This window comes from Oncorhynchus nerka, linkage group LG17 (assembly GCF_034236695.1).
Source record: "Oncorhynchus nerka isolate Pitt River linkage group LG17, Oner_Uvic_2.0, whole genome shotgun sequence".
Taxonomy (NCBI): Eukaryota; Metazoa; Chordata; class Actinopteri; order Salmoniformes; family Salmonidae; genus Oncorhynchus; species Oncorhynchus nerka.
This window is the reverse complement of record NC_088412.1, coordinates 44,357,766-44,501,944: the sequence shown is the minus strand read 5'-3', so window position 1 is coordinate 44,501,944 and position 144,179 is coordinate 44,357,766. Positions and strand designations below refer to the sequence as shown.

The window sequence follows — 144,179 nt, the reverse complement described above, 5'->3', positions numbered from 1 at the left end:
CCGTCATTGGACACTGTGCTATCTAACCTCCAATCGAGCTTCAATGCCATACAACACTCCTTCCGTGGCCTCCAACTGCTCTTAAACGCTAGTAAAACCAAATGCATGCTTTTCAACCGATCGCTGCCTGCACCCGCTTGCCCGACTAGCATCACCACACTGGATGGTTCCGACCTTGAATATGTGGACACCTATAAGTACCTAGGTGTCTGGCTAGACTGCAAACTCCCCTTCCAGACCCATATCAAACATCTCCAATCGAAAGTCAAATCAAGAGTCGGCTTTCTATTCCGCAACAAAGCCTCCTTCACTCACGCTGCCAAGCTTACCCTAGTAAAACTGACTATCCTACCGATCCTCGACTTCGGCGATGTCATCTACAAAATTGCTTCCAAACCTCTTCTCAGCAAACTGAATGCAGTTTATCACAGTGCCATCCGTTTTGTCACTAAAGCACCTTATACTACCCACCACTGCGACTTGTATGCTCTAGTCGGCTGGCCCTCGCAACATATTCGTCGCCAGATCCACTGGCTCCAGGTCATCTACAAGGCCATGCAAAGCAAAGCTCCGCCTTATCTCAGCTCACTGGTCACGATGGCAACACCCATCCGCAGCACGCGCTCCAGCAGGTGTATCTCATTGATCATCCCTAAAGCCAACACCTCATTCGGCCGCCTTTCGTTCCAGTACTCTGCTGCCTGTGACTGGAACGAATTGCAAAAATCGCTGAAGTTGGAGACTTTTATCTCCCTCACCAACTTCAAACATCAGCTATCTGAGCAGCTAACCGATCGCTGCAGCTGTACATAATCTATTGGTAAATAGCCCACCCATTTTCACCTACCTCATCCCCACAGTTTTTATTTATTTACTTTTCTGCTCTTTTGCACACCAATATCTCTACCTGTACATGATCATCTGATCATTTATCACTCCAGTGTTAATCTGCAAAATTGTAACTATTCGCCTACCTCATGCCTTTTGCACACATTGTATATAGACTGCCCCTTTTTTCTACTGTGTTATTGACTTGTTAATTGTTTACTCCATGTGTAACTCTGTGTTGTCTGTTCACACTGCTATGCTTTATCTTGGCCAGGTCGCAGTTGCAAATGAGAACCTGTTCTCAACTAGCCTACCTGGTTAAATAAAGGTGAAATAAAATAAAAAATAAAAGGGTGACAGTCACAGTAAGCAAATCAAATCAAATCAAATTTATTTATATAGCCCTTCGTACATCAGCTGATATCTCAAAGTGCTGTACAGAAACCCAGCCTAAAACCCCAAACAGCAAACAATGCAGGTGTAAAAGCACGGTGGCTAGGAAAAACTCCCTAGAAAGGCCAAAACCTAGGAAGAAACCTAGAGAGGAACCAGGCTATGTGGGGTGGCCAGTCCTCTTCTGGCTGTGCCGGGTAGAGATTATAACAGAACATGACCAAGATGTTCAAATGTTCATAAATGACCAGCATGGTCGAATAATAATAAGGCAGAACAGTTGAAACTGGAGCAGCAGCACAGTCAGGTGGACTGGGGACAGCAAGGAGTCATCATGTCACGTAGTCCTGGGGCACGGTCCTAGGGCTCAGGTCCTCCGAGAGAGAGAAAGAAAGAGAGAATTAGAGAGAGCATATGTGGGGTGGCCAGTCCTCTTCTGGCTGTGCCGGGTGGAGAGTATAACAGAACGTGGCCAAGATGTTCAAATGTTCATAAATGACCAGCATGGTTGAATAATAGTAAGGCAGAACAGTTGAAACTGGAGCAGCAGCATGGCCAGGTGGACTGGGGACAGCAAGGAGTCATCATGTCAGGTAGTCCTGGGACATGGTCCTAGGGCCCAGCAGACAACGCATGAAGCAACAGTACACCCACCATGAGAAAATGTAGAATTATTTGTGTAAATCTAACAGTGAAATACAACTCAGACCCATCCTCTGGCTTCAAAACAGATGTCCAAACTCTCGCGGTATGGTAGCTCAATGTATGGTAGTTGCGTGGTAAGAAACGGAAGGAAAAAAAACACTGCACAATCAAAACCATTGAACATATAGCAGTGCTTTCTACGCACCCACTCCTTTCCACACATCCACTACTTTCCTTTGACACACCCACTCGCCCATACTCCGGTCGCCATATTGGGATGCAGCTGCCCATTTCTCTCTTTACAACCGGAAAACCAGTTTACCACCAGAAAATCACATCATTGTATTGCCCCATGTCAAATGTTGCCTGCTGGGTACATGGCTGTTTTGATGAATGTAGGACTTCTTCACGGTCATATAAGTGATTTAGCTCAAAGAGTTGTTGACCTCTGTAACCCCTAACCTCTGACCTTTTCACCTCCAGCTGCAGCCCAGTTCACCAGAGAACCATCTGTCGTGGCGGCAGACATCGGCGCTAACGTGACCCTGCCGTGCCACGCGCAGGGGTACCCCTAACCCCAGATCACCTGGAGGAGGGAGGACAGCGTATCCCTCTTCACTTTACGTAGAACCATCACACAGAACAAGGGAGGATACCTGCAACTATGCAGTAAGGTTTTGGTTCATACACACATGCATGAACACACACATATACACACACACTAATCCCTGTCTCACCTCCTGCGATCTCGCTGTCAGATCTGTGGGTGGAGGATGAGACGGTGTATGTGTGTGAGGCCCAGAACCAGTTTGGGATGATCCAGTCAATGTCACCGGACTGGGTAAGAGACAGGGCTTCCTGTCACATGATCTGGGTACTGTAGGAGGGATACAGTACATAACACCTAGCTCCGTTTCCCGCCAGCCCTTAGTTTTTGCATTTATTTATTCCCTGAGAAAACCTCAGGTCATGGCCTAACTCCTCGAAAGCTTTCAACCTGAATACAGAGGAGGTCAGGTCTGTCTTCAGTTTGCATGCAAAGATAAAGAAAGCTAAGTTTGAAAAGAAAGCAAATGTTCTCACTGGGAGCAGCAGAGGAAAGTAGTCAGAGTTTGAGTGATCTTTCATTTGTGTTGTGATTGTGTGTGTGCATTACGGTCAGCATGGATTGGGTTTATTGGAAAGCCAGGGAATGTAGGGTTGAACTCAGCGAAACGTGGCAAAAATTCCCTGACACGGTTTAAAGGGGTTGTCAGGTCTGTAGAAGTCATGGGAGAGAAGACCTGAATCAAACCCTCACAGTGAGAAACAGAGAGAGAATGTGAATCCACAGGGCCAGATGTGTGTGTGTGCGTGTGCGTGTGTGTGTGTGTGTCATCTGTGTGCATGCGTGCACGAGTGTGTCACATTCATCTGATCTAACTTTTCTCTCAGCAAGACGCAGTGATGTATTAGTCAATCATTTCCTGGCCAATATACACTTGTATATCTGTTTTGTAACACTTTTAAATACCTTGCCTTTTAATTATCTTGACATTGAGTAAGAACAGCAGGTCCTCTGCAGTCTTCAAAGGATCCATGGTATGCATGCAATCCTACTGTATTTCTATTTGATAAAAGTTGCAGAGATTGATGATCAGTGTTTGGATTCTCATTTCAAAGCACAGCCCTGTCAAACCCCACACACCTCTCTGGATTGTATGTGACTGTGAATGTGTACATTTGTGTATGTATGTTTAGTTATGAAAAGCACTCCTTCTCTCCTTGAATCATCTCTGCAGGTTTCACTACCCTGTTAACTGCATGGCAGTTGTGTGTGTGTGTGTGTGTGTGTGTGTGTGTGTGTGTGTGTATTGGTCATGAGTGCGCATAATGCATGTTGTGTGTGTAAGTGCTGCTTGAATGTTGTGCATTTGTGTATTTACACACATGGACCTTGTTAACCACAAGGGAAGTTCAGGCCTCTATTTGGGGGAACGAATAGTCACGGGGTCCTTATTTGGACTAAAGATCATGTCAGATCCAGCTGCCCCATATAAACGTGTGCCCCACTTCCCTAGTGACACAGTCCCTGCCCAGCCCATAACACCTCTGGGGTTACCGTGGCAACACACCAAGCAAAACATGGAAGTTGGTCCAGTCCCGCAACGAAACTCACTCACTCACACACATATATACATATATACAGTCTGTTAGCTCAGCAGCTGGATTGTCTCATGCTCAATGCCAAGTGTTGGCTGGAGTGGTGTAAAGCAGTGGAAGTGACTCACGCTTCACCATCTGGGTTTGGCGGATGCCAGAAGAACGCTGCCTGCCCGAATGCATCGTGCCAACTGTAAAGTTTGGTGGAGGAGGAATAATGTTCCGGGGCTGTTTTTCATGGTTCATGCTAGGCCCCTTAGTTCCAGTGAAGGGAAATGCTTACGATACAGCATACAATGACATTATAGATGATTCTGTGCTCCCAAGCTTGTGGTAAAACATTGGGGAAGGCCCTTGTCCTGTTTCAGCATGCACAACGTGAGGTTCACCCAGAAAGAAATGTTTTGTTGAGATCGGTGTGGAAGAACTTGAATGGTCTGCATAGAGTCCTGACCTTAACTCCATCAAACACCTTTGGGATAATTTGGAACACTGACTGCGAGCCAGACCTAATCGCTCAACGTCAGTGCCCGACCACACTAATACTCATGTGGCTGAATGGAAGAAAGTCCCCGCAGCAATGTTCCAACATCTAGTGGAAAGCCTTTCCAGAAGAGTGGAGAATGTTATAGAAGCAAAGGGGGGACCAACTCCATATTAATGCACATGATTTTGGAATGAGATGTTCGACAATCACGTGTCCACATACTTTTGGTTATGTAGTGTATGTGTGAACATAAAATTAGGATTCCTTTCCAATCTGGCGACCATCTTGTTAATTTCTCGGTCGTTCCTCATGCTGTATCCTCTCAAGCAGGAATCCTTAGTGTTCTCACACCACAGTACCGGTCCCAAAGTGGAGAGACAGGACACTAACTAACGTCTGTTGTTGTTACAGGCCTTTAGTAGACTAATAGCCAGTAGAATAATAGATATCATTTTGGAATGTATACAATGTATACATGAGCCCTGCGTGTTGCTCAGTCTACTCGAGCATAAAATGTCTATATTATCTTCCATCATACTGTCGTGTCGTTGAATATCATTAAATGTGAAGACGGTATCTTATCAAATCAATTCTCTGTGTAATTTAATTACGCAATTAAACTAATCATGTACAGTTGAAGTCGGAAGTTTACGTACACCTTAGCCAAATACATTTAAACTCAGTTTTTCTCAACTCCTGACATTTAATCAGAGTAAAAATTCCCTGTTTTAGGTCAGTTAGGATCACCAATTTATTTTAAGAATGTGAAATGTCAGAATAATAGTAGATTTCAACTTGTATTTCTTTCATCACACTCCCAGTGGGTCAGAAGTTTACATACACTAAATTAGTATATGGTAGCATTGACTTTAAATTGTTTAACCTTCCACAAGCTTCCCACAATAAGTTGGATGAATTTTGGCCCATTCCTCCTGACAGAGCTGGTGTAACCAAGTCAGGTTTGTAGGCCTCCTTGCTCGCAGACACTTTTTCAGTTCTACCCACATATTTTCTATGGGATTGAGGTTAGGGCTTTGTGATGGTCACTCCAATACCTTGACTTTGTTGTCCTTAAGCCATTTTCCACAACTTTGGAAGTATGCTTGGGGTCATTGTCCATTTGGAAGACCCATTTGCAACCAAGCTTTAACTTTAACTTTAACTGATGTCTTGAGATGTTGTTTCAATATATTCACATAATTTTCCGTCTTCATGATGCCATCAATTTTGTTAAGTGCACCAGTCCCTCCTGCAGCAAAGCACCCCCACAACATGATGCTGCCACCCCCGTGCTTCACGGTTGGGATGGTGTTCTTCAGTTCTTCGGCTGCAAGCCTCCCCCTTTTTCCTCCAAAAGTAATGATGGTCATTATGGCCAAACAGTTCTATTATTGTTTCATCAGACCAGAGGACATTTCTCCAAAAAAGTATGATCTTTGTCCCCATGTGCAGTTGCAAACCGTAGTCTGGATTTTTTATGGAGGTTTTGAGCAGTGGCTTCTTCCTTGCTGAGCGGCCTTTTAGGTTATGTCAATATAGGACTCGTTTTACTGTGGACATAGACACTTTTGTACCTGTTTCCTCCAGCATCTTCACAGGGTCCTTTGCTGTTGTTCTGGGATTGATTTGCACTTTCGCACCAAAGTACAGTCTCCTTCCTGAGCGGTATGATGGCTGCGTGGTCCCATGTTCAGGCGTTTGGAAATGGCTCCCAAGGATGAACCAGACTTGTGGAGGTTGACATTTTTTTTCTCCTGAGTTCATGGTTGATTTCTTTGATTTTTCCCTCAAGCAAAGAGGCACTGAGTTTGAAGGTAGGTCTTCAAATACATCCACAGGTACACTGCCCATTGACTCAAATGATGTCAATTAACCTATTAGAAGCTTCTAATGCCATGACATCTTTTTCTGAATTTTCCAAGCTGTTTAAAGGCACAGTCAACTTAGTGTATGTAAACTTCTGACCCACTGGAATTGTGATACAGTGAAATAATCTGTCTGCAAACAATTGTTGGAAAAATGACTTGTGTCATGCACAAAGTAGATGTCCTAACCGACTTGCCAAAACGATTGTTTGTTAACAAGAATTTTGTGGTGGGGACAAAATGGCGCTGTAGAGAGAACACGGTGTTTCAGCGAGCTCTCGTGGCATTCGTAAATTTATATTCTTACATTAATCTCCTAGCTTGAAAAAGTGGTAGAATTGGCTAAATAAGTTACCATATAATGAGTCTTGACGACTATTTCGCAAAAATCTCCGACAACATGCCCAATAGAACTACTAAGAAGTCAACCAAAACCACCACCCCTGTGGATGTGCATGAGGAGCTAGCTAACGTTAGCGAAGCTAACACCATTGCGGACCCGGGCACAATGGACCTGATGATTCAAAAGATGACTGATAACATTACTAAAGTGATCGATGCTAAGATAAGAACGGTCTTGGAAGCAATAGCAGGCCATTCAGCTGAAATACAGAGCGTTGTGAAACGTGTTGTTGAGGCGGAAGGAAGAATTGCTGCAGTGGAAACGTCAACTACATCTATGGACGCTAAGATAAAAGCACTTGAGAAACAGGTGCGCGAAATGGCGGAGCACATTGACGACTTGGATAATCGAGGACGCAGATGCAATATTCGTGTTGTGGGACTCCCGGAAAATTCTGAAGGGACACGTTCAGTAAAATTCTTTGAGGAATGGATCCCTGAAGCTGGACAGAGCCCATCGCTCTCAAGCACCGATACCGGGCCCCAATCAACGCCCACGGCCGGTGGTTATAAAGTTCCACAACTTCACCGACAAGCAGCGCGTCATGGATGCGGCTAGAAACATCGGCTCTGATGGTAGTCAACATAAAGGTCCAAAGGTCTCATTCTTCAATGATTATTCCACAGCGGTTGTACGAAGACGCAAAGCGTTTGATGAGGCGAAGGCTCGACTCAGGAGAATGAAGATGGACTATGCACTGTTGTACCCGGCCACATTGAAGATTATGGTCAACGGATCACCTAAAAAGCTCTACACACCTGAAGAGGCTGCTGCGTTTATTGACTCTCTCGGGTAAATAACTTTAAGCTGCACCTCCACAGCATTGAATAACTTTGCTTATTTTTGGTTGAATCTGATCATGAAACAGTGGTGTGAGTCCCCACGTACTCCGGCTCAGTAATATTCGTAACTTTATTATTTTTCTTGTGTGAATCCATATTGGTGCCCAGGCTTGGTTTTAGGTGGAAGAGCCTCAATCTTCTTCTATTGATTTTCTTTTCCATATATATAAAGAATGAGGCTATTGAGCGGCAATGCGGACTTAAGAGTCTACATTGGAGAGTTGAAATCCCCTGCATGTTAGCTAGTGGGAAAACCCCCTTTTGGATTTTTACATGTTTAAATTTTGGGTTTAGTATAGTTCGAGTTCAGGGTTCATATTTTTTGTTTATGCTCAGTGAGATAGAGGAGAGTTCAACACATGGAAAAAGGTACCACCCCACTCTTACAGTAGGATCCAGTCTGAATATTGAATGGTCAAGATACAATGGCAGATAACAGACTGCGTGTATGTACGTGGAACATTAGAGGGAGCCATAACCCCATTAAGAGGAAGAAAGTATTGTCTTTTTTGAAAAAAGAAAATATTGATATTGCCCTGTTGCAAGAAACCCATTTGGATGATAAGGAGCACCTGAAATTACAACAAGGAGGGTTTGGTCAAGTGTTTTTCTCATCATTTACATCCAGAAGTAGAGGTGTAGCAATTCTGGTGAAAAAGAACTTACCACTTAAGGTCTTGAATTGTGTGAAAGATAAATTTGGTCGCTTTGTTATAATTAATGGTACTTTACAAGGGCAGAACATTTCCATAATGAACATTTACTTCCCCCCTGCTCACCCCCCTGATTTCCTCACTAAGGCATTTCTAGACTTTTCAGAATTAAACTCAGACACTACAGTGGTTGGAGGAGATTTTAACTGCTTGTTGAACCCCCTTATTGATAAGTTTCCCAGTGGTATAGCTTCACTCTCTCCTCAAGCTAAGTCACTTAAAGCTATTTGTGATGATCTGGGGTATGCGGATGTCTGGAGAGCTTTCCATCCCTCCAACAGAGAGTTCACTTTTTCTCTGCACCTCATGGATGTCAGACTAGAATAGATTATTTTTATGCCCAAGAAGTCTTTGCAGTCTGTTTTATCTGCTAGGATAGGAAGCATAGTCATATCTGATCATGCTGAGGTGATCCTGGACATAAAACTCAACGGGGCATTCAATCGGTCAAGACATTGGAGGTTGAACACAACCATTCTTAAAGACCATACATTCACATCATACTTTATAACAGAGTTTAAAGCATTTTTCTCTATTAACTCTCAATCAACAGATAACCCCTGGCTCCTTTGGGAGACCTGTAAAGCGTATGCCAGGGGTCTGATTATGTCATACACAGCTACTAAGAGACGGAAAAAGCGGGAAAAGCAAAAAATGTTAGAGGGTGAATTAGGAACTAAAGAGAAGGACTACATTAAAACGCCCACTCCTGCCTCATTAAAGGAAATATCAGTCATTAGATCAACGTTAGACTCTCTCCTAACACAGGACGCTGAAAAGAAAATGAGATTTGTCAGGCAAAAGCTATATGAACATGGCGATAAGCCAGGAAACTACTTGGCATACCTAGCTAAAAAGAGGGCTGACTCTCAGTCAATTGCTACTATTACTGATTCTGATGGTAATCATTTATATGAAAATAAATTGATAAGTGACTCATTTAAGAAATTTTATACAAACCTTTATGCCTCAGAACTGCCAAAGGATGCACCCAAATTAATGGAGAACTTCTTTGGTAAGATTGAGCTCCCTACTATCTCCGAAGAACAGAGGTCCCTCCTTAATGCCCCTATTACCAAGGAAGAGATAATGTTCGCAATTAAGAATCTGCAAAATGGTAAGGCCCCAGGACCAGACGGGTTTTGTAGTGAGTTCTATAAAGAGTTCCATGGCCTGATCCTTGAGCCATTGCGTGATATGTTTAACCACTCATTTTCAAATGACCAACTCCCTCAAACGCTGAGAGAAGCCAACATTTAACTTATTCTCAAAAAGGGAAAATGTCCAGAGTCTTGTTCCTCGTACAGACCAATTTCCCTTCTGAATGTGGATAGAAAATTGCTTTCTAAAATTCTAGCCACAAGATTAGAGGACTCATTGCCACTAATTGTGAAAGGAGACCAAACTGGCTTCATTAGGGGCCGTAAGTCATGCAACAACGTCAGGCGGCTTCTTAATGTAATTCAAGCCTACCAACAAAGTGCTGTAGATGGTCTTGTGCTCTCCCTAGATGCTGAGAAAGCATTTGATCGTGTGGAGTGGTCTTACCTATTATTTGCTCTAAATAAATTTGGTCTGGGGGACAACTTTATAAAATGGGTGAAAGTTTTGTATGATGATCCTCAGGCTGCTGTCCTTACTAATGGGCTACGGTCAAATAGCTTCTCTATACACAGAGGTACCAGACAGGGCTGTCCTAACTAATGGGCTACGGTCAAATAGCTTCTCTATACACAGAGGTACCAGACAGGGCTGTCCTAACTAATGGGCTACGGTCAAATAGCTTCTCTATACACAGAGGTACCAGACAGGGCTGTCCTTTATCCCCCCTCCTCTTTGCACTCGTTATGGAACCACTGGCCGAGGCCATCAGGGTAACGCCTGCTATACAGGGGCTGCTCATTGGTGATGTTCACCATAAAATAAGCTTGTATGCTGATGATGTCCTGATATTCATCTCTAGTCCCGAGACTTCAATTACATCTCTTATTAATATAATTGAATTATTCAGTGAATTCTCAGGCTACAAGATTAACCTAACTAAGTCAGAGGCTATGCCACTTGGTAGCCTACACTCTGTACCTAATACTTCTCCCCCCTTCCCTTTTAAATGGTCTCCCTCAGGTTTCATGTATCTGGGTATATTTGTAACTCCTAAATTCCAGCTAATATACAAAGCCAATTTTGTTCCCTTGTTTGATACAATAAGACAGGATCTGGAGCGCTGGAACTCTCTCCCCATTTCTTGGTTGGGTAGAATATCCCTCCTGAAAATGAACGTTTTACCTAGACTACTTTACCCAATCCAAATGATCCCAGTATTACTCTCCAATAAGGTAATAAAGGATGTAAATGGATGGCTAAGTTCCTTTATATGGAGTAAACGCAAGCCAAGACTTAAGATGGCAATATTGCAGCTGCCAAGTTCTATGGGCGGCTTGGACCTGCCCAATATCAAGTTCTATCAATGGTGTGCCCACCTTTGTTATATTTCTGACTGGATCACAAATGATGACTCCTCTATTTGGTTAGACATTGAGACTTCTCTTTCAAAATACCCCTTACAGGATCTTTTATTTTTCAGAAGTTTCAAGTCTGTAGAAGAACACTGCAATAATCCAGTTACACTTAACACACTCAAAGTATGGAGGTCAGTTCAACGCTTCCTGGGAAGGTCCAAACTAACCTCTGTTCTTACCCCAATTCTTAACAACCCAGATTTCAGTCCAGGATTGCTGGATGCTGGCTTTAACTTATGGCTTAATAAGGGCATACGCAGGCTAAACGACTTATTTGCTGACAAGATTTTGTTGTCATTTGAGCGGATGGTCGAGAAATATCGACTCCCAAAGCAGGACTTTTTCCGCTTCCTACAAGTAAGACATTACTTGCCTCCAGGCAAGCTTCAATGCCATACAACTCTCCTTCCGTGGCCTCCAATTGCTCTTAAATACAAGTAAAACTAAATGCATGCTCTTCAACCGATCGCTACCTGCACCTACCTGCCTGTCCAACATCACTACTCTGGACGGCTCTGACTTAGAATACGTGGACAACTACAAATACTTAGGTGTCTGGTTAGACTGTAAACTCTCCTTCCAGACCCATATCAAACATCTCCAATCCAAAGTTAAATCTAGAATTGGCTTACTATTTCGCAACAAAGCATCCTTCACTCATGCTGCCAAACATACCCTTGTAAAATTGACCATCCTACCAATCCTCGACTTTGGCGATGTCATTTACAAAATAGCCTCCAATACCCTACTCAACAAATTGGATGCAGTCTATCACAGTGCAATCCGTTTTGTCACCAAATCCCCATATACTACCCACCATTGCGACCTGTACGCTCTCGTTGGCTGGCCCTCGCTTCATACTCATCGCCAAACCCACTGGCTCCATGTCATCTACAAGACCCTGCTAGGTAAAGTCCCCCCTTATCTCAGCTCGCTGGTCACCATAGCATCTCCCACCTGTAGCACACGCTCCAGCAGGTATATCTCTCTAGTCACCCCCAAAACCAATTCTTTTTTTGGCCGCCTCTCCTTCCAGTTCTCTGCTGCCAATGACTGGAACGAACTACAAAAATCTCTTAAATTGGAAACACTTATCTCCCTCACTAGCTTTAAGCACCAACTGTCAGAGCATCTTACAGATTACTGCACCTGTACATAGCCCACCTATAATTTAGCCCAAACAACTACCTCTTTCCCAACTGTATTTAATTTATTTATTTATTTTGCTCCTTTGCACCCCATTATTTTTATTTCTACTTTGCACATTCTTCCATTGCAAAACTACCATTCCAGTGTTTTACTTGCTATATTGTATTTACTTTGCCACCATGGCCTTTTTTGCCTTTACCTCCCTTCTCACCTAATTTGCTCACATTGTATATAGACTTGTTTTTTTTTACTGTATTATTGACTGTATGTTTGTTTTACTCCACGTGTAACTCTGTGTCGTTGTATGTGTCGAACTGCTTTGCTTTATCTTGGCCAGGTCGCAATTGTAAATGAGAACTTGTTCTCAACTAGCCTACCTGGTTAAATAAAGGTGAAATAAAAAAAATAAAAAAATATTCTGGAGAGCACCACCTTAATTGGTAACCCTGATATGTCTGTCATTGAAAGAATGCTTTTTTTCCCACAAAGGAAAATGTCTGTAAGTCTGTTTTATGATACTTTAAGGTCCTTTTCTGCTGTCAACACACAGAGGGTGAAACAAGTGTGGGAGAAAGAATTGTCTGTTACTATTGACGAAGAGATGTGGGAGGACATTTGGAGATATGCAAAAACAATATCTATATGTAACCGTACTAGAGCAATCCAATTAAGAATAATACACAGATTGCATATATCCCCAAATCGCAGACATGCTTTTAGCCCCACTTCCTCTTCCCCTCAGTGTCTTAAATGCAAAACTGATACAGGCACCCTAACACATTGTTTATGGTCATGTACCAAAATACAAAGATACTGGTCTGGTGTCCTGCAAGAAATTGAAAAGATCCTAGGGGTTGATCTAGAATTGGACCCAGTTTCTTTACTGTTAGGTCTCCCTAGTAGGCATGTTACTTCTGTCTGTAAAAGGAGGCTTTACAACTTCCTTACCTTCGCAGCGAGGAAAAACATCCTTTTACAGTGGATTAGTGATAAGGTTCCTTCTATTAAAGACTGGCATAAGATACTATTTGAATGGGTGCCTCTGGAATATCTGACATGTACATTGCATTCTAAAACAGACCAGTTCTACAAAGTATGGGAACCATATCTAAATTACCTAGAACCTGAGGTATCAGCTATTATGCTGCAAGGATTCTCTTAGAATGGCGGGGATCTATGTATTTCAGAACTACACTGTACGTTCCATGTGTGGAACCTAACCTCTTGGTTTAAACTGAGCTTTTTTGTTTAATTTCTGTTTGTAAGTTTGTTTAAAATGTATGTATTGAGGGACGCAATGATAGTGATGGGGTGAGAGAAGCACAGAGCGGGAAGAGGAAAATGGTGTACGTATGTATGGGTGTGTATATGTGTGTATGTATATGTGTGTATGTATGCATATGTGTGTGTATATGCATGGGTATATGTATATGTGTGTATGTGTATGTATGTATGTGTATGTATATGTGTGTGTATATGCATGGGTATATGTATATGTGTGTATGTATGGGTATGTATGTATGTGTATGTATATGTGTGGGTATATGCATGGGTATATGTATATGTGTGTATGTATGGGTATGTATGGGTATGTATGTGTGTGTGTATATGCATGGGTATATGTATATGTGTGTATGGGTATGTATGTATGTGTATGTATATGTGTGTGTATATGCATGGGTATATGTATATGTGTGTGTATGTATGTATGTATGTGTATGTATATGTGTGTGTATATGCATGGGTATATGTATATGTGTGTATGTATGTATGTGTATGTATGTATATGTGTGGGTATATGCATGGGTATATGTATATGTGTGTATGTATATGTATGTATGTATGTGTATGTATATGTGTGGGTATATGCATGGGTATATGTATATGTGTGTATGTATGTGTATGTATGTATGTGTATGTATATGTGTGTGTATATGCATGGGTATATGTATATGTGTGTATGTATGGGTATGTATGTATGTGTATGTATATGTCTGGGTATATGCATGGGTATATGTATATGTGTGTATGTATGGGTATGTATGTATGTGTATGTATATGTGTGGGTATATGCATGGGTATATGTATATGTGTGTGTATGTATGGGTATGTATGTATGTGTATGTATATGCATGGGTATATGTATATGTGTGTATGTATGTATGTATGTATGTGTATGTATATGGTATGTATATGTGTGTGTATATGCATGTATGTATATGTATATGCATGGGTATATGTATATGTGTGTATGTATGTGTATGTATGTATGTGTATGTATATGCATGGGTATATGTATATGTGTGTATGTATGTGTGTATGTATGTGTATGTATATGTGTGGGTATATGCATGGGTATATGTATATGTGTGTATGTATGGGTATGTATGTATGTGTATGTATATGCATGGGTATATGTATATGTGTGTATGTATGTGTATGTATGTATGTGTATGTAGATATGGGTAAGTGGGGGCTGTGTTTCTCTTTGTTCTGTGTGCTTTGTCTCTGTTGTTGTATCTCTTAATATGGGTGAAAATGGTGAAATTTCAATAAAAATACTGTTACAAAAAAAAAAAAAAAAAATTTTGTGGACTGGTTGAAAAACAAGTTTTAATGACTCCAACCTAAGTGTATGTAAACTTCCGACTTTAACTGTACATGCAGACACAGCATCATTCAAATTATGGCATTTGATTTGACTGAAAAATAATATCTCAGAGATTCAAACCTGAACCGCAGCTTTATTTGCCAAGGAAGAGTACATGATCAGTGAATATATTCAATGTCCATGCTACAATGTGGGAATCTCATGCCTGGTAATAACTACAGTGCATGTGTATATAGGACTTGCATTCTTGGCACAATAAAGTTATTATATTCTACTCTATCCATAGGCTTTATTAATGCCATTCAGATTTGAAGTATAAACAACTATGATAGCTGAGGTTCATAGATAGGTTCTGAACTAATATTCATACCAAACGTTTTAGGGTCCATACACAGATCTGCTACATACTGTAGCTAGCTACACACCCATAGGCATACAGTTACAACTTTTAAAGGAGGAACCACTGTATGCAACTGAAGCAAATCAGAATAGGGGGAGCAAACATTCACACTGAGCACATACGGAGCTGGAATCCTTAATAGTGAAACTGCAGAGTCCATTTGTAGTATTGCAACAACAAAGAAGTGACGGCAAACAGCGAACACGGTTGTTTTTCCCGCATTGGACATCATTGCACATGCGATAGAACAGCAGCATTTGTAATGCATTTTTCTTTACCACGATGTGCAATGCCCCCCAGATATGCTTAGTCAACAAAACAAAAACCATAACAATGGCCGTGGGGTGGACAGTGTCTCTATTTTCCTTACTGCAGATTCAGTCTTTAACTAGACCTGTTCATAAACCTGCAACATAGACCTGTTCTCTCTCTCTCTCTCTCTCTCTCTCTCTCTCTCTCCCTCCCTCCCTCAGTTATAGCACAGATACGCTAATTACTAATTAGATGTTATATAGTTAAATACCCAATGTGTGAGAACACTGCACTGAACACGACTTATTCAGCCCCAGACATCTTAGCATTGCTCACTGGGACTGGGCCAGACCAGCAGAGATGTAACCCAGACAGGTGTTGATGGAAATGACTCAAGCATTCTCAACACTACAATTAACCTTCAGTAGCAATCTAAATGCCATTTCAATCCCACATTATTATCACCACTAGAGAGGTGGAGAGGGTTCTGAAGCGTACAGTACTACGTTTTTGTCCAAACATTGAAAACAATCACAGCCACAGCCTGGGAATGAGAACTCTAAGACTGTTCAAAACTGTCTTAGCCATCAAAGCAGGGGATCAAAGAGGGATATTTTTTATGTTATTATTTTATTTAACCTTTGTTTAACTAGGCAAGTCGGTTACGAAAAAATTCTTATTTACAATGACGGACTTCACTGGCAAACCCGGATGATGCTAGGCCAATTGTGCACCACCCTATGGGACTCCCATAGGGTTGTGTAGTGACGCCTCTAGCACTGAGATGCTTACTGAGATGCTTACTACATTTGCACACTCTGTATATAGATTTTTCTATTGTGTTATTGACTCTACGTTGGTTTATCCCATGTGTAACTCTGTTGTTTGTGTCGCACTGCTTTGCTTTATCTCGGCCAGGTCGCAGTTGTAAATGAGAACTTGTTCTCAACTGGCCTACCTGGTTAAATACAGTTTAAATAAAATTTAAATAAAAGTGCCTTAGACCGCTGCGCCACTCGGGAGCCTTTATGATGAATTGTTAAAAAGAATTGCCCAATGAAATACCTCAGTCATTTGTTTTCCTTGTTCTCTCCTCTCCCTCTCTCCAGTGCCCCCCAGTATCCAGGTGGAGCTTTGGGTGATGAAGGTGCAGGTGGTGGACGGGGCACAGCCCTCTCTGGCCTGGTTGAAGGATGACACCGCCCTTGGGGTGGACGGGGCACAGTACATGATCTCCACCAATGGCTCTTTGACCTTAGGTCAGGTGGGGCTGAGTGACGAGGGAAACTACACCTGTGTGGTCACTAACATCGCTGGATGAGACCAGGCCAATGTACACCTGCAGGCGCAAGGTGAGTCACTGAATGTCTTATAAGCCTGAAAAGGAACAGAACACACACTCACTGGAAATGTAGAAGTTAAAGTGAGGACATGGTTTTGCAAAACTGCATCCAAACTCTTTACTAACCAGTTTGATAAAGGTTTAGGTTGTGCCCATGTACTGTTCTTCTTATCATTGATTTAATGTTAGTGTCCTTCTCTGTGTCCGTCTTCAGTTCCCCCCTGTGGTGGAGGTGCTGGAGCCCCCCTTCAACAGCCCCCACCATTAGAGAGTGGCCAACCAGTGCATTGCCTTCCCCTGCCCTGCCAAAGGTGAGAACCAACTTTGCTTTATACAGGCATCCAATCACAATGGCACCCACCAGGCAGATAAGTGACATCTGTCAACCAATAATATTAGCTTCAGTCACCCTTATAGAATGGACAGCTAGCCTAGCGTGGAATCCTTGAATAATACTACTGTGGTGGTAGTACTGAATCAATAGTAGAACTGAATTATAATATTATATGGTAGTACTAGCACTTTACTGTGTCATGTGGTAGCACTGTGTCATATGGTAGTACTGCTGAAGAAAAGCGAAGTGTAAGATGGCAGACCTGACCTTTGCCCTTTGACCTCCATGCTCTACGCTATAATGGCACAGATACAAAAATGAGTCCTCTATCTATCCCTATGACCTGTTGTTCACATGTGTTTTTTCCCCTCTCATTGGCTAGAATGGTTCCACCTGGTTGCGCCTCCCGCCTGCTTTCCATCTTTAAGGACATGTACTTCCATTGTTAGAGCGGTCATCAATCGACTATCTTGTCAAAATAATGGACAACCTTTGGATGAACTCCTATTACACAGCTGCTGTAGAGATGGAGAATAGGATAAAACATATGCAATGCACATTGATTTTGACACATAATAGATTGTTTCCTGAATAGATTATTAATAACTAATCAATCATCCTTGTAGTTTGTTATTGTTCTATGCTTGTTACGATATTGTGAATATGATAACAGACCTTAATCATCAAATACATCCATTACTAAGAGCAGGGGTATTCAAATCTTACCCTACGAGGCCCAGAGTACTGCTGGTTTGCTGTTCTACCTTATCATTAATTGCACGCACCTTGTGCCCAGGTCTAAATAATTTCCTGATTAGAAGTGAAGAATGAAAAAGCAGAGGAACTGGCCTTGAGGTCCAGATTGGTATTTTAGGAACTTACTGGATAAGATCAACATTTCATGGATAGCATCATGGGTTAACATACTTAAATATAACCAGAGGTAAGGATGAAAGGAAAGGCTGCTTTTCCTCCATGAATGAAAGAGCCCAAAAAATCTGAAAGAGCTCTGATCATAGGCTGCACGCTCCAACAAAACAGCTGTAAATCTCAAACACCGCTCATAAAGCCATCTTGATGTGGATCATTTTCAGATTGAAGTGTGTGTCGGTTCGTGTGTGTGTGTCTGTGTGCACGTGTGTGTGCGTGGAATAAAAACAGCAACAAGGAAATATTGAATGATGCTTCAGAAGCATAGATGTAATAACATCATAATGATGATATTTTAATATGGGAGCATAAACCTACATTACACTGTAATATAATATATTCCACTTAAATAACTTCTTAGGAATAGGGTCTAGTTTCATGAATTTCCGCCTGACTGACGTGCCCAAAGTAAACTGCCTGTTACTCAGGCCCAGAAGCCAGGATATGCATATAATTGGTGGCATTGGATAGAAAACACTTTGAAGTTTCTAAAACTGTTAAAATCATGTCTGAGACTCTAACAGAATGGCAGGCGAAAATCAGAAGAAAAACCAACCGGAATGTTTTTTTAGGTCCCAGGCTCTTATAATGGAAATCTAGTTTATTTACATTTCAGAGTACCTGGGGATTAAATAAAAACATAATTTGACTTGTTTGGTCGAAGTTTAGCGGTAGTTTTTTGGACTCCTTTGTCTGCACGTTGAAGGAGTGGATTCCTGAAATCGATGGCGCCAACTAAACTGACTTTTTTGGGATATAAAGAAGGATTTTATCTAAAAAAACGACCATTCATGTTGTAGCTGGGACCCATTGGATTGCAAACAGAGGAAGATCTTCAAAAGTAAGTGATTTATTTAATCGCTATTTGTGATTTTATGAAGCCTGTGCTGGTTGAAAAATATGTTGTGGGGTGCCGTCCTCAGACAATCGCGTGGTATGCTTTCGCCGTAAAGCCTATTGTAAATCTGACAACGCAGTTAGATTAACAAGAATTTAAGCTTCTAAATGATATATGATACTTGTATGTTCATGAATGTTTAATATTATGAATATTTATTTGAATTGCGCGCCCTCCAATTTCACCGGATGTTGTGTCCCGCTAGTTAACATTGGCTGCAGGCTAAGTATTGTTCTTTGGCTGTAAGGGTTATTTTCCCTTCAACAGAGTTCATATCCTCCAGATGGGAAAATTATAATAGTTCTATAATGTTAATACGGTAATAAAGTGAAATCTAAAGTATAGTTCTGTTCTCTGTCTGCTGTCAGATAGAAAGCAATAGTTAGCAAGTCATTTTAAATTAGTACGTTTTAAATATATCAATATCATATATTTATTCATGTAAATCTGATTTGATTACTATTTTTTTTTTGTTTTTTTGTGTGTGTTTTTTTTCACCTTTATTTAACTAGGCAAGTCAGTTAAGAATTTTCAATGACGGCCTAGGAACAGTGGGTTAACTGCCTGTTCAGGGGCAGAACGACAGATTTGTACCTTGTCAGCTCGGGGGTTTGAACTTAGGCTACCCTGCCGCCGTGTGTGTGTTTCCCAGTAACGGTGTTCAGATCCTGCAGCGGGGAAGACTCTGAGGTTATTGAAGGCTGCCCTGGCAGATGCAAGAATTTATAGCTGCAAAGCCGTCAATACTGCAGGAAGTACAGAGAAGTACTTCCTCCTGGACGTTCTGGGTGAGTGGAGGCAGCACTGACAGGTGGTGGGGGAGGATTCTATTTTAACATACTCATGTCCTTACTGCTGGACTTGTCACTGTAGAGCAGGGGTCGGCAATAGGCGGTCTATGGACCAAAACCACCAGGCGAGAGATTTTATTTGCCCCCCCAAAGTTTTTGATAATAACAATGTGTTTAATTTAGGAAATCTGTTCAAGTATTCACACAAATAAAAAAAGAGACTTATGTTATTGTCTCAGTGTAATCAAGGTGCAGTATGAAGTGATTGTCACTTTCAAATGCAATCTCTATTTGGGCTTAGTTGTGGTCAATATGCAGTGTACAAAGTAAAAAAAAAAAAACTTAAGTACTATACACCACTGTGTAGGGAGTAGTAGAGGGTATTACTTGTTGGTTTTGTATAGTGTTAATAATTTCCTCATTCACATATGCTCTGTTGAAGATTTAGTCTCCTTTGACTCCTTTTTCTTGACAATCTACAATCTTCCCCCATTTTTCCTAGTTCCCCCCCACCATCGTAGGGACGGGCTCCCCTCAAGAGGTGTCAGCAGTGCTGAACCAGATCAGTCTGGACTGCAAGGTCAAAGGAACCCCGTTTCCCACAATCCAGTGGCACAAAGACTGGAGGTGAGTTCAATCTTCCACCAGTTGAATGTATAGACCAGTGGCGGTTGGTGGTGTTTGAGATTAGGAGGACACTTTTTTTTTGTCATGAGCATTGCTCTATTTCTTTACAGCGAATTAGATGACTGTCATTCATATTCCATTTACCCATCTCAATGTAACATCAATAGGTTTGGGCTACTACATGATACTCGAATTTGCCCCATATCCATCACGAGGATGCTACAACCGAGCCTACAAATGAAAATGTATAATGTAGGTGCTCAGGTAGAGACACAAATTGGAGTAATCAAGGTGACAGACAGTGACACATTCAAAACTGCCTTGCACACTCTTGCCTGTATCTAGCTGATCTGGGGTGTAATCATTAGTCCAAACCTAAACAAGATTTTATATTGGACAAATTCTGGTAGATCCAACCCCGTTTCATTCCATTTGCAGAATCCAACAGAATCTGCGGAATAAATACTCTCCTGATCACCCGCACACACAGTTCACTTTCATAGCAGCCACATACAGCACCATAATTTTGCTCATTGTAGAATTCTCACATCTACATCCTCTCCTCCTCTCGCATTTTCCCTTCGCTTGTGGACTTGTGCACAACACAACAGTTGTCTGTGACCAGTCAACAACAAAAAAACACTCCAAGCGGCAAGCCAAAGCTTCATACCATTATGGGCTAACCACTACACAGCCTTCATCATTGTCACCATATTAGCTAACCTAATGTAGCAGGCGTAAAAGAAACGCCTGAAACCAGATCGCCCTACATACTGGTCTTGACGAGAAGAAAAAAAACTGTTGGGAGAGGTTCTCTTCTGCAGTGTTCGACCAATCCAGTAAATGTGGAGGAGGAGTTAAGATGGATAGTCACCTTGAGGGTAGGTTAACATCCAAAAGTAAAAGTATAGATACCTTAATAGAAGGTTACTCAATTAAAAGTGAAAGTCACCCAGTAAAATACTACTTGAGTAAAAGTCAAAGTATTTTGATTTAAATATACTTAAGTATCAAAAGTAAATGTAATTGCCAAAATATACTTAAGTATCAAAAGTGTGTGCAGAGGGGTTAATACAGGTAATACAGGTAATGAGTGGAGATCAGGAGGGATTCTTAAAGAAAAACTAGCATGTCTGTGAGAGCCGGAATTCTTACTGGTTGGTAGGTGACCAAATACTTATGTCATGCAATAAAATGCAAATTAATTACTTAGAAATCATACAATGTGATTTTCTGGATTTTTGTTATAGAATCCGTCTCTCACAGTTGAAGTGTACCTATGATAAAAATTACAGACCTCTACATGCTTTGTAAGTAGGAAAACCTGCAAAATCGGCAGTGTATCAAATACTTGTTCTCCCCACTGTATGTGTAGTTGGAGTACAGCAGGTAAAGACAATGGAAACAACCAGCAAGGTAAAGGGGATGAAAGGAGCCACAGACAGGAAAATGACCTGGAATTAACATGTCTGTCTGTCTTCACAAGGCCAGCACCTCTCTTGCTCTCCCTCTTGGCTCTGTCACTCTTTCACCTTTAACCTTTCACTCTGAGTTTCACCCCAGGGTGGCTATGCTTTGTAATGCCATACATTAACTGTCCCTGTCCATCCCCCCCTGTGACATCGTTAACACTGGGCACTAATGTCTGTACCTATTTGCCTGTACAATTTGAACATTTTGTTGCTTCAAATTGGATACACAGTATATTGCATTTGATTTTCAAGTGGCAAGATTTTAACTGAGCACCATAGTGAGTTAAGAGACCATTAATATTTTTTTGCACGGTTTTATGAGATGTAATGTATTCATTATTTAATTGAAAAGTTAAAAACCCCTTAGACCTTTTAGCTCAATACATTTCTGCCTTAGGGACATGATATGTACTGTCATACTTTCTGTTGATTTGACATATCCCCTTGTTCTCCTCCCCCATCCCTTCCTTTGTCATCCTCTTGTCTTCCTCTTTCCTTACACCACTTTATTCTCCCTCCTAATCTGCCTCTTCCTTTATTGCTTTATCCTTTGTCTATCCATATGTTCCCCCTTCTCCATATCCCCCTATTTACTAAACTTTTACTATTTCCCTTTTGTTCTTCCCTCTCTACCTTTTCTACCCCCCCCCCTCTGTGGTGCTGGGCCTTGGTGCTGTGAAATCACCAGACATTAATGAGCGTGAGCATGCACCCCACCCCCGGCAGCTCCAAGTGCATGTGCCCGCCAGGGTGCCACTTGCTGGGGGATGGGAAGTCCTGTGCAGGGCTGGAGAGGCTTCCACCCAGCCATGAGAGCTTGTCATTCAGATACTGCTCCTCCCAGGCCTCCCCTGAGCGGAGCTCCTTCAAGCGGCAGTACCACAACCTGGCCTCCCTGAGCTACCCCTCCTACGCTGCCACAGGGGTGGCGATACAGGCAGCATAGCTGCAGGGAGTCCCTGGCCTGTCTGCAAGGATACGAGGCCAGGGGTGGCCATTGCCTAGGTAACTATGCAGGGGGGCAAGTAGAGATGAGGGGGAGAAGCTTGTGTGGCCTACCACTTTGCTGCTGAGCCATGGTTGCTCCTAGACGTTTACACTTCACAATAACAGTATTTACAGTTAACCGGGGCAGCTCTAGTAGGGCAGAAAATTGACGAACTGACTTGTTGGAAGGGTGGCATCCTATGACGGTGCCACGTTGAAAGTCACTTAGCTCTTCAGTAAGGCCATTCTGCTGCCAATGTTCTTCTAAGGAGATTGCATGGCTGTGTGCTTGATTTTATACACCTGTCAGCAACAGGTGTTGCTGAAATAGCTGAATCCAGTCATTTGAAGGGGTGTCCACATACATCTGTGTATATGGTGTATGTTTCCAAATTGCAAAAACTGTCCAGTTGTGCTGACATTCATATGATGTTTGTATCAGTGTGCAGAAAACCTTCCTTTGATGTTGCAAGAATGTTAACAAAACAGCAATTCAGAGTTCTTTAAATGTTCCCAGAACATGTCATTTGGTTGTGGGAACAGTATGGGTACATTGCAAGAGATCGGTTCCCGAAACACATAATATGCCCAGAAGTGATGACATTCATACAATGTGTAAGTTAGGTTGCAGAGGAAATTCCCTTCATGTAAGTAAGAATGAAATAAGTCCGTTTTTATGACATTCGTAGAATATTTGCTTTAGGTTTAACCTAATAGTTAATTGATGTTCGCGCATATACACAGTGTGTACAGAACATTATGAACACCTTCCCATGACCTAGACTGACCAGGTGAATCCAGGTGGAAGCTATGATCCCTTATTGATGTCACTTGTTAAGTCCACTTCGATCCGTGTAGATGAAGGGCAGGAGACAGGTTAAATATCCAATCATTACAAGTCCAATTCCCAGTGTCAATATCAAGTCAAACTATATTATAATGTAATGACTTGAATATGGTATACTACAAGCCATACTATAGCATATAGCAAGTTTAAAACTACCTGGACCAGTGGAATTGTGAAGGTCTGCTCTGAGTTAGTTCATACTCCCTTTTGCACCGCATTGCTTGTGAGCCAAGTAGTTTGTGCTAGCAGGGGAGGGCTTGTCAGAACATAAGTCACAAAGGCCTCACGTACGTGGAGACCCAAACTGTCCTATTCCTAGCTCGTCCTCTGTTTGACGTAGTGCACACTTCCTCTCTATTCTTCAACACGTTTTGTGAAGTAGTTCATACGTGCAGCCGCTCATATATCTTGTGACACGCAGGCGCTGGGATCGGTCACGCCTGTGTGTAAGCCACTCACAGGGATGAGAGCGGAAGTGGGAACAACATCAATCTCCATTTGTTCATCTGCTGGGAGACATGATTAAGTGGCACAGATATGATCTAGAGAGACGCCTCACTCTGAGCCCCTAGACCCAACACACGTATGCACACGCACACGCACACGCGCACACGCACACACACACACACACACACACACACACACACACACACACACACACACACACACACACACACACACACACACACACACACACACACACACACACACACACACACACACACACACACACACACACACACACACACACACACACACACACACACACACACACACTGTACCCACACATGCACACACAGGCCACACATGTACATGCAGCACACACACACACACCAGCCACACACACGTGACGGCTTGAATTTCAGACCCTGGGTAGATTGACTGGCCACTACCCCTGTCCTGATTTATTTTTGCAAATTGAAAGATTCCACGAAGTGAGTCAGTTTTTGTTGGCAAGGCAACCGCCCAGATCGGTAACAGGCTGCACCAGGAGCCCCCGTGCTCTCTATTTTCATATTTTCATGCTAATACAGTACACACTGTATTAGCCATGAAATGATACCAACACTAAAACAATATTAATTTATTGAGATTGCTGCAATACTTCAGAGTTTTGGCTCTGGAACCTGGGGCTGTCTGGTCGGACCTCCGGCTAGGGCCTGGAATTCTCCCAGGCCCTAGCCTGAGTGATGGCTGGGCTGGCAGGGATCAAAGCAGAGGATTGTAGCTAACGTTGGTGAGATGTATGCTACGGTACAGTAATCTGACTTCACTGCAAACACAGGTTATCACAGAAATGTTCCTAACACTGGCTGGGGGTTTCTGATTATATTGAGTACAGCCTCCCTCCATCACTCTCCACTGCAAGGATCCTGCTCTGCCCTGCCCTGGGACAGGGCTTATGATGAGGAACAACAAAATAAATACGAACGAACCTAACTGAAAACAAATGTGCTGCCAGGAGTGGTAATATGGTATGTGGGTCAAGTTTTTCCATGACCATGCAACATCAGCAAAAAACAAAATGGTAATAGGCACATCTCCTGGACCTATGTAGGACCAGTCCCTGGTAAAACATTTGTTTTCAGCTTTGTTTATCCCGATATGTTTTATTTTCTTCTGACATAACAAGTAAAAAATTAAAAAATCTTGAACAGTTGTAGTGCATTAGCCCTGTCCCTGGGTATATCTGCTCTCACCAAGAAAAACTCTGGACCTTAGGCAACAATAAGAGTTTTACCCCATACGGTTACATTCTCAGGGATAACTCATCGAACTACTCATGGCCACTCCTGGAAAAACACATTTGTCTTCAGCTTTATTTGTTTGTATTTGTTTTATGTCTCTCCTATGTATAAATACAGCTGTGCTCTTACAAGTCAAGTCCCTGGGATTTCTGCTGCGTAGCGAGGAGAGGAGGGCACTCCACACTAAGAATTTAACTTCAGGCGATGTCTTTTGTACATCTTTTTTTGGTCTTCTTTTGGGTATTTTTATGGTGTGGTCCCGACCGGTCTTGATTTCAACGTTCACGGACGTTTAGTTTTGGTCCAGACTGAACCAAATCTGAATCAATAATAAACATCTATCTGTCACAAATTTGGACAGCACAGTACAGTAGAGCACATACACAGTACGTTGTACAATACAGTACATTGCACTTAATACATACACAGTACAATACAGTACATTGCAGTACACAGTACAGTAAAAAAAAGTATAGCACAGTACAGTAGAGCATACTAGAATACAGTAAAGAAAAGTATACTGTACGATATTGTGACCTACTTTACTCTAATGTACTGTACTGAACTAAACTGTACTGTATTGTACTGTACTCTACTGAAGTGAACTATACTGTATTGTATGGTACTCTACTGAATTAAACTATACTTTACTGTAGTATTCTCTACTGTACTGTACTCTACTGTACTCTGCAATGTTTGATTCCCAAGTCAGGTTTTTTATGCTCTGAGCCACCTTGGAAGCTGTCTTTCATTGTCTTTTTTTCAGTATATATCCATGGCAGTACAGTAGTAGTGGTGCCTGGTTAAAATCACTGAGGAAGCCAACCCAAGCCTGTAGAAAAGCCATATTACAACCTACGTTGTGATAATTGCTTTGTAACCCATTCATTCATATGCCACGGTAATATACAACAAGGCCGTGACAACAAAACGACAATAGTCAAACAGTGGTGGAATACATTCCACTACACATACGTTTGTTTCATCACAAAACCGGAAAGCAACATCTGTCCGGTGAAGTCCACAAAGCAAATATTACATGTAACAAACAGTTATATCACCTGCAGCATGGTCAAGCAAGTTAATGTTTTCAACAGTTTACAACTATTTCAAATTAAACACTTAATCATCATCAAATCAACAAGGTTTAGTTTATTCAATGAAAACAAACTTACAGATACCAAAAAACGATTTAGTCCAATCAATGTTGGTAAATATCATGTTGCTGTGTGTGTGAGCGAGTAAAACATTAAAATGTTGACTCACCCTACTTGTAGACTAGTTGAATGCCAATGCCATCCTCTTTCATGGTGGCAAAACGGTGTATGGCTCTGTCATACAGTACACTTTTAGTTTTTCTTGTCATAGGCTACCTAGCTAAAATGCTTGCTAGCCTCACTTCATCGCATGGGCAACAATGGACCAGCTAAGTGAGCTTGCTAGTTAATGTGAGCCTACTAGGATACATCTAGGCTACATCTTGAACATCAACAATCTCAGGCCAGTTGCACAACATATTAATGTATGGTTAGATCAGAGTAGCCGTCATTATCTTGGCCTGTACAGAGAATCAAGAACAGTCCACCACCCAAAGGACATCCAGCCAACTTGCCATAAACTGTGGGAAGCATTGGAGCCAACATGGTCCAGCATCCCTGTGGAATGCTTTCGACACCTTGTAGAGTCAATGCCCCAACGAATTGAAGCTATTCTGAAGGGGAACTAGGGCTGTTACAGTGACCGTATTACCACCACACCGGCGGTCAAATTCCATATGACCGTTTAGTCACGGTAATTAGGCATCTCCAAGCTCTGATGCTGCTGATGGTCATTAGTAGCATACAAAACGTTGCAATCTGCCTGTTACTCAGCACTCTATTGTGCCTCTAATCACTCAGACATCAATGCAAATGTGGTCGAAAATCTAATCTAACACTTAATGAGAGCCCATGAGTTCGTGTGCAACATTTCTATAGGCTATGCAATTGTGTGAGAAAACAGAGTAATGGTTTGTAATCACAACTAAAAGTGGCCAAATAACTTCTTAAAATTAAGCACATTAATCAGCTTTACAACAGGTTTAGAGCCTAACTGACATACATACGCAGCACATGAGTTTAAGATTTGGTGAAGATCATTTTCACCATAAAAATGCACCTTTATAATAAAAGCATTACATGCATAATTGCATTTGTGGTCACTTTTGAGAATGGTGTTTTCCCGCAAATAGAACATTTGTGCTTATAGTCTACTATCATGTGCACATTGCTGCGTTTACAATGTGAAGAAATAGCCTAATAGTTTATCAACATTTTAAGCTAAATATTCTGATCCATTGTGTCAGCCTCATTGCTTAAAATGCTAGTGGTTGTATAAATTTGGGATCTATTGCATCCCACAACTGTCCCAGACTATGTTTTGAATATTTATTTCAGAAAAGGTCCGCTTTTGTACTATGGGGGATAATAGATTGACATAGGCTAGTAGTTGCTGTTCGTTAGGCCTACTCATCTTGTGGGCTGACGAAAAGTAAATGTGGACAGTTCTTCCAATATCTTTAATATTCGCCTCAGAATTGGATAAGGATGCACGCAGTTGAGTCCCCGATGGGTCTGTCTTCACTTCTAGCCTGTGAGAAAGACCCGATCAGGTGACAGAGAGCCATTTGAGTGAGAGGTGCTTTGGAGCATGCAGCTGGGAGAAGGGAATGATAATTCACCCCAAGAGCACAACGGCCACCGGCTGCAAAAGGCATGGATTTGTTTAGGGGGGATTATGGCCACACAATGGGATGCCACCAGGGAAATTGGAAGCATTATCAAGTGCTTGTCAAATTGTGAATGCAGCAAACTTTGGTTGTGCACCACAAAATACTGTCCTACCTAATGTATGATAGCATTTTTAACTGAACACATTCCCTGGGATCATATTCCAAATACATGGCCTTTAAAAAAGGAGTAAGCTCAACTCCTATTTAATGTAATATATATTGATAATTCAATGGCTTTTTTTGAGAATGACACAAATTTTTTGAGAATGACACAAATATTAATTTTCACAAAGTCTGCTGCTTCAGTTTGTATGATGGCAATTTGCATATACTTCAGAATGTTATGGAGAGTGATGAGATAAATTGCAAATAATTGCAAAGTCCCTCTTTGCCATGCCAATGAACTGAATCCCCCAAAACCTTTTCCACTGCATTTCAGCCCTGCCACAAAAGGATCAGGATCAGTGATTCTCTCGTTAACACAGGTGTGAGTGTTGACAAGGACAAGGCTGGAGATCACTCTGTCATGCTGATTGAGTTCGAATAACAGAATGGAAGCTTCAAAAGGAGGATGGTGCTTGGAATCATTGTTCTTCCTCTGGCAACCATGGTTATCTGCAAGGAAACACGTGCCGTCATCATTGCTTTGCACAAAAAGGGCTTCACAGGCAAGGATATTGCTGCCAGTAAGATTGCACCTAAATCAACCATTTATCGGATCATCAAGAACTTCAAGGAGAGCGGTTCAATTGTTGTGAAGAAGGTTTCATGGCGCCCAAGAAAGTCCAGCAAGCGCCAGGACCGTCTCCTAAAGTTGATTCAGCTGCGGGATCGGGGCACCACCAGTACAGAGCTTGCTCAGGAATGGCAGCAGGCAGGTGTGAGTGCATCTGCATGCACAGTGAGGCAAGACTTTTGGGGAATGGCCTTGTGTCAAGAAGGGCAGCAAAGAAGCCACTTCTCTCCAGGAAAAACATCAGGGACAGACTGATATTCTGCAAAAGGTACAGGGATTGGACTGCTGAGGACTGGGGTAAAGTCATTTTCTCTGATGAATCCCCTTTTCGATTGTTTGGGACACCCGGAAAAAAGCTTGTCTGGAGAAGACAATGTGAGCGCTACCATCAGTCCTGTGTCATACCAACAGTAAAGCATCCTGAGACCATTCATGTGTGGGGTTGCTTCTCAGCCAAGGGAGTGGGCTCACTCACAATTCTGCCTAAGAACACAGCCGTGAATAAAGAATGGTACCAACACATTCTCAGAGAGCAACTTCTCCCAACCATCCAGGAACAGTTTGGTGATGAACAATGCCTTTTCCAGCATGATGGATCACCTTGCCCCTAAATAAGATCCCTAAATAAGATCCGGTGCAACCAATTACCTTCAAGTCACATAATTAGTTAAATAGATTGCACACAGGTGGACTTTTAGTTTCACATGATCTCAGTATATTTTCACCTGTTCTGAAAGGCCCCAGAGTCTGCAACAACACTAAGCAAGGGGTAACCACCAGGCAAGCGGGACCATGAAGACCAAGGACCTCTCCAAAGAAGTCAGGGACAAAGTTGTGGAGAAGTACCGATCAGGGTTGGGTTATAAAAAAATATCGGAAACTTTGAACATCCCACGGAGCACTGAACTGCCAAGAGAGGGCCGCCCAACAAAACTCATGGACAAGGCTAGGAGGGTATTAATCAGAGAGGCAACGAAGAGACCAAAGATAAACCTGAAGGAGCTGCAAAGCTCCACAGAGGAGATTGGATTATCTGTCCATAGGACCACTTAAGCCGTACACTCCACAGAGCTGGGCTTTACGGAAGAGTGGCCAGAGTACCGGTACCACCTGTATAAATCCTCGTTATTGTAATTTTATTGTGGTGCTCTTTATTTGATTTTTTACTTTAGTTTATTTAGTAAATATTTTCTTAACTCCATTTCTTGAACTGCATGTTGGTTAAGGTCACAAACCTTTGTGAAGGGCTGCAGCCATAATGGATCGAGCATATCAGCCCCAGTAGATTTGTTTTTACATCAATCAAGGCATCTAGCACATGACAGGTAGTAAATTGTTCAAAGATTCACTAGAAGTTGACGGGTAAACTTTCGAGTCAGGTAGAGGCTATTAGAGAGAAGAGCACTCATTTGACTGAACAGGGCCAATTAAACCAAATAAAAGCCTGCTCAAATAAAAGCCTGCTGTGATAAAATGATGATTAAAAGCATTTTACCATTCTTCTCAGTTATGATGCTGGAGTCCGACAGAACTTGCTTAAAGCAGGGTTGAAGAATAATTTATACACTTCAGTGCAAGGATCAACAGCAGAGTCAGAGATAGAGCTTAAACATTTGTTTGATTTAGCTTTCTCAATGAAGATAGTGTGTGTCTATATCCACTACCTCACTTAGAAATGTCCTTGTTTTTTTTTAAAGAAAAGCAAAAAATGTTTTCAATTAAAATAACATCATATTGATCCTTTTAGGCAGAGTTGCAAAGAAAAAGCCATGTCTCAGACTGGCCAATAAAAATAAAAGATTAAGATGGGCAAAAGAACACAGACACTGGACAGAGGAACTCTGCCTAGAACTCCGCCCCCCTCCCCATCTCGTATTTTTGAGTGGGAGACCTTCCCAGGCAGTGGCCTGCCTAGCTCACAAACTAGAATCAGTGAGCCCACTCCGACAAGGTTAATTGACCCACAGTCCCACACAGTGACATAATATCATTGATGTGACCTGCAAATGAGCGATAGAAAACCGATCGCGCAAATGTGACCATTCCCCCCCAAAATTGTGCGAGTGCCCCGTGCCGCCCCCGGCTAGCCGCCTTGGGCAGCTGCCCATGTCATCTATACCTAAATCCGCCACTGTGGCACAGAGATAAGGTAGTCATTCAAAAATCATGTTAATCACTATTATTGCCCACAGAGTTATTAGTCCATGCAACTTGTTATGTGACTTGTTAGGAAGATTTTTTACTCCTTAACTTATTTAGGCTTGCTGTAACAAAGGGGTTAAATACTTATTGACTCAAGGCATTACAGCTTTTCATTTTGTATTAATTTGTAAACATTTTGAAAAACGTAATTCCACATTGACATTATGGGGTGTTGTTTGTAGGCCAGTGACAAAAAAAACGACCTGTAAATTCAGGCTGTAGCACAACAAAATGTGGAAAAAGTCAAGGGGTGTGAACACTTTCCGAAGGCACTGTATGTACTTTACCGACCGTGCTGTGCTGGTTCAGGGGGTAGAAACTGCCAGCCAGTCGACCGGGGTGGTTCCCCATGAAAGATGAAAGTGAAACCCTGTGCAGCTCACACTCCATGATGTCACGACTACGTCAAATTGTTTTGAAGTGGTCTTTTTAGGTTTGCAGGAAATATGGAAAAGTTTCCAGCTGGTTTTTAGCTTTGTCATCGTGAAGCCCACAGAGACGGTCTTTGTTAAAAGCACAAAAGACACATCCTTTTAAAAAAACAGCACTTTTAAATAAATTCCAGACTCAAAAGAAACTACACTTACTGGTAGGCCTAAATATCATTTATGAGAATGGACACACCCTAACATTAGTGGGGCATTAACATTTACTGTAAAACATCTAATGGGCCGTGTCTAGACAGTTGGCCTTTTGCCTCTTATTGAAGAGAAAGGATAACATAAACACACCACCTTCCATTAGGTCAGACATACTGGGCCTGACCACTGTATCTGCCTGTTTCCAGTCTGTGTCAGATGTGTGAGAAAGGATTGCTCACTGTGTTAGGAGTGCGTGTAACTGTGTCGGGAGTGCGTGTGGTGGAATCTGACTAACTGGAATAGAATAGCTCTGTGTAGTGTCAGCGGAAGTGTGAGTAAAATGGGAAGAGAGTGTGACGCACACTCTACTGTCCTCAGATGTGTGACCTGGCTGACCTTACATGTACCACCCAGACACATCCATGCACACCCTCTGAAGCAATGGCGAAAGATAGTGTTACTGGTGTCTGACATATAATGAAAAAAACATTTACAGACAAAATTCTTGACAATTTAAAAACATTAACATGTAGTGTGCGTGCATTTGCATCTATCAGGTACACATACTTGTCAGTACATACACACAAAAAGGTCAAAGTGGAGGTGGTGCTTTATTCTTTTTTTAAACCAGGTATGCTGTTCACTTGCACTATATGAAATGGAAGGGAGTTCCATGCAATCATGGCTTTATTTTACTAGGCAGGTCAGTTAAGAACAAATTCTTACTTTCAGTGACGGCCTAGGAACAGTGGGTTAACTGCCTTGTTCAGGGGCAGAACGACAGATTTTTTACTTTGTCAGCTCGGGGATTTGAACTTTCGGTTACTAGTCCAATGCTCTAACCACTAGGCTACTCTGCCGCCCCATATAATACTGTATGTTTTCTTGAATTTGTTCTGGACCTTTGAAAAGACCCCTGGTGGCATGTCTGGTGAGGTAAGTGTGTGTGTGTGTGTGTGTGTGTGTGTGTCAGTGCTGTGTGTAAGTTGACTATGCAAACAATTTGGAATTTCTAACACATTGTTTTTTATAAAGACAACTCTTAGCCAAGGGAAACTTTTAGCCCTCTGATTACAATGAAGAGCAAAACATGCCACTCTGTTCTGGGCCAGCTGCAGCTAAACTAGGCCCTTCTTTGCAGCACTTGACCATAAGAATGGACAATAATTAAGATAAGATAAAACTAGAGCCTGCAGGATTTGCTTTGTGGAGTGTGTTGTCAAAAAGCAGACCATCTCTTTATCACAGACAGACCTCTACCCATCTTTACAAACACTGAATCAATATTTTTTCAATCATGACAGTTTACAATCTAAGGTAACACCAAGTAACTTAGTCTCCTTAACTTGCTCAACACCTACACCATTCATTGCCAGATTCAGCTGAGGTCTAGAACTTAGGGAATGATTTGAGCAAAATACAATGCAATAATTTCAAATGCAGCACTGAAATCTAACAGTACAGCTCCCACATTCTTCTAATTATCAATGTCTTTCAACCAATCATCAGTCATTTGTGTCAGTGCAGTACATGTTGAGTGGCCTTCTCTATAAGCATACTGAAAATCTGTTCATTTGTTTACAGAGAAATATAATTGTATTTGGTGTTACGTTCCCCAGTTCCATGTGTGTTTCAGGAAAATGGCTTCCTGGAATCCCCCAATCAGCTGATTGGTCGACTCGATGGCAAATTGGAGCTGACCCCACCCTCTCGTCAGAAACAGCTGTCTTCAATTACAGACTCCTTCTGAAGCAATATAAACCAGTGTTCTGTTTCTCAGAAAGGGAGATGATTGCTGAGAGAAGAGAGATGATGGTGATAACCAGTTGTTGGTAGTTGTTGGTAGTTGTGAAGTATTTTGTAGCGGTCCTGAGGAGGTATGTTTATGTCCTGAGGAGGTATGTTTATGTCCTGAGGAGGTATGTTTATGTCCTGAGGAGGTATGTTTATGTCCTGAGGAGGTATGTTTATGTCCTGAGGAGGTATGTTTATGTCCTGAGGAGGTATGTTTATGTCCTGAGGAGGTATGTTTATGTCCTGAGGAGGTATGTTTATGTCCTGAGGAGGTATGTTTATGTCCTGAGGAGGTATGTTTATGTCCTGAGGAGGTATGTTTATGTCCTGAGGAGGTATGTTTATGTCCAAAGGATTGTTTTGATTATTGAATGTTTGTATTCTGTTTTTGTTCCCAGGGGGTAAGGGGAAGTCACCACCTGGTGCACTAACCAAAATGCAGGGGATCGTCCACCCAGGTCTTACCTAGTGTGCATAGACAGAGTATGTACTACCGGTATATCTATTCCCGCAGGCCTATTGCCTAAGCACTCCCAAGGGAGTACAGAAGTTGTGATGTGTGGGTGTTTGCATGAGTGAGTGCATCAGTGGAGGCTCCTGATGAGGAAGGGGAAGACCATCCTCTGTGAATTTCATAAAAATAGTCTAACATTACTAACTATATTCATGTCACCAAATAATTAAAACACACTGTTTTGCAATGAGTAGTAGCCTCAACAGAACTCTCTGGAGTAGCACCATGGTGTAGCTGGAGGAGAGACAGTTTCCATCCTCCTCTGTATACATTGACTTCAAAACAAAACCTAGGAGGCTCATGGTTCTCATCCCCTTCCATAGATGCACACATGAATTATACCAACTTCTGGAGGATATCCTCCAACCAAAACCTAGGAGGCTCATGGTTCTCATCCCCTTCCATAGATGCACACATGAATTATACCAACTTCTGGAGGACATCCTCCAACCTATCAGAGTTCTTGCAACATGAACGGACTCGTTGTCCACCCAATCAAAGGATCAGAGAATGAATGTAGTACAGAAAGCATAAGCTACAGGAAAATTATGAGTATCATGTAGAAACGTAAACCTATCGATGTTACATTGAGCTGGATGAATGGAATATGAATGACTATCAAATGTAGTGTAATAGAAATAAGGCCATGCTCATAAAAAATCTAATCGTCCTACCTCATCTTAAACGTCCCCGACCGCCACTGGAGTGCATGTGTGCGAAGGTGCCGAGAATCAGAGCAGGTCGTCAGTCCAGTTCATTTGTTCAGAAAGTCTGATGGATTATAGATGTAGTTTATATCAGACCTCATGCTCCGATACCGTCTGCCCGACGGTAAGGGAGAGAACAGCTCATGGCTGGAGTATGTGAGGTCTTTGATGATGCTGCGCACCTTTCTCAGGCACCTTTTCGAGTAGATGTCCTGGATGGGTGGGAGCACGGTCCCAGTGATGTACTGGGCTGTCTTCACCACCCGCTGGGGGGATTTGCGGTCATGGATGGAGAAATTCCCGTAGCAGGCCATGATACAACTGGTGAGGACACTGAATGGTGCAGCCATAGTATTTGGAAAGGACCCGGCGTGAGATGCTGAATTTCTTCAGCCGGCTTAGAAAGTAGGGACACTGTTGCGCCCTCTTGACAAGAGTGATGGTGTTGTTGGTCCATGATAAGTGCTCGGTGACTCTCTTTACTGCAGTCCCGTTGATGTGTATCTGAGCATCCTTTGCTTCCCGAAGTCAACAATCAACTCCTTTGTTTTGCTGACGTTGAGGGAGAAGTTATTGTCGTGACACCACAATGCAAGTTCCCTTACAGTACCTCCTCCCTATAGGCTGACTGTTGGTTATCAGACCTACAACTGTGGTGTTGTCAGCAAACTTGGTGATGGAGTTGGTGTCGTGCTAAGCCACGCAGTCGTGGGTGAACAGGGAGCACAGCAGGGGACTGAGGACACCCCCTGGAGGGACCCTGTGTTAAGAGTCAGTGTGGTGGAGGTGTTGGTGCCTGTTGTCTGCCCTTCAAACAAGTCCAGGATCCAGTTGCAGAGGGTGGTAATCCAGACGTAGGGCTCTGAGCTGGGTGTCGAGTTTGGAGGGAACAATAGTGTTGAATGCTAAATTGTAGTCAAAGAACAGCAGGTATTATTTTTGTTACAGCTGTGTGAATAGCGATGGACATGGCAACTTCCATGGATCTGTTGGATTGGTAGGCAAATTTTCACGTCAGCATCGGAGCAGCGGGAGTCTTCCTTGATGGCTCGGTATTGTCTGCCTTGAAGCGAGCATAGAATGTATTAAGCTCCTGTGGGAGGGAGGCTTCGGTGGGCACCGCATAGCTGGATTTGCCTTTGTAGTCTGTGATAGTCTGTATTCACTGCCACATGCGATGCGAGTCTGAGTTGTCGAACAACACTTCAAGTTTGAGTCTGTATTGTCTTTTGCATCCCTAATGGATTTGCGGAGCTCGTACCTGCTTGACTTGTACGTGTTGCGCGCCACCGAGCCATCAGGGTTCGTTCTGCTGACATTGAACGCTGTAGTACGGGCTCTCAGCATTGTACAGACATCTCCATTCATCCAGAGTTTTTGGTTGGGGTATGTCCAGATTGTTATTGTGGGTACAACATCATAAACACATTTCCTAATGAAGTGTGTGACTGACAATGTATATTCCTAAATGTTGCTGGATGAATACTGGGTGGGTGGATCTTTGAAGATATTCCAATCAGTATTCTCAAAACCATCCCGCAGCATTGTCTGCCTCCTCTGTCCAGCACTGCACTATTCTCTGTGTTGGTGGCTCCCTCTTGCATGTAGGTGGGGAGTAGGAACAAAGGGACGTGATCTGATTGGCCAAAATAGGGGCAGGGGCTGGCATTGTATGCATCATGAATGTTTGTGTATACATAGTCAAGCACGCTGGATCCTCTTGTGGTGTATGATACATGTTGGTGATATTTATTTAACATTTTTAGACAGTCTAAATTAAAGTCACCCACCACAATAAAGACTGCTTCTGAGTGAGAGGATTCTTGCTGGCTAATGATCTTAAGTGCCGTTTTTGTGTTTGCTTGTGGTGGTATGTACACAGCTGTGAATTCCATAGGCATATAGTGGGGTTGGCATTTTAGCATCAGAAACTCCAGGTCAGTTAAACAGGAGCTCGCAATGGTTTCAACTTTGGTATCAGGAATTATTTATGAGGAAACATACCCCTTCCCCGACTCTTACCAGAAGTGGACGTTCGAGCCATTCGGAATATGGAGAAGCCGTTTGGTTGAATAGCAGAGTCGAGTGTATTGTCCGTAAGCCATGTCTCAGTAAAAATAAAGACACAGAATTCCCTGATGTCTCTCTGCGATTGAAGCCTTGCTCTGAGTATACAAAGTTTATTTTCCAGTGATTGGATACTACGAAGAGGAGGCCATGTAGCCTTTTCAGCCGAGCTTGGCGTGCTCCTTTCCTTCCTCTTTGTCATGATGCGACTATCATTAATGGGATTATTGCTATTTATTGAGTAATTACCTACTACATTTAATAGACACTCAATTAAATTAATCATATACAATTAACTCATTAGGAATTTGGGGCACCACGGGAAAAGCTCTAACGAGTTACTGTCTCCCGACTTAAACTCTAAATGTATCTCTTACATCAATAAGTCAATCATGAATTATTACCTCATCGGTTTCATTCTGAACGTTGCACAATTCTTGAATATCTCCACGAACTCGAACCTAAGAGATGAATCAGCGATACACAAATTGGCTTAATTATTTATTCACTAACTAACTAAATCATCACACAAAATACGTAAACACACAGCATATGTTATTGATTACATACATAATACAATGAAAACAGTGGAATAACAAAAGCATGACCGTTTGGTTACGCAATGGAAGGGGGAGAGGTATGTAAGGAGAGGGAGAGAAAAAGAGAGTCAACTTATCGTACATACATTTGGAAGCTACGCTCATGGGAAAATGAATACTTTGCACATGAATGACCACTCATCCGGAACAGAAATGAAATGTATACAGTGGGGCAAAAAAGTATTTAGTCAGCCACCAATTGTGCAAGTTCTCCCACTTAAGATGAGAGAGGCCTGTAATTTTCATCATAGGTACACTTCAACTATGACAGACAAAATGAGAAAAAAATCCAGAAAATCACATTATAGGATTTTTTATGTATTTATTTGCAAATTATGGTGGAAAGTAAGTATTTGGTCACCTACAAACAAGCAAGATTTCTGGCTCTCACAGACCTGTAACTTCTTCTTTAAGAGGCTCCGCTGTCCTCCACTCGTTACCTGTATTAATGGCACCTGTTTGAACTTGTTATCAGTATAAAAGACACCTGTCCAATACCTCAAACAGTCACACTCCAAACTCCACTATGGCCAAGACCAAAGAGCTGTCAAAGGACACCAGAAACAAAATTGTAGACCTGCACCAGACTGGGAAGACTGAATCTGCAATAGGTAAGCAGCTTGGTTTGAAGAAATTATTAGGAAATGGAAGACATACAAGACCACTGATAATCTCCCTCGATCTGGGGCTCCACGCAAGATCTCACCCCGTGGAGTCAAAATGACCACAAGAACGGTGAGCAAATGTCCCAGAACCACAAGGGGGGACCTAGTGAATGACCTGCAGAGAGCTGGGACCAAAGTAACAAAGCCTACCATCAGCAAGGGCATTGAAGATGAAACATGGCTGGGTCTTTCAGCATGACAATGATCCCAAACACACCGCCCGGGCAACGAAGGAGTGGGTTCGTAAGAAGCATTTCAAGGTCCTGGAGTGGCCTAGCCAGTCTCCAGATCTCAACCCCATAGAAAATCTTTGGAGGGAGTTGAAAGTCCGTGTTGCCCAGCAACAGCCCCAAAACATCACTGCTCTAGAGGAGATCTGCATGGAGGAATGGGCCAAAATACCAGCAACAGTGTGTGAAAACCTTGTGAAGACTTACAGAAAACGTTTGACCTCTGTCATTGCCAACAAAGGGTATATAACAAAGTATTGAGAAACTTTTGTTATTGACAAAATACTCATTTTCCACCATAATTGGCAAATAAATTCATAAAAAATCCTACCATGTGATTTTCTGGAATTTTTTTCTTCTCATTTTGTCTGTCATAGTTGAAGTGTACCTATGATGAAAATGACCGGCCTCTCTCATCTTTTTAAGTGTGAGAACTTGCACAATTGGTGGCTGACTAAATACTTTTTTGCCCCACTGTACATTTATGCAGAGATGTCTTTGTCATCTCTCTGTTGAACTCGATGGTTCTATGGGAAGTGGTTCAATGTAAGTCTCTGGTTGTCCACCAGAGGTCACAATGTCCTTCTTAGTTGTAGGCTTCTTTTGTTCTGGAGTGTTCGTTCGATAGGTGCTTCAGATGTACCACACAGTGTTCAGAGGGATCTGACCTTCCCTTTGGTCGTCTTTCCCAGTTTTTTGGTGGCAAGGTCTCTCTGTGTAACAAAGGATTTTCAGCCTTCCAATCCTGCCGAGCCAAAGGAAGAGTTTCTGCAAGGTATTTAAGTCATAAAACAGGCCAATCCTCAAACATTTGCCTAGCTGATGGGTTCTTTTGATCCACACCAAGGTGAGAGAGTCATGACAGTCCCCCTCTGGTGGGTTCAACCTTGGAATGATTCTGCAAGATTCAAACCCACCATAAAAATGACCATGTTATGTTCTGGTTGTGGATCATCGTTGCAGTCCCCCTCTGGTGGTTTACCCTGGTAGGCTTTCTGAAAGCTGCCGACCACCACAAGAATGGCCAGGGGATATTCTGGTTGGGAATTGCCGCTCCGGACCAGTCATCCGGTTGTCCAGGCTGGTAGATCTAGGCAGTAACTAAGGTAGATGTTAACACTCACGAAATACATCATTCCGTTTATTTTCCAAATGAGCAGCGTTGTGGCACAAACTGATGGTCGTATGGGAAACTTGTTTATGGATCTATCACTTTCCAAGTGTCAAAGAAAATGAAACAAAAATGAATAAAAACATTAACTTCTTCGAGATAGCTCTTTTAATTTTTGGATAAAAAATGTTCCCGTTTTAAACAAGATATTTTGTCACGAAAAGATGCTCGACTATGCATGTAATTGACAGCTTTGGAAAGAAAAAACTCTGACGTTTTCAAAACTGCAAAGATATTATCTGTGAGTGCCCCAGAACTAATGCTACAGGCGAAACCAAGATTAAGTTTCATACAGGAAATGCCCCAGATTCTGAAGGCGCTGTGTTCCAATGTCTCCTTATATGGCTGTGAATGCGCCAGGAATGAGCCTGCCCTTTGTGTCGTTTCTCCAAGGTGTCTGCAGCATTGTGACGTATTTGTAGGCATATCATTGGAAGATTGACCATAAGAGACTACATTTACCAGGTGTCCGCCCGGTGTCCTGTGTCGAAATTATTGCGTAATCTTTAGGTCCATGCGCCGTTCCATTTCTTCAGAAGAGAAAGTCAACTGCCACGATGGATTTATCGTCGATAGATATGTGAAAAACACCTTGAGGATTGATTCTAAATATCGGTTTTCCATGTTTCTGTCGATATTATGGAGTTAATTTGGAAAAAAGTTTTAAAGACTTAATTTTCGTTTTTTTTCTTACCCAAACGTGATGAAGAAAACGGAGCGATTTGTCAACACAAATAATATTTTTGTAAAAACTGAACATTTGCTATCTAACTGAGAGTCTCGTCATTGAAAACATCTGAAGTTCTTCAAAGGTAAATTATTTTATTTGAATGCTTTTCTGGTTTTTGTGAAAATATTGCCTGCTGAATGCTAACGCTAAATGCTACACTAAATGCTACGCTAGCTATCAATACTGTTACACAAATGCTTGTTTTGCTATGGTTGAGAAGCATATTTTGAAAATCTGAGATGACAGTGTTGTTAACAAAAGGCTAAGCTTGAGAGCTAGCATATTGATTTCATTTCATTTGCGATTTTCATGAATAGTTAACATTGCGTTATGGTAATGAGCTTGAGGCTGTAGTCACGATCCCGGATCCGGGATGGCTCGACGCAAGAAGTTAACAAAATATAGTTACCACAACTTAATAATCTAATTGGACTGTATTCATATATGTCCAAGGTCTTGGCTAAATGATTCTAACGTGGCATTGTGTCTAATGTCATATCTAGGGCGTTCCAACTTAGCGGTGTGCTGTTCTATGACACTTTCCTAAATTGATAACTACATGATAAGTCTACAGCTGTATGGCACTAGCTTCGGACAGTCTAAAGGGATGACCTATGGACCTCTGGGTAGAAACTGGTGAGTACTGTAGCTGTAGCGTCAAAGGCCTCAGGGTACATTTTCAACTTTACTAAGGCTGGTATTTTGCTCATTAAATGTTCTGTTGTACGTGTGCGTTTATGCTTACACAAGCGCACATGCCAAGGGAAAAAAAACAAGTATCTTGGTAGCTGCAACCTGTTCAGAATGAGTCTGACGTCATCAGATATTTCCATGTCAATGGCTGGAGGTCAGTAAGAAGTGATGCCGACCTCAAGACATATGCTAAGGGGACCTGTAGTAGTTTTAATACAAGTAACTGTCTTACACCATTGCAGTGGTGGTAGGTATGAAGGAGTCTATTTCATAGCTATGTTATCCACAGAGGATCTAACATCACAATGGAAGTACTCTATAAGCACTGAACCAGTCGTTCGCGGTGTGATAATGTTCCTCCTGAATGGAGTGTTGTATTTATTAGTGGCATGTGTGTTAACCATCAGGAAAGTGTTTTGGAGATTCCCTTCCACGTGTTGCAATCTAAGTGACTACTAACTCCTTTGTCAATATCAATTTGAACTGTGAGGTCTCTAACCTCCTTACTGATTGTTGCTGGACTGACAGTGCTGGCATTGGTACTGGTATTCAAGGGGACCAGTTATCCTACCAGAACACATGATTAGAGCATTTTACTAGTTGCATTGTAGTTGAAACTACACATGGCAAGAAATTATTATTGTTGGTATCTCAGATATATTCTAAGGTTAGACCCGTCGAGGGGCCTGTCCACTCCTCATGGGGAGTTTACAAATAGATTTATATCCTGCTCTGGCGGCCTCGTACTGTTTTGCACATAGTCTCAACCCCCACACAGGCCTCGACGAGACACATCATGGCTGGGCTAGAATTCCCCCCCTTTATATCTCAGGACCCCCCCCACCAGCGGTTGGTTTTGGTACACGAGTGCTTCAAAACGCTCAGAGGTTGTCGAGGTCTGTCAGTCACCACAGCGTCTGCGTGTGGCAACCGTTTCAGTACCTGCGAACTGAGACAAGGATATCCTGTCTGTGATATCGCACAGTGTTTCAACAGTAAGAGTCATCGGGTCAGTAGCGGAACTGATGCCGTGAGTATCATTCTAAGGAGTTTCAGTCCCCCACAAAGCGGAAAATGTATCATCGGAAGCACAGTACTTAGAGGTCATGTGTAGTTTAGTACGGTACCCTGCGTCACCACTTTATTGCTCCAGACCAGTGCAAGGGGGAGTTAGAGCACGGATTATGCTTTTGGGTCCTACTGTGTCTCTAACTGACAATGAATGGGCGACATAAAACTAAATATAAACTGATAACTGTGGACGACTTCAGTATTACTTCTTAAAACTGTTGTTACACTAATGTTTTTTTGTTTGTTGTTTTTAAAATTATTTTGCTCTGTATGCCACTCCTAAACGGTCACGTTGTACAGCGCCTAAGTGGCGCAACGGTCTAAGACGCTGCATAGCAGTGCAAGCTGTATTGCTACAGATGCTGGTTCTATACCTGTGCTGGCCTTGACTGGGAGTCCCAGGAGTTGACTGTAGGTTTTTGGTTTCTCTCTACTTCTAAATAACAAACTGGCTTTATTTACAAATTAGTTACAATGTCTCACCCCATGTTCAAGAATGGCTTTTTTCCTTGCTAATTTTACATTATTTGAAAATGAAATCATTTTTTAAACAAAGTGATTATTATTAGTATTATTATTAATTTAAAATTATATAAAAGCCCCTTGTATATTTTCACAGATATATTATATTAACCCTGTTATTAGCAGGACAATATATTTTGGCCATATTGCTCATGTCTCCCGAGCGGCGCACAATGGTATTGCCTTGCTGTTCTCCAGCTGTATCCACTGAAAGTGCGCGAGGTTCAAGGCACGAGGGTAGGGGGCACGGGATTGGCCGCAGAGCCACACACAGAAGACAGACCTAGCCCATGGGGAAGAGAGGAAGAGGAGGAGGGAGGGAGGGAGGGTGGACCCCCACCCTGCCACACTGGGTAACACAGAGGGACACTTTAATGGGCATTGCACTAATAATGGCGCTGACGAGTGAAACGTTCCCGCTGTTCTAGCAGGTAACTGGACAATGATGGACGGTAGGGGGAGAATTCCATCGTCAAATGTATTTCTAAGTTAGGTTCTAAGTTAATAATACTTATGTATCACATCTGACCGTGATTGGGAGTCCCATTGTCACGCCCTGACCTTAGAGAGCCTTGTTTATTCTCTATTTGTTTAGGTCAGGGTGTGACTTGGGTGGGAAAATCTATGTTTCTATTACTTTGTTGGCCTAGTATGGTTCCCAATCAGAGGCAGCTGTTTATCGTTGTCTCTGATTGGGGATCATACTTAGGCAGCCTTTTTTCCCACCTTAGATTGTGGGATCTTGTTTTTGTATAGTTGCTGTGTTAGCGCTACAAAACTTTACATGTCGTTTATCTTGTTTTTTGGTGTTCATTTAATAAATTTATGATGTACGCCGACCATGCTGCACCTTGGTCCGATCATTCCATCAACGAACACCCATAGGGCGGTGAAAAATTGGCCCAGCGTTTTTCTTCCTCTAAAAATAGAAATAAATGTTTTGGCCTTCACAAATATTATTTTTGCCTTTATTCAGATTACAATCGCTCACTTTCGTTTATTTGAAAACGAAATAACCTCCAAAAAATCGTTATATATTATCAAGTTGATGGCACAGTCACATAGCCAGCACCTACATAAAGCTGAGTGACTCACTCATTCATGGCTTTGTACCAACATTCTTTCTGATAGTCTTAAGTTGCGAATTTTCGCAGCTTTTTGTTAAAAATCGCGCAACATTTCAGCGCCCTGCTATTCATGCCAGGAATATAGTATATGCATATGATTAGTATGTGTGGATAGAAAACACTCAGACGTTTCTAAAACTGGTTCAATCACGGCTGTGACTATAACAGAACGTGCGTTTCATCGAAAAGTGCAGGAAAATCTGATCACTGAAAATGGAAAAAAATATCCATGCGCGACTTCCAGGAATTGTTAAAGGTGAACCGGATTAAATGAGGCCGAGGTTGCAGTACCTACAGCTTCCACACGATGTCTAGAGTCTTGTCATTTGATTCGGCTTTGATTCTTGGTCAAACCGACACAAGGGAACCGATTCCCTCCGGTCTCCGACCGGATGTTTTGGTTGAGATTTCTACGGACATTTTTTCTAGACGGACACCTATAGAATTTACATCGCCTCCTGATGAATTTTATTGCTTATTAACGTGTACTAATACCTAAAGTTGCATTACAAAAGTATTTCGAAGTGTTTTGTGAAAGTTTATCGTCAACTTTTTTAATTTAAAAAAATGACGTTACGTTCTAAAACGCTATTTTTTTCTGTTGTTCACACAGTATTCATAGATCGATATCTAGGCTATATATGGACCGATTTAATCGAAAAAAGACCCAAAATTATGTTTATGGGACATCTAGGAGTGCCAAGAAAGAAGCTCGTCAAAGGTAATGAATGTTTTATATTTTATTTCTGCGTTTTGAGTAGCCCCCGGCTATCGCAAAATCTGTCGTTAGGTGACGTTGCTGTATTCTGGGGGATACATGCTATCAGATAATAGCTTCTCATGCTTTTGCCGAAAAGCATTTTACAAATCTGACTTGGTGGATAGATTCACAACGAGTGTAGCTTTAATTCAGTACATTGTATGTCCATTTTAATGAAAGTTTGAGTTTTATCAACCACTATAGGTGGCGCTCTTGAACATTTCCGCTGATTGATGTTCCTACCACGGGACCACGGCCCTAACAAGAAAAATAGAAATAAATGTTTTGGCCTTCACAAATATTATTTTGGCCTTTATTCAGTTTACAATCGCCCACTTTCGTTTATTTGAAAACAAAATAACCTCCAAAAAATCATTATATATTATCAAGTTGATGGCACAGTCACATAGCCAGCACCTACATAAAGCTGAGTGACTCACTCATTCATGGCTTTGTACCAACATTCTTTCTGATAGTCTTTAATAAATAAATGTTTTGGTTATCCTGACCTGGACACAGTGTACATTATTATAATAACCCATTATGGGCTATTAGCAGAACAATTTACCTTTACCAACACCGCTCTGTAGTTTGACACTTTGTGGATGGGGCCTCCCCAGTGGCGCAGCTGTCTAAGTCACCACATCACAATGCGTTGCTACAGATACCTGTCCTGGCCGCCACGGGGAGACCCATGAGGCAGCTTTTGGTTTTAATTTAGAATCCTCCAATCTTCTATATGTAATTACTGGTGGAGAGTCACATATTTTTCGATATACTGTAGGTGACCTGAGTCTCACTAGTGTTGAGTAATGTGCTGTTACAAGACTTGTAGGTCTTATTTATTTAAAGAGCATATTGAATTTAGAAGCAATAGGATTTGATAGCCTACAACTATTTTAGCACCGTTTTGCGCTGCTCTGAGACAAGCTTGGGGACTGGTCTTTAGAAATCAATGAGATTTGTATTTTCACCGAATCTCCGTTTTGGTATTGGTTAGACTAGAATTATGGTGCACAAATGTTATGCTCTTAGTGTAACCTTAATTTAACTAGGCAAGTCAGTTAAGAACACATTCTTATTTACAAGGACAGCCTACTCCTTCCTCCCCGTTGGGGAATTGAACCCCAGTCTCCCGTGTGCCTGCACAACACGGGGATGCTTTAGCTAAATAGCCCAGTACTGTATAACCTACACCCAACCGTAACTTTGTACAGCACCATATTTTCCATTCCATCCTAATGGAAACAGTTTTTTTGTTTTTCTTGGAATATAAACACCATAATATTAATCAAATGAATCCCAAACTCTAAAAATAATTTGTAGATACAAATTATTTGTGATGTGGTTACAATATAGAATGTAAACAAGATGTAAACAAGATGCTGTGTTTTTATTTACAGTAGTGATGGACAGCTGGTGGCATTTTGAAAACAGGTTTTCAGACACTTTTAGCAGGACACTTTTAGTAATAGCCCGATTAGCAGGACAATGGACCCTTTATAGCCCGGCTACTGTAGGTGTGAACATCCCCCTACCTACAATGTATTCGAAGCTTAAGTATTAAGTACTCTGAAGTGTTACATTTCTAACTCAAAACAGCGGTACAGTATTTCTTCATCAACATCTTTATGCTTTCGTTAATAAAATAACTAGAAAAAAAGACATTCAAAATGCAGATGGTTATTTAAACTACATTTTAGTTGCACAACCACAGGTAAATCCTTGCTGAGATCAATGTATTTGTTGCATTGTAGCTTTTCAATTTCTCTAGCCAAAACGTCTTGATGGCCTCAAAAGTTTGGACACACCAACTCATTCTAGGGTTTTTCTTTATTTTGTACTATTTTCTACATTGTATAATGATAGTGAAGACATCACAACTATGAAATAACACATGGCATCAGTTAAGAACACATTTATATTTACAAGGACAGCCTACTTCTTCCTCTCCATTGAGGGATTGAAACCCGGTCTCCTGCGTGCGGTGCATGACACGGCGATTCTTCAGCTAAATAGCCCAGCACTGAAGACTACTCAAGACCGTCACGTTGTAGAGTGCTATATTTTCCGTTCCATCCTAACGGAAACCCAGAGGGTTTTTCGTTGTACTTGGAGTAGAAACACCATAAATGTAATCAAATTAATTAAGCAAGTACCAGTCAAAATCTTGTATACACGTACTCATTCCAGGGTTTCTCTGTATTTTTACTATTTTCTACATTGTAGAATAAAACTATGAAATAACACATACAGAATCATATAGTAACCAAAAAAGTGTTAAACAAACATAAATATACAGTTGAAGTCAGAAGTTTACATACACTTAAATTGGAGACATTAAAACTCATTTTTTCATCCCCTCCACAAATTTAATGAAAAAAGTCATTGCCCTCTCTGCGCACGGAACCCGCTAGCGGGCTGAAATTCCACAATATAAGTGTCTCACATGTATCGAAAGCCTAGAATCTTGCTAATCCAACTGCGTTGTCAGATTTAAAAAATGATTTACTGCGAAAGAATACAATACGATTATCTGAGCGAGCAGAGAGCCCCATATTATTATTTTTTTGCCAGCACAGGCGTAACAATCACAAACTGCATTAAAATAAATCGTTTACCTTTGACGATCTTCGTCTGTTTGCAATTCCAATGCTCATTGTTACACAATGAATGATCTTTTGTTTGATAAAATCCGTTTTTATAGCCTAACACAAAACGTTTTGTGAACCGCTTGGGTCGTGAATTCCGTCACATTCCATTTTCGACGACACATTCCAGGTAAATAACCCACACAGAACGTGACTTTTCCAGTCATGTTTGGTTTCACTGCAATCAATTGGTTTGTTTGTAACACAATCAAACGTGATGGGCCATTTAGCGGGACGTATTGACTGATAGAAACCGATTTGAAGACAACAAGTCATGACATCATTATGCACCAATGATTTGCCCGCTGTTTCGTTGATTGACTGTCTTTTAACCCAATGACCGTCTTGAAATCTGAGGCGGCAGGGTAGCCTAGTGGTTAGAGCGTTGGACTAGTAACCGGAAGGTTGCAAGTTCAAATCCCCGAGCTGACAAGGTACAAATCTGTTGTTCTGCCCCTGAACAGGCAGTTAACCCACTGTTCCTAGGCTGTCATTGAAAATAATAATTTGTTCTTAACTGACTTGCCTAGTTAAATAAAGGTAAAAAAATAGCCGCTGAGGTAAATGGCAATAGGCCATGTTTATGTGTTGCAAGACCAACCTATGTAGTAAGCTCGAGAGTCATTCGCTATTGAAGATTCATACCGGATGGAGAAACACATATTACGCACTGCATTGTTTGGTAAACGTGCAGATTCAGATGTTTATTTATCAATCATTATGGCGAATAAGTCAGGGAAAGATAAATCTAAGTCTAGATGTACAGATGTACACACAATTTTAGAATAAATTGATTGGGAAAGTGAGACAGATTGTTGTAGGACGATTCATTTAGCGATTGTGGAGGAATATTTTTTGAACAGGAGAGGACATCATTTTGGACTGGTAAGTTTTATCATGCTAATGCCCTCGTTTGAAATTAATAATATAAAATATTATTTGTGATTTTTTTTATTTTTATAAGCAATATATAAACATGTAATGTCATGAAATGTGAGATGCGTGTGTCAGCCGCCCCACCCCAACCCACATGAAATAGCCTATTTGAGGCTGTTGAGGGGAGGGCAGGCCCACAACAATGGCCAAAGTGAAATGGAGACAGTAGATACAGCTGGTCTGTTGTAATATAATAAAGACAGTAGATCTAGCTGAAATGTCATAATATAAAAGAGACAGATCTAGCAGGTCATAATAATGTATTCAACCTTATGTTCCCTGTACTCTCTATGTATATCTGTTTATTATACCTGTTGATACAGGGCTCATATGTGAAACTATTCTAACTGAACATTTTCTTTCACAGTGACACTGACTCCGAATGGGAGTCTTATCCGGTGTCCTGTGTGAATTTAAGTATGCTCTCTCTAATTCTCTCTCCCGGAGGACCTGAGCCCTAGGACCATGCATCAGGACTACCTGGCATGATGACTCCTTGCTGTCCCCAGTCCACATGGCCTTGCCGCTGTTCCAGTTTCAACTGTTCTGCCTGCGGCTATGGAACCCTAAACTGTTCATTTTTACTCGAGGTGCTGTGCTGTTGCACCCTCTACAGCCACTGTGATCTCCACCCGGCACAGCCAGAAGAGGACTAGGTTTCTTCCTAGGTTTTTGCCTTTCTAGGGAGTTTTTCCTAGCCACCATGCTTCTACACCTGCACTGCTTGCCGTTTGGGGTTTTAGGCTGGGGCTATATAAATAGATTTGATAGAGGACTGAGGGTCATCCAAATATTGAAAGTGTGTAAATAGTTACCCATGTTATTTTGTAAATGTATATATATATTTTTTTTCATAAATGTTTATTTTTTTCCCCATTAAAAAAAAAAAAAAAAAAAAAAGTTATTTATTTTTCTGGGGGCGGGGTGTGTTAGAATACCATTAGAATACCATTTTGGTATTTTGTATATAGTTATTTGTTTCAAAATGTATACCTTCACCAATTTGGCCACTTGGGTACATTTGGGCAACTTGTGTGGGACACCTGGGTGACATCATGATACATGTCATGTAGCACACTCATTTTGGAAGTTATCTTTCTGAAACTTTGAACAAGTACTGTTGCCCTCTTATGTTTTTCACTGAAATTGTCCCCATCATCCCATCTGAATGTTTGTTTTTACCTTGTTCATTTTAAAGATGATAAAACAATGAAAAAAACATTTTATTTTTGTATCTAAACCAGATCTATTGTGTTATATTCTCCTACATTCAATTCACATTTACACAAACTTCAGAGTGTTCTTTCAAATGGTACCAAGAATATGCATATCCTTGGTTCTGTGCCTGAGCTACAGGTTGTTAGATTTGGGTATGTGTTCAGGCAGAAATTGCACAAAGCTATAGTTTGTTAAGAGATTAACAAACTATAGCTTTGGCAAGTCGGTTAGGACATATACTTTGTGCCTGACACAAGTAATTTTTCCAACAATTGTTAAGACAGATTATTTCATTGATATCACAATTCCAGTTGGTCAGAAGTTTACATACACTAAGTTGACTGTGCCTTTAAACCGCTTAGAAAATGATGTCCTGGCTTTAGAAGCTTCTGATAAATTATGTCAATTGGAAGTGTACCTGTGGATGTATTTTAAGGCCTACCTTCAAACTCAGTGCCTCTGTTTGACATCATGGGAAAATCCAAAGAAATCAGCCAAGACCTCAAATGTTTTCCCGAGGGAGCAATTTCCAAACGCCTGAAGGTACCATGTTCATCTGTACAAACACCATGAGACTACGCAGCTGTCATACCGCACAGGAAGGTATGTATTTGAAATGTGTTTGGCTAAGGTGTATGTAAACTTCCGACTTCAACTGTATGTGACTCACCACCTGGATTCGGTCTTATGTAGCAACATTTTTATTTCTGTTTTTTTACATTGGATAAAAGTAGAGACTCAGAGCTACAAAATGGTATATCATACACTGCATTTGAGGAAACAATGGGAAAGTAATTCTGCTTTGAAAGTTGATAAACTTTCAGAAAACCGTCTGTTTTGGTACTACAATTTTCTACACCCATTCAGCCTTAGCCCCACCCATATCTTTAAGGGTTGATCGGAGCATTCTGTACTAACTTTTCAGCTACATCCAGACATCGAGAGAGAACAGGTCACTGAACATTACTTGCCCTAGCAAAGCTGGTTAGGCTGTTAAGTTATCCAGAGCGCTGATGACTGCAACTGTGCTGTCAGATTGTCTGTTGGTAATTTCAGAGTGTTTCATGTTCAGAGCGCACACTGGATGCTCTGGCCAATAAGTAGGGTTGATCCGAAAGCTCTGACCTCACAACAACAGTCAAGCACCCAAGCTAACTGGCTGACATTGGCTAGCTACTTCCAGGCAAATAATGAGATAACACCCCACTCTGACCATTTTACTCACCCTAGCAGAGCTGGTTAGGCTGTTTTCATGTTGTCCAGAGCGTTGGTGACTAACTTTGCTGCTTGCAACAATTGAATTACGCTTTGTTGCCGACTTTAACTTACACCAGACATATTCAACGGGTGTTGAGCATAAAAATGAATCAGTTATTCTGCACTCTGGCACACTAAGACAAGAGTTAAGGTAAACTATGAATCCCAATGCATGACGTAACGTTAGTCAACGGGCCAGCCAGCTAACGTTAGCTAATAATTATCCAAGATGGCGTAGCAGTCAGACGTCTTGTCCTGTCGTGTCCCTTGTATATATCATTTTGTTACATATTTTTCTTTGCATAACTTTTAAAACATTTTACTAAACCTCAACATCTAAATACTCTCCTGCAACCCGCCTCATACAATGTAGCGTGGATCTGCTTTTTTCCCCCTAAAGTATATATATTTACTTCGGATCCGGAACCCCTCAACTGAAGCTAGCCAGCTATCAGTCAGCAAACCATTGCTAGCGGTCATCGGCTAACCTTTAGCTCGGAAAGCTCTCGCCAGTTCGAACAATGCGACTCTAACCAGAGCATAACGGACCTATTATTTTTATCCCCGGATTCCCACCGAAAACTGAACATTTTCATCTGGATCTTCACAACTAGCTAACTAGTTAACCGCAACCCCGGATGACTACTCCTGGCTAGCGTTTCCATCCACTTAGCTTGAAGCTAGCCCGGCCAGAGCTCCTGTGCTACCACCGAAGCATACTCCTGGGCTACAATATCCGGACCCACGACCGCTCTATTGATGTCACCACATGAAGAGGCATAAACAGACTTAACCCCATCGTGACGTCCCCCAAAGGCTAACTTTCTAGCCCTTGCTATCTGCTTGCTCGCTAATTCGGCCTGCTAACTGCTAGCCTGCCCCGGTCTACTAACTGCTAGCTTGTTTAGCCCCGGTCTGCTAACTGCTAGCTTGTTTAGCCCCGGCCTACTAACTGCTAGCTTGTTAGCACAGGCCTGCTAACTGTCTGAATAGCCGTGTCCCCAGCCAGCCCAACCACTCACTGGACCCATATTTATTTTCAATCTCTTTTCGATTTTTTATTCGATTATACCTTCCGGTAACCTGCCTCACCCAATATGATATGGGATCGCTATTATTTGTAATTTTTAGAACACATTCAAGAACCTCCAGAAGCTAACCAGCTACAAGCTATTTAGTCATTGTTAGCCACTGCTAGCGGCTTTTACCTTCTGCACAGCCAGACAGTTTTGTTTTAGCCTGGATACTCGCCAGTCTAGCTTCCCTGTCCCATCTACCGCTGCTCCCTGCATCCTGTAGCTCTAACTCCAAAAAGTTCTGGGACACTGTAAAGTCCATGGAGAACAAGAGCACCTCCTCCCAGCTGCCCACTGCACTGAGGCTAGGTAACAAGGTCACCACCGATAAATCCATGATTATCAAAAACTTCAACAAGCATTTCTCAACGGCTGGCCATGCCTTCCTCCTGGCTACTCCAACCTCGGCCAACAGCTCCGCCCGCCCGCCAGACCCCCCCCCACCCACCCCGCAACTACTCGCCCAAGCCCCTCCAGGTTCTCCTTTACCCAAATCCAGATAGCAGATGTTCTGAAAGAGCTGCAAAACCTGGACCCGTACAAACCAGCTGGGCTTGACAATCTGGACCCTCTATTTCTGAAACTATCCGCTGCCATTGTCGCAACCCCTATTACCAGCCTGTTCAACCTCTCTTTCATATCGTCTGAGATCCCCAAGGATTGGAAAGCTGCCACAGTCATCCCCCTCTTCAAACTGTTACAGACCTATATCCATCCTGCCCTGCCTATCTAAGGTCTTCGAAGGCCAAGTCAACAAACAGGTCACTGACCATCTCGAATCCCACCGTACCTTCTCCGCTGTGCAATCTGGTTTCCGAGCCGGTCACGGGTGCACCTCAGCCACGCTCAAGGTACTAAACGATATCATAACCACCATCGATAAAAGACAGTACTGTGCAGCCGTCTTCATCGACCTTGCCAAGGCTTTCGATATTTCCATATTCTTATCGGCAGACTCAGTAGCCTCGGTTTTTCTGATGACTGCCTTGCCTGGTTCACCAACTACTTTGCAGACAGAGTTCAGTGGGTCAAATCGGAGGGCATGCTGTCCGGTCCTCTGGCAGTCTCTATGGGGGTGCCACAGGGTTCAATTCTCGGGCCGACTCTTTTCTCTGTATATGTCAATGATGTTGCTGCGGGCGATTCCCTGATCCACCTCTACGCAGACGACACCATTCTGTATACTTCCGGCCGTCCTTGGACACTGTGCTATCTAACCTCCAAACGAGCTTCAATGCCATACAACACTCCTTCCGTGGCCTCCAACTGCTCTTAAATGCAAGTAAAACCAAATGCATGCTTTTCAACCGTTCGCTGCCTGCACCCGCACGCCCGACTAGCATCACCACCCTGGATGGTTCCGACCTAGAATATGTGGACATCTATAAGTACCTAGGTGTTTGGCTAGACTGTAAACTCTCCTTCCAGACTCATATCAAACATCTCCAATCTAAAATCAAATCTAGAGTCGGCTTTCTATTCCGCAACAAAGCCTCCTTCACTCACGCCGCCAAACTTACCCTAGTAAAACTGACTATCCTACCGATCCTCGACTTCTGCGATGTCATCTACAAAATAGCTTCCAATACTCTACTCAGCAAACTGGATGCAGTTTATCACAGTGCCATCCGTTTTGGTACTAAAGCACCTTATACCACCCACCACTGCGACCTGTATGCTCTAGTCGGCTGGCCCTCGCTACATATTCGTCGCCAGACCCACTGGCTCCAGGTCATCTACAAGTCCATGCTAGGTAAATCTCAGCCTTATCTCAGTTCACTGGTCACGATGGCAACACCCACCCGTAACACGCGCTCCAGCAGGTGTATCTCACTGATCATCCCTAAAGCCAACACCTCATTTGGCCGCCTTTCGTTCCAGTTCTCCGCTGCCTGTGACTGGAACTAATTGCAAAAATCGCTTAAGTTGGAGACTTTTATCTCCCTCACCAACTTTAAACATCTGCTATCTGAGCAGCTAACCGATCGCTGCTGCTGTACATAGTCTATCGGTAAATAGCCCACCAAATTGTACCTACCTCATCCCCATACTGTTTATATTTATTTACTTTTCTGCTCTTTTGCACACCAATATCTCTACCTGTACATGACCATCTGATCATTTATCACTCCAGTGTTAATCTGCAAAATTGTAATTATTCGCCTACCTCCTCATGCCTTTTGCACACAATGTATATAGACTCTTTTTTTTCTACTGTGTTATTGACTTGTTAATTGTTTACTCCATGTGTAACTCTGTTGTCTGTTCACACTGCTATGCTTTATCTTGGCCAGGTCGCAGTTGCAAATGAGAACTTGTTCTCAACTAGCCTACCTGGTTAAATAAAGGTCAAATAAAAAAATAAAAACAGTACACTTTAACTTGAAATAAATACTTTATGTCGAGAGCATGTCTGCCAAGCTGTCATCAAGGCAAAGGGTGGCTACTTTGAAGAATCTTAGATATATCTTCATTTGTTTAACAGTTTTTATTGGTTGCTACATGATTCCATGTGTTATTTAGTTTAAAAAATGTAGAAATAACTTTTGACTGGTTCTGTATGTCATTTCGCAAAGTCTTGTCTGATAGCTTGACGTTGCTTCTGCCAGCATTCCGGCTCTCACTTCCGGGCTTTCTCCCGCTTCAGGAACATTTTGTTCTGGATCTCGTTGAGTGAGAGGGACACAGAGCAGCGTGAGGGATTCTCCTTCCTGTACATAATGCTCTCCTTAATTGCCTCTTTTATCACCTAGAGAGGTGGATGGAGGATGTGGAATGGGTTAAACACTGTATTAACCTACACATGTGGTTAGTCAATTGACCGTGAACAAGCAATCATAATGAATTCAAATGTGGTTATAGGTTAGATTAAAAAAAAACAATCAGCATATGCCTACACACAGGTGTTTGATGTCCAGGGGACCCATAATTAGTGATGGATAACTAAGCAAACGTTGATGTTGCTGGAATGTTTAACATACATTAAATCTGGCTGGCTGAACTGACATTTACGTTGTTGAAATATTGTTTTTACAGACATTAGTTCTAGCTAACCGAACTCACCACTATGTGGAGGGTGGTTTGAACAGGAGTCAGGATGCACATTCCCATCTACCACAGAGTACTAATGTCATATTGGAAAATGACTTCAGTCACTGGCATTTTAGTTCTGACCGACTGAACTGACTTTTTGATTCGTGGGATCTTTTTACACACCCACACAAAGTGCTTAAGAATCAATTTGACCTTGATGTTAAAAGCACTTCACGATAACGCACCAATCACAGACAAAACTAGTATGGCTCCACATCAACATATTCCTGGCTCTTTAAAGAGCCCTTAATTGTTTCAAAAACTGTCTGACCTAACATATTAGAGACGGATGTACAGTAGGCGATGTTGTTGAAGGCTGAACATACCTCGATGTTGTTGAGCGTATTGAACTCCATGAGGTCGTGGAGTTGTGTGAAGGCCTGGTTTGAGTACTGGAAGTTAAACGTGGAGTACGGTGTCTCGGGGTCATCAAAGATGTCAAAGTCAGCCATCTTCTTCTCCTGTTCTGTTTCACGAGGCACTCCTTCAAACACACAGCAAAGGGATGATATTTATTTCAGGATGATAGTGACTATGACTAACTAATAAATGGTCATATACAGCTAATAATAGCCTATATCATATGACTAATTCAGAACTACGGTTGTTTCAGCCCCAACTCCAGTGGATTACGCACTGTCAATCCATTTTAACAATGGCGAAGTTACGTGATGGTTAGTCATCTGTGCCTCACCACCTGGATTCGGTCTTCTGTAGCAAAATTTGAAATCATGTTTTTGACATGGAATACAAGTAGAGACTCAGAGCTACAAAATGGTATATTATACACTGCATTTTTGAGTAACAATGGGAAAGTCATTCTGCTTTGAAAGTTGATAAACTTGTAAACTCACTTTAGCGAAAATGGCCTTTGAATTTTTTGGTATCTAGTGTAGAGCTCTTCTTTGTTTACACCCATTCAGTATCGTTCACACCCTCTTAAGCTTTAGCTGTACCCATCTCGTTTCACTCTCTGAGCGTTCAGAGCGCACACTTGACGCTCTGGCCAATGATTTGTTTACCTCTGGATAACATGAAAACAGCCTTACCAGCTCTGCAGGCAACAATTTCATTCATGATACTGGCCATATTCAACGGGGATTGTACACCTTAGCTTAAGGCATGTAGCTCAAGGCACCCTAGGAATGTAGCTTAAGGGACACTTTAGCTTAAGGCATCCTAAATGAGGGTACACTTGTCTTTGACTATACAGGGGATTAACAGACCAGTGATATAACCTACTCTCTCTCCTACACAGACATACGTATATCAGTGTATGACAACATGTAAGTGGCCCTCGTCATGAGGCCCTAAACACTATAATTCAGTGTGTGAGGCAGCGCAGAGGCCAGGCCAGTGTATACGTGTATATGTGTTCTTATGGCTGATGATGTTTACACACACTGCTCTCCCAGCATAGTGAGAGATTCCCCCCATAGCACCTGGTCACAGATCTGCTCCTTATGGGTTCATAAGTCACCCCACTAGGCAACTTGTAAAATACCAATCCCACACATGGCCCAGTTCTCCACTATAAACCCTCAACTTCCATAGGGGCATATTCCCTATGGATAAACAGTCAGTAAGGGGCCTACTATTATGTATGGGATACATCGGAACAGACCAGACTTGATCGGAATACACTGGAATTGATCTAGGAACCAAAACCAAGATAGGAGAGACCAGTCACTAAAATAACATTAATTATAGCTAAACATAGCTTAATAGAAGAGGAAATCACTTTCAAACAGGGCTCACATATTTCACATGTACACAAACAACATGTACAGACATACATATGGCATACACTGTGCATATACAGTACTTACCAGGGGCTTTGAACATCCTGAAGTTGATGTTGACCAGGACAAAATGGATGACAGTGGGGCAGTTCCGTTCCCCCTTTATTGGCTTGAAGATGTAGCACTCTTTCAGGCCCTCGCGGTCAAACACCTTGGGGTCGATCTTAGGGAATGGCAGCTTGTTCATCCGGGCCCACTTCTCAGCCAGCAGCAGCTCCTATATACCAAAGACAAGTCAAAAGGTTCACATCTCGATTACTACGGAATAGTAAAATGATTGTAACTTTTATCCTAACTCATAACTACTTAATCATCACACAAAATAATCTTCAATGATAAAATGAAATAAACATTTTAAAGCAAAGTACTGGCAGGCAGAGCTTGGCAGTACAATGATCTAACCTGAAGGGTGACCACATTTAAAATACCTAATATATTACAAATGCATCCTCCATTTGCAATGTACTGCCTATGACCACACTTATCGTCTAAAGAAACGTATACAAACACCAAGTTAGGCATACCTAATTTCAAAATAGGCCATCATCACTGACAATCGTGAATAATATTACATAAACTGCATCTGCATGCCAACCATTTGATCTCAATCAGTTTCTTGGGAATATGCATTTAGATCCTCTAACAAAATTACAAAATTAGAACCGATGATGTTAAACTACAGTGGCTTGTGAAAGTATTCACCCTCCTTGGCATTTTTCCTATTTTGTTGCCTTACAACCTGGAATTCAAATAGTTTTTGGGGGGTTTGTACCATTTGATTTACACAACATGCCTACCACTTTGAAGATGCAAAATATTTTTTATTTGGAAACAAACAAGTAACAAGACAAAAAAAATGAGAACTTGAGCGTGCATAACTATTCACCCACCCCAAAGTTAATACTTTGTAGAGCCATCTTTTGCAGAAATTCCAGCTGCAAGTCTCTTGGGGTATGTCGGTCTCTTGGCACATCTAGCCACTGGGATTTTGCCCATCTTCAAGGCAAAACTTGTCCTTCAAGTTGGATGGGTTCCGCTGGTATACAGCAATCTTTAAGTCATACCACAGATTCTCAAATGGATTGAGGTCGGGGCTTTGACTAGGCCATTCCAAGACATTTAAATGTTTCCCCTTAAACCACTCGAGTGTCGCTTTAGCAGTATGCTTAGGGTCATTGTCCTGCTGGAAGGTGAACCTCCATCCCAGTCTCAAATCTCTGGAAGACTGAAACAAGTATCCCTCAAGAATTTCCCTGTATTTAGCACCATCCATCATTCCTTCAATTCTGACCAGTTTCCCAGTCTCTACCGATGAAAAACATCCCCACAGCATGATGCTAGATGGATAGTGTTCTCGGGGTGATGAGAGGTGTTGGGTTTGTGCCAGATATAGTGTTTTCCTTGATGGCCAAAAAGCTAAATTTGTGTCACATCTGACCAGAGCACCTTCTTCCACATGCCTTTTGGCGAACACCAAATGTGTTTGCTTATTTTTTTCTTAAAGCAATGGCTTTTTTTCTGGCCACTCTTCCATAAAGCCCAGTTCTGTGGAGTGTACAGCTTAAAGTGGTCCTATGGACAGATGTTCCAATCTCCGCTGTGGAGCTCTGCAGCTCCTTCAGGGTTATCTTTAGTCTCTTTGTTGCCTCTGATTCATGCCCTCCTTGCCTGGTCTGTGAGTTTTGGTGGGCGGCCCTCTCTTGGCAGGTTTGTTGTGGTGCCATATCCTTTCAATTTTTTTTATAATGGATTTAATGGTGCTCTGTGGGATGTTCAAAGTTTTTGATATATATTTTTTAACCCAACCCTGATTTGTACTTCACAACTTTTGGAAACATGTTATATTTTTCATTTCACCTCACCAATTTGGACCATTTTGTGTACGTCCATTACATGAAATCCAAATAAAAATCCATTTAAATTACAGGTTGTACAAAATAGGGAAAATGCCAAGGGGGATGAATACTTTTGCAAGGCACATAGCCTTCCTGTATCATTTTGCTTTTGAGTTTTGGCCACATTGTTATTATTTTTTTTACTATTCAGCTGACCATCCTAAACTCTCATAACAAATTAGGTGGTGTTTTTGGTGTAACAGTAACGTTATATCATGTGATTATATTTGGTTCTGTTATGTAGAGTACTAATTATTCATTATGTGATCTTCCTAGACATTGATTCAGCTTTTGATCTAACTTCACAATGCTCCGGCCACACCTGCTCCCGCTGCACTGAGCGAGCAAAGGGAATGTAACACAGTTAAGAAGGGAGACTTAAAACAGGATTGAGTGAAGTAGCAGCAAATATGTTGAATAAGAAACTAATGAGCATGGAGAGCCTCAAGTTTGATGAAATTACCTTGTGTTTGAGTTTAATACGTCTATTTACTTACATTTGTAGCTCTTCATCAGAAGTACACTTTTTACAAGTTGTTAGGCCTAACCAGTCCCTCCAGGATTGTGATTTCTGCGGACAAAAATGCCTGATTTTGCGGCAGCTTTTCTGAAATTCTGCGAAACATTTTGCGATGTTTTTTTCACATTAATTTTGAAATTGTTTTGCACGGTTGTTAGCTGTTATTTTTGTTTGCAAATGAGATTGATTTCTGTTCATTGCACCAGCCATCAACAATCACCCATCATCTTCGCACGTGAATACGCTGACAAGCCAGGGGGAAAAAAACTTAATTGACGTGTGGTTGGATTGGGCCATTTTCCACGGTAACAGTGCAGTAATTAGTCAAAATTACGAACCCGCTTTTGATTGGACCCTTTAATGCGCCAAAAGTGCGGGAATTGTTCAAAATTGCGAGCTCTCACATAATATGCGCTGATTAGTTGATTTTGCATTGAATTACGCGATCGCAGAATCCTGGAGGGACTGCCTAACTGTCCTTTACAGTTTTAGCTGGAATTTAACCCGAAAAGATTTGAGAAATATGATTGATTGACAATAGGCATATGCGTTGCGCACGATATCAGATCTCAACAACGATTGGAGAAGTGTTTAACATCAGCAGTACCACATCATTATGATATATATGTTTTCATAAGCACAACGTGACTGGAAGAGACAGGTTGAAATGTCTGACTGAAATATGGAACAAAACAACAATTAGTGATGTTTGAATTTGTTGATAAAATGTGGGACATGATTGGTTTCGGGACTCAGGACAAAGGTCCAAATTGTGGGACTGTCCAGCACAATCTTACTGACCTTGAAGGGCGGACTGGAGTCACTGGGGCGGGCTGAGAAGTCGAAGGAGATGATGAGGTCGACGCCACGCTGCGGGCGCAGGATGAGGGGGTACGGGAGGTTATAGGTCAGACCACTGTCCACTACGTGGATCTTCTTACTCTTCACGTCCAGTGGCTCGTAGATACCAGCAAACTCATCTGGGTCTGAGAATGTTATGGAATACAATGCAGAATTAATAACAGAAGGTGTTATAGTAGAAATGCGTAAGGGAACGGATGTGTGTGTTGATTGGGTGTGTGTGTGATGGTCATGTTATAACTGTTTCCATATATACACAGTAGATGTCGTCATGGATCCACCTGTACCCAAATACCCGAGATCCGGTCCGAGACCCGAGAGGGTGCGGATCCATAATTCTAAATAATGTCAGGGGTTTGGGTTGGATGTCATATGATATGATTGTCAAGGGTCTCGGGTATGTGTAATTTTAACCGAATTGTCTGGGAAGGGCCCATATAGATCCGAACGCCACTGTTGCAGTAGAGAGAAATTCATTCATCATTTTTGCCGCTGCTCTTGCTTTTCACTCGAGTGGACGTGGCGTGTGTAGCTTGTTGTGCTGGCCAATCATAAGTCATCATTGCGGCAATAGGTTACAGTCATAGAGCCTCAGTGTGCGGCAAATGTTAGATGTCTAATCAATGGAAGATGGAATTAAAATTACGGAATTAAAAGTTAAAGGGGAAGGATAGGCTACAACTATCAAGAGCCAACAGCTTGCTTGACAAGTGTCTCAGTTTTATGCAGTCGAGACCGATACTACGTAATCATATTTGATAAGTTAACCTAGCTATGGCAGCTATTAGACTACTAAAGCGCAAGTCGGCTTGGTTGGTTGGTTGCTGTCTCTTATGTCTCCCTCCCTCCTGCTTGTCTGTTTCTCACGCTCACAATATGGCCCGTCCCCCGCCTGCTAGAGCGGCACCTCAACCTCGCTCTCCCTCCTCTCGCGCTTTATCAACTATGCTTAATAAAGTAGCTTTAAAAAATGACTTTTCTAGTGCTTCCCTCATCCGGTTTGGACCAAGACCGGATCCAACCAGGTCAATACAGAACAGATCTAGTTGTCCTCGGAACCGTTCTCTATTTCATGCATATCAGTTCCAACTTTTTGGACAAGTGAAGACCTCTAGTACTGTTGTTCCCAAACTGTGGGGGGCGCAAGGGGTGGGCAGGAGGGGGCGCACCCTACAATTTATTTTTTAAAGGAACCCAGTCTGGCTTTATACTTACTCTTTAAAGTAGTAATAGTAGAATGTACAAGCTGACATTTCGAAATTGAGTAGTGCATCATCAGTTCCTCAAGGCACATTCGTCTTTGCACACCTTAGAGAGCTATTTATAATTTGTCAGAAATGTCCTGATCAACTAGCCCATGTCAGCTAACGTAAAGAATTAGAACCTAACAGTTGGCGCTGAGAGCAGGGTTCACCATGATTTGTAGTCAAACCAGAGAGTCCAGATCAGTGGAGCAGGAACTGGCAACAAACAACGTAGGCACAGTTCCCACAACTGTTATCCACTCATTTTGACATCTTGGGGAGATGAGAAAACGTAGGCTGAACAATTATAGGATATGGACCTAGAGAGCCTGAGTTTATTCGGTAGGCCCATTGTGTAACAACCGGTTGTAAATATCTGGTGGAGGGTAGGTTCCTTAAGGATAGGTCCTGGGTGGAGGTTTTCCTCTGCAAGATCCAGGTAAAAATCAGGTTTAGGGTAGGATCCATAAGGATAGGTTCAGAGTGGAGGTTTTCCTCTGCAAGACCTAGGAGTGACAATACAGTGTAGGGTAGGTTCCGTATTAGGATAGGTCCCTAGTGGGGGTATTCCCCTGCGAGATCTGTAAAAGGGACAAACGTCCCAGCTGCAGTGAGTTTTTGTAAGACGAGAGTTCTAGAACATAATGAGTTTTGGGAAGACAAGAGTTCTAGCAACTAGTGCGTTTTAGAAGATGAGAGTTCTAGAAGCTAGTGAGTAAATTTTTTAATCAAAAAATAAGATATTCGGACACTGTTTGAGTTACATGCAGTAGCAATACAGAGAGAGGTTGGTTTATGCCCTATGGGGAGGGGGAACCATGAAAGATTATGTGGAAATTAGGATGAATAATTTTGGTAACGTATGTTATCAACAACATTGAATTTTGTGGTGCAATATTGGAATCTGTATTCTCCAGTAATACATTTGCAGACGCTATAGTATTGGTACTAATATAAGGTATTAAGTGCCATGACCAATTAATTAGGTACAAAAACCATAACTATTCTCCGGGGGAAGTGGGTAGCGCTACCGTGGAAAATAGTTAATACGTGTGTTAGAGCCGATTTGGACATATTTGTATAAAAGACCGAACATATGGAGCTCCATGTATATTTGTGTAAATATATTAAATATTAATGTAAATGATGAAATATTAGGTACGTACCTTTATGATTTATATTTACCTGATTGAGATATATTCATTTGTTGTTAGTGTAACTTAGTTTTTGGCTCCCCCCTCTTGCCTATTCATTGTATTGTGGTAAGTGTGTTAGGATAAAGGCAGGAAGTTGGGCCTTCGGGAGAGGAAGAGTCCTTGCTAGATGCGGGAGCGGTATAGTTTTTTGACCATACAGACAGGTCATAATATGTATTTTCCATATAAAGTATTCTATGCTTTAAGTTGATTGGAGAATCATTTATTTGTTAGATATAAGAAGAATAAACATTTTTGTTGCACCATATCCCTGGATGTCATTGAATGTTTGGCCGTTTGGAAACCTTGAGTGTGGACTGTATGCGTACCAAACAACCCCGCTTCAGGCTTGGGCAGTGGCTATGGTAAAGACGAAAGGAAGCCACTACAATAAAGTCAAAAAACTCCGTGATGGATTACTATCGGAAGGAAATCTCCGGTTCGGACACATGCTGGATATTGTTCTATTTGTAATTGCATTCGGATCGTAAGGACAGCTCGCTTGGAAGGATTTGAACCCCTAGAATTCGCCTGCCGTGAGTAACCACTGCGAATGAATGAGCTGCCCTGTTCAATGCGATCGTTTGATCATGCATATTATGGACGCGCAAATGTGCTTTTAAGTTGAATGTTTGATAAACTTGGGAATGGAATTCAAAAGACCACGCTGTGAAAACAATTAAAAAGTTTAAGTTTGGGAAACACTGAGATCCTACGCACAATGTAGCCTAATCTTATGTCTAATATTTGACCTAACGTGGAAATGCAATGCATCAACGCAACGAATGCAATCTAAGGATCTAAAGATACTGCGTGTTTAAACTTCATTAAAGGGACAACTTATAATGGGATGAAATGTTTAAAACGCATCTAAAATGCCGAACTTGCACATGTTCAATTCAAAATGGGTCAATATGCTGAAATGGAGGACTGTGTTTTAAAGCATTAAAGGAGGTCTAAAGGGGCATTACGTTTAACAATCAAAAACCAACAACTGTGTCATTGTAAATTGAGTGAACTAAAAGTGAATGATGGAGGATGAAATCCCAAATAAGACTCCACTGGAGAGGGCAGAGGAGCATCTAAATTCAGTCTATGTAGCCCGGAGAGGCAAACTTGAATGAAATAAAAGCCCTTTTTGTTGATGGAGGAAACATTGAAACTGTGGATGAGAGTCTTGAAGCATTTCATGCTGTTCTCAATGACTTTAAGAATGCTCATAGTTCTGTGCTAGAGCTGGTCACAGAGGAGGAACACGAACAGGAGAGCATTAACTATTATCAACCAAGAATGAGAACTTATGAACATTTCCTGAAAGAGGTGGAAATATGGAAAAAAGCTGAAATTGAGCCACAAACGCTCATTGAACCACACGACAGCATTTCCAATGTGTCAAAAACATCAAGTAAAACGAAGTCTTCTAAAACTGCTTCCTCAGTGTCCTCTGCACGCCTAAAAGCTGAGGCAGAACGAGCAGCTCAACTATCTCGCCAAGCATCATTACAGGACAAGCATGCATTGGAACTGGAGAAAGCTCAACTGAATGTTAGGATGGAAAAAATGGCACTGGAAACGGACATAGCAGCATATAATGCCAAACTGAAGGTTCTGGAGAGTGTTGAGTCAACTTCTCAATCCCATTCTGTGGCAGCCCATTTTCTAAGCCAAGAAGATGGAATGAACTCTTATTATGAGAACCAGGAACCCGAGGTCTATAAGGAACCTGAACCATCACCTGTTGAGTTTGCTGCATTAGGTGCAGTTCCAAAGACCCCACTACAAAGAGTTTTACAACAACCAACCACAAAGCCATCAAAACCTATTCAGAAAACAGTCATTAACCACACCCTTCAGCAGCCAACATCAAGGTCTAGCAATCAACACAGAATCCACACTGCGGGTATCAGCCATAATACCAGCCATGATAACCTCTCTACTGTCATGCAAAGGCAGAATGAAATTGCTGACCTCCTTGTACTACAGCACAAACAGGCCACACTCCCTGTTCGGGAGATACCTATGTTTGACGGTGATCCTCTAAACTTTAGGCCATTTATGCGTGCATTTGAGCATGGAATAGAAGATAAGACAAGCAGTCACCAGGATAGGCTCTATTACCTGGAACAGTACACCTCTGGTCAGCCCAAGGATCTGGTCCGTAGTTGTCTGCATATGGAAGCCAGAAAAGGCTATGCAGAGGCTAAAAGGTGGTTAAAGGAACACTTTGGCAATGAAATCAAAGTCACCACTGCTTACATGGAAAAAGCTTGGAACTGGATAAACATCAAACCGGATGATGGAAAGTGACTGGGTGGCTATGCACTCAATCTAAGAGGTTTCAGTAACGCTATGCAAGACCTACAGAACATGGAAGAGCTTAATCTTCCCTCCAACATAAAGCTGATCATGTCAAAACTTCCCTACAAACTAAGGGAAAAATGGAGGTCTACGGCATGTGATATTTTAGAGAGAAGCCACCTGAAGGCCCAGTTCAGTGACCTTGTGACGTTCATGGAAAAACAGGCCAAAATACTGCAGGATCCGTTGTACGGAGATATCCAAGATCCCCTGTCCAACAAAAGTTTTTTTAAAACCAAAACAGAAGCTGACTTTAAACAGCAGTTCAAGTCCAAGAGTAGGGGAAGCAGCTTTGCCACTGCAGTAGATGTAGTGGCAGATTGTAACTCGGAAAAACCTCTAAAAGAACAAACATTCAAAATCAAGAAACCAGGCGCCTACCCTTCTGATGCTCCCAGTATCTCATGTGTATTTTGCACTGGTGAGCATTTCTTGGTCGACTGCCAACAGGTGAAGGCACAGCCACACGAAGCCAAGGTTGAGTTTCTGAGATCAAAAGGCCTTTGTTTTGGCTGTTTGATGAGAGGACACTTAAGCAAAGAATGTAAAAGAAGGATGACCTGTCAGAAATGTCAAAGAAGGCACCCCACTATCCTGCACATTGAAGGAAGAGAGAGATTTAGATCTCTAAAGGCAGATACGAAGGGTGTAGTAGTAAAGCGGGAGGAGACTGTCAGCAGTGCTCTTGTTTCACTGGAAGCTGGTGAAGATACCGGGGCCGGTACAGATTGTGCACTTGCGATTGTGCCAGTACAAGTAAAGATGGCAAATGGAAGCAAGTCTACGTTAACCTATGCATTTCTCGATTCTGGTAGCTCAGCAACATTTTGTACGGAGAGACTCATGAGGCAGTTGCAAGCTAAAGGCAGTGAGACTGAAATTCTGCTACGCACAATGGGGCAGGAGAGTCCTACCAAGAGCTTTGAGATATCTGGATTAGAGATTGGCAATGTGGAAGGTGACACATTTCTTGCATTACCAAAGGTCTACACCCAAAATAAGATCCCAGTGACAAGAGAGAATATTCCCACTCAGAAAGATCTCAAAAGGTGGCCATACCTGAAAGAAGTTCAGTTGAAGGAAATTGACGCCGACGTCGAACTCCTGATTGGCGTAAATGCTCCAAAGGCAATGGAACCCTGGAAAATCATAAATAGTCAAGGCAACGGACCGTATGCAGTGAAAACCCTCTTTGGGTGGGTGATGAATGGTCCTCTTAACAATTGTACCATGGCAGAAGAATCTGGGCATCCTACGGTGATGGCCAATCGTATCTCAATTGCCGACCTGGGGGTTCTTCTTGTAAATCAGTACAACCATGACTTCCCTGAGAGAGGGTATGAAGAGAAAAGTGAGATGTCAGCTGAGGATCGTAGGTTTATGGAGATCGTATCAAGCTCCATAACCCTCAAAGACCATCACTACTACTTACCGTTGCCCTTTCGCAAAACAGATGTAGTCCTGCCAAACAATCGTGACATGGCAAAGCAGCGGGCTCTAAATATTATCAGGAAGTTCAAGAAGGACAAACGTTACGCTGCAGAGTACAAAGGCTTCATGGAAGAGATGATAACAAAAGGTTACGCCGAGAAGGTACCACAAGAACAGCTCCTCAGAGAGAAAGGCAAGGTATGGTACATACCACACCATGGCGTTCACCATAAGCGCAAAGGAACGATACGAGTAGTGTTTGACTGTTCATCATCCTATAAAGGTATATCTCTTAACAGTGAACTCCTTCAAGGCCCTGACCTGGCAAACACGCTTATAGGAGTCTTGCTAAGATTTCGGCAAGAGCACATTGCCATGATGGCAGACATCGAAGGAATGTTCCATCAAGTACGTGTCCATGAAGATTACTTAGACTTCCTGCGATTCCTATGGTGGCCGGATGGTGATACTAACAAAAGATTGGAGGAGTACAGAATGACGGTACATCTTTTCGGTGCTATATCCTCTCCAAGTTGTGCAAACTTTGCACTGCGAAAGACTGCAGAAGACAACTGTGAGAGGTACGATGAAGAGGTAATTCAAACCGTCAAGTCCAACTTCTATGTTGATGACTGCCTCAAGACAGTGGCCACAGAAGAACAAGCCATAGCTCTCACGAAAAACCTCAGGGATGTGTGCTCTCAGGGTGGGTTCAAATTGACCAAGTGGGTCAGCAACAGCCGCACTGTGCTGGCTTCTATCCCTGATGAACACAAAGCCAAGCAGATAAAAGAACTGGACCTGGACAGAGAAAAGCTGCCTGTTGAAAGAGCACTTGGAATCCGATGGAACATTGAAAGTGATGCATTTACCTTCCGAGTCACTGTCAAGAACAGACCCCTTACAAGAAGAGGTATTCTCTCAACTGTCAGCTCTATTTATGATCCATTAGGTTTCCTCGCCCCATTTGTATTAAAGGCAAAGCAAATTCTTCAAGTGCTCTGCAAGCTAAAGTGTGGATGGGACGAAGTCATGCCTGAAGAACACTATTTCATGGCAGAGATGGCTCTCAGAGCTGGACCAGCTCTCCAGATTCCAGATAGACAGGTGTATGATGCCTGAGAACTTTGGTCAAGTCAAGATGGCACAGCTGCATCACTTCGGTGATGCAAGTGAACAAGGTTATCCTGTTAAGACTCTAGGGGCAGTATTTCATTTTTGGATAAAAAGACGTGCCCGTTTTAAGCGCAATATTTTGTCACGAAAAGATGCTCGAATATGCTTGGAATTGATAGTTTTGGAAAGAAGACAGTCTTACGTTTCCAGAAATGCAAAGATTTTCACTGTGAGTCCCTTAGAACAAATGCTTCGGGCAAAACCAAGATGTATGACCGACCAGGAAATGCACAGGATTTCTGAGGCTACGTTTTCCATGATCGCCTTATATGGCTGTGAATGCGACAGGAATGAACGGACTCTTTCTCTTGTTTCCCCAAGGTCTTTGCAGCATTGTGACGTATTTGTAGGCATATCATTGGAAGATTGACCATAAGAGACTACAATTGCCAAGTGTCCCCCTTGGTGTCTGTGTGGCAATTGGTGCGCAAAAGTCAGGTCCTGGTATTTTTCCATTCAAATCTCAGAACAAACCAGGCTACAAGGACGGTGCTTTCAATGGAGAGAAATATGACAAACCACCTTCAGGATTGATTCAAACAACGTTTTCCATGTTTCAGTCGATATTATGGAGTTAATTCGGAAAAAAGTTCGACATGTAGGTGACTGAATTTTCGGTTAGTTTCGGTAGCCAAATGCATAGTAACAAAAGGGAACGATGTGTCCTACACAAGAATCTTTCAGGAAAAACTGGACATCTGCTATGTAACTGAGAGTCTCCTCATTGAAACATCTGAAGTTCTTCAAAGGTAAATGATTTTATTTGATTCCTTGGCTGGTTTTTGTGAATATGTTGCGTGCTAAATGCTAACGCTAATGCTAAGCTAGCTATCACCACTCTTACACAAATTAGTGATTTTCTCTGGTTCTAAAGCATATTTTGAAAATCTGAGACGACAGGATTGTTAAGAAAAGGATAAGCTTGAGAACAGGCATATTTATTTCATTTCATTTGCGATTTTTAGAAATCGCTAACGTTGCGTTATGGTAATGAGCTTGAGGCTGTAGTTACGCTACCGCATACGGGTTTGGGCGGACTATGAGGTTATGGCACGGCAAGTTACCTTAGGTTCACAAACGGTATGGAAAAGGTTCACATTGCATTCATACTGGGGAAATCAAGAGTGACTCCACTCAAGCAGATGACAATCCCCAGACTGGAACTTGCTGCAGCAACATTGGCAGTGCGAGTGGACAGGATGTTAAGGTTGGAGCTCCAGATTGAACTTGAGGAGTCAACTTTTTGGATGGACAGCCAGTCTGTGCTAAAATACATCCGCAATGATACCAAGAGATTCCATACCTTTGTGGCTAATAGGGTTACTATGATCCGTGACCTATCGAAAGCAAAACAGTGGAGGTATTTGAACTCAAAACACAACCCAGCCGATGATGCCTCAAGAGGATTACATGTTGAAATGTTCCTGAACTCAAAGAGATGGCGTAAAGGACCAGAATTCCTGGAGAAAACAGAAACTCAATGGCCGAAAGTCCCCGAGGAGCTTGGCTCCATCCCTCCGGATGATCCAGAGGTGAGAAAAGACGTAATCGTAAACCATACAAGTGTGGAAGAAAAGAGTCCAACCAGCAAACTGATTGAGTACTATTCAACATGGAACAGCTTGAAGAAAGCAGTTGCCTGGATGCTGAAACTGAAGAAACGTCTTCTACAGTTAAGCCAGAAAAGGAAAATTCTCTCTCAAACTGATCCAAGATCAGATCAGAGTCTGACAAACTCACTGAAGGAACAAATTGACAAGTTCAAACTGACGTTTGGAAAAGAAAGTATGTCTGTGGATGACCTAGAAGAAGCAGAAAAGGTCATCATCCGATTTGAACAATGACTGCACTTTAAACAAGAAATTGCACTAGTTGTGAAAGGAAAACAATGTGCCAAGAGAAGTGGCTCAATCTGTAAGCTTGATCCAATTATTGACAATGGCATTCTGAGAGTAGGAGGAAGGTTAAGCAAAGCTGCTATGCCTACGGAACTAAAGAATCCTATGATCCTGCCCAAAGACTCCTACATCTCTAGACTGATCTTACTCCACATCCATGAGCAGGTTGGCCACTCTGGGAGAGGTCACATGCTTTCTAGACTTCGCCAGCGATATTGGATACCCTGTGCCAACTCTTTAGCAAGGAAGATCCTTAAGAGCTGTATCTTTTGCAGGCGGATGCAAGCTAGAGCTGGAGAACAGAAGATGGCCGACCTTGCACAAGATCGGGTGTCACCTGATTTGCCGCCTTTCACCCATGTGGGCATAGATTATTTCGGCCCCATAGAGGTGAAGCGAGGCCGCGTTCATGTGAAGCGTTATGGTGTGATCTTTACTTGCCTTGTGATTCGAGCTGTCCATCTAGAAGTTGCTAGTTATCTGGATACTGATTCCTGCATCAATGCCCTGCGCAGGTTCATCTGTCGAAGGGGCCCAGTAACAAGTATCAGAACAGACAATGGCACCAACTTTGTTGGAACACACAGAGAGCTAGGAGAAGCTATGAAAGAGCTGGATCACAACAAGATTCAAAATGAATTACTGAAGAAAGGAGTGACATGGTCATTCAACCCTCCCTCTGGAGCCCACCATGGGGGGGTATGGGAGAGGTTGATCCGACTGGTGAAAAAGATCCTCTATTCAGTCCTTAAAGAGCAAGTACTGGATGATGAGGCTTTGCAGACAGCCTTGTGTGAAGTTGAGGCGATTATGAACGACAGACCAATCACTACTGTAACAAATGACCCTAATGATCTAGAACCCCTGACTCCGAACCATCTGCTTCATCTGAAAGCTAAGCCAGTCCTGCCACCAGGACTATTCCAGAGAAGCGACCTATACTCACGAAGGAGATGGAAGCAAGTACAATATCACTGACCTCTTCCGGAAGAGATGGATCAGGGAGTATCTTCCACTTATGCAGGAGCGGAACAAGTGGAACAAAACTAAGAGAAACTTCAGTCCTGGTGACCTCGTGGTCATCGTCGATGACAACGCCCCAAGGAACTCTTGGCTAATGGGGCGCGTGGTGGAGGCTTTGCCAGGGGCCAAAGGTCTTGTCCGGAGCGTCATGGTTAAGACTAAGACCAATATCTTACAGAGACCTATCAATAAACTCTGTCTGCTCCTTGAGGTGACGGAGTGACACACACACACACACACACACACACAGTGCTCCATCTTAGAATCACGTGCACCTCTGATTCGTTGATGTCGTACATTTTTGGACGTCAAACTCTTGACATTTTTCAACTCAAACTGAGATCTATGGACTATTTTCCTACATGGCACCTTGTATATTTGTATATAGCTATGAACTGTAATAGTGCTCTGGTATAGAATGTTTTGTGTATTGGCTCTATGTTTGAATATTAAGTAATTGTTGTGCATTCAGTGCAGTCAACAATTAGGGGCCGGTATGTTAGAGCCGATTTGGAAATATTTGTATAAAAGACCGAACATATGGAGCTCCATGTATATTTGTGTAAATATATTAAATATTAATGTAAATGATGAAATATTAGGTACGTACCTTTATGATTTATATTTACCTGATTGAGATATATTCATTTGTTGTTAGTGTAACTTAGTTTTTGCCCCCCCCCCTCTTGCCTATTCATTGTATTGTGGTAAGTGTGTTAGGATAAAGGCAGGAAGTTGGGCCTTCGGGAGAGGAAGAGTCCTTGCTAGATGCGGGAGCGGTATAGTTTTTTGACCATACAGACAGGTCATAATATGTATTTTCCATATAAAGTATTCTATGCTTTAAGTTGATTGGAGAATCATTTATTTGTTAGATATAAGAAGAATAAACATTTTTGTTGCACCATATCCCTGGATGTCATTGAATGTTTGGCCGTTTGGAAACCATGAGTGTGGACTGTATGCGTACCTAACAACCCCGCTTCAGGCTTGGGCAGTGGCTATGGTAAAGACGAAAGGAAGCCACTACAACGTGTGTATTATAGATGGGAGTTAAGAAATTTAAAACACCCTAAACACAAATGGGAGAGGTTGGGGAATAATAACTATTGATATGGTGACAGATGGCCCCGATTCTCCAAGCGGAGCTAGAGGAGTTTAACCTGTTGCGACGAGCAATCCCGTATCCGGGATCTTAAGTATAGCCTCAAGCTCATTAGCATAACGCAACGTTAACTATTCATGAAAATCGCAAATGAAATGAAATAAATATATTGGCTCTCAAGCTTAGCCTTTTGTTAACAACACTGTCATCTCAGATTTTCAAAATATGCTTTTCAACCATAGCAAAACATTTGTGTAAGAGTATTGATAGCTAGCATAGCATTAAGCCTAGCATTCAACAGGCAACATTTTCACAAAAACAAGAAAAGCATTCAAATAAAATAATTTACCTTTGAAGAACTTCGGATGTTTTCAATGAGGAGACTCTCAGTTAGATAGCAAATGTTCAGTTTTTCCAAAAATATTATTTGTGTAGGAGAAATCGCTCCGTTTTGTTCATCACGTTTGGCTGAGAAAACCCCCCGAAAATTCAGTCATTAAAACGCGAACTTTTTTCCAAATTAACTCCATAATATCGACAGAAACATGGCAAACGTTGTTTAGAATCAATCCTCAAGGTGTTTTTCACATATCTATTTGATGATAAGTCACTCGTGGCAGTTTAGTTTCTCCTCTGTTCAAAATAGAAACATGCACGCACCTGGAGATTACGCAACAGTTTCGACGGAGGACACCGAGCGGACACCTGGTAAATGTAGTCTCTTATGGTCAATCTTCCAATGATATGCCTACAAATACGTCACAATGCTGCAGACACCTTGGGGAAACGACAGAAAGTGTAGGCCCATTCCTTGCGCATTCACAGCCATATAAGGAGACATTGGAACAAAGCGCCTCCAAAATCTGGGGCATTTCCTGTTTGAAATGTAATCTTGGTTTCGCCTGTAGCATCAGTTCTGTGGCACTCACAGATAATATCTTTGCAGATTTGGAAACGTCAGAGTGTTTTCTTTCCAAAGTTGTCAATTATATGCATAGTCAAAGCATCTTTTCGTGACAAAATATCTTGTTTAAAACGGGAACGTTTTTCATCCAAAAATGTTAATAGCGCCCCCTAATGCATAACTGGTTATTAATAAAGCCATGGAGGCGTTGAAAGAAGCACACGAGCATTCTACCAATTCGGCTCAAATATGGGGAATTAATAGATGTACTTAGCTACAAAACGACTGGGTACACAAGTTCATTCATAGAATTTGTACTTTGGCTTTGATGGCATGTTTGAAACCTGTGATCAAAACGGCAATTGCGGGGGCTGTGGATGAAATCGAGCAAGATGCTTTGAGAGTGGAATATAACTCCGCTCACTTCTCAGACGTGCGAGGAGTTAATACGGCCAGAGTGTAAGTCACTAACAGTGGCTTCAATGGCCAAAGTAAGTCAAAGAAACATAGCGAAAAAACATCAAAGCATAAGGAGTTAGTCCCACATCTAAAACAGGGAGCTATCAGACTGGAAGAATTAGTGTAGGAATGGAACCTGCTGCATTTGGAGGGAATGCTGCTATGCAAGTGTTTTTTCGGTTCGATCTATAGTGGTTCATACAGTTTATGTGAAGGAAGACATATGAGATCAAGTCGTACCCAACTTTTTAATAGATGCCAGGATCAAATATCACGGACTCCTTAAGAGAAATTGGCTAAATTTGCCACAGGAAAAAGTATTTTGGGTTGAAGAATCTAGGCAGAATGCCAGGGGAATGGATTCTAGAGGTAACAAATTTAAATTATCTGGCCAAATACTCAGAGAGCCTAGTTTTTTTTGATCTCATGAGACATTTTATGTGGTTCTATTATGAAATTGATTTCTAGAATGTACGAAAGCGTGGTGGGGTAACGAGGAATTAGCATTTTTTTTAGTTAGTTCATGAACATTGTGGTGCGGTGGTTATGGAGAATAAATAGTACATGCTAAATAAAAGATAAATAAATTATGGAGTAGGCCATAAACAGAGTTCCAGATAAGTGAGGCCTGTTCATGTGTGTTTTTGACCTATGGTTTACCACACACACACCACCACGCACACACAACTTACAGGTTATGAATATGTGTTAGTGGTGTTGATACTGTGGGATTTATTTTGGATGGGGTCTTTTCAATTCAGTTGTAAATTGGGTATACAGAAGGATGGACATGTTTGGAAGGTTTTGAAATGGTTTCTGAAGGACAGGGAAAGAAAAGGGAGGGGAAATATTTAATTGTGTCAAATGCCTTGTATCCTGACTTTCCGGTGAGCCCTGATCAAACTCACTAGAAATGATAGAAACAGGTGGGCTTGAATTATAAAATGAATGAGAAACACCAGTTTCTACTCTATTTTACCATTACTTTATGAGATACTATTATTTCCTTATGGGGTTATCAAGAGTTGTAATTCTAAGTTGATTAGTAATTCAAATGTGCTTATTTTTGATTTAACATGTTGTTTTTGAATCACGATGTGAATCGTGTTCAAATGGTACTTTGGTACTTGGTACTTTGGTACTTGGGTAAATATACAAATGTACTTTGTTCAATCTGCATATAGAAGGAAAACTATGTTAAATAGGGATGACAGTTACTCCAAATGGATTGTGATATGTGTATTGCTGATTTCCGTTCTGTCTTTGTTTCGATACAAATTTCACCAGATTGGGACTTATGGAGTGTGGGATTCCCCGATGGGTTAGGGTGCTAACTTCCTGATCTGGTAACTCTTCCGAGAGGCTGCCAGTAAAATAAGGGAGTATGAACTAACTTGAAAATGGTTTTAACAGTAACATTATGTTGCTATGCTCTTTGACATTTGTCGTAGAGATAATGTTATTAAAAACTTCTTAGGGCTAGGCGTTCCGGTGAAATTGGAGGGCGAGCAATTCAAATAAATAATCATAAAAAATATGTATATATTAAGGTTAATGTAATAATTTGTCATATAGTCAATGCTTGTCTGGATTTCCTGAAACAGATATGAATTGAACTAAACTGTTGTTCTGATCTGTCCTTTTTTGAGGTTATCATGGAAGGTGCCGTCAGATCGTGTATTGATGCATGGTAGGAATAATTTGACCACAAACAGTGAACCCGTGTGTGAACCTCAAAACCCCTCCATGAATGGCTGAAGAAAGAGCGACAAAAGCATTAAATGCGACAGTGACTTTTAACACTCCAATCTGAGTCCGAGCCAAACCGGAGTAAGGACAGCAGGAGGGCTGAGAGCCCATGTGGAGTGAGCGTGGAGAGAGAACGGCTCAGGTGAGAGACTTGTGTACGTTGGAGAAACGGATGGATATTAGGATATTGAAATCGGGACATTATCAAGGGCCAATCTAATGTGACAGGCAGGAGTTACATGTGCCGTTGGGAAGATGAACTGTAAATGATATCTGAAGAAGACAAGCTAGAATGATAAGTGTACATGATGATAAATGTACTGTGGCAAAATCCTGCACGGAGCCTTCACCGTGCGCTGCCACTTTAAGAGCGCATGAGCAGTAAGGAAGGAGGAAATAAAGAGAGCTCGTTCACCTCTTTGGGGAGGGGCTCTTGGGTGGCGCGACAGTTTGATTGTGTGTGCTGTGCTGCAGAAGTTTTGTTTGTTTTCAGCGCGTGTAGTTTATGAAGTATTTACCTCAATCATCAGTGTGATCGCTCTAGGTCGTGGTTGTTTTAGTTTGGGATGGCGCCCGTTATGGATCGCATGGATTAGTAGCAACCTTGTTGCGAAAATTTAACATACAAACCATCGGACGGTCAGACAGTACACCTGCACGCCTGAAGACCACAGCTAAGATCTCTCTTGTTCTCTTTCTCTTCCCTCTATCGTTCCAGTGCTTTACCCTGCAACAGACTCTCTATTTTTCAAATGCACTTTCCCATTGATGTTCATTAGAGCTGGACTATTATTGCCCTGCCAGAAGTAATTGGGTGGACATTTTAGTTAAAAGGGTGGTTGCTTGCAAGTTGTGTATTGTTGTGTGAACTGTATTGAGGTGAGGTGTACTAATGACATGTGGCCGAGAAGATTGTGGACATTTTTAAGGCCTTTGTTGTGTCTATGAACACCCCCCACATTCATACCCTCTGCACTCCTCCACTGGAAGATAATACATATTATTGCAAATCCTCTGTTGATGACTGGGTTCATTCTTGTATGAAGTTGCTGTTAAATTGCTCTGCCATTATTATTATTATTATTGTATGAGCTATTCTTGTTTGGGGTTACCCCTGTGCTGTGGGTTTATATGGTGTCTATTCTCTTTTCTCTCCACTGGCTATCTGGTAAACAGGCTACACTCTAGGCAGTCTCTTCTGTGATGTGTGTGGGTCTGGTAGTGGTACTCTCTCTATTCTACTATTTTCCTTTCGGCATGGTTAATACCTGCCTGGCGCCCGAACAAAATCTTTCTTTACCCCTCTCTAATAAATACCGCTACAGTACATTCTAACCGGGATGATGTGTGCTAGGTTGAGAGGCTTGAATTCGAGTCATAGACACAACGGACACACTAAGGACTGTCATTCTAAATTTGGGTTGGATCATTTATCAAATGTTGTATTTATGATTCGGATACAGCGAGAGAGAGTTGCTATAAAACTGAGGGGTGGGGGCACTGCTCAAATGTATGAGCCCTAGAGAGGCTCTAGAATCCTTATTCCAGTATCCTCCGACAGGGAGGATATAAGTGAACTCACTGAATGATAGCTTGGGTCAACCATGAAGGTTTTGTTTGCTCTCTTTTGTTTTACCATGTCAATCAGAATTGTTATGTTAAATCGCATCGATACATAGAGATTGCTGGATGATACTGTACAATTAATTGCATACAAGGCTCATAGTCTGTGTTTTGCGATAAAACCCAAGAATGAAAATGAAGGAGAGGGCATGGAGACCAGCATAACATGGGTATAGAACGTAAAGGATGGACGGTTCTTTCTCCAGTTTTAGTCCCATCAAGGGTGGTGTGACATTATTAAACAAGTCCTTTTTTATTTTTCCTTTTTGAGTCAATATGTTTTTAGGTTTCGTGGAACATAAGAGTGATATTTGTTCTAGAGGAGGGAATGATTTATAAGTCATTTCCAAGATTATGTAATGTTGAACAGTATGGAGTTAAGTGTTCAAAACGGGGGACTTTTAGATTCTGGTTAAACTTGGTACATTGTTTCCCTAGAGACATGATACATCAGGAGTAATACTATAGTATCTGAGGAGTGATAGAGACTGGTTTTTACATCAGAAGTTAAATGGTTATCTGTAGGAGCCAGATGGCTTTGTGATGTGCTGGGTAGAGGTGAGGCAGTTAAGGGAGGGCTATAGGTGATAAGGGTGGAGTGCTTTGGATTAGGCATCATGGGGGTTGAGGTCAGGTCACCTTAAGGGAGGAGGAACAGTTTATTACCCCATCACTTTGTCTTCCTGTCGAACCATTGTTATTTTTTTGCTTTTGGCATTTGATTCTTGATGGATTGATCATGTAATGCATTGTTGAGGAGAGTTAGCAAGTAAGCATTTCACTGTACTGTGCACCTGACAAATACACTTAGATTTGATTTGCTTTGCTTTAACTAGAATCTAACAATGGTAATAGACCTGTCATATATCTGGAATCTGGAACCTAGAATGTGTTACATCTAGAACTCCTAGATCTCCAGATTTGACATCTGACCTGTGACAGCGTCAACCTCATCCTCGAAGGAAGCGCAGGAGTTCTGGTACATAAAGTCTCCGAAGGTAGAGAAGGGCATGTTGGTGTTGAGGTTGAGGCCTAGCATGAAGTTATGAACCTTCCCCGCCCGCCCCTCTCGCGTGTTGAGCAAGGAGTCGCCGCTGAAGAGGGAGGTGATCATTCGCTGGACCCAGCTGTTCTGGGCGGTTTCGTACTCATCTTCCGCCCCTGGGTTCTCCTTGCCTCCTGGAGAGGGGAGAGATGGAGAAAAAGAAGGGAGGCAAGGGAGAGGGAAGGGGACAATGTTGATAAAGCGAGGCCACATGGGATGTACAGTAGGATTACAGAATGCATTTGGTGGCTAGAGGTGCTTGATAGGGTTTGATCTTAAATGCACAGTTCCTCGAGGGTCACAGTGTAATTGATCAATCGTTTCGTCTACACGCCCAGGTATAAAAATATTATATACAGTGCATTCGGAAAGTATCAGACCCCTTGACTTTTTCCAGATTTTGTTACATATCACATTTACAAAAGTATTCAGACCCTTTACTCATTACTTTGTTGAAGCACAGTCTCAAGTCTTCTTGGGTATGACGCTACAAGCTTGGCACACCTGGATTTGGAAAGTTTCTCCCATTCTTCTCTGCAGATCCTCTCAAGCTCTGTCAGGTTGGATGGGGAGCGTCGCTGCACAACTATTCTCAGGTCTCTCCAGAGATGTTCGATCCAGTTCAAGTCTGGCTAGGCCACTCAAGGACAATCAGAAACTTGTCCCGAAGCAACTCCTGCGTTTTCTTGGCTGTGTGCTTAGGATCGTTGTTCTGTTGGAAGGTGAACCTTCTCCCAAGTCTCAGGTCCTGAGGAGCAGGTTTTCATCAAGGATGAAAACCTGGATAAGAGCGTCTGCTAAATGACTTAAATGTAAATGTAAAAATGTAAAAGGATCTCTGTACTTTACTCAGTTAAACTTTCCCTTGATCCTGACTAAAACACCCAGTCCCTTGTGCTGAAGAATATCCCCACAGCATGATGCTGCCACCACCATGCTTCACTGTAGGGATGGTGCCATGTTTTCCCCAGCCGTGATGCTTGGTATTCAGGCCAAAGGGTTCAATCTTTGTTTCATCAGACCAGAGAATCTTGTTTCTCATGGTCTGAGAGTCCTTTAGATGCCTTTTGGCAAACTGTCATGTGCCTTTTACTGAAGAGTGGCTTCGGTCTGGCCATTCTACCGCAAAGGCCTGATTAGTTAAGTGAGTTAATAGCACTGGAGGGGAGTTAATGGCATGTTGTTTGTAACACATTTTTTCACTTATTTGGTACATCATGTTGCTGCTGTCGTCTCTTATGACCAAAAATAACTTCTGTACATCAGAACAGCGATTATTCACCTCGAACTGGACAATGATTTTTTTTTAACGAGTCCAACGTGAAGGATATACTGCTTTCTCGGGAATGGGCCCAAATCCCTGCCATTGTCGGAAAAAAAGACAGAGAAAAAGGGGGCGGCGGTCAGGCTTCATTCTGAGAATTCGTAGGCGCGTGAGTAAACTTCCACTACCATCCGTTCTCTTGACCATTGTGCAATCATTGGAAAACTAAATGGATGATATATGGTCAAGACTATCCTACCAACGGGACATTAACAACGGTAATATCTTGGTCGTTTAATAAGGAAATAAGGAAATTTTCTTGACTAAATGTACATTTTGTCACAAGTGCTATTTAAGCACTCGTGGAAACCGGGGCGTTACATTCTTTTGTCGTAATGTGTGCTCACGTGGGTGTGAGCATTCTGCAGCAATATATGCCATACCATCTGGTTTGCGCTTAGTGGGACTATCATTTGTTTTTCAACAGGACAATTATCCAAAACACACCTCCAGGCTGTGCAAGGGCTATTTGACCAAGAAGGAGAGTGACAGTGCTGCAACAGATGACCTGGCCTCCACAATCACCCAACCTGATTTAGGATGAGTTGGACCGCAGAGTAAAGGAAAAGAAGCCAACAAGTGCTCAGCATATGTGGGAACTCCTTCAAGACTGTCAGATGATCATTCCAGGTGAGCTGGTAAATAACAAGGGTGTGCAAAGCTGTCATCAAGGCAAAGGGTGGCTACTTTGAAGAATTTTAAATATAAAATATATTTTGATTTGTTTAACCATTTTGTTTGGTTACTACATGATTCCATATGTGGTATTTCATAGTTTATGTCTTCACTATTATTTTACAATGTAGAAAATATTGAAAATAAAGAAAAACCCTTGAATGAGTAGGTGTGTCCAAACCTTTGACTGTGTTAGGTTGTAATTATCAGAGTAAGAATTCGACGGACACTATGAAAGCTTAAACCAAGTTTATTCTTCCCAAGGAGTCGAACAGCTGAACCGACAAAAAATGTTTCCAATAGCGGTGGTATATGTATCCCACTTTGGGTGGTCTCCTCCTTCTCGCTAAACATTGTATCTTTATTGCTAGGCAGGAAACTAAGTGATACGGGCAATAACGTTTTCCTTCTCCCTTAACGTGACCCGACCTTGGCCCCCTTCATCACTAATACATGACTCTCTTCCCTTATCAATGCCTGCCACATATGATCGTTTTCCCAACACTCACTACATTCTAAGCTTAATTGCACCCACCATATACCTTCCTCCTACAGTTGACCATTAAATCCACTTCAATGACTGTAGATGAAGGGGAGGAGACAGATTAAATAAGGATTTTTAAGCCATGAGGCAATTGAGACATGGGTTGGGTATGTTTACCATTGAGAGGGTGAATGGGCAATACAAAATATTTAAGTGCCTTTGAATGGGGTATGGTAGTAGGTGCCAGGCGCACCAGTTTGTGTCAAGAACTGCAATGCTACTGGGTTTTTCACACTCAACAGTTTCCCATGTGTATCAAGAATATGCCACCACCCAAAGGACATCCAGCCAAATTGACCCAACTGTGGGAAGCATTGGGCCAGCATCCCTGTGGAACGCTTTTGACATCTTGCTTTGATGAATTGAGGCTGTTCTGAGGTCACAAAGGGGGAGGGGTGCAACTCGATATTAGGAAGGTGTCCTTAATGTTTTTAACACTCAGTGTATATAGGTTGTTTGTCATGAAAGATGGTCTCTCTAGTTCTATCGATCTTTGAGTGATTAGGGGAAAAAAATTAAGTGTTACTTTCGTCCCAGTTCTTCCCTACATGCACGACTAGGGTTGGGCGATACTACCATAGCATCGTCTATCAACGATAATCGACTGCCGTCGCTGATGGTGACAACATTGTGATGTGACAGACAATGGTTTAGCCTATTTTAACTATATAGCCAACTATACAGAACGAGAGGAAAATAGAAAGAGAGGAATGCTAGAGAGGACTATAAGGCCAGACAGAGCAGAGAATTCCACCAAAGCAGCACAATGTCCAGTCAGAAAATAGCCTATTGTTTCTCTCTCTGTCAGATGCATGGGCATTAGGCAATAGCCTAAACCTAATTTTGTTTTATAATGGACACTCCTTTAACTATCTAGTGTCAAGCCGTTTAAAGTAATGTAGCCTGTATTCCCTTCGATAGGCTATGAATATGACCGACGGCTACACTTCCATTGTTTTATACGTGTCTTTCTCCCAATCAAACAATAGATGGAACAGAGTTCCATCTCCAAAGGTTATTTATAGCCTAAAAACGTCAGGTATTCGAGCATGTCGTGATATTCAAAAATAACAAGAATGAAAGTCTATAGCCTCAGCCTAGGCATATTCTATTCTCAATCACAGCTTTATGAGAGATAGAACAAACAAGATGATTTATTTTCTATTATTTTATGAGGCAAATAAAGCAATTATTATCCAGTTCTGAAGATGGTAGACTGCTTCTATCCAGCCCATGATGTAGCCCATTAACCTAGCTCACTATGTTGAGAGCCTGTTCCTCATCAGACAGTCACTGCAGCCTCAAGGCTGTGACTTCCCCTGAACAGTTTGAATGTGTTAAAATAATGTAGACCACACAATTATTCAGGTTTCTGTGTATTTCGTATGAATCATTATGCATCATGGATATTGCAGTTCTCACCTTTCCAAGGCCTCTCGTCATTATCTAGTCTGTCCTCCCCCACAATGTGTTGAGGCTTTAACTGTTCTGCAGGAAAAGACAAGGACATCTTCTTTAAATCACACTTTCACTCATATCCAAGTCTTCACTCCATCTCAAACAGAGGTTATCATAGCATGACATGTATCGCTTACATTAGGCTGTCCAATTAACTTTCAATTGTTTAGGCCCTACCTTTTTATAAACTCATTTGCAACAATGGCTTACATAGCAAACACAAAACAATTGGCATTTATTGGAATGGGTGTAGGTGTACCTGCTTGCAGATGCAGTGAGTCCAACATGTGCAACACACGCGAAAAAGGTCAAATCAAACACCAACAGCCCATAAAACAAACTTAAAAAGCAGTTCTAAATAATGACAGGAAGCTGAACATTATCTTTGTTTGGACCAAAAGGGAATCACACTCACATCTGTGAGCTGGCGTCACATTCATCGGCGTTCACAAAGAGTCAGTACGTAATAAAAATAAAACAGACTACAATGGGAGGTGCAGTTGACTTGTGTTGTGCAAAGCAGATCCAACACATTGGATTGGGACTATGCGCTAACACAACACATAGGAACTAAGCCTTTGGGCTAAGCACAGCCATTGTCTTCAGGTCTATATGCTGCAATGTATGAGATTCACTGTGAGTAGATACAAGACAAGTGTGTGTGCTGTACTGACTGTAGAGGAGACCATGATGTGGTACTTTATCTGTACAGGGTGCATGACTTCATTTGAATCAGAGATCAGACCAGAGGTCAGGGTTAGGATTGGGGTTATAAGACAAGTGTGTGTGGTTTCTTACCGAGCTCTTCCTCCATGGTGCTCCCCCCGACAGTGTCTTTGACACCCAGCACTCTGTTGAAGAGGATGGAGAAGGCACTCCCCCAAACCCCTGGAGAGCGATAAACCCACTAGATCAACATCAATATCATGTGATGACTTATGAATATCATGTTTGATGATAGCTTATCATGTGAAGAATCGCTTTAGGAAGTCCTATGCAGAAGTGCCAGCAATATTCTGTTGTTTGTGTATGTATGTGTGTGTCTATGTGTGGGGTTTCTTACCCATAAGGAAATGTAGTGGGTTCTCTTCATACTGCTTCACAGTGATTCCCATGAAGAACTTGCTTCCAAAAAGATCAGGGGTCATGAATGTTCCGTACTTTGCCATTCCAATCTCATACGGGCTGAACTCCACCCAGTCTGTCAAAAAAATGGTTAAATAAAATAATAACATCCATTGATAAAAACCAATCCGTGTATGTAACTAACTAACTCTTTAATTAGGGGAGCACACTGTAAGTGCAATGTAATTGGGAAAATGTGTATATCCTGCAGTAAATACAGTGCCTTGCGAAAGTATTTGGCCCCCTTGAACTTTGCGACCTTTTGCCACATTTCAGGCTTCAAACATAAAGATATAAATGTATTTTTTGTGAAGAATCAACAACAAGTGGGACACAATCATGAAGTGGAACGACATTTATTGGATATTTCAAACTTTTTTAACAATTCAAAAACTGAAAAATTGGGCGTGCAAAATTATTCAGCCCCTTTACTTTCAGTGCAGCAAACTCTCTCCAGAAGTTCAGTGAGGATCTCTGAATGATCCAATGTTGACCTAAATGACTAATGATGATAAATACAATCCACCTGTGTGTAATCAAGTCTCCGTATAAATGCACCTGCACTGTGATAGTCTCAGAGGTCCGTTAAAAGCGCAGAGAGCATCATGAAGAACAAGGAACACACCAGGCAGGTCCGAGATACTGTTGTGAAGAAGTTTAAAGCCGGATTTGGATACAAAAAGATTTCCCAAGCTTTAAACATCCCAAGGAGCACTGTGCAAGCGATACTATTGAAATGGAAGGAGTATCAGACCACTGTAAATCTACCAAGACCTGGCCGTCCCTCTAAACTTTCAGCTCATACAAGGAAGACTGATCAGAGATGCAGCCAAGAGGCCCATGATCACTCTGGATGAACTGCAGAGATCTACAGCTGAGGTGGGAGACTCTGTCCATAGGACAACAATCAGTCGTATATTGCACAAATCTGGCCTTTATGGAAGAGTGGCAAGAAGAAAGCCATTTCTTAAAGATATCCATAAAAGTTTTGTTTAAAGTTTGCCACAAGCCACCTGGGAGACACACCAAACATGTGGAAGAAGGTGCTCTGGTCAGATGAAACCAAAATTGAACTTTTTGGCAACAATGCAAAACGTTATGTTTGGCGTAAAAGCAACACAGCTATCACCCTGAACACACCATCCCCACTGTCAAACATGGTGGTGGCAGCATCATGGTTTGGGCCTGCTTTTCTTCAGCAGGGACAGGGAAGATGGTTAAAATTGATGGGAAGATGGATGGAGCCAAATACAGGACCATTCTGGAAGAAAACTTGATGGAGTCTGCAAAAGACCTGAGACTGGGACGGAGATTTGTCTTCCAACAAGACAATGATCCAAAACATAAAGCAAAATCTACAATGGAATGGTTCAAAAATAAACATATCCAGGTGTTAGAATGGCCAAGTCAAAGTCCAGACCTGAATCCAATCGAGAATCTGTGGAAAGAACTGAAAACTGCTGTTCACAAATGCTCTCCATCCAACCTCACTGAGCTCGAGCTGTTTTGCAAGGAGGAATGGGAAAACATTTCAGTCTCTCGATGTGCAAAACTGATAGAGACATACCCCAAGCGACTTACAGCTGTAATCGCAGCAAAAGGTGGCGCTACAAAGTATTATCTTAAGGGGGCTGAATAATTTTGCACGCCCAATTTTTCCGTTTTTGATTTGTTAAAAAAGTTTGAAATATCCAATAAATGTCGTTCCACTTCATGATTGTGTCCCACTTGTTGTTGATTCTTCACAAAAAAATACAGTTTTATATCTTTATGTTTGAAGCCTGAAATGTGGCAAAAGGTCGCAAAGATCAAGGGGGCCGAATACTTTCGCAAGGCACTGTATGTGTATGTTTTTGTTATGGAAAAAGGGTAGCCCAGGTTTACAGTAACGGTGCAGGCCAGAAGCAACTGTCATTATGACCTCCATTACTGGAACCAGGTGACAGGGGGTATATGCCCTACCTGACTCTAGTGACACAACAACACCCACACATATAATTGTAAGGCACAACACAACACACTGTTCACACACGATAAGTCTGACAAGAGTTCCTCAGAATGACAACATCACCTTTCAGCCTATCATTGGTCCTGGATTAAGGAGTATAATGTTATTACCGTATTGTAAGTTATGTGGTGTTATTTTTTGCCTTTCTCTGGAGTAGTTGTGACAGCGTTACCTTGTCACATCAGAGATAAAAGGTGGGGGATTTACAGTAAAACAAAAAAGTTAATGACTAACCGATTTAATATTCTATTCCAGCTAATCTGTAAAATACACTGGAACACCAACATTAATTTGCATGAATATTATTACAAATATGTTGGTCACAGTACCAATGACTCAGCATACAGTAATGGACTCAGTCACCCTAACACGGGATTGGTTTCCCCTAAGGACTGTTTTGCGGTCCGTTTTACATGTCGTGCCATTATGAGTCAAGTTAAAATTTGAGAAAGATCCTAAATCAGGACTAGGGGCGTACCACAACCACATTGACCCCTACATAACATTGCCCTTCCACATTGTACTACACCTACTAGTGATGGGGGGAATCTATATAGTTACATATCAGGATTTTATTTTTGATGATATGTCATTTTGACAATATCACTATTATTTTTGAGCTAGTTGGCTGTGCCTGCCCCCATTTCCTTCATAGCTTGTTCTCCATCTCCTTTTTAAATAGGCAGTCAATTTGTTTTCAGCACATTTATTTCCATGACTAATCAAAACATGTTTTCTCACGGCTCTCTCTTTTCCCTCTGCAGCAGACATATGGGGAGCCATATGTTTGGAACATCGAATCGCTAATAAAATCACAGTATCGAATCGCAATACATATAGAATTGTGAGAATCAGTATCTTGATAATATCGTGAGGTCCCTGGCAATTCCCAGCACTAACACATCGTTGATGTTCCTTCTCACACTACAGCACTAGAACGACAAGAATGCCTGGGGTCAATATGTCGATAGCTTCATTCATTGTATTGGAATAACATTGTTTGCGCAATCCTTGGTTCGTCAGTTCCTCCTTACCTTCAGTAACAGAGACTGTTTCAGATCTGCAAATTGTTCAGACCCGTGTCATTATTCATTTGTTTAAAAGGAATGGGACAAACTTCACCAGCGCTGGCCATATGCACAGTGGCTATCTGCAGTACATTGATGGATGACTCTCTCAAAGCAACATTTGAATATTAGCCAACCATGACACATCAGTGTGTGTGAAAGGAGTGCTCCAAGCAAATGTAGAGAATGGAAATTTGCATGCGGGAGAGATTATCGGACCATCTCTGATTACTCATAATGCAAAAGGCATACACATATTCATTGTACTAGAGATCCAAAGACACACACACACACACACTTCAGAACTTGAATCGTCCATTCCAACTACATGCCCAATACTGCGGACACACTCGCACTACGTGCATGACACAGGCGGCTGGTGGTATGTTAATTGGGGAGGACGGGCTCATTGTAATTGCTAGAACAGAATAATTGGAATGGTATCAAATACATCAAAGAGTTTGAGTTTGATACCTTTCCATTCACTCCATCCCAGCCATTATTATGAGTGGTCTTCCTCTCACCAGCCTCCTGTGGTACATGAACGCCTACTGAAATGATACGCTTCATTGAAAAACTGAGAACGGAGGAGAGCCTCAGAGCCACACTGACCTTGTGATCTACAGTAATACACACAGACCCACACCACACACACAAACAAATGTTAACACACCATTATGAATGTAAATCAGTGAGGTAAAGGCAATAACAGGGGCTCATCACGCTCTCCTCCCCCTCTTACGCAGGTCTACTCAAACTGACAACAGTGATTGTTGCGTAACCATTGTGTGAACAAACACAGACCACCCACACAGACACACACACACACACACACACACGCTCACTGACCTGCGAACATGAGCTCGGACACGTCTGGTTTGACGTGCAGACAGGTGAACAGAGGGAGAGGACACTGGCCCTCGTTCACCTTCTCCTGCAACTCACTCAGCTTTGTGTCCATCCTCTGATGAAAACAGAGAAAGATTGGGTTATAGTCAGTTTAGTTTCATCCTCTTGAAGACAGAGAGAGCGCGAAAGATGGGTGAAATAATGCAGTAACAACAAAAACAGGTGTGTGCGGTTCTCCTCTCACAGCAGGGATGAGTGTCTCTCCGATGAGCATGCCGAAGATGTCAGTGAAGGTGACGGGCTGTCCGTTGGCCTTCTTGCTCCACAGAGACTGGATGTAGTTGGTGATGTGCTGGGGCAATAGCAGTCTCAGAGGGTTACTGCTCACTCTTTTCATCAGCTCCGCGTTGATCTCCTTAGGACCCTTAGAGGGGAACTCTGGGTGAGAGAACAGGGTCGACATGTACCTGCGGGAGGGACGGAGATAAGGAGGGAGGGAGAGGGAAAGAGATAGTGAGGGAGGAAGGGAGGCATGAGAACACACAGTCCTCCATCTAAAAACATTAAATTGTGGTGCAGAGGTAGATGGGTAGATACTGTAGGAGAAAAGAGGAGTGGGAGGGAGGGAGAGAGCATGGTAGAAACAGATGAATAGTTGACTGACCAGGTGGATCCAGAGAGGCCAGCAATGTAGGTGGCACAGTCCAGGACCCCAGACTCATACAGGCCCTTCATAACCCCAGAGAAGCCCACCATGGCCCTGAAGCCTCCCCCTGAGCCCACTATTGCGATCACCGGCACCTGCACAGACAGACAATGACAGCCACAGACAGGAAGAGATTGGAAAGGATTCGGATGCCTGTCATAACATGACTCCTTGAGATTCATAGCAGCTCAACTGTTAGTAAGCCCTACTTCCTGATGTTACGTTCGTCAGTCTACAGTAGATGACTGTTGTTGCCTCACTCTACTTGCTGATGTTCCTGGGTCTCTTTCCGCCTCTGCACTGACTTCTCTGAACTAGAACCACAGTCATTTTCAAAAAAATATTATAACCCACTCTGACACAACAACTGCACTTCACGGAGTTGTGAAATGTTCTAGTATTTACTAGCCTCAATGGGAATGCGGTGTGGCAGCTCAGAAGTTCTGCAACAACACTTTTATGTGGTGGATTATTATCTCATTATGGCTGGTAGTTTCCGGATCATCCGAGAACACAGGCAGGCAGTGAGAGGTGTCGGATAGAGGCTACAACCAGGAGGACAGGGCCAAATGTCAGCTGCCTCTGAACCAGCCTTCAGAGCATTCGGTGTGAGAGGACGTTAGGGCCTATAAAATGATCATGTTTGAATACTAAGAGACCTGTGGATGTGGTGTACGTGTTCTTGCATGTAAAAAGTGGTGCCGTTGGCTAATATTGTCTCGTCTATGAACTTGACCACTATATGCTCAGTAATGCTGCAGAGTAAGCCCCCTTCTATGGCAATAAATGCGTTAGTTAGGTAATGTCTATTTTATTGCCCGTTCATTTTGAAATGGTTACCCTGCAATGCATCCTAATACATGAGGTTTCACATGTAAAACACTGCATTTGACTGTAAGTCAAAAACTGATTTAAAAAAGAACACTGTGGCTGGCAGTAGGCCGCTTTGCAAGCCTGGGCCCACAGTACTCAGGTATGCACACCTCCTGAGGGGTGCTGGGGAGGAAGCGGGGCTTTTCCATGTCCAGCAGCTTCTTGATGCCCAGCATCACCCTCTCTCTGCGGGCCCGTCTGAATAGTTTCTCCTTGTCACACAGGGTCAGGCTGAACCGCAGGTCCAGGTTCGCACTGCATGGGGACACAGAGACAAGATAAGGTTATAACCCTGCATATGGCCATCATAAGCAAGACAAAATGTTTATCAAATAAATAGGTCCCACTTTATTTGGATAGTCCGGATTTTCATACTACGAATAAACTATTTGTTGATAAGCAACTGCTTGCTAAGGTTACGGTTAGGTTAAGAATACCCCTAACCATAACTAGGGTTAGAGTTTGTAGATAGTTGAAATGTTACTGATAGTATGTAGAGCATCTACAGACTATCCAAATAAAGTGTTACCAATAAATATTTGTCATATTGGACCAATGTAATAACTTACTATCAATTTAGATTGTTAGAGTGCTCAGTTGAATGTGTCCCACTAGCAAAAGCCTGTTTGTGGGGTCAGGGAGTTTAGGATGTGTGTGTTGTTGAGTGAAATGAAGTAAGATTAGTTTAGAAGACCTACAATAATAAGCATAAACGAAAGCAGACAAAACACATTCACACTTATGTCATTACATTTCGACAACTGCTTTAAAAACATCACGTTTTCCCATATGGAGACAGACAGACATCTCTGTATTCTCTTTAGTCAGCCATGATGATTGATTTTATGTTCTGTAGTTTAGCCAGCCATGACTGAAGTTAACTTAGGCTCCAGATGTGATTAGATCTGGCTCCAAGTTGGTCTGGTCTGAGATAGACCTCCAGAGACGAACACACACAAGACCTCCGACCTCCCACCTCCGCATTACTGAGACTACAATCATGCCAAGCATGTCCTCCCCTTCACCTAAAATAACAGTCTGGTTAGAGCATTGGGGCGGTAACCGAAAGGTCGCTGGTTTGAATACCCGTGCAGACAAGGTGAAAAATCTGTCTATGGGCCCTTGATCAAGGCATTTAACCCTGATTTGTTCCAGGGGCGATGCACTACTATCGCTGACCCTGTAAAACAACACATTCCAGAGTATATGAAAATAATATATATATATTTATTTTTTCAACAGTCCAGTACATCTTAGCCATGTGTTTACTGAAAACAGTTACAGTTGTTAAAAAAGGAATAGAAATAAATATGGTGGCTCCCATTGCCCTGGAAGAAGTGGTGTTCATTGATATCGCTCTTATTAAACAAGCTATACTTTGGCCCAAACAATCTATTTAGCGCAAAATTGACAAACAACTCAACTGGGGAAATGAAATGGCACCCCCAGCCTCCAATATTTAACAATAATGCCTTGCGATCTGGAGGATGGCCTTTCACGTCGCCTCAATGGTCCAAGTGTGGTATCCGTACCCTTTGCGATATCATGGAGAGTAATGGTTTGAGGATATTCCAAGATCTGAAAGAAGCATTTATATTACCAGGTAACTCTTTTTTTTCTTATTATTTATCTCCAACTTAGGTCAGCTGTTCTGGTTTACGGGGTTCCATGGGGAACCCAGCTGTCGATTCAACCAATGGATGGAATTTGTAAACAGATTATCTGGTCTCACCAAAGGACTAATCTCGGTAATATTTCAACAACTTTTGGAAAGCTCGCCATCAAAAAAAGTACGGCCCACAGATCTAAATGTAACTGAATCGTCCTTTTTACTGGAGCAGAATATGGAAAAAAATGACAATGAAGATGTGTGAAGAGGGGGGCTAGGAGGGGTGGGAAACATGGTTTCTGGTAGGGGAGGGAGAATTCATACAGAATATTACTTAAAAACTGCTGATGCTGTTCTTTGTCTCTGTGTGCACTTCTCAGATGTCTTTGTTTGAGTGGTAGCCCACATGTACAGGAAGGTGGTACCCACATGTACAGGAAGGTGGTACCCACATGTACAGGAAGGTGAGTGGTAGCCCACATGTACAGGAAGGTGAGTGGTAGCCCACATGTACAGGAAGGTGAGTGGTAGCCCACATGTACAGGAAGGTGGTACCCACATGTACAGGAAGGTGGTAGCCCACATGTACAGGAAGGTGAGTGGTAGCCCACATGTACAGGAAGGTGAGTGGTAGCCCACATGTACAGGAAGGTGAGTGGTAGCCCACATGTACAGGAAGGTGAGTGGTAGCCCACATGTACAGGAAGGTGAGTGGTAGCCCACATGTACAGGAAGGTGGTACCCACATGTACAGGAAGGTGAGTGGTAGCCCACATGTACAGGAAGGTGGTACCCACATGTACAGGAAGGTGAGTGGTAGCCCACATGTACAGGAAGGTGAGTGGTACCCACATGTACAGGAAGGTGAGTGGTACCCACATGTACAGGAAGGTGAGTGGTAGCCCACATGTACAGGAAGGTGAGTGGTAGCCCACATGTACAGGAAGGTGAGTGGTAGCCCACATGTACAGGAAGGTGAGTGGTAGCCCACATGTACAGGAAGGTGAGTGGTAGCCCACATGTACAGGAAGGTGGTACCCCACATGTACAGGAAGGTGGTACCCACATGTACAGGAAGGTGGTACCCACATGTACAGGAAGGTGGTACCCACATGTACAGGAAGGTGGTACCCACATGTACAGGAAGGTGGTACCCACATGTACAGGAAGGTGGTACCCACATGTACAGGAAGGTGGTACCCACATGTACAGGAAGGTGGTACCCACATGTACAGGAAGGTGGTACCCACATGTACAGGAAGGTGGTACCCACATGTACAGGAAGGTGGTACCCACATGTACAGGAAGGTGGTACCTGTAAACCCATTCTGAAAATGGACAACCTAAATAAAAAGCTGGTCATCAAAAAAAATTAACATTTATTTTCAAGAGTTTTGTACTAAAACACAATGGTGTCGTTCACATAGCTTGAGGTGAATTCCTGCTTTGTTTAAGCTGACCACAGTAAGAGTAGCTGCTGCTTCTGCAAAAGCTAAATGGGGTTCAAAATAAATAAAACAGACAGATGAGGAGGGGAGTGTTAATGGAAGTACACGTACCAGACCTCCAGGGCCATCTCTAAGTACACATTGGTTGCCTGTCAAAACAACACAAAAGACTCCGTGGTTATTGTAGAAGAGAAAACATTGATTCATCCGTCAACAGCCTGGGATAAAACAGAACAAAAAAGCAATCTGTCAACAGCAAAACACCCTGGGATACAGTACAACATTCACAAGGAGAGGGGATGAGAAACACTGTAGGAGGATGAGGGTAATTTGAGGAGAGAGATGCAGATGGGTAAGCTACAGTAAAGGAAGAGGAAGAGTGGATGAAGAGGGATAGATAGAGGGTGAGAGAAGAGAAAGGAGAGGGATATTCAGTAAGAGGTAGAAGGAGAAGAGAGGAAAACCTCACTGCCATAGATGAGTCAACATCACTCAACAGACAATCATATTTGTGTGAGCTAATGTCGTTCAGGCACAAGCTTTCCTTCAGAATACTCTACAGACAGACAGTGAAAGTACAGAGGTCTTACTTTGCCGATGAGGAAAGGCACCGTCTCTGTGTGGCCAGTTTTCAACATCTTGGAGATGTTGTACGATGCAGACCCAAGCTTCTCGTCCATCACGTAATTGGCGTCCATTAATGTTATCTGATTGAGTACAGCACCAACCAACAAGCTTAAGGCTTCAGCTTCCACATCTTGACCTGACTGGGAGTTCAGTTGATTTGACTTAAATTAAACTGTGCTGATCTGAGTTGAACTGACACGGTTCCATCGCTCACCTCTAGAACATTGTCCTGGTTTGGGTCCAGTATGAAGTCAAAGGTCTCATTCCATTCTGGGTGGATGTCGTTGTCTATGTGCCTTGTTCGTTTCCTGCTCTCAGGGGTGGTGGGAATGAACAGCTCCACATAGGGGTCAGGAGTGTCCACTGCAGACACAAACACACAAATGCATGCGTTACATACAGTACACACATTTACATACAAGCTAACATAGAATATATTGTTATTACATAGCTATAAGAGCAAGTTAATATGAAGTGTTTGAATATTCTGCCAGGTCTTGAGTATTTGGAATAATTACATTTCACGACACAATATAAATTATTTGCTTTTACATACATAAATGACAACTCCCTGTGAAATGTTTTTATGTTGGGGAATTTGTGATTGTTAACATGTGAACTATGAGCATGTGGAATAACAGGTGTTGTCAGACTCACACAGGTCACCCAGTGCTCCCTTAGTGACATTCTTAGCTCGCACCACTGTTACTCTGAACTTGTGAGAGAACTGCTGCTCCACCTGCACACAAACATCAACGGAAACATAGCCTGTGAGCAAGGACACACTCACCAGACATGCACAGATCTATCACACTTGAACTCCAACAACTGCCTAGAACTACTTAGGGACCGTGTGTACGATATTAACTGTGCTTTTTGTCTAAACCTAGGCTTAGATACAACCATGTGATACAAGAGGTGTCAAGGTGAGGTGTGAGTCCTATCCCTTTTCTTTAAGATTATCAGAGCTCCCTTACCCCAACTAAGGGGCAGCCGCTGGTCTTTTTTGTTACCTTGCTATTGTTTCGCAGTCATTTGTAAACATAAGGCATGATGTAATTTTGTCTTATCACCATTCCTCTTGTAGTGAATCTGTGGATCTGTTAGTCTTCACTACAGTGTAACAGTGATGAGTGAGGAGTGAACAGCAGGCACAGACTTTCACTGGGAACTAGACTGCCATGGTGGGGCTACAGAAAAGTGGCATATCTCCTAGTCAAGCCAGTTGGGCGCCTTCTTCATATAAAAATGGTTTTTATTTGTGTTCTCTTTATTGAAATAGAAAGGTCACAAATGAGAAGAGCAGACAGCTAGGTAGAGTAATACATATATGAAGGTGGAAGCAGGGTTTGAACCCATGCCTCACAAGGGACAATGTGTGGTCTTGAGTCAGCAGCACTACCACTAGACCAGACTCCAGCAGGGTGTCTTCTTTATCCTACCATGATATATAGTATGACGAGAAACATGCAGTGCTGCTCACTAATGTGCTGATAGAGTGAGACAGAAAACAGATAAGAGGTTTTCAACTGAAGTTATACTGCTGTTTATTTCCTCAACAGGGTCTGAGCTTACACACAAGTCAATGCAGTGGGTTCCCCCTGCCATAGCTTTTGAATGCAAGTGGACATGTGTGTACTTACAATAATGTACTGGTAGGGGTCAATGGAAGACATTGTTGGCTGGTTGGTGTTACCCTCTTGTCCAGTCTCCAGTGTCCTTGAACTCAGGAAGATCCTACAGTGATACTGGGTACCATCTACAGACTCTGGGGACACACAGAGCATCATAATGTAAGGCAGGGGTACTCAACTCCTATTTGAGAAGGTCCAGTGACACATATTTACTACGTGGCAAAGTTCCGGATGGATATCGTCCTTTATTGGTGCAGTGGTACAGGATAGTAACAAACATAGTCGTCTACGACTTAGGAAACATGTTGCCATCTAACATGTACATTAAATACATTAAATGAGACTAAGAATTTGAATTAATTAGAACTTATTTCAAATGTAAACATGTGCAACATCCAATTTCTTTTGGAAAGTCTTTTGGAAAATTTTATATTTCAGATTTTGAAATTAGCCATCCTTTGCCTTGATGACAGCTTTGCACACTTAACATTCTCTCATCCAGCTTAATGGAGGTAGTCGGCTGGAATGCAATTCAATTAACAGATGTGCATTTGAGCCAATCAGTTGTGTTATGACAAGGTATGGGTGGTGTACAGAAGAGAGCACTATTTGGTAAAAGACCAAGTCCATACTATGGCAAGAACAGCTCAAATAAGCAAAGAGAAACGACATCCTATCATCACTTTTAAGACATGAATGTCAGTCAATGCTGAACATTTCATGAACTTTGAAAGTTTATTCAAGTGTAGTCGCAAAAACCATCAAGCGCTATGATGAAACTGCCTCTCATGAGGACCGCCACAAGAAAGGGAGACCCAGAGTTACCTCTGCTGCAGAGGATAAGTTCATTACAGTTACCAGCCTCAGAAATTGCAGCCCAAATAAATGCTTCATAGAGTTCAAGTAACAGACACATCTCAACATCAACTGTTCAGAGGAGACTGCGTGAATCAGGCCTTTATGGTTGAATTGCTGCAAAGAAACCACTACTAAAGGACACCAATAATAAGAAGAGACTTGCTTGGGCCAAGAAACCCAAGCAATGGACATTAGACCGGTGGAAATCTGGTCTGATGAGTCCAAATTTGAGATTTTTGGTTCCGACTGCCGTGTCTTTGTGAGATGCAGAGTAGGTGAACGGATGATCTCCACATATGTGGTTCCCACCGTGAAGCGTGGAGGAGGAGGTGTGATGGTGTGGGGGTGCTTTGCTGGTGACACAATCAGTGATTTATTTAGAATTCAAGGCACATTTAAACAGCATGGTTATCACAGCATTCTGCAGTGATACGTCATCCCATCTGGTTTGCGCTTAGTGGGACTATCATTTGTTTTTCAACAGGACAATGACCCAACACACCTCCAGGCTGTGTAAGGACTATTTGACTAAGAAGGAGAGTGATGGAGTGCTGCATCAGATGACCTGGCCTCCACAATCACCCAACCTCAACCCAATTGAAATGGTTTGGGATGAGTTGGACCGCAGAGTAAAGGAAAAGCAGCCAACAAGTGCACAGCATATGTGGGAACTCCTTCAAGAATGTTGGAAAATCATTCCAGGTGAAGCTGGATGAGAGAATGAAAAGAGTGTGCATCAAGGCAAAGGGTGGCTACTTTGAAGCATCTCAAATATAAAATATATTTTAATTTGTTTAACACTTCTTTGGTTATTACATGGTTCCATGTGTTATTCTATAGTTGTGATGTCTTCACTATTATTCTCCTCTGTAGAAAATAGTGCAAAATAAAGAAAAACCCTTGAATGAGTAGGTGTGTCCAAACCATTGACTGGTACTACATATCTTCTTCCCGTGTGTGTGCTTCTAAATTGGTTAAGACCAACAGCTCCTCACATAATTTCTCTTTGTTTCGTTATCAAATTTGACCCGTCTCTGAGTCCGGAACCCTGACCGCGGTCCACAAGTTGAGTTTGGCTGATGTAAGGGATGCTGTGGTAGCATCGAGACTGGTGACGCACAGAGAATCATCATGTAAGGCAGTATTCAAACCTTTTCTGCGGGGACCCATTCTTTTCACAATAATTTCTTGCGACCCCACCCCACCCCAAATCTAATGACACAACATTGTAGTCGGTAAATTTATATTTTTACATCATCAAATAACCAAATAATCTCTTATCAAAATAAAAAGAAAACAGTAAATAAATGTACTCAATAAAATTGTAAATTTCTCAAAAATGCTTGCATATCGTTCCATACAAAATCTGTACTCATACATTTTTGTAAAGAAAAAAAAATCTGCTTGTATTTACTTTTACTTTGGTGACCCCACTGCAGTTCCACCAAAACCCCAAATGTGTATACCACTGATGTAAGGGATGGTGTGGTAGCATCTACACACTGGCAGTTAGTGAAAAAATGGATTTGTGCTGGTGTGTGAAATGGTAGATTTTTTATTTAACCTTTATTTAACTAGGCAAGTCAGTTAAGAACAAATTCTTATTTACAATGACGGCCTACACCGGCTAAAGCTGGGCCAATTGTGCACCGCCCTATGGGACTCCCAATCACAGCCGGTTGTGGGGCCTCACGATGCGCCTCTAGCACTGAGATGCAATGCCTTAGACCGCTGCGCTACTCGGGAGCTGGTCAGGTTTACTACAACAGTGATGATGCAAATACTAAAATAATGCCTTGAAATAACTGTGTAACTGGTTAGCAACTACTGTAGTGAATGTAGGACCGGGGAGAGAGGAAGTGTGCTAAAGCCACAGGACTGAGATAGGCCTCTCTCTGTGTGTGTGTGTGTGTGTGTGTGTGTGTGTGTGAAAGAGGCCTATGTGACGCAACGAAGTAAAAGATGCTACCACAGTTTAATAATGTTGTGTGTGTGTGTGTGTTACCTCGCGTGTGTGTCTCACAAGCCCAGTGTGGCTAAAAGGCTTTCCTCAGTTCTCACTTGTTCAATAAAGCGTAGCATTTCTGTCAGCAGTTCATGCACGTATTGTGGGTGTGTGTGTTCGCAGTGCTGGTCACGTAGTTTGAATGGATGGTCCAAGTTTTGAATGAGCTTGTTCGGTCTGCGACGTGGTGACCTGCATATGCACCATATTTCTGAATGATCCACAAAGCAATAAGAGCTGAGTAGATTGGACAGGAACACAGACACAGCAGGGCCTGACGCTCTGCCACTACTGAGTGGTCGTCTGGTTCTTTAGCTGCCAGGGACATTAAAGAAAGTGCCAATTGTGCTTAATAACTACTGGCATCATTATTGGAATGGAATAACAATAATGGTTGATCACATTTAAATGAGAATATCATGACTGCATTTTCATGTTCCTAAGCACAAAGCCATGGTCAGAGAATGTAGACTCTATTTCTCTCTATTTTAACATCATATTCCAAACTCCTTTCACAGACATACCAGTAACTAAGCTGAAAACAAATTGCTTCCCTATGTAAAAAGAAGATGGGCAACAAGCTAGGAAGGAAAAGTGCTGGAGTTTTGGTGGAGGTACAGCCAACTAGCTCTGAAATAATATTTAGATATTGTCCAAAAAAAAAATCCTGATATGTAACCGTATCGAGCTTCAACTTTCAAATAATTTCTGAGGAGTTTTCTGGACCTCACTAAAACTCAAACTCTGGTGACGGCCCTGAACTTAACATGCAGTCCACAGAGCTTCTGTCTTCTAGCACTCATTGCTAGGTTAGCCATGTCCTACTGGGCACACCACGTAATTTCAAAGTGGACATTTTGTTTATATTTGGACGAGACGTTGATCAACGAGATTATTCACCCACTGAAAAAGTGGGCTAGCCTTGAGCTAGGCCCATCTGCCGGCTAGCCGAAGAGGTATACCCGCTAATTCGTGGGCTACAATACCTCTTTTGCCAATTGGCCTGGACCCTTTATTGCCGACACGGAGCCCTGCCAATCCATCATGACTGGTCTGCTGACGTAATCGTCCGATGTGGTTTTAACAGGCTTTTCCGTTACGCTGTCGTCGAAGGCCAATCTTCTAGCCCCGGCTCGCTAGCTTTCTGAACGCTGTGCCTCCCGCTCACCTAGCATAATAGCGACGACCGAACGACACCCTGACTCACCTATTGCTGCTCATTGGACCCGATGTTCACTCGGCTCCACATGCCTCTCTCTAATATCAATATGCCTTGTCTACTGCTGTTTCGGTTAGTTATTATTGTTTTTATTTCACTGTAGAGCCCCTAGTCCAGGTCAACATGCCTTAGATAGCTCTTTTGTCACATACCCCACACATGGGGAGACCTCACCTGGCTTAGCTGGTGTCTCCAGAGATGCAAGCTCTCTCATCGTCACTCAATGACTAGGTTTACCCCCAGTGTACTCACATCCTACCATACCCTTGTCTGTACATTATTCCTTGAAACTATTCTACCACGCCCAGAATTCTGCTCCTTTTATTCTCTGTTCCCAACACACTAGACGACCAGTTCTTATAGCCTTTAGCCGTACCCTTATTCTACTCTTTCTACGGTGATGTAGAGGTTAACCCAGGTCCTGGAGCACCTATTCCCCAGGCGCTCTCATTTATTGACTACTGTAACCGTAAAAGCCTTGGCTTCATGCATATTAACATCAGAAGCCTCCTCCCTAAATGTGTTTTATTCACTGCTTTAGCACACTCCGCCAACCCTGATGTCCTAGCCGTGTCTGAATCCTGGCATAGGAAGGCTACCAAAAATTCTGAAATTTCCATCCCAAGCTACAACATCTTCCATCAAGATAGAACTGCCAAGGGGGGGCAGAGTTGCAATCTACTGCAGAGATAGTTTGACAGAACTCTGAAGGCTATCCAGGTCTGTGCCCAAACAGCTTGAGCTTCTACTCTTAAAAATCCACCTTTCCAGAAATAAGTCTCTCACGGTTGCCGCTTGTTATAGACCCCCCTCAGCCCCTAGCTGTGCCCTGGACACCATATGTGAATTGATGGCTCACCATCTATCTTCAGAGTTCGTACTGTTCGGTGACCTAACCTGGGATATGCTTAGCATTGCAGATATTAGCAGAACAGATATAGTCCTTCGTTCACTCCAGACTTGACTGCCCTTGACCAGCACAAAAACATCCTGTGGCGTACTGCATTAGCATCAAAATACCCCCGCGATTTGCAACTTTTCAGGGAAGTCAGGAACCAATATACAGTTAGGAAAGCTAAGGCTAGCTTTTTCAAGCAGAAATGTGCATTCTGTAGCACTAATTCCAAAAGGTTTTGGAACACCGTAAAGTCCATGGAGAATAAGAGCATCTCATCCCAGCTTCCCACTGCGCTGAGGCTAGGAAACACTGTCACCACTGATAAATGTACGATAATTGAGAATTTCAATAAGCATTTTCTATGGCAGGCCATGCTTTCCACCTGGCTACCCCGGCCAACAGCCCTGCACCCCGCTACTTATTTGTTGCCAAACCCACTGGCTCCAGGTCATCTATAAGTCTTTGTTAGGTAAAGCCCCACCTTATCTCAGCTCACTGGTCACCATAGCAACACCCACAGGTAGCACTCGCTCCAGCAGGTATATTTCACTGGTCATCCCCAAAGCCAACACCTGCTTTGGTCGCCTTTTCTTCCAGTTCTCTGCTGCCAATGACTGGAACGAATTGCAAATATCACCCTCACTAACTTTAACCTTACAGGGATCTTGAGACCCAACTGGGAACTTTCCCCCCCACGTTCAGCTGGAAGGTGCCGCATGGAACGCAAGAAATAATCCTAAAAATATTTAACCTCCACACATTAACAAGAAAAATAGCTCAAATGAAAGATAAACAAGTTGTTTATCTACCCAGCAAGTCAGATTTCTAAAATGTTTTACGGCGAAAACATAGCACATATTTATGTCCAACCACCACTGCAGACATACCTCATTAGCATAGCCAAGTAGGAAAAAATATGCAATCAACAAACGCAGGATTAAAAGAAAAATCATTTCACTAACCTTTTGAAATCTTCATCAGATGACAGTAATATAACATGTTACACAGTACATTCATTTTTTTTTCAATAATCTGCAATATATATCCATAAATCTCTGTTTACAATTATGCATCGTTCAAAAAATGCTACTGCAATATCAGGAGAAATAAAATAGCTCCGGCAGATAACGTCAGCTAACAAGGAATACACATCATAAACTTTGACTAAATATGCATGTTTTACATATGTATAGCAAGATAAACTTCTTCTAAATGCAATCGCTGTGTTACATTTATTTTTAACGTTCCATTTTGCGTTCACTAGGCTATAATAGGGAGTCGGCGCTCCCATTTAGCATAATGACTCCTCTATCTTGGAGTCGACAGAAACCCAAAATTAACACATAAATATTCCCTTACCGTTGCTGTTCTTCCATCAGAAGACCTGGAAGGGTTAATACTCACCAAGTTAGCGTTCAGTTTTCAAGTCTGTGTCTTTCGGTTCTCAAACTAGCCACATTTCGGTCGAAATGTATGCAAATTTATAGTGGATGCTATAATTAATAATAATTAAGCCTTAACATGTTATAAAGGTCTACAGCAATCGTGAGGGCGAACAGACACACACACACGTTGTTCAATCCATCCTGAGGAAAAGAGAGAAAAACTTCACAGCGCGCATTGGGTAAACTTTTTTTTTGTGTGACCGAGACCTTTCGGCACGCTGAACGTCTCGTGAGCGCGCGATTCTCACAGTTACACGCCTCATCGAAAGCAGGCTTCGCGCTGAAGACGTAGAAACTGTTCCCATGGTTATAACTGCTTGGTAAGTGCGTATACGATGACGTCAAAGTGGTGGCAACTTTTTCCATTACAAGAGAGACTTTGGGAGAATGCATGCCCTGACACTTCTGCTTTACACAGAGACAAAATTTAAACGGTTTTAGAAGCTTTAGAGTGTTTCCTATTCGATAATATTTTTTATATGCATATATTAGCAACTTTTGACAAAAATTTATCATGTTTTATATGGGTACCGAATTCCTCCAGAAGGGGCAGTAGTCAGGGGTAGCCTTAAGAGGTTTTTAAGCATCAGCTGTCAGAGCAGCCTACCGATCACTGTACTTGTACACAGCCCATCTGTAAATAGCACACCCAAATACCTCATCCCCATATTGATATTTATTTTTTGCTCTTTTGCACCCCAGTATCTCCACTTGCACATCATCATCTGCACATCTATCACTCCATTGTTAATGCTAAATTGTAATTATTTCACCACTATGGCCTATTTATTGCCTTACCTCCCTTATCTTACTACATTTGCACACACTGTACATAGATGTTTCTATTGTGTTATTGACCGTATGTTTGTTTATCCCATGTGTAACTCTGTTGTTTTTGTCGCACTGTTTGCTTTATCCTGGCCAGGTCGCAGTTGTAAATGATAACTTGTTCTCAACTGGCCTACCTGGTTAAATAAAAATTAAATAAAGAAATGTTGAAAGTTGGTTACAGTGATGACATATTCCTGTGGTTGAAAGTTCACCGTCAAAACAACAGTCTACATTGATTACTTTTTCAAATCCAATGTATTTTCCACGTAGATTCCTTGTCACAATACGTTGACAAATGCTCGGTGACTTCCTCAATGATGTAATTTCTTTCTATTCTGTCCAATTCTTCCACCGCTTTTGGAACGAGTGGAAAAGGAATTCTGAGTGGCGAAGTCAGAGAATAGGAGACTCCATCCGGCCTAAATCAATCTTAACTGGTTCACAGTTCAGTAACACATCTGCATTGATCTAGTCTCCTCTGAAGATCAAACCCATCTGGCATGCAACAGTTCTGCTTGTATATGGTCACAAAGATCCAGAATTTGTACTTTTATTAAGTTTTGCTCGGTTGTGGTTTGGAATTTTCCCACGCAATCAATCTGCCACCTGGGCTGAAGAAGCCTTGTTCAGTGTTGACCAGCTGAGGGCACTGTGGCAAGCTCTATTACTTGCTCGAAGACATCACTGTAATATCTGTGTCAACTTTACGTGTGCCATTCAGTGGGAGCTCAACATGACTCTTCATCAGAATCGGACGGCCTTGTAATTGACCCTAAAATAATGTCATTTGCTTTTCTTCTTCATTTTCTTCAGTTATTTCATCGACCATTTTTGTTTTGCATGCAATCTCACAGTGCCCCATTATGTTACACTACCAGCATCTTTTATTGCGCGCTGGACAATTTTTACTGTCATCATGGCTGCGTTTACAACGTAAGCAATTTCCCTATTTTGACTCTTTGTTTGAACTGTTTGCCCTGGCCGCCTGTATTATTTTTAGAATGTTTGTAACGTTGTGGTTTGTGTCTCACCTCGTCAACTTCATTATGGGCTCCGGCGCACATGTCTGTGTGTTGCTTCTTTATTTGCCCTGACTGGCATGCAATTCAATCGCCTTCTCCAGTGTCAGGCTCCAGTTGTAGCTTTTGTGAAATATCACTGTCCATAATGCCGATCACAATCCTGTCCCTTATTTGTTAGTCCTTTGTAATGCCAAACTCGCAGTGTTCAGGTAGCTCATATAGATTCCTCACAAACTATAAAACAGCCTCTCCCCCTTTTTTAATCCGCTTAAGGCCCGCATGGACTGTGTGATTTTAGAAGTGATTTTAAAATGTCCACGTTGTTGTCAAATTCTAAAGTTGGAAACAATCTTTGGACGTCTTGGCCAGGGGCAGATTGGACCATTTATGTTGGGTGGGCTGGTAAAAACACCCACAAAAACATCTTGTTTATATAAAGTACCAGTCAAAGGTTTGGACATGCCTACTCATTGAAGTTTAATTATTTTAAAAAACAACTATTTTCTACATTATAGAATAATAGTGAATACATCAAACAATTGAAATACCATATATGGAATCATGTAGTAACCAAAAAAAGTGTTAAACAAATAAAAATATATTTTATACTTGAGATTCTTCAAAGCAGTCACCCTTTGCACACTCTTTTCATTCTCTCAACCAGCTTCACCTGGAATGCTTTTCCAACAGTCTTGAAGAGGTTCCCACATATGCTGAGCACTTGTTGGCTGCTTTTCTTTTGTTCTGCAGTCCAACTCATCCCAAATCATCACAACCGGGTTGTGGTCAGGTGATTGTGGTGGCCAGGTCATCTGATGCAGCACTCCATCACTCTCATTCTTGGTCAAATAGCCCTTGCACAGCCTAGAGGCGTGTTTTGGGTCATTGTCCTATTGAAAAACAAATGATTGTCCTACTAAGCGCAAACCTGATGGAATGGTGTATCGCTGCAGAATGCTGAGGTAGCCATGCTGGTTAAGTGTACATTGACTTCTAAATAAATTACCCATAGTGTCACTAGCAAAGCACCCACACCATAACACCTCCTCCTCCATGATTCACGGTGGGAGCCACACATGCGGAGATCATCCGTTCACCTACTCAGCGTCTCACAAAGACACAGTGGTTGGAACAAAAAATCTCATATTTGGACTCATCAGATCAAAAGGACAGATTTCAACCGGTCTAATGTCCATTGCTCGTATTTCTTGGCCCAAGTAAGTCTCTTCTTATTATTGGTGTCCTTTAGTAGTGGTCACTCTGCAGCAATTCAACCATGAAGGCCTGATTCATAGTCTCCTTTGAACAGTTGATGTTGAGATGTGTCTGTTACTTGAACTCTGCCTGGCTTAGGTGTAGTTAAACGAATGACGGACTGTCGGATCTCTTTGCTTATTTGAGCCGTTCTTGCCATAATATGGATTTGGTATTTTACTAAATAGGGCTATCTTCTGTATACCACCCCTACCTTGTCACAACACAACTGACGCATCAAACGCATTAACCTTTTCACATGCGAGTTCCAAATATCTCAATATCTATTTACATATTTGCAGAAATCCATTCAGGTGTATTTTGAGGCTTTTGGCGAACGCGTTCTAATTATCTAAAGTCACGGTGGTGCTACTGCCTGTAAACACAGTTCAAAGTGAATGATGGCAGGCCCCTGTGGTAAATGTCTTATTTGCATATGGGCCTACTGTAGCTCTGATTGGCTATGGCCCACCGGTCTTCATAGACACCGGTCCTGGACAAGAGATGTTTTTATTAGGTTCTATTTACTTCAGTGTCTATTAATTGTCCAAACACACGGCCGTTTTCCCGCTCTACAGTATTGTTATAGAATTTCCACAAATGAATTAGCATAAATCTTTCCAAAACATTCAATGAATTTATGGTCATGTGATAATTACCATATCTAAGTGCTCGCTTGTCAGAAAAACAAGAAAAAAAAGGTGTCATATTCTTCCTGGGGGTGTATATGAACAGATTTCAATAATATTTCAGGTTGCTAAAACGCTGTCAGTTCCACTTTAAGCAGACAGGCAGCGAACAAGAATAAGCACAGAGTGAAGGCAAACAAAATGGCTAGAGCTATAGTTATAATGGTGTGTTGTAACTCCTGTGGTGTTTTGACATAATTGTAAATGTGACAAGATAAGCTGTCATCTTGAATTGCTTTTTCAATTATTTTTCACTGCAGTATGAACATATGTTTATATATACACTGTACAAAAATATAAACACAACATGTTAAGTGTTGGTCCCATGTTTCATGAGCTGAAATAGAGGATCCTAGAAATGATCCATATGCACAAAAAAATAGATTTCTCTCAAATTTTATGCACATTACATCCCTGTTAGTGAGCATTTCTCCTTTGCCAAGATAATAAATCCACCTGACAGGTGTGGCTTATCAAGAAGCGGATTAAACACCATGATCATTACACAGGTGCACCTTGGCTGGGGACAATAAAAGGCCACTAAAATGTGCAGTTTCTTCATAAAACAAAATGCCACAGATGGCTCAAGTTTTGAGGGAGGGTGAAAAAGGCTGACTGCAGGAAACAGCTCTACCAAAGCTGTTGCCAGATAATTTAATGTTAATGTTAATTTCTCAGCGTCATTTTAGAGAATTTGTCAGTACCTCCAACCAGCCTCACAACCGCAGACCACGTGTATGGCGTCGTGTGGGCGACGCCATACATGTCAATGTTGTGAACAGAGTGTTCCATGGTGACGGTAAGCTTATGGTATGGGCAGGCATAAACTACAGACAACGAACACAATTGCATTGTATCGATGGCAATTTGAATGCACATAGTCCATTGACGAGATCCTGAGGCCCATTGTCATGCCCTTCATCCGCCGCCATCACCTCATGTTTCAGCATGGTAATGCACGGGCCCGTGTCGCAAGGATCTGTACACAATGCCTGGAAGCTGAAAATGTCCCAGTTCTTCCATGACCTGCATACTCACCAGACATGTCATGCATTGAGAATGTTTGGGATGTTCTTGATCGACGTGTATGACAGCGTGTTCCAGTTCCCACCAATATCCAGGAACTTTGCACAGCCATTGAAAAGGAGTGGGACAACATTCCACAGGCCACAATCCACAGCCTTATCAACTATGCGAAGAAGATGTGTCACACTGTATGAGGCAAATGATGGTCACACCAGATACTGACATGTTTTCTGATCCATTGCCCTACCCTTTTTAAGATATCTGTGACCAACAGATGCCTATGTAACTCGTTTCAGGAAGCTAGACGTATGTCGCGTGTCACTTCTTCACAGGAGAGACATTTGAACAACGTTTTTTTCTGGAACATGTTAACTTTTATGTGCCTTAATAAAAAACTTGTATGCCATCTGTAAATATGAATACAATTGTTAAATTACCAGCCTAGTTGGTTTTGCCACAGAAAGGCAGCAACCTTCGCTCTAGTCATGATTGTCTGAGATAATGAGTGGGCTGGACATACTGAGAGATAAGGTCGGATTGGTCTGCCATTTAGCACGCTTCTGTCTATATTATGAGCTGGTCAGTATGTGTAGGTAATCCTTTTTAACACGGCTTTTTGAAAGATATCGCCTAGTAGAAGGGCTTTAGTGTTGCTCTCCACTTTCTGGAGGACCGAGTTTTAGAGTATTAGAGTATGATAGCTAAGGAGATGGAGAAAATTCTGCCGTTTGATTGCAAATATGCAGACGGAATCTAAAAGAAAACACACAGAAGGCTGTTGTAAAACACCTGCCTCTGGATTACATCTTCAAACTAAGGGCAACCATGGCATCCGTGACAGTAAGGGAGAAGCGTCCATCCATGTAAGAGACTAGCTAGCTAAATTTTCAGATATTATACGTTTCTAATTTTGTTAGAAAGTAATTTTAATTTCAAGTTGAAGTGTACTGTTAGCTAGCTAGCTAACGCCACGTGTATGATCTGTGTAGTAATATTATTTGTATCTCAGAAGCATTTGCATTGCTAGTTAGAGCCTAATGTTAGCTAGCTAAAATTGAACATGGTTGGTTAGCTACCTGCAGATTCATGCAGGGTAGTAAATGTTATGAGTTGGGATAATGGTTCATTGTTTAGCTAGCTACATGTCTAAACAAAAGACTCTGCTATCTAAGTCACTATTTCAACACAAGGTTTATGATGTCACTGCGACAACTGTCGATAGACATAGCTGGTAAATTCACTCTGGCTATCTATTCCAATTTCAGAGCACTCATCTGAGTGTGCCAGAGCGCAGAATAACTGATGACTTTACGAACTCTCAACACCTTTTTAATATGGCCGGTGTCAGTAAACGTTGGCCATTTTTTTAAATTAAATTGTTTCCAGCAGTACAGTTGCAGTCACCAACGCTCTGGATAACAGGAAAACAGCTTAACCAGCTCTGCTAGGGAGAGTAAAATGGTAGCTAGCAAACATTAACCAGTTAGGTCAGAACGCTCGGATCAACCTTACTTTTCGGCCAGAGCGCACACTGGACGCTCTGGCTGGAAAGTAAGGTTGTTCCGAGTGTTCTGACCTAACAACGCTCCAAGAGCAAAACACTCTGAATTTACAAATGGACAATCTGACAACGCTCTGAGTTTACAAACATCCAGACAACACTCCAGATGAAATTTACAAACACACCTGTAGTATAAGCCAACCTTTAGTCTTGAAATCTTTGGTTGTTTAGTACATAGCCTCATGTGAATCCTGAAAGAGATTGGTGGAGCTAAAACTTAAAATGGTGTAAACAGTGCTGAATGGGTGTAGACAAAGAAGAGCTCTCCAGTAGGTATCAAAAATATTCAAGGGCCATTTGCTCAAAAGTGAGGTTAAAAGTTTATCAACTTTACTTTCCCATTGTTCCTCAACTGTAGTGTATGATATACACTGCTCAAAAAAATAAAGGGAACACTAAAATAACACATGCTAGATCTGAATGAAATATTCTTATTATCTACTTTTTTCTTTACATAGTTGAATGTGCTGACAACAAAATCACACAAAAATTATCAATGGAAATCAAATGTATCAACCCATGGAGGTCTGGATTTGGAGTCACACTGAAAATTAAAGTGGAAAACCACACTACAGGCTGATCCAACTTTGATGTAATGTCCTTAAACAAGTCAAAATGAGGCTCAGTACTGTGTGTGGCCTCCACGTGCCTGTATGACCTCCCTACAATGCCTGGGCATGCTCCTGATGAGGTGGCGGATGGTCTCCCGAGGGATCTCCTTCCAGACCTGGACTAAAGCATCCCCCAACTCCTGGACAGTCTGTGGTGCAACGTGGCGTTGGTGGATGGAGCGAGACATGATGTCCCAGATGTGCTCAATTGGATTCAGGTCTGGGGAACGGGCGGGCCAGTCCATAGCATCAATGTCTTCCTCTTGCAGGAACTGCTGACACACTCCAGCCACATGAGGTCTAGTATTGTCTTGCATTAGGAGGAACCCATGGCCAACCGCACCAGCATCTCACAAGGGGTCTGAGGATCTCATCTCGGTACCTAATGGCAGTCAGGCTACCTCTGGCGAGCACATGGAGGGCTGTGCGGCCCCCTAAAGAAATGCCACCTCACACCATGACTGACCCACCGCCAAAACGGTCATGCTGGAGGATGTTGCAGGCAGCAGAACGTTCTCCACGGCGTCTCCAGACTCTGTCACGTCTGTCACATGCTCAGTGTGAACCTGCTTTCATCTGTGAAGAGCACAGGGCGCCAGTGGCGAATTTGCCAATCTTGGTGTTCTCTGGCAAATGCCAAACGTCCTGCACGGTGTTGGGCTGTAAGCACAACCCCCACCTGTGGACGTCGGGCCCTCATACCACCCTCATGGAGTCTGTTTCTGACCGTTTGAGCAGACACGTGCACATTTGTGGCCTGCTGGAGGTCATTTTGCAGGGCTCTGGCAGTGCTCCTCCTTGCACAAAGGCGGAGGTAGTGGTCCTGCTGCTGGGTTGTTGCCCTCCTACGGCCCCCTCCACGTCTCCTGATGTACTGGCCTGTCTCCTGGTAGCGCCTCCATGCTCTGGACACTACGCTGACAGACACAGCAAACCTTCTTGCCACAGCTCGCATTGATGTGCCATCCTGGGTGAGCTGCACTACCTGAGCCACTTGTGTGGGTTGTAGACTCCGTCTCATGCTACCACTAGAGTGAAAGCACCGCCAGCATTCAAAAGTGACCAACACATCAGCCAGGAAGCATAGGAACTGAGAAGTGGTCTGTGGTCCCCACCTGAAGAACCACTCCTTTATTGGGGGGTGTCTTGCTAATTGCCTATAATTTCCACCTGTTGTCTATTCTATTTGCACAACAGCATGTGCAATTTATTGTCAATCAGTGTTGCTTCCTAAGTGGACAGTTTGATTTCACAGAAGTGTGATTGACTTACATTGTGTTGTTTAAGTGTTCCCTTTATTTTTTTGAGCAGTGTACCATTTCCTAGCTCTGAGTCTCTACTTTTATCCAATGTAAAAAACACAATTTCAACTTTTGCTACAATAGACCGAATCATGTGAAGCCCATAGTGTCACGTTGTATAAATTTATTGTCGACAGGCACAGGAATACGTAAAGGGAGGGGGGTTTAATACTCCACCCAAAATTACAACATGCATTGAAAGGCTCGGGGACGAAGCCCAAAACAAACATGTACACAAAAACAGGGATGTAACCCAAACAAAAAAGGGAGGTTAAATCTCTAATTAATACACGAAAGCCAAAACAACAAAGCACAGGTACTCACGAGACCAACGGACATGGGAACAATAAATGACAAAACAATGGTGAACAGAGGACACATATATACAATTACTTAACAGGGGGAATGGAAACCTGATGTCACTGAACTGTTTCATTACACACGCCTAGAGGCCAATGACGTAGACCTCCGGAGCTGGTGCACGGAATGAGCAGCAATACCGGGGGAATCCGTGACACATAGTTGGGCCTAATGAATTTATTTCAATAGACTGATTTCGTTATATGAACTGTAACTCAGTAAAATTGTTGCATGTTGAGTTTATATTTTGTTCAGTATATGTATGTGTGCCTATATAGACATGATTATTTTTATTTTGCTACAACAAATATAGTATCTTATAGGCCATGTGGGATGGCCATCTAATGATGCATGACACTATAATAATAAAATAAATCAACTCAAATTGTATTTGTTTTAAACATGAGGTGGTTAAAAAAATATATGAGACGGACCATGTCTCGCCAGTCAGTGGCAGGGTCTACAGACAATTATGGACTACAAAAGGAAAACCAACCACGTCACGGAAACCGACGTCTTGCTTCCGGGCAAACTAAACACCTTCTTCACCCTCTTTGAGGATAACACAGTGCCAAAGATGAGGGACCGCTACCAAGGACTGTGGGCTCTACTTCTCCGTGGCCAACGTGAGTAAGACATTTAAGTGTGTTAACCCTCGCAAGGCTGCCGGCCCAGACGGCATCCCGAGCCGCATCCTCAGAGCATGCGCAGACCAGCTGGCTGGAGTGTTTACAGACATATTCAATCTCTCCCTATCCCAGTCTACTGTCCCCCCATGCATCAAGATGTCCACTATTGTTCCTGTACCCAAGAAAGCAAAGGTAACTGAACCGTAGCACTCACTTCTGTCATCATGAAGTGCTTTGAGGGACTAGTCAAGGATCATATCACCTCTACCTTACCTCACACCGTAGAACCACTTCAATTTGCTTACGGCCCCAATAGATCCACAGACGATGTAATCGCCATAACACTGCACACTGCCCTATTCCATCTGGACAATAGGAATACCTATGTTAGAATGCTATTCATTGACTATAGCTCAGCATTTAACACCATAGTACCCTACAAGCTCATAATTAAGCTTGAGGCCCTGGGTCTGAATCCCACCCTGTGCAACTGGGTCCTGGACTTTCTGACGGGCCACCCCCAGGTAGTGAAGGTAGGAAAAAACACCTCCACTTTTCTGATACTCAACACAGGGGCCCCACGAAGATGCGTGCTCAGCCCCCTCTTGTACTCCCTGTTCACCTATGACTGCGTGGCCACACACGCCTCCAACTCAATCATCAAGTTTGCAGATGACACAACAGTAGTAGGCCTGATTACCAACAAAGAGCGTCTGCTAAATGACTTAAATGTAAATGTAACAATGATGAAGACAGCCTACAGAAGGAGGTGAGGGCCCTGGGAGTGTGGTGCCAGGAAAATAACCTCTCACCCAAAGTCAACAAAACAAAGGAGCTGATTGTGGAATTCAGGAAACAGCAGAGGGACCACCCCCCTATCCACATTGACGGGACAGCAGTGGAGAAGTTCCTCTGCGTACACATCACTGACAAACTGAAATGGTCCACCACACAGACAGTATGGTGAAGAAGGCGCCACGTGCAGTGATGTAGGCTTGTGTGGATAAAATGGAAGGGACGAATTCTTGTCCCAGTCCGGCCCTGGTCTTTGGCTTGTTCAGTGTGACAAGGTCTAGGTCTGTCACTTAAGTACCACTAGGTGTGGTCATAGGCTCCAACAAATTTCTGTCAGTGTCAAAAATGTAGCCTTTATCATGTAGTGTGGCAGGTATTATGAGCCGATCCCAGTGACTGACCAATAGGAACACGGCCGGCACTGATTATGCAGTCAGATTAATATAATGGTTTGATTTAAACCAGATGATTTCCTAATAATCCTGTTTACATGTCATTTCTGAAATCAGGCTACCTGATGGATTTTTGATAAAGGAATAAAAATGTCAATTAAAATAAACATTCTACCAATGCGACCATGTTCGTTTTGGGAATCCTATTTGATTCTTAGTTTGGACTTGTAAAGTTTGTATGCGAAACTATTTCTAAAATAGATACTTTTCCAAATTCACTTCACACCTGCATATTGTAAGAGGGATGCTGGTGCTGGCACATGTGCAGATCAAACACAATGCTGCAGCTGACATAGCCTAGATCGGCTGACGTAGCCTCGCAAGCCAATTGCAGAATGTGACGACAAACTGAAGTAAATTGTACAATAAGGCCAGGTTGAAATCAAGATTTTAATTTTGTAAAGCCAGGCTATATGACTTTCAAAATCCTAACATTGTTGAGCCTCTCACATTAAACAATTCCTCACATTAAACAACTCCTGTGGTTTTTTGTCTTGCCAACGTAGGGGTGCGCACACTAAATTATGTGGCCGCGACGGGGTCACACACACTACAAGATTCTTCACTTGGCCGTGAGGATTCTCAATACCACGCAGTTAACCTAATAAAGGATGAGTTATGGCTCAAAGCAGGCTCAAAAAAACTTTCAGTCAGACATTCACGCATGCCATGTACACAGGTGAAATATCTAGCCAATATATTTTGAATTGAATAACACTGTATTAGGGATGACCATGGAGGCAACACTGTATTAGGGATGACCATGGAGGCAATGAGGAACACTGAGATAGGGTGCAAACAAGTAGGGGTTTTATTCTCAATTTTCAAAAATACAAATAATTACAAGAGGAAATAAACCAAAACGTGCTTTAAAATAGACAAAATGGATAACTGAACTGAAATGAAAAAAACAGACTGTCCTATAAATTCTCAACTTAAAAATGAACTGACATCTAAGGTACAGGAACAAAACGTACATACATCATAATTCAACTGACAAGGGGTTGACACAGAGAATACACTACATTACCAAAATTCATCCCAAAGGTGTTCGATGTGATTGAGGTCACGGCTCTGTGCAGGCCAGTCAAGTTCTTCCACATTGATCTTGACAAAACTATTTCTGTATGGACCTCGGCTTGTGCACAGGGGCATTGTCATGCTGAAACAGGAAAGTGCCTACCACAAACTCTTGCCTCATAGTTGGAAGCACAGAATTGTCTAGAATGTCATTGTATGCTGTATTGGAACTAAAGGGCCTAGCCCGAACAATGAAAAACAGCCTCAGACCATTATTCCTCCTCTATCAAACTTTACAGTTGGCACTATGCAGTCGGGCAGATAGCGTTTGCCTGGCATACGCCAGACCCAGATTTGTCTGTCGGACTGCCAGATGGTGAAGCGTGATTCATCATCCCAGAGAACGCGTTTCCACTGCTCCAGAGTCTAATGGAGGTGAGCTTTACACCACTCCAGCTGACGTTTGGCATTGCGCATGGTGATCTTAGGCTTGTGTGTGGCTGCTCGGCCATGGAAACCCATTTCATGAAGCTCCTGACAAATAGTTTGTGTGCTGACGTTTCAACCGAGGACAGATGATTTTTACGAGCTACACGCTTCTGCGGTCTTGTTCTGTGAGCTTGTGTGACCTACCACTTCGCAGCTTAGCCGTTGTTGCTCCTAGACGTTTCCACTTCACAAGAACACAATAGCAGCCCACCATTGCCCCCCCCAGCAAAATCATATTTTTTTAACCACACTATGTTGAGGTAAAAATGTGATTATACTGCTTGTATAGATGTCAACCCCAATACATGTTCATGTCATCAATCAATTGCATTACAGTTAAAAACTACTTGGACTACCACCACCAATTTCTGTATGCTATCTATGTTACAAGCGTATATGAATGGCAAATAGCATTTAGCATTTTTCCGGAAAAGTGTCTTCTAAATGTTACCTAGTGAAAAAAGCCAAATATGTCGAAATCAGATTTTCCACTTTGTGGGCCTGTTACAATGAATCAATCATAATGGATTTGACAAATATCCACTTATTTGGACAGATTTGTTGAATGTGCGCCAATCCATGTGCACCAATCGCATCTATTCCGTTTACCTCCCCGATCTCTTTCCAGGAGTTCAAAAACATTTTTGTGTCTTTGAAATCCCTACGAGGTATCAAAAATATGCTTTTGATTTGTGAACTTTTGTCAAAGTTCTCCATGTTTGTTGTCAAGGAAGTGTGATGCAGCAATGGTGGTGGCAACATCATGCGGCAGGGACTGGGAGACTAGTCAGGATCGAGGGAAAGATGAACAGATCCTTGATGAAAACCTGCTCCAAAGCGCTCAGGACCTCAGACTGGGTCGAAGGTTCACCTTCCAAAAGGACAACGACCCTAAGCACACATCCAAGGCAACGCAGGAGTGGCTTCGGGACAAGTCTCTGAATTTCCTTAAGTGGCCCAGCCAGAGCCTGGACTTGAACCCAATCGAACATCTCTGGAGAGATCTGAAAATAGCTGTGCAGCGACGCTCCCCATCCAACCTGACAGAGCTTGAGAGGATCTGCAGAGAAGAATGGGACAAACCCCAAATACAGGTGTGCCAAGCTTGTAGTCATACCCAAGAAGACTCGAGGCTGTAATCACTGCCAAATGTGCTGCAACAAAGTACTGAGTAAAGGGTCTGAATACTTACGTAAATGTGAAATTTCTGTCGTTGTTTTTTTATACATTTCTAAAAAACAGTTTTTGCTTTGTCATTATTGGATATTTAACCAACTTTAGAATAAGGTTGTAACAAAATCAAATTTGAAAAAAGTCAAGGGGTCTGAATACTTTCCGTATGAAGTGTGTATATACAATAGCTCAGGCCAATGAAGCGACACACAGATTGATATAGCCTCCTAATATGGTACAATCTGTGTGTCGCTTCATTGGACTGGGCTATTTTTTCTTTGAATTCAAGACCAGATTGATCTCAGTTTGTCAAAGTAGTCACTATTTCAGTCATTTGTGTGCTATTGAAAAACATTCAGCTGATGTCTTCTATCATGTATATAATATAACATTTGATGAAATGCGTTTTTGAAAGGCAATGAACAAATGTTCCCCATATGTGGAAATCGTAAAAATGCTTCTGCTCAAGCGGAGTCTATGCCACTTTGCAAAAGTTATTATGCCTTTATTATTAAAGGGATTTTTCTTCAATAGTAAATGTACCACACATCGAATTGCATCGTGGTGCACGGATTTGTTTACATGAAATTATAATTTGCACGGAAAATCCCCCTCACGGCCTATGATTTCTTAACCTGGCCCTGTTCAGAGCATTCAAGCAATGCATTCCGCCAAGACTTGTTTACAATCTAGTCAGGTTGCGGTCACAACTAGACCTCGTTTCAAATGTATCAAGAAATAGTAGTATTTGTATGCCTAGCAATCAACCAATGTACTGTTTTTACAGCACACTGTTACAAGTATCATTCACAAATGACAGCTACAATGAGCCCCTTGTGATGAACGACATGTGAACGAGATGCTTGTAGAATCATGACTCTTTAGAGAGTTTTCAGTTCATCGTTCCTGGGTAGAGGTACTGCATGCTCTGGGCATTACAGACACAAATGAACGAAATGAGTCGAACGATTTGTTATTTTTACTGAACGAGTCGAAAAGATCCGAGACAGTAAAAAGAGCCTAACTTCTCATCACTAGTAGCCTACTCATCGCTAGGTTAGTCATGTTAGCCAAATCTGCTAGATTGGAATCATCCGGTTAAGGTTGCTGTGCATAATCAATCCCAGATAGATCAGACATCACTATTTGCCAAATATCTTCAGTGGTTGATCATTTTATGAATCGCATAAAGGTAATTCAAAAATAGTCTATGTCCTACATAATAGGCCTAATGTGTTTGTATTGTAAAAAACATGCAACATAGAAGAATGGCAGTTATTTTTCCACTTACCTTGAGAACAGTATCAGCTCATAAATCCAGGAAAATATGTCATCCTATGCAGAAGTACTGTTCCACTGTATACGAGGAGCAGGAGGTGCTAAACACTGACTCATGAAAAACGTACTCACCCCTGTAGCGCAACTCAACTTCCAGCTGTAATAATTAAGGAAGTCAGAACTTTTGGGGGGACAAATCGAAACCTGAAATGTGGCGCATGGGTTGTATTAGAGAAATTGTTATAGGCTAGCCTAACGTTATTTATCTGACCACAAATGTGTCCCATGGGAGAAAGCGAAATAAATTGCAGAGAAACCCCGATAGAGAAGTAACCTGCAGATATTTAAACTCCTTTGGTAACCTTGGTACGCCGCTACATCCGTAGGCTACGCCGCTACATGCGTAGGGTACGCAATCATTTCCAAAAGAGCGCCCCTGCTTCCATCTTGGTTCCACCAGCAGCGCAAACGACAAAGTCACTCTTTATTAACGGTGAAACCTTTCAAATAAAAGCCTGCATTTAAAAATGTCAATGTCGATAACTAATTCAAAAGATATTACATTTTAATCAATGGCCTTTTTATTGTGCTTATTCCGCAAGAAGGAATTTATGAAAACAACGAGAAATTAAATTTAAAAAAAATCAATTGGGTACTTTTAAAAACTTTTTTAAAGTCACCATTGGCCTCATGGTAAAATCCCTGTAATTGCAGCCAAAGGTGCTTCTACAAAGTATTGACTCGGGTGTGAATACTTACTGTATATAAATGAGATATTTCTGAATTTCATGTTCAATACATTTGCAAAGGTTTCTAAAAACATTTTTTCACTTTGTCATTATGGGGTATTGTGTTTAGATGGGTGAGAGAAAAAAATGTAATCCCTTTTGAATTCAGGCTGTAACACAACAAAAAGTGTTATTTGATAACTGGTTGACCCTCCTTTGGCAGCAATAACCTCAACCAAACATTTTCTGTAGTTGCGGATCAGACCTGGACAACGGTCAGGAAGAATTTTGGACCATTCCTCTTTACAAAACTGTTTCAGTTCAGCAATGTTTTTGGGATGTCTGTTATGAACTGCTTTCTTGAGGTCATGCCACAGCATCTTTTTTATTTATGTTATTTTTTATTTAACCTTTATTTAACCTTTATTTAACCAGGTAGGCTAGTTGAGAACAAATTCTCATTTACAACTGCGACCTGGCCAAGATAAAGCAAAGCAGGTAGACACATACAACAACACAGAGTTAGACATGGAATAAACAAACATACAGTCAATAATACAGTAGAAAAAAGTCTATATGCAGTTTGTGAAAATGAGTTAAGATACGGGAGGTAAGGAAATAAATAGGACATGGTGGCGAAGTAATTCCAATATAGCAATTACAACACTGGAATAGTAGATGTGCAGAAGATGAATGTGCAAGTAGAGATACTGGGGTGCAAAGGAGAAAGATAAATAAATAAATACAGTATGGGAATGAGGTAGTTGGATGGGCTATGTACAGGTGCAGTGATCTGTGAGCTGCTCTGACAGCTGGTGCTTAAAGCTAGTGAGGGAGATATGTGTCTCCAGCTTCAGTGATATTTGCAGTTCGTTCCAGTCATTGGCAGCAGAGAACTGGAAGGAATGGTGGCCAAAGTGGGAATTGGCTTTGGGGGTGACCAGTGAGCTGAGATAAGGTGGGGCTTTACCTAGCAAAGACTTGTAGATGACCTGGAGCCAGTGGGTTTGGCGACGAGTATGAAGCAATGGCCAGCCAACGAGAGCGTACAGGTTGCAGTGGTGGGTAGGTTATGGGGCTTTGGTGACAAAATGGATGGCACTGTGATATGAGTGAAGGATGCTTTGTTGCGAAATAGGAAGCCAATTCTAGATTTAATTTTGGACTGGAGATGCTAAATGTGAGTCTGGAAGGAGAGTTTACAGTCTAACCGGACACCTAGGTATTTGTATTTGTCCACATATTCTAAGTCAGAACCGTCCAGAGTAGTGATGGTGGACGGGCGGGCAGGTGCGGGTATGCATTTAGTTTTACTTGCATTTAAGAGCAGTTGGAGGCCACGGAAGGAGAGTTGTATGGCATTGAAGCTTGTCTGGAGATTTGTTAACACAGTGTCCAAGGAAGGGCCAGAAGTATACCGAATGGTGTCGTCTGAGTAGAGGTGTATCAGAGAATCACCAGCAGCAAGCGCGACATCATTGATGTATACAGAGAAGAGAGTCGGCCTGAGAATTGTACCCTGTGGCACCCCCATAGAGACTGCCAGAGGTCCGGACAACAGGCCCTCTGATTTGATACACTAAACTTAATCAGAGAAGTAGTTGGTGAACCAGGCGAGGCAATCATTTGAGAGACCAAGGCTGTTGAGTCTCCCGATAAGAATGTGGTGATTGACAGAGTCGAAGGTCTTGGCCTGGTCGATGAAGATGGCTGCACAGTATTGTCTCTTATCGATGGGGGTTATGATATCGTTTAGGACCCTGAGCGTGGCTGAGGTGCACCCATGACCAGCTCTGAAACCAGATTGCAGAGCAGAGGAGGTACAGTGTGATTCGAAATGGTCTGTGATCTGTTTGTTAACTTGGCTTTCAAAGACTTATAAAGGCAGGGTATGATAGATATAGGTCTGTAGCAGTTTGGATTTAGACTGTCTCCCCCTTTGAAGAGGGGAATGACTACGGCAGTTTTCCAATCTTTGGGAATCTCAGACATTATGAAAGAGAGGTTGATCAGGCTAGTAATAGGTTGTTGCAACAATTTCTGCAGATCATTTTAGAAAGAGAGGGTCCAGATTGTCTAGCCTGGCTGATTTGTATGGGTCCAGATTTTGCTGCTCTTTCAGATCATCAGCTATCTGGATTTGGGTGAGGGAGAAATGGGGGAGGCTTGGGCGGGTAGCCAGGTGGAAAGCATGGCCAGCAGTAGAAAAATGCTTATTGAAATTCTCAATTATATTGGATTTATCGGTGGTGACAGTGTTTCCTAGCCTCAGTGCAGTGGGCAGCTGAGAGGAGGTGCTCTTATTCTCCATGGACTTTAGTGTCCAAGAACCTTTTTGAGTTTGTGCTACATTATGCACATTTCTGCTTGATAAAGCTAGCCTTAGATTTCCTAACTGCCTGTGTATATTGGCACCTGGGGAATAGGAGTGGAGCTAGGCACTGCAGGGCCTGGATTAACCTCTACATCACCAGAGGAACAGAAGTAGGATAAGGGTACGGCTAAAGGCTATAAGAACTGGTCGTCTAGTACATTCAGAACCGAGATTAAAAGGAGCAAGTTTCTGGGCGCGATAGAATAGATTCAAGGCATAATGTACAGACAAAGTTATGGTAGGATGTGAATACAATGGAGGTAAGCCTAGGCATTGACTGATGATGAGAGAGATATTGTCTTTAGAAACACCATTTAAACCGGGTGATTTCATCGCATGCGTAGGAGGTGGAACTGAAGGGTTGACTACGGTATATTGAGCAGGGCTAGAGGCTCTACTGTGAAATAAGACAATAATCACTAACCAGAACAGCAATGGACAAGGCATACTGACATTAAGGAGAGGCATGCGTAGCCGAGTGATCATAAGGGTCCAGTGAGTAGTGAGGCTGGTTGGAGACACGGCAATTCAGACAGCTAGCGGGCCGGGGCTAGCAAGCTAGCAGAAGGTCCTCAGAGGGGCGTCGCGATGGGGAAGTCTGTTTATAGCCTCCTCGTGCGTTTACTTCGGTAGACCAGTCGTGATGAATTAGTAGGGTTCCGTGTGGTAACGGGGACCAGTCCAATTGCCAGAATAGGTATAGTGGCCCAAGAAATTGTCCGATGGACCTATTCAGCTAACAGCCGATATGCTCTAGACAGCTAGCGGTCCGTGGTTAGCAGGCTAGCAGATGGGCATTCAGGGCATGTTGCGACGGAGGGGCCAGTTGAATAACCCCCTCACGCAGATTACGTTGGTAGTCTAGTCGTGAAGGACCAGCGGGGATCCGCACCGACAGTAAAATGGATCCAGGCCAATTGGCAAAATAGGTATAGTAGCCCAGGAGTGGCTGATGGAACTCTTCAGCTAGCCGGGAGATGGGCCTAACATGGGCTAGCTCTATTTTCTTCTGTTGAAGCCATTCTGTTGTTGATTTACTTCTCTGTTTTGGGTCGTTGAGCTTCATTTGGCGGACAGATAGCCTAACGTTCTCATACAAAATGTCTTGATAAACCTGGGAATTCTTTTTTCCGTCGATGATAGAATGCTGTCTAGGCCCTGAGGCAGCAAAGCAGCCCCAAACCATGATGATCCCTCCACCATAATTTACAGTTGGGATGAGGTTTTGATGTTGGTGTGCTGTGCCTTTTTTCTTCACACACAGTGTTGTGTGTTCCTTCCAAACAACTCAACTGTAGTTTCATCTGTCCACAGAATATTTTGCCAGTAGCGCTGTGGAACATCCAGGTGCACTTTTGCAAACTTCAGATGTTTTTTTGGAAAAGCGGTGACTTCTTCAGTGGTGTCCTCACATGAACACCATTCTTGTTTAGTGTTTTACAGTGAGGAGAACAAGTATTTGATACACTGCCGATTTTGCAGGTTACCTGTATAAAAGACACCTGTCCACACACTCAATCCAACAGACTCCAACCTCTCCACAATGGCCAAGCCCAGAGAGCTGTGTAAGGACATCAGGGATAAGATTGTAGACCTGCACAAGGCTGGGATGGGCAACAAGACAATAGGCAAGCAGCTTGGTGAGAAGGCAACAACTGTTGGCGCAATTATTAGAAAATGGAAGAAGTTCAGGATCACTCTCGGTCTGGGTATCCATGCAAGATCTCACCTCGTGGGGCATCAATGATCATGAGGAAGGTGAGCGATCAGCCCAGAACTACACGGCAGGACCTGATCAAAGACCTGAAGAGAGCTGGGACCACAGTCTCAAAGAAAACCATTAGTAACACACTACGCCATCATGGATTAAAATCCTGCAGCGCTCGCAAGGTCCCCCTGCTTAAGCCAGCACATGTCCAGGCCCGTCTGAAGTTTGCCAATGACCATCTGGATGATCCAGAGGAGGAATGGGAGAAGGTCATGTGGTCTGATGAGACAAAAATAGAGCTTTTTGGTCTAAACTCCACTCGCTGTGTTTGGAGGAAGAAGAAGGATGAGTACAACCCCAAGAACACCATCCCAACCGTGAAGCATGGAGGTGGAAACATGATTCTTTGGGGATGCTTTCCTGCAAAGGAGACAGGACGACTGCACCGTATTGAGGGGAGGATGGATGGGGCCATGTATCTCGAGATCTTGGCCAACAACCTCCTTCCCTCAGTAAGAGCATTGAAGATGGGTCGTGGCTGGGTCTTCCAGCATGACAACGATCCGAAACACACAGCCAGGGCAACTAAGGAGTGGCTCCGCAAGAAGCATCTCAAGGTCCAGACCTGAACCCAATAGAAAATCTTTGGAGGGAGCTGAAAGTCCTTATTTCCCAGTGACAGCCCAGAAACCTGAAGGATCTGGAGAAGGTCTGTATGGAGGAGTGGTCCAAAATCCCTGGTGCAGTGTGTGCAAACCTGGTCAAGAACTACAGGAAACGTATGATCTCTGTAATTGCAAACAAAGGTTTCTGTACCAAATATTAAGTTTAGCTTTTCTGATGTATCAAATACTTATGTCATGCAATAAAATGCTAATTAATTACTTAAAAATCCTACAATGTGATTTTCTGATTTTTGTTTTTGATTCCGTCTCTCACAGTTGAAGTGTACTTATGATACAAATTACAGACTTCTACATGCTTTGTAAGTAGGAAAACCTGCAAAATCAGCAGTGTATCAAATACTTGTTCTCCCCACTGTACGTATTGTAAACTTGTCAACAAAGATGTTAGCATGTTCCACAGATTTCTGTAATTCCTTAGCTGACACTCTAGGACTCTTCTTAACTTCATTGAGCATTCTGCGCTGTGCTCTTGCAGTCATCTTTGGAGGACGGCCACTACTAAGGAGAGTAGCAACAGTGCTGAACTGATGAACATCAAGGCTTTTAGAGATACTTTTGTAACCCTTTCCAGCTTTATGCAAGTCAACAAATCTTAATCATAGGTCTTCTGAGATCTCTTTTGTTCAAGGTATTTGGTTCACATCGATCAATTATTCTTGTGAATAGCAAACTCACATTTTGTGAGTGTCTTTTATAGGGCAAGTTAGCGCTAACCAACATCTCCAATCTCGTCTCATTGATTGGACTCCATGTTTGCTGACTCCTGACTCCAATTAGCTTTTGGAAAAGTCATTAGCCTAGGGGTTCACATACTTTTTCCAACCTACACTGTGAACGTTAAATGAAAAATACAATAACTTTTTGTGTTATTAGTTTAAGCACACTATGTTTGTCTATTGTTGTGACATAGATGAAATTTGATGACCAATTTATGCAGAAATCCAGATCATTCCAAAGGGTTCACACAACTTTTCTTGCCAATGTAGATTCCAAAGACCATACTAAGTACTTTCAACCCCACTTTTACCTCGGCATAAATTAAGAAAATGAGTCGAAAGATTTGTGCTTTTGACTGAACGAGTTGAAAAGAGCCGAGACAGTAAAAAGAGCCTAACTTCCCATCACTAGTAGCCTACTCATCGCTAGGTTAGTCATGTTAGCCTAATCTGCTAGATTGGAATCATCCAGTTAAGGATGCTGAGCATAATCAATCCCAGATCGATCAGATATCACTATTTGCCAAATATCTTCAGTGGTTGATCATTTTATGAATCGCATAAAGGTCATTCAAAGGAGGGTTTATCATTCCTTGCTGAGTTGTAGAAAATGTCAGATATTTCAAGTTATGATAGAATTGGCTAACAATGGAATTAAATAGTGGTCTAATAAGGCAAATATATTATGTTTGACTTGCCAAATCCATCAAGATCAGGAAGTCAATACACTTGACACACCACTGCACACAGCAATGGTTAAATAGGCTATGTCCTACATAATAGGCCTAAGATGTTTGTATTGTAACAAACATGTAACATAGAAGAATGCCTGTTATTTTCCCACTTACCTTGAGAACAGTATCAGCTCATAAATCCTAGAACATATGTAATCATATGCAGAAGTATGGTTCCATTGTGTACTATGAGCAGGAGGTGCTAAACACGGTCTCTCAAAAACTACGCACCCCTGTAGTGCAATTCAACTACTAGCTTTGATAGTGTAGGAAGTCAGAACTTTTGGGGGGACAAATCGAAACCTGAAATGTGGAGCATGGGTTGTTTTAGAGATATTTCTATAGGCTAGCCTACCTATCTGACCTGAAAGGCGTCCCATGAGAGTCAGTGATGTAAAGTACTTAAGTAAAAATACTTGAAAGTAATACTTAAGTAGTTTTTTTGGGTATCTGTACTTTACTTTTTATATTTTTTATTGACAACTTTATACTTTACTACATTAAATACTTTACACTTTACTACAAAAATGTACTTTTTTCTCCATACATTTTCCCTGACACCCAAAAGTACTCGTTACATTTTGAATGCTTATCAGGACAGGAAAATGGTCTAATTCACACAATTATCAAGAGTACATCGCCGGTCATCTCCTGCCTCTGATCTTGCGCACTCACTAAATACATGCTTAGTTTGTAAATTATGTCTGAGGGTTGCAGCAGTAAATAAAAAAAATAAGAAATTGGTGCCCTATTTGAAATTATTCATACTTTAACTTTTACGTTTGATAACTCAGTATATTTTAGCAATTACATTTACTTTTGATACTTAAGTATATTTAAAACCAAATACTTTTAGACTTTTACTGGGTGACTTCCACATTTACTTGAGTCATTTTCTATTAAGGTATCTTTACTTTTACTCAAGTATGACAATTGGGTACTTTTTCCACCACTGGTCACAGTAGACGAGATAAATTGCAGATAAACCCCAGAGAAAAGTAACCAGCAGATATTTCAATTCCTTTGGAACGCTATATGCATATGCAGTAGGTACGCTACATGTTAGGTACGCCCATTTCCAAAAGTGCCGCCCTGCTTCCATCTTGGTTCTTCCAGCAGCACAAACGACGACGTTATTTATGTATGGTAATGAGGAAACCTTCAAAATAAAAACCCACAACACTCCGCATTCCCTAGTCCCCCATGAAATGACAGATATAGATTCTACAGACCCTACTAAGTACTTCCAACCCCACTTTTACCTATTTTACCTGTTTCTCTATAATGCAGTATGTATTTCATAAACAGTGTATAGCGTTGGTGGCAATGGAAAGGAAAGTGCAAAGTGCTGCTGGATATTTACGACACAGTTCCCCTCAAAAATAAAACATATTTGGTTAGCAGAGACCTTACTGAATCATTTCCACCCCCTCAAGCTGAGACATGTAGTATGCCCAATATATATTTTATATAGCCTACAATTAATTGCATTGCTGTGAATGGAGTGGGTGGACTAAGGAGTCACCAGTACTCTGTATTACACCAGTTGCCCAGCACAAGAGACTAGATGTAAATTCTTAGACTCCAATAATTCCAATAACATAGATTTTTTTGTATGTTATTAAAAGTGCATTATGTTAAATACACAATAGCTTTCCAAGTACCAGTATTTGTGTAAGCTTTAATCCATTTCCCATTATGCTCTGTGATTGGTGTGTGTAAAATGTCTCCACTCGAGGGCGCGCAAAGACTAGGTTGTTTGTTGATTCTCAGACTGGACATTTGCGATATTTTGTGGCTGGTGGTCTGAAAAAACTGAGGTGGATTTTTTAAAACATTTAAATATCACCTATTTATGGCCTATAATACAAGCTATGAATTACATTTCCACCAAGCAACCATACCGAATAGGATTTGAAAAGTCTGGCAATGTAATATAATACACGTTCAATGTGGACATTATTCGTTGACCAGTACTATTAAATTGATTGAGATTCAGTCATTATCAAGTAAGATTAACATTAGCAACATAATATGGATTTGTTAAATGAATTAATAGCAAATTCAGCAGTCACATTACTGCAATATCTATAGCCTATCCTATATCTTCTTGAAACCTGGATAACATTTTAAAAATAGTGTGTTTCCTATATCCTAATTAATATTCGCTAGATTGAGATGGCTCATTGTGATCAAAGTCATCATCACAAATATTTCCACCGGTCAATCCATTTTAATCTATCGATAAGCATAACGCTTCGATGGGTCGACGACACCACTTGGTGAGCGAATAATTTAGGTTCTCACGCTCAAGCCCACACCCAGTAGGCCTACTATAAAACGTGTCCTCGCTGCAGACAGCTTCATTCACAGCCTTAAACTGGAAAGAAAAACAGAGGCGCGCTATTGATAAAAGGCATTGGAATGAACAGAAGCATATCGGCGCTTTTATTTCTGTCTCTAGGCATATTTGTCTGCGAAGGAGGTAAAAACATGATGGGAGAGTAATTATGAAGCGTTGGTGCTGTCTAAATGTGTTTGTTTTCTATCATCGTATTTGCAATGTGTTAACAAAATGTTTCACTCTTTTTATATTTTATTTTAGTTAATCTAATTACTTTTCTATCAGCTATCGAACAGTATGAGCGTTTTCTTTAGGGCTATATAAATTGAGAGCCTTTGCTATATTTGTTTATATATCCAATCTATGGGAATTATTTGATTTGTAGGCCTATATGTACATCGAAACAATCAGATAATTCCATGTTTATGTGATCATCATTTATTACACTTAGTCTAATTTAACCAAAAATGTTTTTATGCAGGCAACCCTTGCTGCTCACAGCCATGCCAGAACCGTGGCGTTTGTACGGCCATGGGCGCCGACGACTATGAGTGCGATTGCACACGCACGGGATTTTATGGCCACAACTGCACACAACGTAAGTTACATCCTATATTAAACAAATCAACATTTTTTTAAAAATCATTTATGTTTGTTCTCCCTAGACACCTTATTAATATGCTTTTTTTCTTGATTTAACAGCTAAATTATTCACGTGGATTAAAGTGTCTCTGAAGCCAACCCCGAACACAGTGCATTACCTCCTCACCCACTACAAGGGGCTCTGGAACATCATCAACAGCATATCATTCCTCAGGGATGCTATCATGAGATATGTTCTGACATGTGAGTTGAGTTCAATAGCATCATACAGTAGTCTTGATGAGGTTTTCTCTCCTGCCATTTGATCATGTCAAAACTAGTGATGTTTTGACATGATGATTTTGCTTAGTCAAAACTAGGCCATTCAATAAGTAGGGCTACTAATACAATAACATACAAAGTCATCACAGTTTATTTTGAATTCATGTTCATGACTTGAGCTCTCTCTGTCTCCAGCTCGCTCTCATCTGATTGACAGCCCCCCGACTTTCAATACAGACTATGATTATAAAAGCTGGGAAGCCTACTCAAATCTCTCCTACTACACACGCACGCTCCCTCCTCTGCCCAAGGATTGCCCAACTCCTATGGGAGTCGTAGGTAATCAAACTCTCTCTCTCTCTCTCTCTCTCTCTCTCTCTCTCTCTCTCTATCCGAACCTGTTCTCTCAGATTTTTGAACGATGCCTCACCTCCATAGCTTCATTACATCATGCACATGCCTGACAGTCCCTGTAGAGTAGAGCTGGCTGCTTGCCTGAGGTTTACTGTGAAGGAAAGTCATACTCACTGAGCCACACTAAAATCCGTGTGGCATTCCCATGCATGCTTTTGGTTTGGTGGATATAGGATCAGGTTATTCTATTGTATTGGCAATATATTTCATTTAATGATAAAAACAAGCACAATCTCCTGTGTATCTTATAAAACTACAACATTTAAAAAAGCAAACCTCTAAATTAAACCAATCTCTCTGCTTTCCTCCATCTAGGTAAGAAGGAGCTGCCTAATGCGGAGATGCTGGCAAAGAAGCTCCTGATCAGGAGGAAGTTTATCCCAGACCCTCAGGGCTCCAGTCTGATGTTTGCCTTCTTTGCCCAACACTTCACCCACCAGTTCTTCAAATCCGACCAGAAGATGGGGCCGGCCTTCACTAAAGCCAAGGGCCACGGCGTGAGTACCAATGCTGGACAGCACCAGCACAATAACAGCACATAATAGACCAGCGCTGAACATTACAACATGGTTTTGCCCAGGGATCAAATGACAGGGGGGCTAGTGGGGTCTTGGCAACCCTGGTCTCACCATAGAGATTGAGTTAACTGAAAGAAGACATCTCTTATGTATGTAGGTCTACGTGCTGTGCATTTGGAAAGTATTCAGACCCCTTGACTTTTTGTTACATTACAGCGTTATTTTAAAATCGATTACATTATTTATTTTTCTTATCAATCTACACACAATACCCCATAATGACAAAGCAAAAACTTTTTATTTTTATTTTTTATTTTTATGTTTGAAAATGTATATAAACAAAACAGAAATACCTTATTTACGTAAGTATTCAGATAGGAGACTCGAAATTGAGCTCAGGTGCGTCCTGCTTCCATTGATCATCTTTGAGATGTTACTACAACTTGGAGTCCACCTGTGGTAAATTTAAATTGATTGGACATGATTTGGAAAGGCACACACCTGTGAATATAAGGTCCAACAGTTGACAGTAAATGTCAGATTAAAAAACAAGCCATGAGGTCAAAGGAATTGTCCGTAGAGCTCCGAGTCAGGATTTTGTCATGGCAAAGATCGAGGGAAGGGTACCATTTCTGCAGCATTGAAGGTCTCCAAGAACACAATGGCCTCCATCATTCTTAAATTGAAAAAGTTTGGAACCACCAAGACTCTTCCTAGAGCTAGTCACCCAACCAAACAAAGCAATCGTGAGAGAAGGGCATTGGTCAGGGATTCTCTGACAGAGCTCCAGAGTTACTCTGTGGAGATGGGAGAACCTTCCAGAAGGACAACAATCTCTGCAGCACTCCACAAATCAGGCCTTTATGGTAGAGTGGCCAGACGGAAGCCACTCCTCAGTAAAAGGCACATGACAGCCCGTTTGGAGATGGCCAAAAGGCACCTAAAGGACTCAGACCATGAGAAACAAGATTCCCTGGTCTGATGAAAGCAAGATGGAACTCTTTGACCTGGAGGAAACCTAGCACCATCCATATGGTGAAGCATTGTTGTGGCAGCTTCATGCTGTCGGGAGATTTTTCAACAGCAGGGACTGTGAGACTAGTCAGCAGAGGGGAAAGATGAACGGAGTTAAGTACAGAGAGAACCTTGATGAAAACCTGCTCCAGAGTGCTCAGGACCTCAGACTGGGGTGAAGGTTCACCTTCCAACAGGACAATGACCCTAAGCACACAGTCAAGACAATGCAGGAGTGGCTTCGGAGCAAGTCTCTGAATGTCCTTGAGTGGTCCAGCTAAAGCCAGGACTTGAACCCAATCGAACATCTCTGGAGAGACCTGGAAATAGCTGTGCAGCGACAGTCCCCATCCAACCTGACAGAGCTTGAGAGGATCTGTAGAGAAGAATGGGAGAAACTCCCTAAATACTGGCGTGCCAAGTTTGTAGCGTTACACACAAGACTCGAGACTATAATTGCTGCCAAAGGTGCTTCACCTAAGTACTGATATTTAATTTGCAAACATTTCTAAAAACCCGTTTTTGCTTTGTCATTATGGGGTATCGTGGGTAGATTGAGGGAATAATTATTTTTAAATCAATTTTAGAAGGCTGTAACATAACAAAATGTGGAAAAAGTCAAGGGGTCTGAATACTTTCAGAATACACTGTATGTAGGATCTTAAATTGATCACCCTGTTGCAGGAGAGCTTTCCTGCAATGTAGGAAATGTAAACTTTGTAGTATATTTGAGGTTTAAAAAAAGCTTCTGAAGTTTAATTTCCATTTTGAAAACTCAGACTTTATTTTCCCTTACTAAAAATGTATCAACCCTTACAAAAATATCCATTAATTATAATCCACATAATAATTCACTTTTCCTGTTGCTGCAGGATTATTTTCCTGCTGTAGCAAATTTACTCAAATTAAGATCCTACGTCTGTATATGCTTGATTTCCAGGTGGACCTGGGTCACATTTACGGTGATAACCTTGAGAGGCAACACAATCTGCGGCTCTTCAAGGATGGCAAGCTGAAGTTTCAGGTACTGGACAGATCTTGTCAACTATAAATAACCTTGAACATCACGGAACAGATTCTGTTTGTCATATTCCCAGCTGACTGTCTCTTCTCTTACCTTTACTCTCTATAGGTCTTGGAGGGAGAGGTGTACCCACCTACAGTGAAGGAGGTAGGGGTGGATATGCACTACCCTCCCCATGTCCCTGAGTCTCACCGCTTCGCTGTGGGCCATGAGGCATTCGGCCTGGTGCCTGGTCTTATGATGTATGCTACCATCTGGCTGAGAGAACACAACCGAGTCTGTGATGTCCTGAAGGAGGTACATCCGGACTGGGATGATGATAGGCTCTTCCAGACATCTCGCCTCATTCTCATTGGTAAGCAGTCTAATCGAGCAGTATGTGAAGAGAGATGTATAGGACTTGCTGCTTATTATCACAAGGAAGCCATGTGGTCAGATCCAGCAGATCTTACATTGTCTATTGTAGCTTGTGCCCATCAAATATTGCATTTATTTGCAAACAGCTATTATATTGTATGCAGACCCAATATTCTACAAAATTCTATTGTATTTCGACTTAATGAACCAAAGTGTGGACTCATATTTGCAGCAGTGCTCATTGTTTTCACTTCCTCTCTATGGGTCTGACCACAGGAAGTGGCCTTCTCCTTTTACCTGAAGTCCTTGATAATAAATCAAATCAAACTTTATTTGTCACATGCGCCAAATACAAGAAATGTAGACTTTACCGTGAAATGCTTACTTTACAAGCCCTTAACCAACAGTGCAGTTCAAGAAGAAGAAAATATTTACCAAGTACACTAAAATAGAAAGTAATAATAAAAAGTAACACAATAACGAGGCTATATACAGGGGGCACCGGTACCGAGTCAATGTGTGGGGGTACAGGCTAGTTGAGGTAATCTGTAGGTGGGGGCGAAGTGACTATGCATAAGTAACAAACAAACAGCGAGTAGCAGCAGTGTACCAAAGGGAGGGGTGTCAACATAAATTGTTGATATTATTGTCGATTTTATGAATTGTTCAGCAGTCTTATGGCTTGGGGGTTGAAGCTGTTGAGCCTTTTGGTCCTAGACATGGCGCTCCGGTACCAGAGAAAACAGTGCGGTAACAGAGAAAACAGTCTAACTTGGGTGACTGGAGTCTCTGACAATTTTATGGGCTTTCCTCTGACACAGCCTATTATATAAGTCCTGGATGGCTGGAAGCTTGGCCCCAGTGATGTGCTGGACCGTTCGCACTACCCTCTGTAGCGCCTTACGGTCAGATGCCGAGCAGTTGCCATACCAGGCAGTGATGCAACCGGTCAGGATGCTCTCGATGGTGCAGCTGTAGAACCTTTTGAGGATCTGAGGACCCATGCCAAATCTTTTCAGTCTCCTGAGGGGGAAAAGGTTTTGTCGTGCCCTCTTCACGGCTGTCTCGGTATGTTTGGACAATGATGTGGACACCAAGGAACTTGAATCTCTCGACCCACTCCACTACAGCCCCATCAATGTTAATGGGGGCCTGTATGGCTCGCCTTTTCCTGTAGTCCACGATCAGCTCCTTAGTCTTGCTCACATTGAGTGAGAGGTTGTTGTCCTGGCACCACACTGCCAGTTCTCTGACCTCCCTATAGGCCGTCTCATCTTTGTCGGTGATCAGGCCTACCATTGTTGTGTCGTCAGCAAACTTAATGATGACGTTGGAGTTGTGTTTGGCCACGCAGTCGTGGGTGTTCAGGGAATACAGGAGGGGACTAAGTACACACCCCTGATGGGCCCCAGTGTTAAGGATTAGCGTGGCAGATGTGTTGTTGCCTACTCTTACTACCTGGGGGTGTCCCATCAGGAAGTCCAGGATCCAGTTGCAGAGGGAGGTGTTTAGCCCCAAAGTTCTTAGCTTAGTGATGATCTTCGTGGGTACTATGGTGTTGAACGCTGAGCTGTAGTCAATGAAAAGCATTGGAGTGTGATTGAGATTGAGTGAGCAAGGCACTTAACCCTAATTGCTCCTGTAAGTCGCTCTGGATAAGAGCTCTGCTAAATGACTAAAATGTAAATGTAAAATGTGTTAATGTCAGTTAACAAAAGTTGTCGATCGGTCACTGTTTAAATAAGCCTAACATGACAGCAGTTTAATGGCGCCAAAACAACACTTGAGAGTTGATATCACTCTGTGATATTATGTCAAAATTGACTTTATGGAGATTTTTAATAACTTCCCTCTCTTGGAAAAAGGGATTTTGTTCCAGTGGGACAACCTGAAGTAAAGAGTAGATGCATGCATATATAAAGAAACAACAAAGGTGATAACTAATTGCCCCGCTCCTTGCTGTAGGTGAGACCATCAAAATTGTGATCGAGGACTACGTGCAGCACCTGAGCGGCTACCACTTCAAGCTGAAGTTCGACCCAGAGCTTCTCTTCAAAGAGCGTTTCCAGTATCAGAACCGCATCGCATCAGAGTTCAACACCCTGTACCACTGGCACCCACTGATGCCCGACGCCTTCCACATCCAGGAGCAGGTCTACTCCTACCCACAGTTTGTCTTCAACACCTCTGTGGTCACCACACATGGAATCACCAACCTGGTGGAGTCCTTCACCAAGCAGGTTGCTGGACGGGTAAAGAGGCACTTTCTGTGTGGGATTTAGGTTGTACACTGTGGGCTCTGGGTGGCTGCTTAAGGTGTGGTTCAGAATTAGGAATGTAAATGGGGCCTGGTGAGCCAAGGTTGAAATGTGGGTGAATGATAATGGTATTGTTGCATGTTATTATGTGAGTTTTAAGGAGACTTGATATTTTACTTTAGTGCTTACCCTGAGGGAATGTCAGTCATTCAAAATAAAGAGAAACTCGTTATTGAAGGCTGGTCGACTTACATCTCGTTCCTCCTTAGGTTGCTGGAGGTCGTAATGTCCCCCCTGCAGTGCTAATGGTGGCTCTGAAGTCCATAGAGAACAGCAGACAGATGCGCTACCAGTCCCTTAATGCCTACAGGAAACGTTTTTCCATGAAGCCATACATCTCCTTCGAAGACCTCACAGGTGAGAACCACCATTAGCATCACAGCTATTACATAAACACTTATCATCCTAAGCATTGGGATTAAGTATATAGTGATAAGATTGTAATACAGTGATCATTTAGTGTAATTCACTTTTTAGAGTAGAATTAACAGTAGAAGGTGTGACATCCTGTGGTATACTGCTTCCAATTAAGGCCTGTAAAGGGAATGGATGGAAGGTCATTAAAATAGTAATAAAACTAGCCTGGGCAGATTTGAGCCTGCTGCTGTAAGTTATATTGGAGCAATACTGAGCTCCTTTTAAGGGAGCAAAGGCAAACAGATGTGTACTTTAGTTAAAGATAGTGTAAGCAGTTAGTGATGTCAGAGAGCCGGGTGTAAACAGGCAGAGGCAGAGGGGCGTCTGGGAGGTTGACAAACTGCACTGCCTCACACAGGCCTGCTGCATTCCTCTCAGAAAGAAGAAGCTTTTCTTTAATGACAGTGTGAGGATAAACAAAGTGTAGTGTCTCTCGCTCTTTTTCACACAGAGGGAGTAAGAGTGAGAGAGAAATGTTGAATGAGTTTGAATGACTTTCTATGTGTATTGTATTGCATCAAGTATGGAAACTCAATCTCTAAATGCTTATGAAACAGCTCTCAAACTTGTATCGTTTTCACTAACACTTGTTCTGTAGACAAAACAAGACACGAGACACGAGGTCAGGTGTAGATACATTACATCAGTGTGTCGTCATCATAATGTCCACATCAGCTTAGTCAGACTGAGATAATCCAGGTTGAGTAGAGTACCTAACATAACCCTTTCTCTCAGAAGCCAGACTGAGTAATATAACATTTCCCCCTCTCTCTCTCTGTTTCTCAGGGGAGAAGGAGATGGCTGCAGAGCTGGAGGAGATGTATGGGCATGTGGATGCTGTGGAGCTCTACCCAGGCCTGCTGGTGGAGAAGCCAAGAACCAATGCCATCTTTGGGGAGACCATGGTGGAGATGGGTGCCCCCTACTCCCTGAAAGGCCTGATGGGAAACCCCATTTGTTCGCCAGAGTACTGGAAGCCCAGCACCTTCGGTGGGAGCATTGGCTTTAACATCATCAACACAGCGTCCCTACAGAGGCTGGTGTGCAGCAACATCAAGGGCCCCTGCCCTTTGGCATCCTTTCATGTGCCCGACGTAAAAGACTATGGATCCAATGTCAATAATTCCAGTACGGCACATTCGAGAAGTAACGATCACAACCCCACAGTACTTCTAAGAGAAAGGACCACTGAGCTCTGATAAGACAATTCAGCATTTAAATGTATAAGCATTTAATGTATTTATTTATGTTCATATTTATTTAATTTATTGTATTCTGGAAGGGTTGTTGAGAACATTTTTTTTAATGTCTCATTGTTTTGACATGACTTTTGTAAGTTTAAAGAAAACCAATCCTTACGTTTGGGTTATATTTATTCTAAGAGCTAATTTAATGTATTCTGTTATTTTATTGACCTCAGAAATAGCACTAGCAATATTGTTTATGTTTGTCATTTTACTTTATTTAACAATTGATACTTGAATTCAACACGTTTAGTTGACAACATGACTCTAACATTCCGTCTTAACTGCATGTTACAATGTTACATTCCACCTAACTTAGAGCTGCTTCTCCACTTATTGTGCAAGGGAAAAGCTAGTTAGGTATGTAAAGTCCATTGTACTTTGATACTCTAACCCTTAAAGTATTTTCTTTGTGTATTTTTAATCTTGAGCGGACTCCTTATTGTTCTAATAAAACACTGTCTATAATGAAATACATGACTCCATTATCTTTTCACATTTGCTAAATGACACTGCAGCAGAGGTTGCTATTCAGTCCTCTTACTCCATCACTCTGATATCCTCATTCATGTCTTTTTGTTTAAGAGGGCACTTTGTGCAAAGATAAAAAAAAATGTAGTTAAAGAGGTTCTTGTCTCAGTGGTGCCAAACCTCCCTCTCTCCCCTTTTCTGTCCTCCATATGTGACCGATCACCTTGACTCGGTCTTATGTAGCTAAATTAGTTTTTTACATTGAATAAAAGCAGAGACAAAATGGTATATCATGCACTGCATTTGAGGAACATTGGGAAAGTAATTCTGCTATCAAAGTTGATAAACTTATAACCTCACTTTTGAGAAAATGGCCTTGACTGCTTTGGTACCTACTGGAGAGCTCTTATCTACACCCATTCAGCATCGTTCACTCTCTTAAGCTTTAGCTCCACCAATCTCTTTAAGGGTTGATCAAAGTATTCTGTCCTAACAACCGCAGTCAAACACCCAATCTAACTGGCTTACAGTTGTCGCAGTGACATTCTATTCTAAAGGACACTTGCATAGTGGAGTCTTTTAAGGCATGTAGCTAGCTAGCTAAACAATGAACCCCAACTCATAACGTTACTACCCTGCATAAACCTGCAGGTACCTAACCAACCAGGTTCAATGTTAGCTAGCTAACATTAGGTTATAACTAGCCTAGCAAATGGCTCTGAGAAATGAATAATAAGATCATACACGTAATGTTGTCTAGTGAGCCAGCCAGCGCACGCTTGCTAGCTAGCTAACAGTACACTTTAACTTGAAATGAAAACGACTTTGTCAAAATTAGAAACAAGTAACATCTGAAAATGTAGCTAGCCCATATACATCATGGTTGGACACTCTCCCTGTCATGGATGCCATGGTTGCACTTAGTTTGAAAATGGAATCCGGAGACAGGCATTTTCTCCATCTCCTTAGCTATCATATTCTAATTCCACTGATTTCAAAACTCGGTCCTCCAGAAAGTGGAGAGCAACACTTATGCAGTTCTATAAAGCAATATATATATATTTTTTAAAGCAGCGTTAGACAGAATTACCTACACATGCTAACCTTCTCAAATAGACATACGCGTGCTATATGGCAGACCAATCTGAACTCATTATCTCAGCCAATCATGGCTAGTGGGAAGGTTGCTGACCTTTTCTGTGGCTAAACCAACTAGGCTCGTAATTTAACAATTGTATTTCTATTTACAGATGGCATACAAGTTTGTTATTAAGGCTCATGAAAGTTCACATGTTTCAGAAGGCCTTTCTGGCAAAAAACGCATTTAGATAAAAATGACTCTTGTGACACATGATATACGTCTATTTTCCTGAAACTGGACGCATATCTGCTGTCGGAGCTACAAACTTAGATAGGGATGGACACACACACACACACACACACACACACGTACTTTAATAAGATAAGACAAGTGCCTAAGAAAAACAAGGTGACATGCCCAAATGACTATCGCTCTGTCGCACTCACCTCAGTCATCATGAAGTGTGCCAAGAGTCTGGTCATGGCCCACATCAAGGCCAGGCATGCTGGACCCACTCCAATTTGCCTATCCACCAACAGATCCACAGAAGATGCCATTTCCATAGCTATTCACACTGCAATAACACATCTGGACAAGAGGAACATCTATGTGAGAAAAAACTTTATTGACTGCAGTTCAGCATTCGACCCTATTGTTACCTGCAAGCTCAAAACCAAGCTCAGAGCCCTGGGTCTGGACACCACCCTCTGCAAATGGACCCTGGATTTCTTGACGGGCAAACTACAGGCTGTGAGGATTGGCAACAACCCCTCCTCCACACTGACTCTTAACACAGGGGCCAACCAGGGATGTGTCCTCAGCCCTCTGCTGTACTCCCTGTTCACCCACAACTACATGGCTTAGCACGACCCGAACTCCATCACCAAGTCTGCTGGCAACACTGACTCTTAACTTCTTGCGTCGAGCCATCCCGGATCCGGTATCGTGACTACAGCCTCAAGCTCATTACCATAACGCAACGTTAACTATTCATGAAAATCGCAAATGAAATGAAATTAATCTATTTGCTCTCAAGCTTAGCCTTTTGTTAACAACACTGTCATCTCAGATTTTCAAAATATGCTTCTCAACCATTGCAAAACAAGCATTTGTGTAACAGTATTGATGGCTAACGTACCATTTAGCATTAGCATTCAGCATGCAACATTTTCCACAAAAACCATAAAAGCATTCAAATAAAATAATTTACCTTTGAAGAACTTCAGATGTTTTCAATGAGGAGACTCTGTTAGATAGCAAATGTTCCGTTTTTACAAAAAACATTATTTGTGTCGACTAATCACTCCGTTTTGTTCATCGCGTTTGGGTAAGGAAAAATAAATAATAATAAGTCATTAAAACGCAAACTTTTTTCCAAATTAACTCCATAATATCGACAGAAACATGGCAAACGATGTTTAGAATCAATCCTCAAGGTGTTTTTCACATATCTATCGACGATAAAATCCATCGTGGCAGTTTACTTTCAATTCTGAAGAAATGGAACGCACATGGACTTACAGATTACGCACACAGGACACCGGGCGGGACACCAGGTAAATGTAGTCTCTTATGGTCAATCTTCCAATTATATGCCTACAAACACGTCACAATGCTGCAGACACCTCGGGGAATAGACAGAAAGCGCAGGCTCATTCCTGGCGCATTCACAGCCATATAAGGAGACATTGGAACACAGCGCCTTCAGAATCCGGGGCATTTCCTGTATGAAACTTCATCTTGGTTTCGCCTGTTGCATTAGTTCTGGGCCACGCACAGATAATATCTTTGCAGTTTTGGAGACGTCAGAGTTGTGTCTTTCCAAGGCTGTCAATTCCATGCATAGTCGAGCATCTTTTCGTGACAAAATATTGCGCTTAAAACGGGCACGTCTTTTTATCCAATAATGACACAGCGGCCCCATAGGTTCAACAGGTTAACACAGGGGCCAACCAGGGATGTGTCCTCAGCCCTCTGCTGTATTCCTTGTTCACCCACAACTACATGGCTTAGCACGACCCCAACTCCATCACCAAGTCTGCTGGCAACACCAAGGTTGTAGGCCTGATAACCAACAGCGACGAGTCAGTCTAAAGGGAGGAGATAAGTGAACTGGAGTTGTGGTGCAAGGACGACAACGTCTCCCTCAACGTCAGCAAAACAAAGGAGTTGACTGTTGACTTCAGGAAGCAAAGGAGGGAAAATTCCTCAATTCACATCAATGGGACTGCAGCAGAGAGAGTCAGCAGTTGTAAATCCCCCTGTGTCCACATCACCGAGAACTTTACATGGACCAATAACACCACCACTCTAGTTAAGAGGGTGCAACGGCTGAAGAAATGTGGTATGCCACCCTGGGTCCTCTCCAGATGCTACCGCTGTACCATCTAGAGCTTGGTCCGGGAATTGCTGACTGCAAGGCCCTCCAGTGGGTGGAGAAGACGGCCCTGTACATCACTGGGACTGAGCTCCCACCCTCCAGGACATCTACAATGCCTTCAGAAAATACTCACAGCCCTTTACTTTTTTCATATTTTGTTGTATTACAGTCTGATTTCAAAATGTATCAAATAAAAAAATTGTCACTGGTTTGCACATAATACCCTATAATGTCAAAGTAGAATTATGGAATTCATTTTTACAAATTAATAGTGAATAAAAAGCTGAAATTTCTTGAGTCAATAAGTATTCAACAACTTTGTTATGGCAAGCCTAAATAAGTTCAGGAGTAAAACTTTGCTTAATTAACAAGTCACATACTAAGTTGAATGGATTCACTCCGTGTGCAAGAATAGTGTTGAACATGATTTTTGAATGATTACATCATCTCTATACACCATGCATACAATTATCTGGCTCTCGCTTTAAATGACGTTCAACTTATAAAGGCTTCATAAAGTCTTCATAATGCCTTCATAAGCACTACATACATGTTACAAAGCATCTGTAACCTTATGTCATGCTTTTTAAAGGGTTATGCTATAAATGTGGCATAACTGTGTGATTTAATCACCAATGTCAAACGTGACATAACCCATTATGTCGAATATGATATAAACAGTTTATAAAGGGTGACATGTTGGGCTGAAGGATGGCATACACTCTAAAGTGATGTCATGTTAGTCACATTACACCTAATCTCGTTCCCAGACACTTACATTTACATTTACATTTAAGTCATTTAGCAGACGCTCTTATCCAGAGCGACTTACAAATTGGTGCATTCACCTTATGACATCCAGTGGAACAGCCACTTTACAATAGTGCATCTAAATCTTTTAAGGGGGGGTGAGAAGGATTACTTTATCCTATCCTAGGTATTCCTTAAAGAGGTGGGGTTTCAGGTGTCTCCGGAAGGTGGTGATTGACTCCGCTGTCCTGGCGTCGTGAGGGAGTTTGTTCCACCATTGGGGGGCCAGAGCAGCGAACAGTTTTGACTGGGCTGAGCGGGAACTGTACTTCCTCAGTGGTAGGGAGGCGAGCAGGCCAGAGGTGGATGAACGCAGTGCCCTTGTTTGGGTGTAGGGCCTGATCAGAGCCTGGAGGTACTGAGGTGCCGTTCCCCTCACAGCTCCGTAGGCAAGCACCATGGTCTTGTAGCGGATGCGAGCTTCAACTGGAAGCCAGTGGAGAGAGCGGAGGAGCGGGGTGACGTGAGAGAACTTGGGAAGGTTGAACACCAGACGGGCTGCGGCGTTCTGGATGAGTTGTAGGGGTTTAATGGCACAGGCAGGGAGTCCAGCCAACAGCGAGTTGCAGTAATCCAGACGGGAGATGACAAGTGCCTGGATTAGGACCTGCGCCGCTTCCTGTGTGAGGCAGGGTCGTACTCTGCGGATGTTGTAGAGCATGAATCTACAGGAACGGGCCACCGCCTTGATGTTATTTGAGAACGACAGGGTGTTGTCCAGGATCACACCAAGGTTCTTAGCGCTCTGGGAGGAGGACACAATGGAGTTGTCAACCGTGATGGCGAGATCATGGAACGGGCAGTCCTTCCCGGGAGGAAGAGCAGCTCCGTCTTGCCGAGGTTCAGCTTGAGGTGGTGATCCGTCATCCACACTGATATGTCTGCCAGACATGCAGAGATGCGATTCGCCACCTGGTCATCAGAAGGGGAAAGGAGAAGATTAATTGTGTGTCGTCTGCATAGCAATGATAGGAGAGACCATGTGAGGTTATGACAGAGCCAAGTGACTTGGTGTATAGCGAGAATAGGAGAGGGCCTAGAACAGAGCCCTGGGGGACACCAGTGGTGAGAGCACGTGGTGAGGAGACAGATTCTCGCCACGCCACCTGGTAGGAGCGACCTGTCAGGTAGGACGCAATCCAAGCGTGGGCCGCGCCGGAGATGCCCAACTCGGAGAGGGTGGAGAGGAGGATCTGATGGTTCACAGTATCGAAGGCAGCCGATAGGTCTAGAAGGATGAGAGCAGAGGAGAGAGAGTTAGCTTTAGCAGTGCGGAGCGCCTTCGTGATACAGAGAAGAGCAGTCTCAGTTGAATGACTAGTCTTGAAACCTGACTGATTTGGATCAAGAAGGTCATTCTGAGAGAGATAGCGGGAGAGCTGGCCAAGGACGGCACGTTCAAGAGTTTTGGAGAGAAAAGAAAGAAGGGATACTGGTCTGTAGTTGTTGACATCGGAGGGATCGAGTGTAGGTTTTTTCAGAAGGGGTGCAACTCTCGCTCTCTTGAATACGGAAGGGACGTAGCCAGCGGTCAGGGATGAGTTGATGAGCGAGGTGAGGTAAGGGAGAAGGTCTCCGGAAATGGTCTGGAGAAGAGAGGAGGGGATAGGGTCAAGCGGGCAGGTTGTTGGGCGGCCGGCCGTCACAAGACGCGAGATTTCATCTGGAGGGAGAGGGGAGAAAGAGGTCAGAGCACAGGGTAGGGCAGTGTGAGCAGAACCAGCGGTGTCGTTTGACTTAGCAAACGAGGATCGGATGTCGTCGACCTTCTTTTCAAAATGGTTGACGAAGTCATCTGCAGAGAGGGAGGAGGGGGAGGGGGAGGAGGATTCAGGAGGGAGGAGAAGGTGGCAAAGAGCTTCCTAGGGTTAGAGGCAGATGCTTGGAATTTAGAGTGGTAGAAAGTGGCTTTAGCAGCAGAGACAGAAGAGGAAAATGTAGAGAGGAGGGAGTGAAAGGATGCCAGGTCCGCAGGGAGGCGAGTTTTCCTCCATTTCCGCTCGGCTGCCCGGAGCCCTGTTCTGTGAGCTCGCAATGAGTCGTCGAGCCACGGAGCGGGGGGGAGGACCGAGCCAGCCTGGAGGATAGGGGACATAGAGAGTCAAAGGATGCAGAAAGGGAGGAGAGGAGGGTTGAGGAGGCAGAATCAGGAGATAGGTTGGAGAAGGTTTGAGCAGAGGGAAAGAGATGATAGGATGGAAGAGGAGAGAGTAGCGGGGGAGAGAGAGCGAAGGTTGGGACGGCGCGATACCATCCAGTAGGGGCAGTGTGGGAAGTGTTGGATGAGAGCGAGAGGGAAAAGGATACAAGGTAGTGATCGGAGACTTGGAGGGGAGTTGCAATGAGGTTAGTGGAAGAACAGCATCTAGTAAAGATGAGGTCGAGCGTATTGCCTGCCTTGTGAGTAGGGGGAAGGTGAGAGGGTGAGGTCAAAGAGGAGAGGAGTGGAAAGAAGGAGGCAGAGAGGAATGAGTCAAAGGTAGGCGTGGGGAGGTTAAAGTCGCCCAGAACTGTGAGAGGTGAGCCGTCCTCAGGAAAGGAGCTTATCAAGGCATCAAGCTCATTGATGAACTCTCCAAGGGAACCTGGAGGGCGATAAATGATAAGGATGTTAAGCTTGAAAGGGCTGGTAACTGTGACAGCATGGAATTCAAAGGAGGCGATAGACAGATGGGTAAGGGGAGAAAGAGAGAATGACCACTTGGGAGAGATGAGGATCCCGGTGCCACCACCCCGCTGACCAGAAGCTCTCGGGGTGTGCGAGAACACGTGGGCGGACGAAGAGAGAGCAGTAGGAGTAGTAGTGTTGTCTGTGGTGATCCATGTTTCCGTCAGTGCCAAGAAGTCGAGGGACTGGAGGGAGGCATAGGCTGAGATGAACTCTGCCTTGTTGGCCGCAGATCGGCAGTTCCAGAGGCTACCGGAGACCTGGAACTCCACGTGGGTCGTGCGCGCTGGGACCACCAGATTAGGGAGGCCGCGGCCACGCGGTGTGGAGCGTTTGTATGGTCTGTGCAGAGAGGAGAGAACAGGGATAGACAGACACATAGTTGACAGGCTACAGAAGAGGCTACGCTAATGCAAAGGAGATTGGAATGACAAGTGGACTACACGTCTCGAATGTTCAGAAAGTTAAGCTTACGTAGCAAGAATCTTATTGACTAAATGATTCAAATGATACAGTACTTCTGAAGTAGGCTAGCTGGCAGTGGCTGCGTTGTTGACTTTGTAGGCTGGCTGGCAGTGGCTGCGTTGTTGACACTACACTAATCAGGTCGTTCCCATTGAGTGTAATAGTTTCTACAGTGCTGCTATTCGGGGGCTAGCTGGCTAGCTAGCAGTTGATTACGTTACGTTGCGTTAAAAGAACGACAATAGCTGGCTAGCTAACCTAGAAAATCACTCTAGACTACACAATTATCTTTGATACAAAGACGGCTATGTAGCTAGCTATGTAGCTAGCTACGATCAAACAAATCAAACCGTTGTACTGAACTGAAATGAAATTAAAATGTGATACTACCTGTGGAGCGAAGCGGAATGCGACCGGGTTGTTGAGTGCGGAAGTTCTATTCGGTAGACGTTGGCTAGCTGTTGGCTAGCTAGCAGTGTCTCCTACGTTAAGGACGACAAATAGCTGGCTAGCTAGCCTCGGTAAATTAAGATAATCACTCTAAAACTACACACTCTAAACTACACAATTATCTTGGATACGAAGACAGCAAAGACAACTATGTAGCTAGCTAACACTACACTAATCAAGTCGTTCAGTTGAGTGTAATAGGTTCTACAGTGCTGCTATTCGGTAGACGGTGGACGTTTGCTAGCTGGCTAGCTGCTGGGCAGATAGCAGTGTAGACTACGTTAGGACGACGAAATACGATAATTACGCAATTATCTTTGATACAATGACGGCTATGCAGCTAGCTAAGAAGAAATTGCTAAGATTAGACAAATCAAACCGTTGTACTATAATGAAATGTAATGAAATGTAATGAAAAGTTATACTACCTGCGGACCGAAGTGCGGATGCGACCGCTCGCTCCAACCCGGAAGTACTACACTTCAGCCCAAATGAGCGGAAGGTCTGGTGGACCAATGCATAAGTTAGTGTTAGGTTTAAAATCAAATTTTAAGAAGATATACATTGTGGAAATGGGCAGGGTTTAGCAATTAATTATGACGTTTTTTGACTGTGTTAAATAGTGACGATGACAAATAATTTACTCAGTACGGTCACTCCAATAGAATTATATGGTCTCTCCCACTAAGGCCAACTTGAATTGGTGACATCCTAGGCTTACATATGCCGTGTGTGCAATATCCTGTGGACAACATTAGACAAATAAACACTTATCTTGATGAAAGCCCCCAACCTAAAGAAATTGTAAGTGTATTTCTTCTGAAACCAAGTTACATGTTCCTCAGTACACAAACACGCACACAACAAAAATTTGCCATACCTTGTGGTGCTGGGCCCAGTCAGGTCTTTGACACATTCACCCACTCCCCTGCTGAAAGATCAGCCACAAAATGTTGGCACCATTGTAACAGGTTGAAGTCAAGCCCTGGTCTCCAGCATGAGAACAGAAGAGGAGTACCTGGTGCGGTAGTCTTAGGTTGGACTCCAAATCAGCTTGGTTCTGACACACACACAAACCCAAACGCAAACTTTGCAGACCCATCAACCCATTTAAAACCCTCTCACACCCTACAGTAACCTGTGGATCATAAATCATAAATCAGAAGAACGTTAATAACCTATTTATTGAAACTTTTATGTAATTTCCTATAATACTCAGTTGAGTATTGAAGTGATTTACCTTCAGTCATTCATAACACATCGATAAAGACTCTATATCACATGACGCTGTACATATAGTTGAAGTCAGAAGTTTACATACACCTAAGCCAAATACATTTAAACTCAGTTTTTCACAATTCCTGACATTTAGTCCTAGTAGAAACTCCCTGTCTTAGGTCAGTTAGGATCACCACTTTATTTTCAGAATTTGAAATGTCAGAATAATAGTAGATAGAATTATTTATTTCAGCTTGTATTTCTTTCATCACATTCCCAGTGGGTTAGAAGTTTACATACACTCAATTCGTTTTTGGTAGTATTGCCTTTAAATTGTTTCACTTGGGTCAAACTGTTCGGGAAGCCTTCCACAAGCTTCCCACAATAAGTTGGGTGAATTTCGGCCCATTCCTCCTGACAGAGCTGGTGCAACTGAGTCAGGTTTGTAGGCATCTTTACTCGCACACGCTTTTTCAGTTCTGCCCACAAATTGTCTATAGGATTGAGGTCAGGGCTTTGTGATGGCCACTCCAATACCTTGACTTTGTTGTCCTTATTAAACCATTTTGCCACAACTTTCGAAGTATGCTTGGGGTCATTGTCCATTTGGAAGACCCATTTGCGACCAAGCTTTAACTTCCTGACTGATGTCTTGAGATGTTGCTTCAATATATCCAATATATCCACAATATATCCACATATCCACGTATTTTGTGAAGTGCACCAGTCCCTCCTGCAGCAAAGCACCCCACCAACATGATGCTGCCACCCCTGTCCTTCACGGTTTAATGGTATTCTTCAGCTTGCAAGCGTCCCCCTTTTTCCTCCAAACATAACGATGGTCATTATGGCCAAACAGTTCTGTTTTTGTTTCATCAGACCAGAGGACATTTCTCCAAAAAGTACGATCTTTGTCCCCATGTGCAGTTGCAAACTGTAATCTGGCTTTTGTACTGCGGTTTTTGAGCAGTGGCTTCTTCCTTGCTAAGTGGCCTTTCAGGTTATGCCAATATAGGACTTGTTTTACTGTGAATATAGATACTTGTGCACCTGTTTCCTACAACATCTTCACAAGGTCCTTTGCTGTTGTTCTGGGATTGATTTGCATTTTTCACACCAAAGTACGTTAATCTCTAGGAGACAGAACGCATCTCCTTCCTGAGTGGTATGATGCCTGCATGGTCCCATGGTGTATATACTTGCGTACTCTTGTTTGTACAGATGAACGTGGTACCTTCAGGCGTTTGGAAATATCTCCCAAGGATGATCCAGACCTGGCTGATTTCCTTTGATTTTCTCATGATGTCAAGCAAAGGGGCACTGAGTTTGAAGGTAGGCCTTTAAATACATCCACAGGTACACCTCCAATTGATTCAAATGATGTCAATTAGCCTATCAGAAGATTCCAAAGCCATGATATCATTTCCTGGAATTTGCCAAGCTGTTTAAAGGCACAGTCAACACAAAAACACAGATGACAAGACACGAGGTCAGATGTAGATACATTACATCAGTGTGTCATCATCATTATGTCCACATCAGCTTATTCAGACTGAGATAATCCATGTTGAGTAGAGTACCTAACATAACCCTTTCTCCCAGAAGCCAGACTGAGTAATATAACATTTCCCCCTCTCTCTCTGTGTTTCTCAGGGAATAAGTATAAGGGATCTCAGAAGAGGAGGAGAAGCGAGAAGGATCAGAGGACCAAAACAAAGCGTGGTAAGTGTCCATAATTTTAATTTTAAAACATAAACTGGACACTACGAAATACAAAACAATAAACGTGAAATGAATGAAACAGTCCCGTGTGGCGACAAACACTGACACGGAAGACAAACACCCACAACCCAAAACGGAAACCCAGGCTACCTAAGTATGATTCTCAATCAGGGACAACAATTGACAGCTGCCTCTGATTGAGAACTATACTAGGCCGAACTCAAAAACCAACATAGAAAAACAAACATAGACTGCCCACCCAACTCACGCCCTGACCATACTAAAACAAAGATAAAATAACAGAACTATGGTCAGAACGTGACAATAAGGAGATGGCTGCAGAGCTGGAGGAGATGTATGGGCATGTGGATGCTGTGGAGCTCTACCCAGGCCTGCTGGTGGAGAAGCCAAGAACCAATGCCATCTTTGGGGAGACCAAGGTGGAGATGGGCGCCCCCTACTCCCTGAAAGGCCTGATGGGAAACCCCATTTGTTCGCCAGAGTACTGGAAGCCCAGCACCTTCGGAGGGAGCATCGGCTTTAACATCATCAACACAGCGTCCCTACAGAGGCTGGTGTGCAGCAACATCAAGGGACCCTGCCCTTTGGCATCCTTTCATGTGCCCGACGTAAAAGACAATGTATCCAATGTCAATAATTCCAGTACGGCACATTCGAGAAGTAACGATCGCAACCCCACAGTACTTCTAAGAGAAAGGACCACTGAGCTCTGATAAGACAATTCAGCATTTAAATGTATAAGCATTTAATGTATTTATTTATGTTCATATTTATTTAATTTATTGTATTCTGGAAGCTTTATTGAGAAATGTTGTTGAGAACATTTTTTGTAATGTCTCATTGTTTTGTAAGTTTAAAGAAAACCAATCCTTACGTTTGGGTTATATTTATTCTAAGAGCTCATTTTATTGACCTCAGAAATAGCACTAGCAATATTGTTTATGTTTGTCATTTTACTTTGTTTAACAACTGATACTTGAATTCAACACGTTTAGTTGACAACATGACTCTAACATTCCGTCTTAACTGCATGTTACAATGTTACATTCCACCTAACTTAGAGCTGCTTCTCCACTTATTGTACAAGGGAAAAGCTAGTTAGGTATGTAAAGTCCATTGTACTTTGATACTCTAACGCTTAAAGTATTTTCTTTGTGTATTTTTAATCTTGAGCTGACTCCTTATTGTTCTAATAAAACACTGTCTATAATGAAATACATGACTCCATTATCTTTTCACATTTGCTAAATGACACTGCAGCAGAGGTTGCTATTCAGTCCTCTTATTCCATCACTCTGATATCCTCATTCATGTCTTTTTGTTTAAGAGGGCACTTTTTTCAATCATCAAGTTTGCGGACGACACAACAGTGGTAGGCTTGATTACCAACAACGACGAGACGGCCTACAGGGAGGAGGTGAGGGCCCTCGGAGTGTGGTGTCAGGAAAATAACCTCACACTCAACGTCAACAAAACTAAGGAGATGATTGTGGACTTCAGGAAACAGCAGAGGGAACACCCCCCTATCCACATCGATGGAACAGTAGTGGAGAGGGTAGCAAGTTTTAAGTTCCTCGGCATACACATCACAGTCAAACTGAATTGGTCCACTCACACTGACAGCTTCGTGAAGAAGGCGCAGCAGCGCCTCTTCAACCTCAGAAGGCTGAAGAAATTCGGCTTGTCACCAAAAGCACTCACAAACTTCTACAGATGCACAATCGAGAGCATCCTGGCGGGCTGTATCACCGCCTGGTACGGCAACTGCTCCGCCCTCAACCGTAAGGCTCTCCAGAGGGTAGTGAGGTCTGCACAACGCATCACCGGGGGCAAACTACCTGCCCTCCAGGACACCTACACCACCCGATGTTACAGGAAGGCCATAA

The 144,179-nt window shown here is 42.4% G+C and overlaps 2 protein-coding genes across 5 annotated transcripts; one reads left to right on the top strand and one right to left on the bottom strand.

Moving 5' to 3' along the window:
• Positions 1–53,684: 53,684 nt before the first annotated feature.
• Positions 53,685–113,888, bottom strand: LOC115145305 (cytosolic phospholipase A2-like). 4 transcript variants are annotated; one of them, XM_029686776.2, is made up of 18 exons: positions 113,680–113,888; positions 92,641–92,765; positions 91,655–91,736; positions 91,212–91,360; positions 90,961–91,077; positions 90,482–90,519; positions 87,424–87,568; positions 86,399–86,535; positions 85,979–86,201; positions 85,735–85,849; positions 81,749–81,886; positions 81,484–81,573; positions 80,650–80,715; positions 76,573–76,818; positions 59,414–59,598; positions 56,225–56,414; positions 54,722–54,879; positions 53,685–54,051 (listed from the first exon to the last, which is right to left on the bottom strand). In XM_029686776.2, exons 2-18 carry the CDS (start codon positions 92,671–92,673, stop codon positions 53,923–53,925), a joined length of 2,241 nt encoding a protein of 746 aa, XP_029542636.2. In that variant the 5' UTR covers positions 92,674–92,765; positions 113,680–113,888; the 3' UTR covers positions 53,685–53,922. The 4 variants fall into 4 exon arrangements, with proteins under 4 accessions (XP_029542636.2, XP_029542635.2, XP_029542634.2 ...); XM_029686775.2 differs by lacking the exon at positions 113,680–113,888 and adding an exon at positions 113,561–113,667; XM_029686774.2 differs by lacking the exon at positions 113,680–113,888 and having other exon boundaries at positions 92,641–93,548.
• Positions 113,889–122,879: 8,991 nt separating this feature from the next.
• LOC115145304 (prostaglandin G/H synthase 2-like) lies at positions 122,880–131,474 on the top strand. The gene is made up of 10 exons (XM_029686772.2): positions 122,880–122,978; positions 123,319–123,435; positions 123,540–123,683; positions 123,897–124,040; positions 124,431–124,612; positions 126,588–126,671; positions 126,780–127,026; positions 128,994–129,280; positions 129,556–129,703; positions 130,550–131,474. Exons 1-10 carry the CDS (start codon positions 122,918–122,920, stop codon positions 130,960–130,962), a joined length of 1,827 nt encoding a protein of 608 aa, XP_029542632.2. The 5' UTR covers positions 122,880–122,917; the 3' UTR covers positions 130,963–131,474.
• The last annotated feature ends 12,705 nt before the right edge of the window (positions 131,475–144,179 follow it).

Coding starts and splice junctions, on each gene's coding strand:
- LOC115145304 (XM_029686772.2), top strand. CDS start 122,918: ATGAACAGAAGCATATCGGCGCTTTTATTTCTGTCTCTAGGCATATTT. Junction 124,613..126,587: donor CTAAAGCCAAGGGCCACGGC/GTGAGTACCAAT, acceptor CTTGATTTCCAG/GTGGACCTGGGTCACATTTA. Junction 126,672..126,779: donor ATGGCAAGCTGAAGTTTCAG/GTACTGGACAGA, acceptor TACTCTCTATAG/GTCTTGGAGGGAGAGGTGTA.
- LOC115145305 (XM_029686774.2), bottom strand. CDS start 92,787: ATGATGCTCTGTGTGTCCCCAGAGTCTGTAGATGGTACCCAGTATCAC. Junction 91,737..92,640: donor ACCCCTACCAGTACATTATT/GTAAGTACACAC, acceptor GTTTGTGTGCAG/GTGGAGCAGCAGTTCTCTCA. Junction 91,078..91,211: donor ACCAGGACAATGTTCTAGAG/GTGAGCGATGGA, acceptor GTACTCAATCAG/ATAACATTAATGGACGCCAA.